Source organism: Perna viridis, chromosome 1 (assembly GCF_037379345.1).
Source record: "Perna viridis isolate PV_CMFRI_1.1 ecotype Kerala chromosome 1, ASM3737934v1, whole genome shotgun sequence".
NCBI classification, from domain to species: Eukaryota; Metazoa; Mollusca; class Bivalvia; order Mytilida; family Mytilidae; genus Perna; species Perna viridis.
The window spans coordinates 45113880-45225835 of NC_142445.1; the positions used below are offsets into that span (position 1 = coordinate 45113880).

Consider the following 111956-nt stretch of genomic DNA (forward strand, 5'->3'; position numbering starts at 1 on the left):
TTCTGATTGTTGCTAGGCGGTGTGCCATAAAGGTCTGGGTCCAACTACAGTGTAACCACAGAAGTAATTGTGTTCATATAAATGTAGTCTTGGTCATCTATTTACTTGTGTAATTCATAGAAAAAAAATCATATAATTGTGTTCATATAAATGTAGTCTTGGTCATCTATTTACTTGTGTAATTCATAGAAAAAAACATATAAGTGTTGGGAATGTCTGCCTGTTTGTTCAACAATGTCATGAGCGAAGCTTCACACAATAAATTTTTTTGAAAATGTGCGAAACTCCAGCAACCTGTCATAACAAATTGTATGCTGCAATAGTGTTTTTTGACACATTTAGGTCAGCACAAATGACTTGTTTGAAATTAGAAATATACACCACTTGACTTGTAAATTCATCTTTACTGTTTTAGCTATAACAGTACAACAATTATAAAATGTAAATATGACCCAAATAAATTGCACTAACCATTTACTACCCCAATTCACACATGACCACAACACTAATTACAGTGAAACCCTATCATTACTTTTCCCTTCATAAATCTTACATTTCAAAGATTACAAACCAGAGTGAACACTGATCAACACAAATCAATCTATTCATTCTATGGGGTTCCACTTCATTATAAAATCCAAATAAGGATATTCAAATTAGTAGAAGAAAATAGTGTCTAGCTTTTGTGTGCCTTACAAAAAAATAGGATTGCAAAGTTGACAAAATCATAATATATAATAAAAGTATATATTATGAAAGCACTTTTATTAGTGAGTACCAATTTTTGTGGTTTAGTAAAAAGTTATTAATTTGTAGATTCTTGAAATTGTGGGTTTGATAACTCTTTCATACAAATGAATGGGAAATTACCTTGGGAAATAAATTTCGCAGTTTACCAAACCCATGAAAACTGGTACCCTATGAACAATAATACTTTCATGGTATATAATTCTTTCTACAAAACCCTACATTTTCCCATCTACAATACTGCTTCCCTTTTTATACCAATTTTACATTATTATGGTTGAGAAGATAAAATATATGTACTGAAAATCTTCACATCAGAGTTATACAAATCATACTTTACTAAGAGAAGAATGTTTAATCAAAGGAGGACAGTGGGTTATCAATGAGACTAATGTTGCAATATGAATATACATGTATATCACTTTACACATTTCTATCACAAGTATATTTATAGAATAAAAATGTAGTATTAGTTATCAGGTAACTTCATATATATGCTTAATACAAGAATACTATAATGCTCAAATAACAAAATAAATAAAAAACTACACTCATTTTAACAACATTTAGTACTTGTTATTTTTGCATATGTGCATTGTTGAAATTGAATAATCCAAGGCATAATTTATCATGTATCATTTTGTTAGTTCATAGGCTCTGTTAAGATTGTGAAAAAAAATCACAAGACAAGAGCACTACTCATTACAAAGCAATGAGTACTCACTGTACTAATTTGCATAAAGAGGTGAGTATAGCACAAAGAAAAGCTACAAAAAGCATTTATATCAATCACAGAAGATTGCTAAAAAGCATACAGCTATGCAGAGAGTACCGAAGTAATTCCAATACATGTTATGGGCTATAAATACACTACTACTAAGTCTACATTCACATTGTATAATAGATTCCACTATTCAACAATGAATAAGTGCTTCTATGCAGATATGTGTTCCAAAATTGGTTTGTTCCCAGTGGTTCATCTCAGAAAACAAACCAAGCGAACAAGTGTAATGAGTCAGTTGGTATAGGTTAATGGAATTCATATGATAATATAATTAAACTCTAAACAATGTAATGAGCACATTAGTCAGTAATTCATGGAAAACAAATGAAAATGGATATATAACTTGCATAACAAGAAAACCATGCAAAAGTGATATACAATCCAGTACATTATTACATTACCAGACAAAAAAATATCATGACAATGTCAATTGAACAATCATCTGCAGAAAAATAGACAAAAGCATTTCAGCTGTCTATGTGATGTATAACTAGACAGAAGGAGATAAAAGAATGTGATACTGTTCATCTTCAAAATTGAAGTGATCTTTTTCATCAGTTATTCTATAGCATGAATTGTTATTGCATTATTTCTGCTATTATATCAGTAAGCTATAAAAAGAAAATAGCAAGCAGAAAAAATACCAAGAAAATATTCATGTTGTTGATAGATAATGGTAAGTTTTTGCTGGTCCCTATATAACATTCATATAAAGTGACAGTTTTGTACACCACATTCATCACATCTGCACTACTCAACATTCACTCTCAATTCACAACAAAGTGAGGAGTTTCTATTAGTCACTCCCACTGAAGTATTTATATTGCCTCCCTCCCCAGAAATCAATGTAATAAATAACGTATTGGTCATGACACCATTAGAGATGATGCATTTCTACATACAATACTTCAAGACAAAAATTGTAAGAAGATTAAGGAGGAAATTAACATATACCCATAATAAGATTCACATATAAACAATTGTTTAGACATATTCATTCAAACACCATCAATCAGAATTATACATCATCAAATATTCCTTTAGGAGGTTGCGGCCTAGATCCAAATCGACCACTACTAGATCTACTAGACTGGTAACCCTGTCCTGATATTCTGTCTGTGTTATATTCTTCCTCAATTAGCTCCCCTGTGTAGTCCATTGGCTCAGCTTCACGTAGAAGTCCAGTCTTATCATTATCATCAGGACTTCTGGCAACAGATTGTTTCACTGAAAATAGAAAACACTACTTAAACTTCTATCATTTTATGAATATTGAAAGTTCCAATTGATTTTTTATTGAAAAGCACTGTGTATCTGTGTAACTGAAACTTAGATTTTCTTGCTAAGAAGATTCTCTGAAACATATTTTACCAAAATCACAACAATGCTAAGAATAGTTTCATTTGCATTAACTTTACAAAATGTGCTACTAATTAAGTCACTACCACCAAATTTCTTTTATTATTACAATGATACCTCTATTCATCTGGAAATCTCTGGCTGTCTCTACTTCCTTTCTAGATGTAGAATTCCTACTACTTCCAGACCAATCTACACCAAACTTTTCAGTCCATTCCCTTTTTCTCTCATCACTATTGGCTTTTCTTTCTAGTTTCCTTCGTTCTAAAACCAGTTATGTCCTTATCAGTTATGTAAAAGTACAATCTTCATAGAATATAACAAAATAAAAGTTCTTTTGATAGAAACAGGAATCAAAATTAACAATTTATAACTATTAGAAGGATGCTCATGACATACAGTTTATCGATGGATAACAAATGAAGTCTCAATGTCAAAGATGAATGGAAACAAAATATGTTATGCTGTCCATACACCACTGTTTTTATGTGTGTACAAATTTCAAGATCTAATCAGTTTTTCTTGACAGGAAGATGAAGTCAGATTAAGAATTCAAATGAGAAAAAAAAACTTATCGTCAAAGCTGCACACCATATTAGATTACATTTTGCTCAGCACAAGTGACTTCAATTTTTTTTATGTTTAACATGATATTATAACAAATTAAAAGTCTTATTGAATATGAAACATAAACATGGTATACCCTAACTCTTACAGGAATTTGATATCTGACAGCATCCAAAATGTATGCCCCATCTATATAAAGCCACACACCAAATTTGAAATCAAACAGTCGATTGGGAGCTGAGATTTTTGTGACGAAAATTTTTGATACCATTCCATATACATCTAGTGAAAAATTGAGAAGTCCCACAAAATGAAGAGATGAAATCTGACAGAAATTAAAACTGTTTGCAACATATGCCCTATGTTTATAAAGCAATATACCATTTTTGAAATCGCCAATGCCGCAATTTGTGATTTTTTATTTTATCTGGCAACAAAAATGGCCAGTTGGAGATTTTCTTGGCACCTCAGTTTTGTATATTAAAATTGACTGGAAGTTTATCAACAACGGATATTCTCTCTAGTTAAACAATTGTGTTGACACCTGGTCAGAGTTAATTGGTTATGACCAATTTACGACTGAGGGCAATTAAAGGTAATTAGACCAGGCGACCATGACTGACAATATCCTCATGGGAGGTGACAATCAAATGAAAATATATTATTGAGCCAATCAAAACTCTCATCATCTGGTCAAAGGTAAACATAATTAAGGCCACGTGCACGTGGCTACACACAAGTTTCACAGCCCTGTTTAACCATGTAATACATTCAGAAACAGACTTACCTAATAACAGAATAAATTAAATCCAATTAACAATGATTATCCCATTAGGAAGTGTCTAAATACTTCGAAATGAAAGAACTGACAAAAGAAAATGGATGACATTTGTTTACACTTTTGCCGTGTGACTTTTTTGGCAGGAAAATTGGTAAACAAATAGAATGGGGATTTCCAAAATCTAATTAAGGAAATGCTATTCAGATATCAAGATAATTAAACAGGGACACAATCAATGGTCTATGGTACAAAATGTACTTAGACAGAAATTTTTTCACTTGAAAAAAAAAAAGAATCAAGTTTGTTAACAAAAAAAAAAAATAAATAAACTGTATTAGATAAATTAGACCATAAAGGACAAAGGTGAACATGTTTTAAAATCAGGGACTATGAGAATAGTAATATAAAGTCTGATAGAAGTAAAATACCTGTTTCTGGAGTAGTACTTTATTATTTTATGCATATGAAAGTGACAGACTAGAGCTAAAAACGTGCTTTATACATGCATCAAGAGTGAATCTTGGGTACATGTATGTCATGAATGGAGAGGTTATTTTGATGAATTGACAAAGGTAATTCATCAGTGGACTTGATACTGTCTTTTTTTTTTTTAAATTATAATTTTTTTGGCACCCTTTGGCACTAATTTCTGAAAACTGGCAACAAAAAATGGGAGCTGGTGATTTTTCTGGCAACAGAATTATGGAAGCCAGAGCAGCCACTGTCCATCCATACTATTTCAATAGTTTTGCCTTTGAGTACTTCATGTATACAGTTCATTTTTGGGTTTAAATCTTATCTATTTGATACTAATGCTACTGATGAGAGTTTACTGCTAGGAACACATGCACAGCATATCAAATTTAACAATATTTATATGATTATTATTTTAATACTTATTGGAAAATGAAATTCTGATGGATAAGATGATTCCAATATCCAATCCACTCATTGAGTGGAGGTAAAAAATGGGGTTTCCTTTAATAATTATCTCGCTGAAATACATTTGTTCACTTACCCCGATTTATAATATTCTTGCCCTCATCAACAAATTCTTGAGTCATATCATCATCACCAATAAACTGCTGGAATCCAAGGAAGTGTAAAATTCTACTGCCTAAACTGAAGTATGTACATATACACAGCAGAACTATAGCAATGGGGAAGTAAATGTTAAATCCATCAGATACAATAGATATCACATCCATGTGTCCCATTATCTGAAGAATATATGATAAAAAAAAAATGGCTTAATAAATATTTTCTGTACATTTATTTGTAACATTTTAAAAATAATTTTCTATTGCAAGTATGTTTCTGTATTTGATTGTAAACAATTTCTATTTTAGATTTTTATAAGTGGAAGTTTTGTATACTATACATGTAACATTCATTCTATGCCTTCAATTTTCTTTAATACCACAGTCTTACCTGTGTATAGGAAGTTTCTTGTAAGCTCTCTTCATTAATGATATGACTATCAAGATGGATAAGTCCCAGGAAGTTTAAACACAGTGGTGGTGTTAATCTACATAGCATCCTGAAATAATCAACAACATATCTGTCTGATTTGTTCTACCACTACATTGTACTAGTATTATCTTTGCACAAAAATTAGTTAGATACATAGGATCAACCTGAAGGTATCTTTAATTCCATCAGGTAAAAATTTCTACATTAATTTATTCCACATCCAAGATTGATACAGTTCTATAATTGGATTGTGATTAAACATTTGACACTGGGTAAGAATTTGACTTGAATGGAGAAGGAACAATTTTGGCCCCTTATTCCTTAACAGTTCCTAAAAATCTACGAAATTAATCACAGCCATTCTTTTGGGACAATTTCATGTAGAGATCTAAACACAAATTGTTACGTAAGAATTTCAAACTTCAAGATGATGATGACTACATGGACGATTACATCATGACATCATAATACAACTGCAAATTGTTTATGCTTATATAAAAAGATTACTTACATTCCCGTGAAGACAAGACTGTACTCATCTGTTTGATGATGTGGGGCTATGTAGTAAAAGTTCAGTATCTTTATCTGGAACACGCTGTAGTAAGCACAGAAACACAGGTAAGCTATTGTGATGATAGATGCCAGCTGTAACAGAAATACAAGTATGCTGTTGGATGATAGATGCTAGCTGTATCAGAAATGCACAGTACACTATAATGATTAGACACCACCAGAAACCCATAAAATTCCAACAATACATTTAATTCAATAAATGAATACCCTTTCATTTAAATTAATATACTTACTTCAATATAAACATAGTCATAGTTATGCTTGGCAGCATTAAGAAAGACAGCAAATAGTGACAAGACTGGTGACTTGATGAAAAATAAACATTCTGACCAGACAACCATGAAGGAGAAAATTCCTAACACTACAGTGGCTACTCTGAATATCCAAGCCCTCACCAAACACTTCCAGTACCATTCTGTAAGATAGAAAACAACATTGTATGTCCTGATGCAACAACAGAATTCAATGTTACAATCTAAATTTTTTTTTAAAAATTCACACTTATAAACACAGGCTGATTTTTTTTCATTGTAAACCAATTTCAAAAGGAATCAATTTTCTACATAGGAAGTGAATCGAGATTTGGTAATTATTTTTGAGGACACTACCCCCTCCCAATTTTGACAACTAAAAGAAAATAGTAATTAGTATACAAGTTATTTTTGACAACTAAAAGAAAATAGAAATTAGCATACATGTTATTAACTCAAACTGTACTATGTTCTGTACAATAGATGATATTTACATTGTGTACAAGGGAAGTATATATCAATGACATAAGGTATACACCTTACTGACAGAAAAGCATACTTTTTTACATCTGGTGTACATGTTTCACCTATCCTAAGTTATATCATATAACAGCAGGTGTATGTCCCACGGATAGTAGATTACCAGAATATGTCTTACCAACAGTTGGTGTATATATACTCCTCCACCATCCTTTATCAACCATAAAGGATCTTTTAAATCTTCTCTCAGGACTATTTCTATTTACTTCTTCATCTTCTAGACTGAAAGCTTTCTCTATAAGGTTTCTCCATTGTATTTGAACACGTTTATGAGCCTGACTAGCTTGAATAACACGTTTATGTAATCTAACTAAAGATTTTTCACTTATAACATCTTGTGGTGCATTGTAGTCCTCATAATCATCTACATTAGGCTTAACTGACTTTCTCATAGATTCTGGACACTGAATAAATACAAAAAAACAGCATTAACATAATACCCTTGTCATACAGCAGTGCAAGTAGCTTTAATGAAAGAAATATTGTTAGATAAATATAACATTGCAATGATAGCAAAATTTTACAGTGATTAATGAACAATTTTACCAAGGGCAAATTAAAGCAATGAAATAATTGACAGTTTATGATGACAAAACAACTTTCTGGTCAAATCATTGATTTTTAACTTAATTAACCTACCTTGGAGAGAACAGTGTCAACATGCTTTCTCAGTGGATGATTATACCTCACTTTTTCTGATACTTGCTTTATTTCCTACAATACAATAATGACTATTCTTATTTAATCCAATTGGAAACTCTTGTATCTTAAAACAACAGAAGTGCAAATTGTGTCATCAGCCTGCCTAATCCAGTGCGTCTAAGATGTTTCCAATCAACTAATGGTGATAGAGAGCTTTGTTCAACTGAACCATTCTTCGCCCCCCTCAAAAAAAAAAAAACAAGAGGCTCCCAGGACCCTGAATCGCCCATCTGGTTGAATTTTGCCTTTCAAAGGCAATAAATTTAGCAAAAAGCTGTCCAACAGTTTTGACTCAAAAAGTCTTTGGTTAGAGCTTATCATAAGGATCATTTCAACAATTGAAAGTTTCTTTTAATCTATCATAGCTTTCAAGATATTGACTGAAAACTGTTAAAAAAGTCATTTTTTCCCTTTCAAGGGTAATAACTCTTACAAGGAGTCATCTGACAACTTTATCCCTGAAGACTTTTGTAGTCTTAATAAGGATCATTTCAGCTATTGAAAAAATTTGCCAAAACCTAACGGTATTGGAGATATATGCAAAAAACTACTCTCTGACCCCTATATTCTATTTTTAGTAATGGCGGCTATGTTTTTTGACGAATCAAAAATCCCCAAATCAGTTCTATGCAGGATACCCCAAGAAATATTCATACCAGGTTTGGTTTCAATTGGTTAAGTAGTATCAGAGGAGAAGATTTTTTGAAAAGAATAACATTAAAAATAGCAAAAATCATTGCGAAAGAGCAATAACTCCAACTTGGCTACAGTCTCACTAACCACTTCTAACGCTTCCATTACTTTACATGTTAAAAAAGTAATTTTCAAAGTTTCACTGTGAATTTCCAGGACAAATGACATCTTAAAGTTGCATACCATTGCGAAGCTAGGAAAATAAGGCTTCCAAAATCACTATGCTAATGGTACGATGACTGTAGAAATTCTTCACAAAATTTATTTGAATAAATAATACTGAAAATCCACATTTTTACCTTTTCTGCTAACTGACAGCATGGAGGCAAATTACTCACACATGTAAACAATATTCATACACTTTTGTAGTTAATTACAAATATAATTTTAAAGTACACATTCTCAGCTTTATTTTGACTACTTTTAATCATGATACACACAAATAATGCACTTACAATGCATATGTCTAGGTTCAGTGTGTTTTTGGTACTATATAGGGATGTGGCCATTTGACCCGGAAGTGGTTAGTGAGATCTTAAAAACATTTTATGAGTGTCTATGTTTTTCTTTTTTTACATTTTATGAAAGCTTGTGGTATCGTGAGTCTAATAAGACCAAAACTATCAAAATCAGACATAGGACTACAAAGAAATGGTCATTTTTATATCATGCCCCTCAGTGATACTTTCCCTAAATTACTAAAAAATGACAATTTTAACTAACTTGTCACACCAGATTGATACCTACGATAATTCAAGAAGTTGTAATAGTACATATCATTTATCATTATGAAAAGAGGACAGATTTCAACAGTTTATATCATACCTATTTCATCACTGTGTGATTCTAAGTCTGTGCTGTGTGACCATTTGAGTACTTTGAATATCCCAAGCAGTAACGTTAGGTATTTCAGGAATGACGTCAAGTTATGAGTTACTTTTACTGATAAAAATCTTGTTGCTATGTTGTTTTTTAAAATACCTTGCACAATGCACCTCTTAAAATTTAGCCAGATTACCAATATCACTACACTGATTTTATGGGAAAATGGAAATAATGACAAGGAAAGGCAATTTTCCTCAAATTATGCATTTCTCTGAAATATGCCATAATTTAGGTTATGGTTTCACTAACCACTTCTAACGTTTCCACGATTACATTACTTTACATGTTAAAAAAGTAATTATCAAAGTTTCACTGTGAATTCCCTGAAGTTTCACTGTGAATTCCCTGGACAAATGACACACTTTTGTAGTTAATTACATATATAATTTTAAAGTACACATTCTCAGCTTTATTTTGACTACTTTTAATCATAACACACACAAATAATGCACTTACAATGCATATGTCTAGGTTCAGTGTGTTTTTGGTACTACATAGTGGGGTGGCCATTTGACCTGGAAGTGGTTAGTGAGACCTTAATGGATTAAAACCAAAATTTGACAATAAATAGATCTCATCATGCTAAACACTTTTACTTGTGTCAGAATTTAGCTAAACCTAATGGTTTTGAAGATATATGCAAAAATCTGCTGACCCCTATGTTCTATTTTTAGTAACGGCTTCCATGTTTTTTGACAGATCAAAAATTCCCACATCAGTTCTATAAAGGATACCCCAAGGAATATTCATACCAAGTTTGGTTCTAATTAGACAAGTCATTTTAGAGGAGAAGAGTTTTATATAATTGTTAACGACGACGACAACGGACGCCAAGTGATGGCAATAGCTCACATGGCCTTTGGCCAGGTGGGCTAAAAAGCAATTCATCATAGTTTCATAGAAATAGCAGGGAGGGTTTGTGAATTAAAATTTAAAATTGATAATAACTGAAAGGGAGTTTATATCAACAGAAATAAACAATTTCCCAATGTTTCAAAAGTAACGGCAACCTCTTTCAAGTTATTGTACAAAAACAGAAAATCAACCCCATTTTCTTACAAATAACAGTGAGAGCATAACTTTTTGTAGATTTAAATTGGTCAGGAGCTGGTATGTCAGTTAACTGCTAGTAGTCCTTTGTTTGTGCATTTGTGTAATGTATAATCAGTAAGGATAAAAATTAGGAAACACAAGCTTGTAGCCCAGACCAAACTTGCATTTAATATTTTCTATATGTTCAACTAAAATTTACCCAAAAGTTTGGTAGCCCAGCTGAAAATCTAGTACCAGTAGCTATGGGCTACTTGGCAACTGCTATATTTCATCCCTGAATTCAGTTTCTTTATATTTTTAACAAGGGGCTCAGACGTTCTGAACTGTTTTTTCAGGAGTGTTATTTGTGTAATACTTACCACAGTAGCCACATTTAAAAAAAGGGAGTGTTGGGATCATACCAAAATATTTTAACCCTGCCACATTTTTTGCGCCTGTACCAAGTCAGGAATTTCTGGCCTCTGTATGTACTGTTTCAGTTTCACTTTCAGTTTACTTTTATGTTGCTGAGGCAAATGGGAGCAACTATTTCCCAGTACCTGTGCATAATGTTGTTTTGGGGCTAGCTGCAGCCTGCCCTGTAGTGTGAGGGTTTCCTTGTCATTCACTGAAGACCCATAGGTGGCCTTGAGGTGACATTTTTCATCCTGGCAACATGGTGGGGTTGTTGTCTCTTTGACATATTCACCATATCCATTCTCGTTATAAAATTTGGAAATTTATAAAAATTGAAAGGGAGCTCACATCAATAGAGAAAACAATTCACCAAATTTCACACCAAAAAAAAATGGTGACAGCATTTTCCGTAATTTTGCTAAGTGTGAAAGATGGACATTCAGACAGACGAAAACTGGTACATTGTATAACATAATGCATCCTGTCTAAAAAGAGGGGCATATATAAAGGGAGCTCCCATCAATAAAAAGAATAAGTGCACTTGTATTAGAAATCTATATATCTCAGTTGTACCTCAAGAACATCTTCAAGATTTTCTTCAGATTCAGTCTTCTCAGTACTCAGTTTGGATATTTTGAATTGAGTACGACCTAGCATGTACCCATGTTTGCTGCTATTCCAAACTGTCCTAGGTACCTCTACTAATCCATAACCTAATAACAGCACAAGCAGGAACAATCCCCATGTATTACTGGCTGTAATTCCTATTATTTTTAATTTCTCTCTATAAGAAACAATCAAATTACATTCTAATAGCCAGAAAAAAAAACAAGAGACAATTATATAAAGCAATAAACCAGGTAAAAAATAATTTTAGTATTATATGTTATGTAATTTTCAGTTTTATGAGATTCAAATAGTCTGCACAAATTCCAAATTTTTCCATCTAAAGGAGTCCAACTGATATATACCTCTTGAATATATTTACTGAGAGTAGAAAAAAAATCTAACTGTAAGATATGCATTTTCCTTGATTTCAGATATGAACATTTTCTTGATTTTAGAGTCCTGCATCTCATAAAGAGTTTTATATCAAATACAATTATTTCAAACAGATGTCTCTTTTGACTGACTGAGAAGAGTCATGTTAATTTATATTGGTAGACAGACTTGATATATTGTTTACTATTCTTTACTGAATCAAAAATTAAATCACCACTTCTAATTGGTTTCATGGACAGATACTAGAATAAATGAACATTTAATTACATACGCATCAATGTGAAGGTCGGGTCTGGCAGCAACATAAATCAGACAAATCCCAAAGATCAATAAATATGTTCCATAATAAATAGCATTCTCGATCAAAGCTGTTTTAATTTTTCCACCAACACTGAAGTCACCAGCTGTTGAATAGGATTGCATTAATGGTAATAATAACCTGTAAAGAAAACTTGTCAAATTATCATAATTGTTACTTTAAATAAAGGTTCAAGAAGACAGAAGATATTAAAGATCATGATTTGTATTTTGAAGGTGGTATAAATTATTTTATTTATTATTATAAGATACATATACTATTGATACTAAATGTACACTTTCAGAATTAGAAACCAATATAACAAAAATCCAGTTTTAGATATGTTAAAATTTCAAAATGAATACTGGGATTTATTATTTTATTTGTTATACTGGATTTAAAGTATTAGTTGTACAAATGTACATTACAACAATTCATGTTTTTGAAATAATAATTAATTTTCATGCCAACATATTTGTTATTGACCACAGTAAATAGTATATGAATCAGCAGAATTCTTTTTCTGAAACAGAATAAACCTACACGTACATATCTTACCATGTAAGGAATTGTGAAGACCAGTACACAACATGCCATAACGCAGGTAGAACATTATCTGGTACATGGCTGATAGGTTTCTGACATGGTGTTGTATTCACTAAATCTTTTGAGCCATTATGTCCTGGAGTTGTTGTCTGGTTAGTAGTATTGGTTGGGAAGGTTGGACTTGGCTTTGGCTGATAGTCTTGTAAACACTGTCTGTAAAACGTCTGGAAGAGAAAAACAGAGATGTGAATCAATTCTTAGTATGCTTTTCATAAGAAATTTAACAGTTACATAAATACACATAATGAGACCCTTTCTTCACAAGGCAGGGCATAATCTAGGTGGTAAAATGGCAATTTAACATGCCAAGAATTTAAATAAATAGAGGACTGACAAACAGAACACAAATCATTATCTCTAAAAACTAAGGAAAGCATTGGAAGCCTCAATATATAAAAACATTTATATCTCAAGAGCAATCACTCAAATTAAGTAACTGTAAAATCCTTGACTCGATGAAATCACTTGTTGGCTTGGTCTAGGGATGATAACAACAACAGTAAGTCCCTTTTTTATTTTTCGTGGGTTTAAAGTAACAGGCCGAAACATCAGTAACAACTTTCCTCATGTAGTGGTCAAATATAAAAATTATAAGAAAGATGCCCATGCTTATATTAATCATTGAGTTTTAGTTATTACTGGGTAAACAGAAATTAGAAGTGTACCCTGAAATGGCAATACATGTCACTCACATTGACAGATTAATATTAAAAATAGTTATGAAAGAGATATGTCTCACCAGCTGGACATGGTGGCTCTTATTTAATTTTTGATAGTGACAGCAAGAGGCATATGCATGAAGCATATACAGAAAAGTAATGTAGTGATTATAATACCAAATACCATTGACTCAAACTGACCTAATAAGAAACCTTAAGAAAGAAATTTCAAAGTCAATAGACCATGACTACAAGGACATATTCATGAAACAAATATGAAATTGTGATTCAATAATGTTAATGCACCTAATTTACATAGTAGCACAAGTGATTCATGTGTAACTGACCTAATCAGAAGATTCACCATTTAAATCTTTACAAGAAATTTCAATGTCAATAAACTGTGACAGCTGGAGCATATGCATGTAGCAGATATGGAATTGTGATGTGGTGAAGTTACATGTAATGCAACTGCAGACAAAACATGATTGACCTAGCACAAGTGGTTCATAGTAAACTGACCTAATCAAAAACTTAACATAAAGTCTTAAAACGAATGCCAATGCCAACAAAGTAATACCTAAGTCTCACCTTCTGGGATTTTTGTTTAAACTGATAGTTACAAAGTTAGGGTAATTTAACAAAGCCAAATTTTATTCAAAACCAAATGTCATGTAATTCTAACTATGCATGTTTTTATTTTACAGTAGATATTCTAATGAAACTTAGAAAAAAGGTTTAAAGATAAGGCCTACATGTATTGTATTATATAGACTTTTGACTCGGTTTACACACTACATTACATATAAACTTACTGATGATACATCTAATGGCAATACAAAAACAATCAGGAACGAAAAATACCAAGCAACAAATGTGGCTAGTGTTGTTAATGCATGTTGTTTTCTAAGATCACCATATCGATGCAGTAGAAAAGCAGCCAAGAAACATGTACAAATTATTTCCACAACTAGGGGTCCTGCACTCATCTTGATTTATAAGTTGTCATGACCTGAAAATTAAGACAAAAATATAACACATTCAAAATGTAACATAATGGTTACATATATGTACAAATAATGCAGGACATAATTACCTTACATTTCAACATTTTGATTAAGTAAATTGCTGAAATTCTGCTTCAGACCAAAATAAAAAAATATCCTATATTATCATCTCCTCCCAACCTGATTTTTCAACCCCCTCAAAACACTGAATTTGGTTTTCTGTCCAATTTAGGTCAATTTCTTTAAAATTGACAGCATTTTTCACTAAAACTGATAAAAAAGAAAAAATAAAGGTCACACTCCAGTCCAAAATTTTGAACACAGTTGGATGAGAATCTAGGAATTTTTCATTGTGGTCTTAGGTTAGTCTTATCAGAAGTTGCCAAAGATGTGCTTTACATTATCAACACCACAATTTTAATTTAATGAGACTTCCTATTTCTAGGACCAGATAAAATTTGCAGGACATAATTTGATATGACTGTAGATGTTGAACCAGTTGGGAAAAGTTTTGACAGTCAAACTTGATACAGCTGTAAATTAAGAATTTGATTAATGTTTGGCACAGCATGCATACACAGGCTTTGAAGTGACTTTTTGTAAAAAATAAGGGCTATTTTTAGGGCCAAATTCTTTAAAAATAAGGGCTAAATTTAGGATTTTTCAGGGCTTTTAACACAAAATTAGGGATGACATTCTTTCTTTTTCAATTATTATACTAAAAGAAAAACCAAAAAAAGTCACTTACCACTGGCTAAAGACAACAATATAAAAGTTATTTACCAACCCAGAAGATCATGGCTGGCCATCAACAGTTGTATTCAGCAACTGCTAATGACCACCACAATGTCCTCTGAGGTGTTTACTTGATCATAATATTCATTTTCTGAAAGTATACTAAGCTAGATTCCATTAATACAAACAATATAAAGGGAAATTACTATTTAAAAATTTAAAAATTCGAAAAATAAGGTATTTCTCCAAAAAAATAGGGCTTTTTTAGGATTTTTCTGCTTTTATTAGGAAAATTTGGGCTGCTTTTGAAAAATAAGGAAAATAAGGAAAATAAGGGCCTGCTTGAAAGCCTGCATACATGTATATGATTCGGACTAGAATGAAAGTGGTCAATGAATTTGAAAATTTGCAATTAGACATACAGATTCATTTTATTTCTAAAACATTGTAAAGGTTAAAAAGACTTTAATTGTGGGAAATTAAATCTACAGCTCAAGTTATCTTAAGGAAACCTAAAAAAAATTTTAATTCCAAGATTTGTTAATCTTTACATGTAGGTTATCTGATGTATTAAATCTTTAATTACATATACATGTACTTGTCCACTGACCCATTTTCCTCAATAAAGAATAATCATAATAATCATCATGTCTTTCAATTCATATGTGTACTTAATAATTCCTAGCTAACATACATATAAATTAGTGTACCGGGATAATTGTAATCAGCTCTAATCAATAACATTAAATAAGTAATCACAAGTAATCAGTAATCACTGTATTTATGATTACATGTAATCATATGTGATAAATTACTTGGTGATTACAGTGTTTTAGTGTGTAGAATGCACATTTATGTATAGTACATAGTGCAATTTTGTAGGTAAAAATGTTTAAAAAGTTTTTTTAGATATGGATTAAAGTAAGACAAAAGATCAATATTTTGCACTTGCTTGGTCAATTTATTTACCTTGATGTGGTATTTCCTACAAAAATGTGAAGCTTAAGAAAGAAACTTATAATCACACTCAAACATCATGTAAAGATCAGTAACTATATAATTGGACCATTTTAACTTCAAAGCATGATAAAACTGCCACAGGATGTATGAAATGGCTTCTAAAACAAAATCAAAAGTCAGGAAAATCAGATTTCTCTGGTTTTGGTTGTAACTCAAATTTCCTGACTTTTTATTTTAATAAACATACTTTTAAGCAGAAATTGTTTTATCAAAAAAAGTTTCAAAATGCTGATTTTCAGCTGCAAAAGCATTAAATAAGGAGGGCTTCACAAAAAAGGACTTTTGTTCTTTTTCAGTTTTGAGTTGATTCATTTTAATCTCAAACTGTGTTTAATGAGAAATAAATATTGTACAATCTTCGTATGAAACATGTTGTAAAGACATTCAAACATGATTTGAAGAAAGCATCAACTAAAATTCAATACTTAAAAGATATATTTGATGATTAACATGTATGTCTTTCAGAAACATTTCAATTCCGATTTGTTTACATTAGGCGTTCTCTATTCTAGTATGAAAATCTTTCACTTTGTGGCCAATCTTATATAGTAATGCATTATATGCATGATTTGGCATCCCCATGCCCTGGAAATGATTTCTATATAAAAATTTGTGCATAATACACACCAAAATACAGTACTTTTTGATTACATATTGATTCCATTACCCCAAAAAATTGTTCTGTAAATAATAAATTATTAAGAAGTAGTTTTACACTATTTATCAATCTTAACATTTTAATCTATTTTAGCAACTGAAAAATTACATTGACTATTCTACATATACTTTTTTTATTTAATAGATAATAGTGGTATACCACTCCAATTAGATTAAATTTCTATTCCATTTTGTCTTCTTTCCTGATACTTATTTACCACTGCATAAAACTATTCATTTTTTATATTTATAAATTTTTTCCTTGACAAATAGATTTTTAAAGATATTCATATGTAAACCTCTATTTTCATATTAAATTGTTATTAAAATATTATGCTCTTATACTAATAGTGTAATTACTAAATAGTTGTTTATTTAAAAATTCCATGGATAAAAAGAGTTTTATTTGCAGTTTAGGGCACCAAAATAATCCTTCAATTATCTTAAAAAATGACAAAGTTATGGTTATTTAAACTTGATGCCCCATGCCACTGATGGATTTTTTGATATCCAAACATCATGAAGAACTCTCCTATACTTTATACTTCAGACTTTGTTTGCACTTAAGGTCATTACTTCCTCATATTATTAGGGCAAGAAAACCACCATATGAGGGGTAGTATCCCAAATAGGTGGGAAACCCTAATTTCAGGACTAGTTCTCAATTTGGGAGGTTAATTTTCATTTGCTTCGTCACATTCTTGCCATAGTGAGGCATAAACATTAGATTAAAAAAATGCCTCAGCAAACATCATAATTATCTGGACTAGACTACAGAAGTACAATACACTCAGGAACTTTAGTCTCTCCAACACTCAATTTTGAGTCTTAAATCCATGTTAGTCAGTGAAACCTTGTGTCACTCAGATTTTTTCTGTGAGAAATATGAGTGTTACACTCATCCAGCTAGGACATTGTATATTCTGGTTGTTAATTGTGTACAGAGAATCACTGACCTGGCTGTGAAAATCACCCAGCACGGTGAAGCTAATCTCACTGATCTGAACTGACAATATGGATGTTGGTACCAGAGCTCCAAGGTCACTGACCTCCAAAATTCATTGAAGACCCCTGAAAATCACAACAGGGGTGTCTAGGGAACTTGTGAAAATTCTCAATCCAATTGCTGAAAGCTATACTAGTAATACGCATCAATAATTGATATGACAAGCTTTAATCCAAGCTTTCGGCACAATAAAACAACCATTGCACATGGTATTAATGATTGACAAATATAACGTGAAAATAGTAAAAAAGACATTTATCTTTGATACATACTTCAGAACTGTCCTGAATTGAGTTATAATCAATTGCAGTTCATTTGATGACCAGACAAACAAGGGAGACATTGTATACAATGTGTTCATTAAAATTTCTTAAACTATGTGCAAGGTTGTCAAGGGAATATTTTTAGAGTAAACAACAGTCGGCATCAGTTAAAGTTCAAATCGTTAATAAAACCTTATCATTTAAATAAAGATGTATGTAGCATGTATTTGAAAGACTAATCAAGGGAACCAAGATTCTAATGGAAATCAAAAAATGTAATCCAGGGACAAAGACCAGACATGGAAAATAGACAAACACAACAAAGAACATAAAGTAATTTAAATAGCACATACAAAGTAACAAAAGTACATGAGCAACTCGGACTACATTAAAAACTAGGAGCATGGACCAGGTGCACTGGTAGGGTAAGCCTCCTCTAATGAAATATTCTTTAAATAAGAAATGTCTTAGAGTTAACTTGAAGGATTTTACCAGTAGAAAACGACCTTCAGAGGTTGCCGTCTCATCTATGTTTGGAACACTGAGTTTCACTCAGGTGGACTTCAGTGTTAAAGAACCATTCCACCCTGAGTAGTGTAACTTGTGGTTAAACTATATATGGAGTATTTGTTATATATGTTGTTTAATCAATAATAAGATATATGACCGATACGGCGATAGTCACTGGTCGATACATTTTCAGAACCTATATGGTTATTACACAATATCTAAGAACTTGCAAAGAAATAATTTACTATTTGCATTGTTTAAATGGTTAACAATTAACTAATAAGAAGTCATACATTAGCAACGCTGTCTTATATCTACTCCTAAAATTCGTTTAATTCTTGTGTAGTGCTCCACAACTGACTGTCATATTTCTCATGACGTCATCAGTCGATTAGGAGTTTCTAAATGGCTGAAATACCTCGGAGAGAGGAGACGATTCATTTTTCGGAGTCGGATGTTTTCATAGATTTGAAATTTAGAAGTGCGGTAAAGCATGTTATTAAGAACAAGTTAAAAGTATCATAAACTATAACCTATGCTTTTCAACATTTTGGCTCACCTAAGAAACGAATGACCATAATAATTTTTTTTTCGTATTTATTTTCAGTTCCTCTCCATATTCGATCACAAAAAAATGTTATTATTTTGTGTTGCTTCCGGTTAGCAAAAGAAGTGGCATCCTCGGGAAGTAGGCATAAACAAATAGCAAGTACTAAATGGTTTATTCACTAGTTGAAGACAAATATGATCATTGTCAGCAAAACAACAATTCACAGACTTCTTAATTTCGTGAGTAATACTTCAATATTTGACGACAAATACAGTGGAATCGTACACGATTTTGTTGTTGTAATATTGACATGTTGCAACTCGTTGCACATCTTGTATTTAGCAGGTTATTTTGTCAAGCCGTTGTGGAATTTATTCCCCATTTATTAATATCAATAAGTCTTTAATAATGTGTGAATGCGGAGAAGGCAATACCAATAAAATTGAGCACCATGAGTTTCTTCGTTCATTGACATTGACATTGTAATTGAAATTTCTTTTTTATGACAAGTAGTCCGAAATTTCTCTGACTAATTGGAATCCACTGTATGTATGTATGTACTGCTGTGACATCTATGGCAACACCACCTAGACCACTTGGCCAGCTAGGATATATAAAAATATAGCTTTCACTGGCGGGGGTCATTCCTCCTTGTAGGATTAATCTAGCCATTCTAGGGCTGTAACTTAGTACATGATGTATGGTAGTACGGAACAGTTGATTTTTAGGTGTTATTATGACTTTATGCAGGCGGTGTTGCCATAGATGTCACAGCGGTACAAGTTCGAGTCCCGCAGAGGGAACGACCAAAAATTTGCATCGCAAATATGATAAGTTCTAACATAGTTTGGAATTTTTCAGACCTTTTTATATATATAGAGGTTTATCATTTGTTAGTACAAAAGAGGAATATGTATTCTGAGAACAATGCTGCCGTATGTATAAAATGTAAAATGAGAATTAAAATTCTTGAGGCCTTTTTTTTTACATTGCAGCTGCTTGCAGTTATTGTGCTGTTGGCTTGGGTTTATGTTATAGTAGCAGGCAGATTTGTGTCCATACAGTCATTAGAGAAACAATTTCCAACATCATAACATTTGATTCAGGGATAGGAAAGAAACAGTGAGAACATGGAAGTAAAGAATGATAATTCTGCCATGTTGAGTAATTACGAAGTCCTTGAACTTCTTACTGATATACAAGCTGGGAGAGGCCAAATTAAACCCACAAAGCATCAGAAAAATCTTGCAACTATTACATATGAAACTGTTAAATATTTAGAAAGTACACCATGCAAAATACAGACTCCAGACCTTATAGAGAATCTTATGAAAGAGTTACAACCATTTAATTTGACTAAAGCTGAAAAGCTACAAGTATTGAACCAATGTCCCAAATCTGCGGTGGAAATACAACTTATTGTTGAAGAAAGTGAAGAACGACTGACAGAAGAGCAAATTTTTGAATTGATTGATATTGTGTCTAAATACAATTCATCAAATGATGAATCAAATGAAAACAAAGAGCCAATGGATGATGAAGACAATTCATTAGAGCAAAATGAGTAAATAAATGTAGTCTTATCATACTGTTATACTAGTTTATATTTATATTATAATAAAATGATAAAGATATGCTATGTTTTCAATAAATGTAATGAGATTTGTACGTTACATGCTGATGCAGTGTTGTGGACACTTAAAAAGAATGTAAAGTTTTTGATTTTTTTTCATATGACAGTAATTTCAACATGAAATTTTGTTTTTAAGTCATTTTTTTTAAAATCAATTACTAGTCCTCATATGTTTTATTCGATCCAATGTAATACATGTAGGACTCTAAAATCTAGACCTGAAGACATCATGTTAACTCATATTGCCATTGAAATTGTACAATCTAATAAACAATTATATAAATACATACATGCATGTAATAAATACATGGATACAAAGCCCACCTGTTGACAATATACTATCAATTCACCCAAAAATTAGGGACAGGTGAGCAGGTAAATAAACAAAACTTGCCTCTTAAAATGGTAAAGAACATGAGTTCAGTAAAGATCCAAAGAAGTTATAGCACTATTACAAAATATAAAGAACCAGTTAAGTTTGTGAAGTTACAGTGAATGTTCTCAAAAACTATTAATCCCAATTGGGATCTATTCAGCCTATTGAAGTTATAAAAAAAGAAATTTCCCTTCCTTGTTATAGTGAGGAGAAAACCAAACTTCAAGGAGTAGAATTGTCTTCCCTTGATAGAATGACTACCTATTATCTGATTAAAACCCTTAAGTGGTTCACTGCACAACTGAGCAGGAGATATAACTTTTCTATCAAACGTTAATTCAAATTCCTATAGGATTAATGGAAAGTTACACTCTTATTTACTGAAAGGCAGTTCATCAGGTATTTATTGAAAGGCAGTTCATTAAATCAAAAGAAGACCAACTCTATCCTTTAAACCTAACTATTTTTACTTTCTGTAATGGTAAAATTTAGGACTAAATTAGAAAGACTAATTATATAAGTTAACCCCGTTTTTTTTTTCATGAAAACTTCTTAATTTATAAATGTTTACAGGGTAATTATATAGAGTAGTAAAAGCTACAAATCAATTGCAGTCATGATCTCTTACAAAGTTCCATACCATGAGGAAGGATTAGACACATATTGAGATGTGACACTGAACCAAAAACTCTTTGTTTACGTTACATTACTTATTTCATGACCAATTTTGATAGGTTTAACTAAAACTCTTGAATTATTGTGGTTCTTCAATATGTAGTTCACAGTGTATTTAGAATTTTTTTTTTTTTGCAAGTTAACTCAAATAAGGGTCCAACATGAAAATTTGATTGATTTAACTAAAGAGTGAATTGTTGGACTTCTTCAATATTTAACATTTTTTATTTTAACCCTATATTCAAAATGAATCACATTGAGGTCAAAAAGTCCCAAATTAAAACTTTCAACAAAAAATTAGGTTTCTGGTGTTCTTTGAAATGCTGAATCAACCATGTATATAGAATTTATATTTAGTTCACAAGGTCATAATGAAATTGTTAGATTTCAACAAAAAAATGCATTCTTGGACTTCAGCTAACTCTTCAATCACCTTAGGATTTTGATTAAGTTAAATTGAATGGTTACTGCTTGTTAGGCATAATAAACAGATATAACTTTTTCAATATCATCAAAGGGAGACAATCCATTATGTTTATGGTATGGAACCTTGTAAAATTTCATAAATATCCATACATTTTGTACCATAGTTACCAGTATGTGGCAGACACAAAGTACATATGCCAACAATAGCACATATCATTATTAAGCAAATTTTTTTTATAAATGTATGAAAATTACATTTATTACTGTTGTTTTGGGACCAGCTGTAGCCTGTTATGGTGTGAGGATTTGCTTGTTGTTCATTGAAGACCAATTGGTAGCCTTCAGCAGACATTTTTCATCCCAGTGGGTTTGTTGTCTCTTTGACATATTCCCCATTTCCATTTTTGGTTACATTATGACCAGAATTCTCATATTTTCCCATGAGCTCTCTCTCTCTTATACAATGCAGAATCACATTGGAAATTTCAATTAGTTGTAACACTTCTTTCATTCATTTTGTGGTGTTCTTTTTTCTTGGTTTTACTTCACACAAATCCTGCAATCTGTGCCCAGTTGGGGCAAATGCAATGAGAAGCGAAATGTGGCATGTCCTAAGTACCGCAAAGGAAGGGGAGACATACATCTGTGACAAAACTTTCAGCTTGTAGTGTCAATTTCAATAGTTGTATATCTGCCAAGATTTAAAAAAAAATTATACTAGACCCTTAAATAGGGCTAGTTTAATAACTCAGACAGAAACAGTTGTTTTAATACAATTTGGTCCATTCAAGTATTTGTATCTTTAGATCATATGCTATGAAGGTATTTAAAATTCTGATTAATGTAACTTTTGAGATCCGCACATACTATTTTGTTTAGAAACAAGTAGTACCGTTATCAGTCAACAAGAATCTTGCTTGGCTATGCTTGAACAAGAAAGGTCTGTCCCTCTTTTATTAGTTCAATGTATCATAACTCGGACAGGAAATTTGAAAAGCAGTGAAAAATGAAAAGGAGCTGCCTTCTTTGAAGGCAAATGTTGTACAAAAAAATACAAGCGTTTTCAGTTACAGTGCCACATATCCTACAAATGGACAGACAGGTTTTACCAAAACATGTCTGTCAAAAGTTGGCCATATAAAGACAAACACACTTTTTCACTTTTTTTTTAACTTTTGTTTCATTTTTAAATCATATAACAAATAGCATGTATCACTTTCTGATAAATTAAAGTTCAAATATCAGGCTACAAGTTCAGAATTAGCACTAGTTTTTCCATATAGTAGAGCTGTTCTCTCTTTAAATCCTGCAGCTGCAAAATCATCAGGTTTCATTTCTGGCACTTCACGTCCCTAAAATCATAAGAATTTAAGGCATGTGAACTTTATTCTGAAACCTAAAAATTTTGAAGTAAATACTTTGCTAAAATGTGTGTAATGCATGCAATATCCGGCAAAGGGAGATAACTCAAAAGTTTTTAATTTGCTCACTTAAAAAAAAATCTTAATGGTTATAAAATTTTTTACCAAGATAAGTTTGATAGGTAACAATGCAGTGAAAGAAGTATTCTAATATGACGTCCTTAACAGCCTTTGAGACCACAACTGTAGTTGATTTTTGATTGCTATATGAGCAGCACATTACTTATTGGGTGTGGCTTGTGTGTGTGTAAATTACTGCCCACCTTCATCATGTCAACAAACACATGTAACATTCAGATGTATATCAGCTGTTTTCATTCATTTCAGTAGTGTGAATGAACATCAAATTCATATTTAATAAAAGTATTATACATAATGTTTTAAAAAAGTTATATTATATTCAGTAAAAATTACACACATACTCTATAGCATGTGCCACATTCGCCATCATATATTAAAACAAAAAATAACAATCGTCAGTGAATGAAACATTATATCTGTCTATGTGTAAACACTGTGACCTTATAATGTAAATGACTATTGCCATATCAAACATCATTCTACTTAATCCCCCCTTTCTTTCATTAGTAAAAATACAGAGATAAGTTTAACAAGCGACTATTTTAACTGACATATCTAGTGTAAAGTGTACAGCCAAATATGGACAAATATGGCGTGCCTAAGATTACCATAATAGGTCATGAAAATGTACAAAAAGTACAGTGATTGTCCTATTAGAATAAAAATAAATCACAGACACTCCATTTTATCATTGTTTTACCACAGGCTGACTATTTATGCTGATATTTTACCACGAGCAACAGCGAGGGGTAAAGTAATGTGGCATATATGGTCAGCCTGTGGTAAAACAATGATAAAATGGAGTTTCCATGAATTATTTCTTAAACAATATTTTAGATCGACAAACATGCCTATGACAAAAAAACTCACCCATAACTGTCTTGGTTTGTTGGTATACATGCGCCATCCTTTCTTGCTTTCCCAATTCTAAATAAATATAGACTGAATAGACCACAACATGCATAGAGAAAACAGAGGAACAAGTTTTACCAAATATCAAAGCATTTCTCAGAATCCTGTATAACCTGAGACAAATTGTGGGTTCTTTCAACAAATACTGGTATCAACCATCATATTAAATGAACATGTGGCTTTAAGTTTTAAGACATATTAGACACTCAAAAGAAGTTTGCTGATGTTAAATGATAAAGCTACTTCTGTTTTGTCTCTATGACTCCCACGTAAAAATACAATTTTGCATGTTTTTTTTTCATTTAAGTACAGTATTCTGAATTCTATTAAAACATATTATGTCCAATGACAGTAGTGTAAATCTTATGAGAGGAGTAATATACCAACATAAATGAACATGGCATCATCACCTAGCAGGAATAGTCATCTTTGTAGATTAGAATAAGAAGAGCTGCACATGATATCATATGCCTATCACCTTTAAGCTTGTTATTATATGCCTATGTTATATCTAAATGATTGATTGATTGTGGTTTAACGTCCTATGGCAGATATTTCAGGATGGGAACGACTGACCAATCAAACAGACTCAGCTTTGTACTTTATTGTGCTAGCTCACAGAAGCAACATGTAGCCCACAGTTAGGCAAGCCACACCAACACCATTTTTATGACTCAAAGCAAACCGTCCTCACTTCACATCCATACCTCAAAAACATGAAATAGGAAATTTATGAAAATGCAAAGGCAGCTTACAAATCAACAGTTTCTTGTGACAATTGATGGAAGTTTTTTCGAGTTTTTTGTGCAGGTAGATGGACAACAATAAAAGTATACCAATAATACCATGTATCCTTTCTTGAAAGATGGGCATAACAAAATGATTCATTTAAATCCAATTACTGACGTACTATCCTAATTATCCACTATTTACTGATTCTATATTGTCATTTACTAAAACTTACATGTTGTCCATACTTGTAATAGTAGAAAAGTACCATCACTGTTCCTATAATCTTTCCAGAAAGTGGAACCCAATTTCTCACAGCTGAAACTCCAGCAGCTCCCTACAATAAATACCAGTAAAACAATTTTTTTACTGATTAGAGTATACATCTGAATAGTCTCATTATCATGTACTGGGCAACACAATAAATATTTTTTAGATAATTATAATTTTGAAACATGTCAATTGAAACGATATAATTTAGGTTGCTATTAGTATAAACCTGTAGTTATGGATTTCATTAATGCAGAACGACTTCATCAGGATGTAAACACTTCCAACAAAGTATTCCGTAGAATTTTCAAGAGAATCTAGGAAAAGGAGATGAGAGACACCTTATTACCACTTCACTGGTTGAAAGGCCTTATTGTCATAATTCTGAAAAACAGAGAATTGGAAAAATGTGACAACTGGAGAGGAATTACTTTACTGGCAGTCCCAAAAGAACTATTTTGTGTGATGATTTTTGCTAGAATCTGATAATGAAGTACATGAACATGTAAGCAACCATTTAAGAGAAGAACCACGGAGTTTTGAAAGGGGCGAGGATGCATTGGTCACATTTTCATGCCTTTATTCATAATTCATGAATTCTATTGACTTGGGGAAGGATTTTTGCAGTTTGTACAGAGATACCCTGTGAAAAATTTTGGGAGCTTATTGAATTATAACAAAATTTTAACACTTATTAAATGCTTCTACATCAACTAAGAATGTAGCATTATATTAGAAAATTCCATCTCTGTGCCTTCCTCCTAGAAAATCTTGCTAAAAGTTCGAGGAATTTAAAGGAAAAAAACTGTCTGTTCTTCATATTGTTTTTAGTAAACTAGAACTTATCTCTTTACCATGATAATTTATCTATGCTTTGATCTATTACTTTCACCTCTCTTCAAGAACGTGTTTCTAATTTACACATGCAACACATAGTGACTTACAATCATAGGACGAAGTGCATTGCATGTAGCATCCATAGGATAACCAAACATTCGCTTAAAAAAATTTCTTGGCATATTCTCTGCTAATGCTTGGGGTGCATGTGGGTGTTCATGGGGAGCCAAACGTTGGTCTAATAACCACTGTTTTCTTAAAGCTCGGTCATCAGGGGTCATTCCCTTTCCTAAACGTTCTCTTTCATATGCCATATGCTCGATATTTATCGGAGGATAACGACTCTTCGCATATCGATTATGCCTATCGATCCTCTTCTCAAGTTCCCATTGTTGCTCATTAGGAGATGGGAGATTTTCAATATTTCTGTTTTCCATAGTGCTGGCAGATAGTCTGCCCTTCAATCCACTATTAGAGTAAAGTGTTCATTCGAGACAGCAAGGTTAAGGTCGTACGATAAACTAAAAGGTAGAGTCCAGATTCGTAAATGATTCTGAAAATTCGTTATTAATCTATAGACAGCGACATTTATCAGATTTGATGTGACAGTGATTAAGACAGGGCATTGTGAAAAGAATAAAACACGCCTTTATAAAACAATCATATGAGAAGAAAACACCTTATATGATATTTACTTTCTTGAATCATATTTGGATGGTATGGTCTAAAATGTGTAACCCGTACCCGTACCCAAATAATGTTTTGCTAAAATAATCATTCTTACGGTATGCTAAGAACTGGAAATTGCATGAGATGTGAAAAAGTCCATTTCAATACATTTCTCATCAAGTAGATGTTATATTTTTCTAATATTTCTTGTTTGATCGGTTTTGTGAAGTCAAAAGGTCTAAAATGTGTAACCGAAAGTAACCGTATCCAACTATTCATTGACTATTTGACGGGTTACACATTTTAGCCCATACCTATTTAGGTTTAACTCCTCCCAAAACTATGTTTTTATCAAATTTAGATCGAAGATCAGAATTGATATAGCAGTCGCCAGAGCCTTTAGATTTGTAAAGCCTGTTAGCATCTAAAATTATCTTACACTACCGCAGAAAAATAGTTCCACTGGCATACCCCATGAAGGTTCAAACGCAGATGGTTAGGTCTACTTTATAGGTATTTCTAATTTGTCATATTTAATTTCATGCTATTTACGCCAATAAACAAACCCAATAAATAACTTTTACGGCGAACTAAATATGATGATTAATTGGTATGTATTAACAATTATCCAATTAAAACAAGTTTACCTCTACCCTCACCAGTACCTGTTTATATCTATTCATTTACCAGAACAAACCAATCGTTCATTATATTAACATCAATATGTCGCATACAAATACAGTATTCTTAGACGCATAATAAACCATTTGATGTTTAGCTAGAAATAAAAACCTTGCGAGATTATAAATAGTCATCGCTCATAGAAATGAAAAACAGTGCCAATTGGAATGGTCATTTTCTGAAATTTCATGCAGGCCCTGGTGGATCCATATACTAGTATTAACGAAAATGGGACAGTGGTTCCGATCAAGAAACTTATATAATGAAAGAGGTTCCAGGCCGCAGGCAATGGCTACTCTTCTCGCTCCAGGCTAAACTTTTAACAAACCCTGTCCTGATCTATCACTTACTGTATCCTGTATTTTTATTACGGAGATGACAAATAAAATGAAAATTTGCTTATAGACGATGGCATAGGAATATTTCGATAATACATTTCTAAGGAATGGTGTTAGCCTGTGGTCTGGTGATATTGCCTTTTTGTAATAACTATTCTATTTTGCTATTTGGCCATGTATTATAATGATAGAGCTGTAGGTGCTTCAGGGCCTTAAAACTGCATGGCTAGTGTTTCCCGCACAAGGCATAATTGTTAAAATTTTATTCTAAGACTTTGGCGTTTATGTAAATGTACGTGTCTCTGGAACTAGGTGCCCAGAAACTAAACGCTTTTACGTTATTTATTAATCATTATTATACGTGTATTATTACAATTTTTCTGTAGCGCTTCGGGTAATATTAGATTAAGCATATTTTAAAATACACATACTAATAAAAATATAATACATTAACGCACAAAAAAAATCAGGGTAGTAAAACTTGTCTAGTTAATTAGTAAAGTTAACAAATTGGAAATATTTACAAAAACAAGAATATATATAAATGAATCATAGTCGAATTAAATAAAAATATATAGAAGGAATTGGTAAAAAGTCTAAAATAAGTTTGCTATTTTAAAATTATCAAATAGAAGTTTAAAAATTTGAAATCTGATAAAAATATTATTACCAGTAAAAAAAATAATTTTGAAAAGAAATATATGTGCTACTAAAACATACAATGTACACTTTATAAAAGAAACATATCACCAGTTAAAAAAAAAAGGTTCAATAATCAAAAGCAAGCAAACGTCTATGGTATTATGTATCATAGAAACGAAATTAAGGATTTAAAAATGCTTGTCGGAAAAAGTGTTTGTAACTTCTTTTTGAAAATAAACACTGACTTTGCATTATGCAATTCTTTTGGTTATGGCCGCCGCTTTGTCGAACCTTCTATTGCCGTAGATTTTGGTTCGCACAATAGGAGTTACATGTGTTAAATTGTTTTCAGACCTTAATGATCTTGATGGCCTGTATAAGTTTACAAGTTCACTTAGATATAGTGGCGCTTCTTGTTTCATGTACATGTACTTGAATACAAAATTTTGAATTGCACCCGGTACTGTACAGACAACCAATGAAGAGACTCAAGTGTGGAAGTAATGTGTTCGAGTTTCTTTTTTTTTTGTTACCACTCGTGCAGCAGTGTTCTGTAGTCCCTGAATAACAAAAGCTGGTAGTCCATACAGTAATCCAATCGATAGAAAATCAACGAATTGACCAAAGTCATACATGCATCCTCGTTGATGTACGGACGTATGCGGCCTACGTTTCGAATTTGACAAAAACATGATCTCAAAACTGAACCGACTTGTTGATGTATTGACAGTCTTATCAAAATGAACGTCCAGATTTTCTATACAGTCAGAACTTGTAATGATGTTTCCTTTAAACGCGAGATGACAATCCTTCAAATCCTTCACTCAATGTTTCGGAGCAAAAAGCAAGTTTTGTTTTGTCCTCGTTCATGTTAAACATGTATCTAAAGGCATGGTTTATTTCAATAATTGTGGCTTAAGATTGAATGATTTAACTGACAGTTTCGACCTTAAGATATTTAAATCGAAATTCGAACTGAAAATTTAGAAACTGGTAAAGGCCAACTAGTAGTTTGTAGTTCAATTATACAGTATGTTGGATGTTTGGTGCTAATTCATATATAGGTGTTCTATGTAAACCATCACCGAACCTGAATATTTCGTAAACTGGTGCACTGAATGTTACGATGCATCTCGATTTTTCTATGTGTTTATGAAATGTCCTTCATAATCAGAATGGTGAATTTAAAAATAAATCAAAAAGTTAAATAAAATTATACAACATTTACATCAATAAGCCTGTGGTTAGATATGTTTGAATTCGGTCCTCCTTGTACTTTCCTTTTATCCCTACTTTTATCTCATATTTTTGCAATTTGACGATTATTTGAGGCGTAAAAATTCAAACGATCGATATAAATTGATTCAGTACTTGAGTACTTTGATTTTTATACTTCTCTAGAAGAGCGAACTGGTACGTGGAGATCTAAATGTTTTCACGATATCAAGTTCTTTAATCTACAATTGCTTACATTTATATTACTAATACGGATGGGCTATATCTGTACTCAAATAATAACGACTTCATTGATAATGCATCACAATTTTGTTATATTTTTAACGCGCTTTCTGATTAGTTGGTTTGCCTTGAGTTATGTTGTATAACCTGACTTGTTACTATGGTAGCATTAAGGTCAGTTTGTCTGCACTTCGCCATTCAATAATCCCATGCAAACAAAATAATTGTTTTTGATTGCGATGATGATTGGGGGTTTTTAACGACCTCGAATACCAATACAAGGCCCTTCACGGTCGATGTTAGTGGGTTAGTAGAACCAACTGGTTTTGGCGGCGGAGCCCAGCCTTCGGGATACCCGACCGAAGAACTCGGTCAGAGTATGTCGTACTAGAGGCTGGGCTGCTTTGTTGACGCCCTGACCTACTTCCAGACCCCACGAAGGTCCGAGAGCGTTTCCACACACTAACTGTTTGGGAGTACGTCAAGGTATAGTGTTTTAATAACGAATCGATCATTGATATTTGAACTGTCATGTAAAGTAGATTTGTAAAAAGCATTCTGATTGGTTGGTTTCCTTCGAGCAAACCAAGTTATTTAGTATAATTTGCTCTGGTACTATATACACACTTTACACGTTAACCGATACAAGTCGTTTCGGCAATACTACTATCTCAGCCATAGTTATCTCGGTCACAGTGTATATCGTCCACACATTTAAAATACTTTCCTCTGTTTTAAATATTATACCAATTTGTATAGGTACACATGTACCATATATAAACTCATTTAAGTAAAATAAAGGTGGGTAAAAAATAAAAAAAGATAAAATAAGAGGTTTAATCATTAAAAGAAAAACTATGGCAAGCCAAAGTGGACAAAAATCAATATTTTGTAATATTAGAAAAATGAATTTTTAAATATTACAAAATCATTTTTTTAATATTAGAAAAGATTTTTAATATTAGAAATTCATTTTGTAATATTAAAAATTCATTTTCTGATATTACAAATTCCTGATTTAGTAATATTATAAAACATCACACATTTTGTAAAATTATGTAATATTCGAAAATGAATTTGTAATATTAGAAAATCAGTCACATTTTTTAATATTACTAAATGATTTTCTAATATTAAAAAATCACAACTGAATACGAGAAATCCATTTTCTAATATTAGAAAATCAATTTCTTATATTAAAAAATATTTTTTTAATATTAGAAAAGTGTTTTGTGATATTAGAAATCTAATTTGTAATATTAGAAAATGAATTTGTAATATTAAAAAAATCTCTTATTTTCTAATATTACAAATTAATTTTCTGATATTATAAATTCATTTTCTAATATTAAAAATTCATTTTCTGATATTACAAATTCCCGATTTAGTAATATTATAAAATATCACACATTTTGTAATATTACAAATTGAACTTGTAATATTATCACTAATTACCATTTATGTCTTTCATCAACATTAACAACTAATTAATGAATTCTTATAAACTAATGAGGAAACACCAATTATATTACTGAAACAGCACAGAAAATTTTTGGAATAATAGATGCCCAAGCTGTGTACCCAAGCTAATATCTAGGCGAATACAAGATGAGAAGCTTGTTTTCTGTACCACAAGGACTTGCGATTGGTACAAGAGAATGCTACATGGTTAAAGAGTACTCCTTTTGGAATTCACAAACAATTACCAATGGTAGTGGAGGATAAAAGAAATTAGGGAAAATAGAAATAGACATCGCGATGCACTACTATCGACTTCCCCGGAGGAACAAGATAGACCATACAAAAGTCAAGACAACAAAGCAATGTATAAAGTACTTAAAATGGGGAGGAATTATAAAAATAATATAAAGTTACAAATATATTTATTTGATAAAAAGGTGAAACCAATTTTAATATATGGTTGCAAGATCTGGGGCTTTGGAAAAACCGGTTTTTCGGAAAAGGTTCATTTAAAATTTTGTAAAATACCTTTAAACTAAAAAACGTCTACTCCGAATTATATGATATATGGTGAACTCGGTAGACTTCCGATTGAAATCTACATAAAATAACGCTTGAGCAATGCTTTGAAGTTCCGACCAAGGAACATGAAAAGGAGCCCAACATGCTTATCCCTTTCACTATGCACCATGGCGTTTATATGTGTGCAACATGTCTGACCGCGGCAACACGCACATGTATTTCTTCACAAATCTACAGAAAACTTACCCTCAATTTGTGATTAGACGTTCTGGGTTACAAAGGTGCAGACTGTATAGGTGACTCTGAAAATGTCGTTGAAGAAATGGAAGTGGAGGTAAGTTTTTTAATATTTATCTATTATGATGATTTAAAATTCAAAAATCCTCTTGTAAGAAAACTGCTTCTTTTAAACTTTAAACTTTATTTATAACGCTCAGACACATGATATATGTAATACATATATACAAATCATACATGGCAGAAAGAACAGACAAACAATGCACATTTTAAAATAATTGACTAATTTTCTTATAAAAAGAGCTAATTTGTGTTTGTAAACATCAATGTGACAGTAGGTAAGTAATTTTGTAAATTTATCCGTTCTATGATACTGTATATAATAGTTAGTAATAAGTTTGCTCCTGAATTCTGTTACTACACTATTACTGCATATAAATAGAATATGATATTCATCCCCTATTCCATCTTCACACGAAGTACACAATCTTTCTTGTCTTGGCACATTAAACCATCCTCCAGTTTCTATTGGGAGATGTAGATTTGATGTACGTAATTTAGTTATCAAAATTAAACTACTTTCTGAAAGTCTTATAAGATATTTCTCAAGTGAAAATTCTAATTTAAATGAACCATAAATTTGTCCTCTTGAAGAACTATTTATTTCATTAAACCACTTTTTAAATTGATCTTGTAAAATTTTAGTTACATGATTTAAGTCAAACTGATTATGTTGATTTAAGGACACAAATCTCAAGACAGTTTCATTAAATATATATTCAATATGATTTATCCAATTAAAGCTCTCAGTTCCATTACACTTTAGTTTATACAATGAAGAATACAATAAACTCCTTAACTGATCTTTGTTATTGATAAGTCTGTACCAAATGATAACATTCTTCTTTCAACTCTCACTTCTACAGGAAAACGCCCCAATTCTCCATAAACCATAATATTAGGGGTCGAGCTTCGAACCTTCAAAATTCTTGTTCAAAAACTAAGGTGTATTCTTTCTATAATTTGAAAATTCTCATATCCCAAAATTTCAGAACCATAGAGTAAAACAGGTTCAATCATGGCATCATAAAGTTTTAGTTGAAGATCAACAGGAATGTTCTGGTATTTAATATTTTTATAAATGCTAAATAAAGCTCTTTGAGATTGGTTAACAAGCTTTTGTTTGGCGTTTGAAAAAATGCTATTGTATTTGAAAGATAATCCTAGGCAGGAAAAGGTATCTATAATTTCCATATTTTCGTCTTGTAATCTGAATTGAAAATTATTATTACATTTCCGTTTACAAAATATCATAATTTTGTCTTCTCTACATTAACCTTTAATTTCCAATAATTACAGTATTATTGGAAAATATTTAGTGCGTTCTGCATCCCATCAGGAGTTTCGGCTAATAGTACAGTATCATCGGCATACAGAATTACAAATATTCTGAGTAAAATATCAAAGTCACGGTCAGCTAGATCTTGCATCAAATGCAACGGAGAGCATCCACGATCTTCAAGAAAATTCCTCAAGATCGTTTAGAACATATTTGTCCAGTGTGGTGGACGTGTTTTTTTTTTTAACAAACGGTCGGCATTCCAATGGGTACAAATTGTGCTCCTTTATTTCCTAACCTATTCCTTCACTCTTATGAGGCTGACTTTATAGCTGATCTGATCCGAAAGAAAGAATATCGTTTGGCTAGATCCTTTAATCACAGTTTCTGCTATATAGATGACGTATTTTCTTTAAACCGTCCTAATTTCGGGGATTTGATACATCGCATCTACCCTAAAGAACTTGAGACAAGGGATACTACAGACACTGTGAAGTCAGCCTCATATTTTGACCTACACTTAGAAATCTATGGTAAAGGAAAACTATTGACCAAACTTTACGACAAACGTGATGACTTTTCATTCAAAATTGTCAACTGTCCTTTCATCTGTGGCAACATCCCTTCAGCACCTGCGTATGGAGTGTTCATATCACAACTCATCCGTTATGCCAGAGCTTGCTGAAACTACGCAGACTTTTTGTATCACGCTATAACTCTAACAAATAGGCTTCTGGAACAGGGTTATGTTGCTACAAGATTGAAGTCATCACTACAGAAGTTTTAGTCGTCATCATGAACTCGTGGATCGTTATGGTGTATCCATCTGCATCATGAAAACGGATTTATTCAACGGGTCATAGTTTTCCTTTCGTCGTTCGTCTACCCCGGGCTTGACTTTTTATGAGCAACTCGGCAGGTGTTTCTAGGAAAGCAGAGGACGCTTACCCTACCGGTACCATGCTCCCAGTTTTTAGTGGAGCCGGAGTTGCTCATTTGTTTTTGTTACTTTGTATGTGTCTGTTTTCCATGTCGGGTCTTTGTCCCTGGATTACATTCTTTTGATTACCCTATAACCTTGGTTCCCTTGACTACTCTTAGAAAAATGGAGAAAAGGGTGACAAAATCAATTATAAATATTTATAAATCATTTATTAATATTTATAATTGAATTATAAATATTTATAAATCAATTATAAATATTTATAACTCAAACCATAGTGGACAAAAATGCCTCTTTATAAATATTTATAATTGAATTATGAATATTTATAAATGAATTATAAATATTTATAATTGTCTTGGATTTATAAATATTTATAATTCAATTATAAATATTTATAATTCAATTATAAATATTAATAAATGATTTATAAATATTAATAAATGATTTATAAATATTAATAAATGCTTGCATTTGTGATATCATTACTTCTTTGAAAGATTCTGTGAGAGGTCAAAATCTTCTACTTCATCAACTTACAATTTGGTAGCTGCTTTGAACAGCTTGTGCAGAATTTTGGTGGGAAATAGTCTGTCACACTTAGAGGTACATCGTATATACTTAGTGTAATTTTTTAGTGTAATTTGTAAATAAAAATAAATTGAACCAATATGCAGGTCCAGATATGTATTGGCCTTGTTTCTTAAAAAAAACTCTTACATGATTTATTTGTTGGAGAAAATAAATATTCTACTGAGTAATACTAAATGCAAAAGGTTATCACCTTGCATATAAAACAAAATTTTTGGAACATAAAAGAAAACTTAAGAAGTTTTAAGCAATTTTTGATTATTGTGACAAGTCATCAAAAGAATTCTTGAAGCATCATTTATGAAACAAAGTCCTAATAAATACAGAATAAGAGCAGTGAACCTGATAGGGAGAGATGTGATTTTCTGTCGAAACTTTAAAAACTGGCATTATTCTATTCATCTGTGACGTTACAGTCCAGTTGACGTAAGTATATCATTGGATATTGCCGACATTTTTTAATTTCAAAGACAGAAACCTAAGACAGAAAATACCAGGTAGTAAGAACAAAAGAAAAATAATGAAGTTATTGAAACAAGAAATATCAACAAATTCATAAATGAAAGTCACAAGGGTAAAAAAAAAATCATATTGCAATTGGTAAATAGGGAGGGGAGGTTGAGGCACATGCAGTTGTTCTGAGCCCACATACAACACAGACCTAAGTTAGTATCATTTTTAGAGAACTACTTGAAATAGTATGTGTGCATATGTGCCGGTGAAAACAAATATATATATGTTTGATAAAAATATAACAGTAAGCAAAACCTTGAAGAATAACAACTCTTGAAAGTAAAATTTATAACATATATTCTATTTAGTATCACATTAGGTATCCACATCACTGGGTTCATTTCTCAATATCACAGAAATTCTCCTGTCTCTTGGTATTACTTGTCCTTTGAACTTTGAATCTGCAGCGCTCAGTATTTCATGTGTGTAATCATATCTAATATTGTCTCTACAAAATAAAAACCTTATTTTTATTTTAAGTTAACTTATGTTCACATTGATAACCATTTGATTTTTATGTGAGGTTAGGATAAAATTTTCAGTCTTGCCTTTTTATTTCGAGAAAATGTAGGTCCTGTCTTTTTTTCTTTGGTGGAAATAGTCATTTTTTTTTAATGTATGAAAAAAACTAAAGACTCTAGATAACCTGAATCGCTCACCTGGTCAAAAATAGTCTTTTTAGCTTTCCAAAGCTGTTCTCTTGACCGTACTGTACTATTGTCAAAAAGAATCATTTAATCAACAGAGAGCATCTTAGTTTTATACCCAGTTTTCATATAATAAAATAAATTTCTCACAGTAATTATTTTACTCTTCAAGGGCAATAACTGCAACAATGGTCAATAGATCTTTATGAAAATTTCCGCATAGGTCGGTCTCACCATACTAATCAAATTTACCCTGTCAAAATTTAGTTCAACCAATTTGTTTACAAATTATTTACAAAAATCTTCAATTTGACCCCCTTTTGTCTATTTTTAGTAACATTGGCCACGATTTTTGCAAGATAAAAAATCCTCAAACAAGTATTGTCAAGGGTATTATAAGGTACACTCACGCCAAGTTTGGTTACAATCCATCCTGTAGTTTAGGAGAAGATTTTCAAAGTTTGAAATACAAAAATTCTGGAAAAAATCCATTTCAGGACCCTACATGTAACTCAATCATCCATCAACCAGACTTTCTGTAAATTTTGGCATGGGTCCATCCCATCATGCTGAACAATTTTACTTCCTGTCAGATTTAAGATAAATCCAATTCCTTCTGAGTTACATGCAAAATTTAATTTAATTCCGCAATTTGACCCCTATGGTGTATTTTTAATAATGGGGGCTATGTTTTTTTGCAAGATCAGAAATCCTCACCCATAGACTGTTTAAGATTTTTTAAATAACACTCAAGCTAAGTTTTGTTTCAATCCTGTAGTTTCAGAGGAGAAGATTTTCAAAGTTGGAAATGTAAAATTCATGAAAAATATCCATATCAGGACCCATAACTCATTCATTCGTCAACGGATCTCTCTGAAAATTTTGGTGTTGGTCCATCTCATCAAGTTGAACAATTTTACACCCGCCACATTTTAGCTAAATGCAACTCTTATTGAGTTATTTCCAAAATTCTGCAACTTGACCCCTATGGTCTATTTTTAGTAATGGTTGCCATGTTTTTTGCCAGATCGAAACTTCCCACAAAAAGATGATTGAAAATACCCTAAGAAATGTACATGCAAAGTTTGGTTACATTTTATCGAGTAGATTCAGAGGAGAAGATGTTTGAAAAAATATAACAGACAATGATGATGACGGAGACAGACGACATACACAGTGATTGCAATAGCTCATATGTCCTTTTGGCAAGGTGAGCTAAAAAATAATTGGACAACAATAGATCCTGCTTTTTTATATCTTCTATGGCCTGTCCTGCTTTTTTATTTCTTGAAAATTTCAATCCTTCCTTTTTATCTTGAATATCCTGGCACTCCTATTAAATTAAATGGTAGAATAAATTTCCAAATACTGCAGTTCAAACCATATATTCAGCAAAAGAAGTTATTTTGATTAAATAAAGAACAAACCAAAAAGACACACTTTGGAAAATTCAAATAAAAATTGGTGACATCCATTCATTCTTAACAGACACAAATCATCAGTTCTTGATAGTATTAATATGATTATATATTTTTTACAGCTCTTAGGCCTACTACGCTTTGCAGGGAGCAGCTCGGTCTGACTGCAAAGGTTGAACCTTGAGCAGTTGGGGCAAGTATGGACACACGATTAAAACTTGATAGAATTCTGAATTTTGATTATGAATATATATTTTACCAGAATCAAAGTAATCATTTTTTGGCCTAAACAGTTCCAGTCAAAATATCCAAAAACAATCCCAACCTTCCTTTCAGGGTATGACAGCTTGTAGTACAATTTCAGAGCAATTCATTCCCTTTTACTACAGTTATCTTAAAAAAATTCTTGTTTCTGGCCCCTGCGTGGCCTATAATTGTTACTTGGCTTAAGTCACAACCCCAAAAATCAATCTCAGTCTTCCTTTTGTGGTATGGCACCTTGTAGTAAAATTGAAATGAAATCTTTTCATTTTTACTCAAGCTATTATCCAGATATCAGAAAAATACTTGTTTCTGTGCCATTTGTGTCCCTTTATTCTTACATGGCTCAAGTCACAACATAAAAAAAAGCCCAGTCAACATTTTGTGGTATGGCATCTTGTAGTAAATGTTCAAGTCTTAACCATTGAAGTATAAATTATTGTGGAACAATACCATTGATATTTGTATGCTTTTACTGGCATAATATACACTGGATTCTTGTTCATCCCATATTCTATTTGTCAGAAAAAAATATTTCAATTAACAGGAATATGCAATTAAGAGAATTTATCATTATCTAAATAAATGTTTTCAATGTTAAAGTGGAATATATTCTTTTCTCATGTCTAATTAAATCGCCTTTGTGTCTGATTTAAAGAAAGAGAAAAATATTGTAAAAACAAATTTCTTAAGAAAACTAAGGTATTTCACTTACAATGTATTGTTGTTTAACCCATTTAGGTACAATGTTTAGTAATTTTTTTTTGCAATTCAGAGAAATTTTCTGATTTTTTGGTCTTATTTTATGCAAATAAGAGGAATTTTATATATGAAAAAGACATAGTTTGGAACCTTGTTATAATTTTTTTATAAAGATCAACCTACTTATATTCAAGTGTTAGCTTGAAAACCAGGTGTCTACTGATGACACAGATCATGACAGCGCCACACTATTATATGAATACAATTTTTTGTAATTGTATATATATGGATGATTTGGAACCAAAATGAACTCATTCTGTTATCTGTCCAGTTGCTTTCACATACAAGAATTTACCTCAAGACCTGCAATTGTACAGAAAAGGGTCTGGAAAGGTCTCATTTTAATTAAATTGACCAGGATTGGTCCAAGGTCCATTAGTTCGCCAAACTCAGTGAAGCAATACAATATCAGCAAAAAAGCTGCATGGTTTCAGAAAAAGTCTATAAAACTACTTTTTACAGACTGAACAAATGTAAAACATATGACCTTTGTATAAATTCATAAATTTGGCTTTTTATCAATCAAATTATAAAGATTTCGACTAATCCGAAAACCCAATATTTAGAGTTTAACAGCAGTCAATTTAACCTACAAATGGGAAAATGAATGAAGCCTGTCCGACTATTGCACTGATGTGCTGAAAAGTAATATACATGTATGTACATGTATGTATTCAAATTTGTGCAGATGACACAACATACCTCATAATATATAATGATCTTCTGTTAAGTAGAATGTCAGCAAATCGTTCTTTTTCTTTATTATGCACTAAACGCATTACTGAGGACGAAAGAAGGCACAAACCAGCAATTGTATTTCCGCAGAACTGAAATCAGAAGTACAATTTATATAAACTATGGAATGCAACTGGAATAGAAACATGAGATTTGTGGTTGATAACCAAAATACTACTTTACCCATGTGTTTTACAAGTAGTTTTTACAATACACTACTGTCAACACAAATTTTATGTTCTCCATTCTTCACAGTGGAGATGGTTTGAGTGGAGTCACAGTGACTTTACCCAACACAATGGAGCCAACATTTTAAAATATGCTTGAACATGCATAGGGTAATGTAATTCCTCTGCTTACATAAAAATATATATTCAATGATTTTTAAAGCTTGATAGCATTTCAGTTATACACAAAAAATAAATGAAAAGTATTGAAATGAAGCAATTATCTGTTTTTAATATGGTGGAGACACAGCGGAGGAATATGGTGACTCCATTGTGACAAGAAGAAAAATTACAATTTAAGTTGATGGTACTGTAGCATGTACAAATATTTCATATTTTCTGGTACCTTGAAATCATTAACTTAAACATAACTAAAGAGATATCCTACCCTCACTGCATCAACATGAGGTTTTATGTAACCATCTTTATGAAGATCTAGAATATGAACATATGCAAGTTTAGGTACATCAGGAGGAAAGGCTAAATCCTTCACCCTATCTAAAGTTTTGCTGTTTTCCAGACTCCAATTTCTCCTTTCAGTTTCTCTGTATCCATGAATAGCCTGTAAAATTTGACATACCATAATACTTATTACTTTAATTCATTTCAAAGTAGTTACATAATTCAAATATTTTTAGTTCATTGTTCGTCTTCAAGGGACATTAGTGAGACTCACAAGAGTAACTTTATCTGCCTTTTTAAAATGTCATTGCCCTAAGGACAGATAACATGCAGAAAAGGATGTTTGTATTATATATGTACATATATATGCAAAATCAATGAAATATGTGATAAATCTTTATTTTACACAAGAGCTTCCATTTTTTTGTGGAGTATTAACATTGTAACTACAACATTTATATGTTTTCTCTGATGTTTTTTATAGTTTGTACATGTTGTTTGTCTTTTATATAGCCTTGGATATTGTCACTCGAATATCAAGTCCAACATTATTTTTCTTGATTTTACTTCTGCTGTTGTACAAAAAGTATGTAACTACAAACCAATGTTATTTCTGTCATATATAGAATAATAAGTACATGTACTTCTGATTTTGATACTGACAATATCATGTGGAACATCTCAATGAGCATGAGTGGAGATGTTCCACATGATATTGTCAGTATTAAAATCGATAGTATCTACATGAATAATTATAATATACTGTTCATCTGTAATCTAACAATTGCATTTTTTTATCTTTTTAATGTACTTTTGGAAAAAAAATCTAGTATTGAGACTACAAACTTTGCAACACTAGATGGATCATGGTGTGCGACTTCATTTTCATTCAAAACTCTAAAGGAGGCCTAACATTTGACATCACAATCACTCCCAATGTTTAGATGGATATTTTTAAATATTTTAGTCATGTACATGTACAAGAGATAGAAAAAATATCTGTCAACAAGATCAAGGGATGAAAATTGTAGCATGAATATATATTCAAAGATTACATTAAGCAAAATACATATGTAAATCTGTAATCATACATTAGCAATTCCTTTTTTTTTTTGAACTTTTTTTTCCTAATATGAATAAACTGAATGTTAATAATTACTACAGATTTCTGGAGTATAAACTGTAATCAATAGTTAAACAGTTTTCAACTACACACACAATTATAGATTGTGTTCCATTTCATCTTTTTCCCAAATTTTTAAACCCTTCCTTAAGTTAATTTGCATTTACATGTATATTCAAGAACTATTTGAGCAGAGTATATTCCTACGCTGAAATTTTACTCAAATAAAACCAATTTCAAATTCAGAAAACAATATCCTTGATCACTCTTTGTTACTTTTAATTTTGTTAAAATCACAACTATTCTCTTCCTGTTTATTAATAATATAATATTAATGATAGAATGGAGCTTTTACAGATACATGTAATTGTGTTAAATGGAACATGCTTAGCATATTTAATGCTTTTTGGTACATTACTGCAGGAACTTCATTCCCTAAATGCAAATTTATTACAAAACATTTCTCAAAGCCAAAATGAGTCCTTCAAATCTTCAGTTGTTTTGAAGACTAGATCTTAATTTTATTTGCAGAAATAATAGAATTCTTTTTAGCTGAATAATTGCTAGAAACATATTTTCAGACTATAAAAGATGAATGGTATAAAATAATTACATTTGAACTATATTTTTGTGTAGTGTTCGGAAACAATAAGGGAAATCCTGGGATTTACAGGTGACATAAGGTACTTTGATCCTTAAGGATCAAAAACCCTAAAAAGTAGATTACTCATAAAAGACATTGATTGAAGATAAAAATGGAAGAAAAGGTTAGCAGTTTTATATACTGTGGTTTCATCTATTTTTTGGGGCATCAATTTTTGTGGGTAGAAGGAAAGACATTTTTTCATGGGATACTTGAATTTGTGGTTCAGCGTTCAATAATAGAAACAAAATTGTCTAACTTGTCTGCATGTCTGGTAAGAAATAATTAATAATATAAGCTATTTTTTCTTAAGTTTAGCTATGTGTTTTACAACACTAACGTTATTAAAAGGGATTTTAGAAGACAGAAGTTATTCACAGTCTTCACTATTAAGCAGTAGCACGAGGCCCAAGGCTTGTCATAATTACTACAGGCCAACAATCACTAAATAAAAATTTCTAAAAAATGTATTTTGGGTCGGTGAACTGGAAAGTTAGTTGTGAAGAATGTACTCACATTACATGTACACACAAGATTCCATTACATTGATTTTAGAGTAATTGTTTCAGTATGTCAAAATTGTTTTTGGAATAAAAAGTTCATGTGCCACTGCTACCTCTACAGGTATGTAAAAAGAAAGTAGGTACCCATCTTAGACAGAAACTGCAAGTGAACCAATGTAATACTTTTAAAAATAGCTACAAATGCAAATTAATTGATGCAGACTAATAATACATTCAAGGATTTTTATAGTTGACACCTACAGGATTGAAATTTTGCATCGTTTTACACAGATTGTTAATGTATGTAAATATGTTGCATGGGGAGAACAAGCAAGATTACCCATAATTCAAAATTATGGTAAGAATAATTAATAATATATTGTATCTTGCATTGTGAGATTTAATCACACCAATCACTTGAATTTTCAAGTGTCTTGCAATTGTTGTTTATTAAACTCACTAAATGATTAGTAAATGATGCACATGAGTTGATTGAATTGAAGAATTTTTCAATGATTCACCTCTGGAAACAAGTATTAGGATGTATATAAAGTCATGGTTATGGGTGAATTGCAAAAGGAGTTTTTGAATAGACCTGTTCTTAGTGAAATACTGACGAGATAATGCAAGATACAATAAAAAAAGCATGAGATTCCACTACTCGTTACTATAAAAATTCTTGAAATACTGTACATGTATTAGGAAATTTGTAATTTAGAAGTAATTTACTTGCATTGTCCCAATGGTCGAATTCATACCGGAGTCTTCTCATATAAGGATCAACTTCATGAAACAAAGCATCTTCCTCCTTTTGACTCAAAAAATTTTCAAACACTAACATGCTTGTCGGTATACATTTTCTAAGTGATGAATCGTTAGTGTCAAAATAGTTGACTGACATTTTTAAACTGTCAATTGTTGACATTTGCAACGCAGATGCACACCATGTAGACTTTGAAATAGTGAACCTTCCATTGAAAAATTTGAAACTATGTTTATGAAGTTTACAGAACATTATTTCTATAAAATTGCACCACAAGTGTTTAATTTTAAAATCCAATTGCTAAAAATGGACTGCTTTCCTCCATCTTGAATCTTTGGCTTTGAAACGCTTATCATATGAAAATTTTCATCGACTAAAACGTCTAATTGACTTAGATATATCCGGATGCCAGAATTACTTCCGTTTCCCCCAGCAACCAGTATATACATCATCGAAAGAAACGGTCAGGTAACTATGTTCATTAATTTATCTTAACAAACATTTTCTACATCACGAACTCTGATCAAATGGTCACTCAGCGTTTTTTTCTCCTTCCACTCTTGCTTTATAATCCAAATACAACTACAAGTATTGCCATAAATAAAATTACGCTAGCCTATATACTATAGTCTATAGCCAATACTATAGAAATCTACGGCAGTGGTCAGTGCAAAGCAAATTGTTCAGACATTGCACATTTCCGCCAGACTATTTCATGTATTAACTCCTTTTGATAACATGCCCATTTCAATTGAAATTACAATAATTTTCATGATTTTGAAGCTGTTTGAGAGGTGCGATCTATAATAGTATTAATACCCCGAAAGGCGAAACAAAACAAAACAGTATAAATACAAACAGTCAGAACTCAGAAGCAGAAGTGTGTGTTGATCAAAAGTGACAGATTGGAATGTTCTTGCTCTTACTTTTACATTTTCAGTTTCTTTTTTGACATCACCATGATGGCAATATGTTTCATTTTTTTAAGAGATATTACAAATTGATAAACACAGAAGTGACATGTGAATTATCACAATTGTCTGGGGCATTTCTCTTCTACAGGAAAGTGGTAAACTGAGTAAATGCAGTATAATTTGCAAAATATTGTTTTCCATTACAGAGCTTTACATCACAGCTGTCAAGATGGCAGCCGCCAACTTTGATGCAAAGCATATTTTTGGTTTGAAACCTGGTGTGGCTGGAAATGTGTGCTATCATGATGAACAAACCATTGTTTACCCAGCTGGAGCTAACTGTGTCATGTACAACATTGACCAGAAGACACAGAAATTCATTTTGCCCACTGAAAAAAGTGAAGGTATGACAGCCTTAGCCATTGGCCCAAACAGAAGATATGTAGCCATTGCAGAAAAAGGAGAAAAACTTGTGATTAACATTTATGACTTGCACAATAACAGAAAGAAAAGATCATTAGTTCAGCCACCTGATGTAAAAGCTACAGAGTATGTCAGTTTAGCATTTTCACCAGATTCCAAGTATCTGATTGCATTGACTGGAAAACCGGATTATACATTGCTGTATTATACCTGGGAAAAGTCTAAAGTACTTGCTTCTACAAAGACCACAAATCCACAGACTAATAACCCTGTTTATCAGGTAAGTATTTTTATGAAGATTAGAACTGAATTTATGGAGCCAAAATTCATGCATAATGTACAGCATTATGATTAGATTAATCCAATAAAATCTGTAATGTATTTGTGTTTTTCAGGGGATTTCCCCTACATGTCCATAGTCATAATCTTTAAACTTAAACAATCTGTATACAGTCATTTATATTTTATAGATTTTTTTTTGATATAATGCTTGCTGTTAAAAATAATTATTTGATAAATGATTAAGCTTGGTACATGAATGTAACTTGCTTCAGTAGTGTTTGCTACCAATTTATGACTTTAACCTTACATGTATAATTAAAATCCAGAAGATTGAATTTTTTAAGAATAATGAGTAGATATAAAATAAATATTTGATAAATGATTAAGCTTGGTTTTTGATATTTGGTACATGAATGTTGGCCATCACAGTGTGTTTGCTACCAGTTTATGACTTGACCTTATAATTAAAATTCAGAAATTGAAATTTTTAAGAACCATGGTTAGATAAATCATGTAGAAAGCCCACTAAAATTCGTATGACTGTAGGCCATAATTGTAATCAAAGAGAATATCTTATTAAGAATTAGTAATGTAGGAATTTTTTTCAGTACTTTAAAATTTTTCAGAGGTAATGTCTTAAAATAATTATTTTTCTTGTTGAACTTCAGCTTTAAATTAATATATTTTTTTCCTATTTTAGGCTAGTTTCAATCCCCAAGACAATACACAACTGTGTGTTGTTGGAAATGGTATTTTCCGAAATTTTCGTTACAGTGAGGGTAACCTCAAAGCATTCAATTTCCAAAAAATGGAACCACAAAATTTTCTCTGCCATGCATGGGTATCTGAAGAAAGAGTTGTTGTTGGTACAGATACAGGAAAACTCTTACTGTTTGAAAATGGTGAAATAAAGAACGAGTTCAATGTTGGAGCAGCTTTACAGGAAAAGTATGATGTTTATATCAAATTTCCTTTTTAAATCAATATTTAATCAAGCATTTTATAGACACTATGGATATTTTGCAGAACATACAGTACATTGTATATTTTACTTGCACAAAATTTATGTCTACTTTGTAAACATCACTATATTAATCCACATTTGTTTATTAGAATTCTCATATTAGATTTTGTACACTACTTTAGTATTTTCAATTAAAAGTAAGTTTTACATCTATTTTTAAAAGAATTTGCATAGAATAAAATATTCTTGATGTGTGAGGAGTAATTCCCTTTTTATAGATTTTTGACACTCAAATATTGAATTTTTTTTTCAATTACTAGGAAACAGTCCGATGAAGATTCTGGTATTACAACAATTCCTCAAGTCACAGCTATTGTTGCTTACTCCAAAGGTTTTGCCTGTGCTTGTGGACCAGGGACTGTTCATTTGTATGAAAAGACAGATGATAAAGATCTCTTCAAAAAGTCTAAACAGATTAAGGTAGTAGTCAATACAATTCCAAGTCCTATAAAAAGTTAATATTTATATATACTTATGTATTATGTTGCTTTCTGCTATTAAAAAGCAGATGTATATACATATGTATAACAAACCTTATGATTAGGTATCAAGTCTCAACAGTTGTGTACCAGTACCATTACAGGATGCTTTATGTCAAGTAGTGACATATGTATCCTACTGCAGGCATGTGATACACATGATTGTTCCTACATTAAAATATATGTAAATAGTGTATCTAAAATTAAACAGTCACAAAGTTGCAAGACAACAAGAAATCAAATGGTTTATATTAAACATAAAGTTTGTGAGGAGATATATACTTAATGGTCACAATCAGTATACTTTGGAAGGGGTGACAAAGCTATTTCTTTCTGAACTATTATTACCAGGGTAGTCTTTGAAAATCATTTTAACTACCAAATTTTACTTAGATTTTTATTTAAAGACTACTAAAAATAAAAATTTAACCTTAATATTTCAGATTCCACAGGACAACTTCAGTTCATATGCTACAAAAGCCCAGCAGCAGATTATAACTAGCTTGGCTATAAGTCCATCTGAAGAGACATTAGTAGCCAGCACTGACCAGAGTCAGTTGTACCACATACAGTTGCCAAGTGCTGATCTTGGGAAGGTTTGTTAAGACTTTTTCATTCCTTGATTTAAGTTACATTTAAAAAATGCTATTCATAGAAGGTTTGATTCAATTTTTGTTCATTATACTTAGAATAGGAGATATATGGTCCTATTCTTTGTAGTGAAAAAAAAAAATAATTTGTATACTTTTGAATTGTAGAGTGAAGGTGATGTTGTCCAGTTTGAGGTTCTTTCACAAGCATTCCATAGTGGACAAATTTTGGGTGTTGATGTTTGTATCCGTAAACCATTAATAGCTACATGTTCCCTGGATAAGTCTGTTAGAATTTGGAACTATGAAAAATGGTAAGTATAAATTAGCCTGAAAATAACCATGGCTTGCTTTTTTTTAAATACTGAAAGATTACTGATATACAAATAAGATTCTCTGCAGTTAAACTTTAAGAGGAGCAGTTCTTTTATATTTGTATCCGTATTGGTAATTAATTGATTACTACTCTATATGTCACACAATAATTCAAATTTCAAAGATAAGTAAATCAATTTTATGCTTTCTGATTAAGTTTGACTAAAATTATATTTTAGCAACCTGGAGCTGTATAAAGAATTCCCTGAAGAGCTTTTCAGTATTGCCTTACACCCTTCTGGTCTTTACATCCTTGTTGGTTTCAATGATAAACTGAGGTTACAGAATCTGTTAATTGATGATATAAGAACATTCAAAGAATTCAATATCAGAGGTTGCAGAGAGGTATATATTTATTTATTGTGGGTATAACTAATTAGGTATGAGGGTTTGTATTGTCCAGGTATTGTCCTTGACTAGTTGATCTATGATTACCCTTTGGATCTCACAAGGACAGTTCTTGGAAACAACTTACAAATCTTTTACATTTGGTTTTTATTAGCTATCAGTTTGTAACAACATATAATTTTATGTCTGTTCATTTGTTGTTTTTTTTTCCTTTTTTGTGGAACTAAATATGTACATTAATTATGAAAATTTATGTTGAGGGATTTTGGACTTTGCAGGCTTTACAATGTATTGAAGAATGGTACTGACAATAAAAGATCAGTTATATCCCATGCCACAATTGCTGTTTCATTGTTTAATTAATACAAATGTTTATTATTTTGTAGTGTACATTTAGCAATGGTGGTCACCTATTTGCTGCTGTCAGTAATAACGTAATCCAGATCTTCTCTACTACAACTTTCGAGGATGTTGCCACACTTAGGGGGCATAATGGTAAAGTAAGGTCTATTACCTTCAGCAATGATGACACTAAGTTAATCTCCTGTGGAATGGAAGGAGCTGTTTATGAATGGAACATCTTTACATCAAAGAGAATCCGTGAGAATGTGGAGAAGGCCTGTAGTTATACCGGCGTATCAGTAACACCAGACAACAAGACAATTTACACAGTAGGAACAGACAAAAGAATCAAAGAACTGGCAGATTTTGAGGTAATTTTTTTTATTTTGACTTGAGATGAAATATAAATTAAGAACTACCATGAGACGCAAAATTTCTAGTAAGAATTTGAAGTAGATTTTCAAGCTTTTAAGAAAATAAGTGTTATCATTTTAATACCTTTCACTTATCAATGCATATGAAAATATAGTCATAAACATAACAAATTACAACAAATTTTCAGGTTGTCAGAAATATACCAGTTGGTGAGACAACCCTGTCTACTGTAGCTTTATCCCATTCTGGTCGTATGCTCTTTGGTGCCACTGCTAGAGGTGCTGTGTGGTCATTTAAATTCCCACTCACAATGCCTGTTGATGGTAAACCAACATGGGAAGAAAAACCAGGACATGGCATGGCAATTACAAAGGTAAACTTTTTTAGATTGCAAATTTTGAATACACACTTCCAGTAATATCAATTCATATAAAATGTTGGGCATATTATTATACATGTATTTCTGAAAGAAAGAACAATTCATTTCAAGTATATTGATTTCAGTAAGCTTTGTTTTTCAGAAATTTTACAATAAAAGTATATAAGATAAATTGTCCTTTTTTCAGATGAAAATCACTTATGATGACCAGTATCTGGTGACAGTGTCAGAAGATGCTTGTGTTATGTTGTGGAAACTGAGAGACCAAGAAGCTAGAGGTGTGTCTAAACGTGACAAAGATATTGGATGGACTGAAGAAATTCTCATTACTAAGAGTGATTTAGAGGATAAGGTATGTGGTAACAAAAAATACCATTTCAAAAGTCTCATATATTGACAACATACAATTATATATTTAAAAAATATTAACGAAAAGCCAGATCAGCTAAAAAGTCTTAATTCCATTGAACAAAACAGTTGTTGCATATAGATTTCTTGTAAGCAATATATTTTGAATCTACTAACTGATTTGTAATCTTCTTTTTCCATTGACATTTTGATAATTATTTGCAGAATAACCAAATGGCAGAATTGAAACAGAGAGTACAAGAATTACAGACAGAGAATGAATACCAGCTCAGGCTTAAAGATATGAGTTACAATGAGAAAATCAAGGAACTGACAGAAAAGTTTATTGAAGAAATGGAAGCTCTCAAAACCAAGAACCAGGTTGGTAAAATTGTACACCTTCATTAGATAATATGATTAAAACCATACAGTAGAATTATACATATTATATTATAAGATATCCATCATATACGACTGGGTTACTTAAACAATATTCAATTTATCTTTATTTCCTAGTGATAAATTGATAACATTGTATTTTTTTTATTTATAGGTATTAAAAACAGAAAAAGACAAAGAGGAGGCAAGACACGAAGAAGAACTAACTGAAAAACTAGAAGCTCATTCAAGGGAACTTCAAGATTTGGGTAGGAACAATATGACTTATTTTTTTTGTTTAATTTCCATTTTTTATAATCTTAAACCTCATCTTTACTAATATTTGCATCTGTTTGCAATAGACAAACACAGATTGTGATGGTTTCTATAGTTTCCAATGTTTCTATTGAATTTGTTAGAAAGGGAAAAATTGTTGACATTCAAAATATAAAATTTTGATTTTTTTTTCTTATAATTTTGAGCAACATTCACCTATCTTTTTAGAATCTGCTAATAACCAGAAATTGATGTTGGAGTATGAGAAGTTCCAGGATATGCAGGCTAAGATGAACAGGCTCCAAGAGGACTATGATAGAAGACTACAAGAAAAAGATGATAGCAAAGAAAGGGCTCTACAAGAACTTACTGAATACTTTGAAACAAAAGTGCAAGACATGACCACCAAATTAGAACAGGTACCTAAATAATTTGAATTAACTAACCCCTTTAGTGTGGAATAAGAATGGAAAACTACCATTAAAATGCAAAGACAAAAAAAACATGAAATGGGCAAAGGGAAGGTTGGTACACACATGTAAAAATATCAAATATAAAGAAAAGATTTAGCCCCCCCCCCCATTTTACCTACATTTTGTGTCTAACCATACAGAAAATTGCATTAGAAATAATTTACTCCTACTATGGTAAAGATGGTTAAGTAATTTTATGTTGCTTTTGTAGGCACATGATGAAGCCCAACAGTCAACAAGAGAGTACGAGGAAACTAAGAAGCAGATCGAGGAAGATGCTGACAGAGAAATCTTGGACATTAAAAATAAATATGAGATGGCACTTAGAGAGGAGAAAGATAAACATACTAAACTAAAGGGAGAAAGTGGCATCATGCAAAAGAAGGTAAACAATTTAAATACAAAAAATACAAATACCAGTTAATATATTGTAAATTTTGTAATGCTGTACATGTGTTTCGAGGAGTAACCTCTCATCTGCAGCATTAAAATTTAAAAATTTAAATCAAGATTTCAGCTAACAAAAATATGGGTAACATTAGTTTATTCCAGTTAAAAAGAGAAATATTTCAACATTTGGATAGCCATAAAAAGTCACACTTGCTGAATTATATGTATTTATATCTAAAAAACTGAATGTTTGTTACAGTATATTAGTGTACAGAAAGATATCGATGAACTAAAAGAGGAAATTAAGAAAATTCAGTTAGAGAATAAGAAACATGAAAATACCATCCAGAATATGATCAAAGACAGTGAAATTCAGAAGAAAGAAATTGACGAGAGAGATGAAACTATTCAGGACAAGGTATGTCTTAAATTCCTGCTTTGTAAGTAACCACATTATCTTTATAATAGATCTATTATCAAATCTTTGCATTTGAGGTCTTTACTTTTTCTTTTAAGCATTCTGTTACATGAGTTTTTGAAAACTTTCAGAAGAATAAAGAAGTGGTCAGCTAATGTCTATACAATTCTATGATGCAGAGTGTCAAACAGTTAGAAACTCAACAGCAGTTGAATGTGGAATAATACAACAACAGTATAAGAAAGAGATAGATATCATTAGAACATTTTAATAAACAGTTTAAACAATAACATTGCAGGAAAGAAGAATATATGATCTTAAGAAAAAGAATCAAGAACTTGAGAAATTCAAGTTTGTATTGGATTACAAGATAAAAGAACTGAGGAAGCAGATTCTACCAAGAGAAGAAGATATTAAGAAAATGAAAGAACAGATACAGGAGGTATTATATAATACTATTTTATAAACTCTTCCATTGATAGACAGAGCTATTTGTACAAGTTTTTTCATGTTACAGAGTCATGTTGCTAGGAGTGATGTCTCAACCAATGGGGATATGTAAGACTTCCTGTAACACCTGCTCTGCACCTGCATTAAAAGTTGAATTAATTGCTTCAAAATTACACATCAGTACATCATTTCCAACAGAATGTTGTTAAGCCATTTATGTTTAAGAATCTGATATATATATAGAACATGGCTAATGTTCCATCCCTCTTATGAAAGTATTTTTTTACTTTTATATACACCCATAATACTTTAGAGTATAAACAAGAATAGAGGAAGATTTTTAATTTTTTTTTAAATATTTCAGATGGAAAGTGAATTAGAAAGATTTAACAAACAGAACACTCAGCTTGAGTTAAGCATCAAGGAACTTACACAGAAACTGAAGGCTACTGATAAGGAAATGCACCAAGAAAGACAAAAGGTAAAAGTTAATGAACATGAAGAAATACATACTGCAAGAGTTTTATTGTTATTGAGTATCAATTTCATGGTTTTCATTGTTTCTTTGAATGATTGACAAATTTAGTTATGACAAATTAAGTTTTGTACTGATGTTTAAGAAAGTCAGAATGTTGAAATTACACATTATACACATAAAATAACTTATCTAAAAATAATTTTTGAATCAAATTAAAGTAATGAGTATAGTACATAAAACAAACTATTGTTTTTCAGGGTTTTATTTGCAAATTGATGGTGTATTGTAAATTTATTAATTTTCACCGATTTTATCAAGTGAACAAATATTCTCTGGTATCAATGTTTGCGGTTTTCGAAAAATGAAATACTTAATATAGTTTTAAAAGTAAATTTTGCAGGTACATGTACTATTTTTTTGTGCTTTTATATTTACCAGCAAAATAGCGAAAATCATTACTTTTACATTATATATGCACTTGTTGATGATAGCAGCTGCTTTCTATAAGAAATTGAGGGTAACGACAATAAAACTTGTACCAATATTTTGTTTTAGGTGCGTGATGTAGAGGCCGTTGTTAAGAGATTCAAGACAGACTTGCACAACTGTGTTGGATATATCCAAGATCCTAAGATGCTGAAGGAGAGCATCAAAGCCCTGTACTCCAAGCATGTGCAGGAAGATATTGTAAGTACTCATGTTATTAATTAACTTCACATTTTTTCAAATTTAGTTATGAACACATGACATACCTCTGTAGAATAAAAGAAGTAAATTCAGCTTTTTTTTCTTAAATGCATAATTTGAAAATTAAAAAATAAGTAATTTGCATGAGACATAAACTGTGCAGTGGTCAATGAATTAACTGTTGTTTCTTGCTGAATACTTATGAATAATCTTCTTCTTAACTATTGGTGAGCTTATTTAGTGACTTTATGTATGTATTTTTATGAACAACATTTCTTGATTACAGACTGAATCAGCCAGTGTAGATGCTGATATACAAAAGGAATACAGCCGCCAAAGGGAGCACCTGGAGAGATCTGTTGCTTCCCTACGTAAGAAACTAGCTAAAGATTCTGGAATACACAGAGCTGATAATGTCAGAATTATGCAGGTAACGTAAAAAAACATTTATTAAATAAAAAAGCTAGATCTGTGTTTCATAATTGCATTTAAAAGGGAAGGTACTTATATTTAACCCAGAATAATAAAATAAGAAATAATCTTAAACGTCATTGTCCATGCATCGAGAAAGATGCCACTTAGAATTTCCCATTTATTCTGATGTCATGAAAAGTAGATGCAACAACATTTTGTAACACCTAGGTAATGTTGAATGGCAAAAAGTTCTTTCTTTTTTTTTTGGATAAAATATAAGCTGACTATTCAATCAATAATAACACAACATCTATTTTGTAGGAAAATGTTTCACTGATTAAGGAGATAAATGATTTAAGAAGAGAACTTAAGATAGCAAGAACAACAATACATGACCTCGAAGCTGCCATGGGTCTTCACAGTAAGAAAGCAAAGAAAGATCCTAACTCTGTCCAGGCAATATCATTCAAAGCTCCATCAGTGATGGCTGAACAAGAGCTTGAAGAGAAAAACAAAATTATTGAAATGCAAAGAATGGAAATAAGAAGATTGAGAGAAGAACAAGATGGAGGAGGGTCAAGACCACCTTCTAGACCTAACTCTAATCCCAAACTGCCTCCTATGGAAGTTGCATGAACTTCTGATTAACATTTTAATGTATTGTTTCTGTCCATATCGCCTATCAGTGTTTCATCCTGCACAATGCCATTTTCTGAAAATTTTCTTTTATGTACCTTTCTTTGAATAATTTAAAGACTTTCTTATAGGTTCTTTTTTCAAAGACAGTTTATTCCAAAAGGTTTTGTACCAGAGGCTGTGATAGTTTTATATTATTGTTTTTATATTTATTGAATTTGAGTGCTACAGCTCTCACAGTTGTGTGATACTTTTGTACATTTTGTAAATATTTAGAAGATAAAACTCTATTGTTTTTATTGTACAATCAATAAAAGAAAATCATTTACATCAAAATGACTTTAATAAGGGTTTGTTTTTCTAATGACAAGTGCTCTAATGACAGTAGATATAGCCCAGTCATACAATTGGTCTGTTATACAATGCATGCATACCAGTGGCAGGGAAATTGACAAGAAATGAAAAAGTATTAAGGAACATATAAATATAGATATTGAAAGGACTGGACCTGCAATTAAAATAGATTTAAGTTCATTACAATGTACAATTCATACTCCTACTGAGATTCTTAAGTTCATATTTATGAAATGTCTGTATTGGCATTTGCAAATCATAAAGAAGTGCACAAAATAGTAGAAAAATGGAACATCTAATAAAATCAACCTACTTCCAATATTATTAAAACACCAATTTTCTGCTAACTACCTGTCAGGATCATGGAGTATAATTTTTCAACATTAAGCCAACATCACCAAGTTTTTTTTTAAATGTGAGAGTTATATCAAAAGTTAAATGCAAAATACCTCAGCTCCCTTTGGAATCCTCCAAGCATAATTACATTTCTTCATGCACATCACCATATTATGCCAAAATCTTCCTATAAACTAAAATCTCTTGAGCACTTAAGCATGTACAACCCTTAAGTTGGATTATCTCCCTTTGGAGTCCTCCAGTAGTAGTTATATTCCTTCATGCACAAATAAATACATAAATAAATAAATACCCTTATTTCCTTCAAAAATCTATCAAAATCCTTTAAGCAGTTTAGGATGATGGGCATAAAGGAAATGTGGACATGGACAGACGGTGATTCTTATACCCCTCTCCTTTGGGGGGGATATAAAAAGCTCCAATGCAATTCTAAAAGTAAAAACAAAACACAAAATATATATGTAATGTAGCACATGAAAATGGTGTTTATTGTGAAGTTGGTCTCCTGTTGCTTTAAATCTTAGACAACTGAACAATTGGGAAGGAGAAACCGACATTATTCTGAGTTTTGCAAACCTATAATGGGGAGTTATTCTGAATCTGCACCAAACCATCATCTTTATCTCACTGAATATTATTCTGACTGAGCCAACCAATCAACTCTCTATCACTGGGAATCAGTCTGATTCTAAGCAAACCAATAATCTTCAAATTTTACTAGACATGAAATTGTTCTGAGCCAACAAATCATCTTTCTATAATGAATTAGCCATTCATATTTCTCCTCCGTTGGACACTATTCTGACTTCAAGTCAGCCAAACTTATCTATATCTCCCTTTTATTAAACACTAGTAAAGCAGCAACTATCAATTATGAAGTAATTTTTTATTCAGCCTAAGTCAAGCCATTAACTGCTAGGCCTCAAAAGTGAACAGCCAAAGAAAAGACTGCAATTTGGTTGTTTTTTGCTAAGATAAAAGTGGGCATAATAGTTGAATAATCAATATGTACTGATAAACCTTTATTGGTTTATTGGACATTTCTTGCTGAATTTTTTTTTCATTCATAATTTTAATTATGCATTAAATGTAGCTCTGAAATGCCACTAAATGCATTGTAATAAGTCTTCAACATCAAAGTTTTAGAGAAAATATTTTGCTACTATTCAACTGAAGTGTTAACTGCGTTTTTTGAAATAAATCTACAGCAGTCATTAATCTGATTTATAGTCCGAGATTCATATATTCTTCTTCCTTGTATTATGCAGAACATGCTGACATTGACTTGCTTGAACAAATTGTCATTTCTTCTAATCTAAACAAATTTTAATATTTTATGCTGCATTCCAGGTCATAACCAATGTCAACAATCATAAAATAAGAAAGATTTCATTAAAATCTACTATCTATCTTCAAGTTAATGGGAGCTTGCCTTGTATTAGATATCTAGGCTATAGAACATGTGCATCTTCAAACAAACCTGTAGATTTATTTTGAACTTTAATGTTTAGTTTTATTGTTTACTAAATATGTTAGTACACAACTATTGTTTGTTTGTTTGTTGGGGTTTAACGTCCAAGCAGAAATATTTCAGCTATATTCAGACGATGAAAATGAAATTGATGATGAAATGCAAAAAAGGGATGGGACACAAGGACAATGGGGTCGACAAATTTTGATAGCCACTGGAAATAGGGAGAGGTGGGTAGGGTCGGACAATTTAGCCTCCTGTGGCGGAGCCCTATAGTTCCTACTCCGGGAGAATACCACAGTAGGGTTCTTTAACTTGCGAGGAACGTGGCATCTTTCCCAACACGGTGCACCACTATGGTTTGCGGTCAGGTTTTCCGTATTATATCCTGACAACCCCAGCATGTAACACGCCAGGGGCACCCCATTCCACTACCTGGGACACACATCCCAGTTGCTCTGTGGGCAGAGCGCCCTAGCCCCCGGTTAGGGTTCTGAGCACTATTTAGTCGCCTTTTACAACAAGCTTAGCGCTGCTGCAGGCCTATTCTTTTAACACCCGGACCTGCACGGGGCTAGTAGTGGAACAGTGTTATGTGTAAAAAAAGAAGCAGTAAGCAAAGATTCTGGAATATATTGAAACTAGGACTAAACATAATTTCACAAGCATTTGCAATATACATCAAAGGCACTATCTTCTTTGTCAGTTGCAAATAAAAAAATACCAACAGATACAAACTAGGCATTGCCCCTAATGGGACTAATACCCCTGCACCCTGTGGAACCCTGTATATTTGGGAGCAGTATGAACACAGAATTAAAGATGCAAATCAAAAATAAAAGAAGTATAAAAAAAGATTTATTGAACAATGACACAACACAATAAAGTATTTGAAGTTTATCTTCAGTATCGGTACCCATTAACAAAACTGGAAAATAAAAAAACACTTTAGACCGTAGAAACACATAAAATTCACTTTAAGGGACATGTTCTATTGTGCATATGCATGGTTATAATAAAAATGGAACAATGGACTTCCTGCCTCTTGGATAATCTTTAAATTCTTTCTTGTAATTTCTATGTTTGCCAAGTGCCCATACCGCCATTTGATAAAATCCTACTGCAGTAAATATAGCAGCTGAAAATATAAATAGAAAGATCAGATGTACAGTATACATTAAAGTAAGGTCAAGTATCATTTAATATTCAAAAGATGGAAAATATCCTTTTCATATTAAAACTACTAGTTTGAATTATCAAGTTAGCTGTTTGTCACAGTAAAATAGATTTACTTAGTATGAATACCAACATGAACCATTCTATATTTTCTCACCTGTAGGTCAACAAATGAAAGAAATTGTTTCAATATAACACCATAACTATCAAATAATTCCTTTCTGTATTAAAAAAATGACAGCCCCTAACTGAGTAAGTAAACACGACCCTAAACTTTCTGATACTTTTACCTATGACCTTGAGAATCAATAGGGTTCTAGATTTTCTGAGAATTAAATGTGCAGCAATTTTGACCATAATCCACTGTTTCTTTTTCACTTTGATGTAATTCTTGCTTAAAAATTCCAATAAGTTAATTTAATGAATAGGTGCTTACCTGGAAGACACTGTGTCATAGCACTAAAGCTCATCCAGGCCATGACCTCATATGTGTAATTGGGACATGACACACATTGAAATAACTGGGTCAATGGGTTAGAATCAGGCATGGGAATCTTTCTCACTTTAGATCCTATGTACATAAAAATATAAGTAAATAGTAATTTTCAATGTAAAGACAAAATAATTACAGGAAATCAAAAATTGTAAATTTCAATAATGGGGTATCAAAGTCAGCCCCTAAAAGATTCACCAGTTAAATGTGTAATCATTAAAAACAGTCTCGTTGTTCATGCACGTGTTGCATTAAAAAGATGAAAATAAAGCAAAATTAGAAAATTTAGCCATATTGTGATGAAAAAGCTTATTTCATGGTACATTTTTATCAAGAAAATATAAATTTCATTTGATTGTTGAACAAAATTAGCTTCCTGTATCATAATAACTTCTGACAAATTATTTTGTTGATCAAAGCAAGCATGCACCCTATTTAAAAAATTCATTAAAAACTGCATTAGAAGCATTGTGACCTCATTGTGACTCAATTATGACACAACAGTTAGTATTTGCTGTATAATAGGTTCAGGTATTATTAAAGCTTCAAAATATGCAAATAGAATATTTCAGAAAGTAAGTTGAAATTTTGATACATTTTTCTATCTCTTGTACATGACAAGATTTTAAATACTTGTTAAAATATTGGGAGAGATTGAGACGTCATGGAATCTTTTTTATAGTTTTGAATGAAAAAGTCACACACAAATAGTTTGCAGTTGCACTTTTAGATTTTTTTGCGTGACAAAGGAAGTCTAAAAACTAAAAGTACTTTTAAAAAAAGATCAAAGATGCAATTATTAGATTACTGACAAACAGAAAAATAGTTACTTTGGATTTTGATACTGACAATATCATGTGGAACATCTCCACTCACACTCTCAACTCGTCAAGATATTCCAAATGATAATGTCAGTATCAAAATTGAAAGTAACTACATATACATAAGTATTATTCTTTATATACCATCACAAACTCTTCAGATATTCTAAAACTACAACTTCATGTCTGAAAGAATAGCTTTAAAATGGATAGCTGTTACTTCTGAAGACAGGAACAATAGCTTGAATGCTATTTCATTTCTCATTTAGTATAGCTGATATAAACACACCTTTTGGTCTCATATTTTTGAAACACATATGGATGGAAAAGTTCCCAAGCTCAGAAAACTACAAAGAAAAAAAATATTCAAATACTTAAATAAAGACTGAATATAAATGAAATTATACATTTTACATCCAGCTCAGTCTGGATTTAGACCTAAACACTCCTGCCAAACTGCTCTTGTGATTATTGTGGATAAATGGCTACGCAAGATGAATAATGGAAACATAAATCTGGCTATATTTTTAGACCTTAAAACGGCTTTTGATGTTGTTGATCATGATATACTTTGTGAAAAACTAATGATCTATGGTGTAAGTGACAGTATTATGCAATTCTTTAAGTCCTACTTAAAAAAGGATAGAAAGCAGCAAGTAAATATTTTAAACACTTTCTCGTCAAAAAACCTATTAGCTTTGGCATTCTTCAGGGTTCCATACTTGGGCCGCTTTTATTTGTTATATTTACTAATGATCTTCCTCTTGACATGCATAATAGTAATGTTGATATATATGCTGATGATACAACCATACACAAATCTGGGAAAAATACTAATTTATTACAACAGGATGTGCAAGATGATCTAAGAAAAGTTGAAAACTGGTGTAGAAATAACTGTATGTTTATCAATCCTAATAAAAACAAAGTGTATGATTATTGGAACAAGACAAAAACTGTCAAATGCTGATATACCCTCCTTAATAGTTAATGATAAAGCTTTAAAATTTTCATCGTGTGAAAAACTACTTGGTGTAAAAATTGATATCTAAGCTGGAAATGTCATGTTGATCATATATGCTCTCATATTTCATCAAGATTGTATCTCTTGCAAAGAGTAAGAAATATCTGAACATTAAACAAGAAAAACTTTCTATAATGGGTACATTCTTCCACTTATTGACTACTATTGTATTGTATGGAGTTGCTGTGGCTCTGAAGGATTAGACAAAATTCTTAAACTCAAAAATGGGCTATCCACCTCATTCTAGATGCTGAACCATTTTCTCCATCAGAACCCTTGTTAAAAAAATTAGGAATCATGAAAGTAAAAACAAGGATTAAATATCACAAATACCTATTAATCTATAAATCTCACAATGGGGAAGCACCAAGTTACATATCAGAAAAGTTTTACTATGTTTCAAGAAACAAAACTTATTAAAACTTGATAATCCCAAAAATTAAAACTGAACTTTTCAGACATTCATTCATATATTCTGGGTCTGTCTTGTGGAATATGTTACCCGAACATTTACGTAATCAAGCCACTGACAACTCATTCAAAATCAATCTAAAGAAGTACCTTAACACATTTGAATAGAGTACCTTAAAAGAGAAAATTGTTGCTGCTTACACAGTTTTTTTAATGTCCTATATTGTATTGTCTTGAAGTGATTTGGTATTGTCAAATCAGCTTTTGTTTTTGTATTGTGTTATTTTAAATTTTTAGTAGATATAGTTTTTGTGTGTGAGGGCCTCAGGGAAGATTAGCTTGTAAACTAACTGTGTAACCCTCTTGAAATAAAGATTTTATTATTATTATTATTCTTACTCCATAGAAACTATTGTTTTAAAAAATATAACAACAACAAAGTACATCATATATCGTTGTAAAAGCTTCATCACAGGAATAGCCTCACAAGATCAGGCTGGATATGGACTTTTTACCAATACATTAATTCTAAAATGCAGTATTTTATTACTGACAAATGGCACTCTATTTCTTCTATTCTCACTCCTATTGTATTAAGTATAACATATTAATGTATCTGTAGAAGAACTTACCAAAAATGCTGCAAGTCCACCATAAACTTGTAGATCACCATATGCTATGAAATGAAGGTTTCAATGAATAAATATTTCAATTCTACAATTTTTTGTCACACCATTTAACTTCCTAATTGAGGCACAAATATAAAATACTAAGTTTTGAAACATGCGATTAACCCATGAGTTTTGTCTATATATGAATTAGAGCTGAAATAAGCCGGTTTCCCAATGCAAAAAGCAAGATTATTTTTCCAAATTTCCCCCTAAATTTCCCATAATCTGCAATTGATTTTTTTTCAATAAGACATGTCAAGTCAGGGCTTACCAAATAAGGTGGAAAATTTTAATACTAAAATTCACATATCATCTATTGTTAAGTAAGATGTCAATTTTGTAACCAGTTGTATGATAAAATCTAACTGTCATACAAATTTCTCAGTTTGTTGTGTACTTCAATATTTTTTCCCAAATTGAAAGGCACAAGCACCTTTTAAAAAAGGTGAAGAAAATTGACACTTACAGGTAGATAAGTTTGTACAGTTTACATATCATAATGAAGTGAAGGTAAATTAATCTATCTTTGCTAAAGAATGCATTACAGGTAAAAAGAAAGGTATCCTATGCAAGTTTTAAATACAATTTTCCTGCTATCAGAGACATTGAGACCATATGCTATTGTAAATAATCTAAAATGTCATATGTAACTATACATACCTGGAGAAGTATACAGTGGATGATTGATAAAATAACTGATGAATGCTGAGAATCCCCAGTAATAACTACAATTCTGAAAATACAGACATGGTAACGTTACTTCACTTTTCCTTTATACCAGTAATCAAAACATCTTTACATAGAAACCTGAACCTGGTGTAGATTCATCTAAAATCATAGAATGCCTCATCAACTTTACCACACATTCATTCTATTCAAAACATTAAAATGTTTCACATGTTCAGAAAGTTTCAAAATAATGGTCGTTACTTAATTTAGTTAGTCAATTTTTAAATATTCAAGATTTTACAGACCTAATAAAAAAGGTGGAAATTTGTGAAATCTGATGTAAACATACAGTAAAATAAAGAACCATAACTGCAAATTCTGGATTTAAAAAAAAATTAATTCCCCTAAAATGCAGAAAAAATTTGTCTTATATCTCCATTTTTGAAATTAAAAACAAAATAAAAAATAACTACAAGCAAGACAACTTAATCTACTATTCCTACCTTAAACAAATTCATTATAGGCATAGTGGCATTAGAGAATCTGTGAACAAAGACAGTTTCTAATAATCTTTTGATGTAATGGAATGAATAACAGGCTGCAGCAATGCTGAAAAGATTGAAAAAAATATATATGAAAGAAAGTATTATAGCATGATGATAGATTGTAATAGTAAGACAATTGGGTTTGTTTACTCAGATTGCTGGTAACCTATTCATATTTTGAAAAGATAAAAGTAACAATTTCAGAAAAAAGAAAACTATGTAGTGGACACTGTTATAATCAGCAATTTGTGAGCTTTCTGAAATAGTAATAATGATTGTAAGAACATGTACTGTTATATAAATATTTTTGTTTTTCATGTAAAAAGTTAAAAAACATTTATTCTGAATATATGATGTGTTGTGCATACTTAATTTTTATATCCATTTACTTTGATAAAAGATGTAGAAGACTAAAATGTAGTTACATACTGTACAACAGGTGTTCTAGGTTCTAAAGCAGCAGCTACACCATAAATTATAGACGGTCTGGTGTAGAATATCAAATATACTACTAATGGTCCTGCATATTCACACATAAATACCTACAATGTAAAATGATCTTTTACAGAATATTGATAATAACTATCAGATTTATATGCTAGCAAAAGTAGCCACTATGATTCATTTCTAGTTTCAACATTTTTTTTTCTAAAAAAAACACACGTCTTTAAAAAAAAATAAAGCCAATATCATTTTTAACATAGTATATTATTCTTGTTGTTTTAGTTACAGCTAAAAACGTTGTGCATGTGAACCAATAGAAGTAATGACTTGAGGCATGTGAACCAATAGAAGTAATAAGTTGAGGTATGTGAACTGATAGAATTAAATTACTTGAGGCATGTGAACCGATGGAATTAATAACCTGAGGCATATGATACGATAGAATTAATACCTAGAGGCATGTGAACCGATACAATTAATAACTTGAGGCATGTGAACTGATAGAATTAATAACCTGAGGCATGTGAACTGACAGAAGTAATAATTTGAGGCATGTGAACCGACAGAAGTAACCTGATGCATGTGAACTGACAGAAGTAATAATTTGAGGCATGTGAGCCAATAGAAGTAAAAATAATAGGTATTGCATATACTATCAACCTTATTCTAAAGAAAAACTTACTGTTGACCAACCAATTTGTGGTCCAAGGTCTTTAAAGTAAAGTGAAACCTTATTGCTAGATTGACCAACTTCCCCAAGGACTGTCTCATCCTTCAAAGATTTACCCTCTGAAAGAACAAAACCATTTTACTTTGAAAACGTGTGATATTTGATTCAACTTTTTGTAAAACTAATTGATTAAATACAAGAAAACTGTTCATGCATGCGTTGAAAATGCATCTACCGGTATAAGTTTTAAAATAAAAGCAATATTTTCAAAGGTCAAAGGAATCTAAACCATCATAGAACAGTGAATATGAACTCAAAATAGTGTGATGGTATAGATATTTAATATAGAACATACCATTAGGTGTAGACACCTACAACCACAAAAATGATATATAGGAGAAGAACTAAAATATACCATATATATCGTGCTAGAACTCCAACAAATAGGCTTCTGGAACAGGGTTATGTTGCTACAAGATTGAAGTCATCACTACAGGTTTATGGTCGTCATCATAAACTTGTGGATCGTTATGGTGTATCCATCTGCACCATGAAAACTGATTTATTCAACAGGTCATAGTTTTCCTGTCCTCATTTGTCTACCCCGAACTTGACTTTTTATGAGCAACTCGGTGGGTGTTTCTAGAAAAGCAGAGGACGCTTACCCTACCGGTGAACCTGGTCCGTGCTCCCAGTTTTTAGTGGAGTCCGAGTTGCTCATTTGCTTTTTTTACTTTGTATGTATGATTTTAGTTACTTTATGTTCTTTGTTGTGTATGTCTGTATTCCATGTCTGGTCTTTGTCCCTGGATTGCATTCTTTTGATTATTGCTATAACCTTGGTTGCCTTGATTATTCTTTCAGCAACATAGATCACAAACATTGTACACTCAAAGGAACATTGCTCTCAAACTTTCAACTTTTTTGTTTTGCAGTTGCTTAACATAACAGTAATTGTTTCCTTTTCCTCTGTCATTTAATCATTTGTATGTAACCTTTAAGTACCATTCTGTGTAAGAATCAGGCAATGGGTGGCACATCATATTTCTCATTTTGGTCTTTTTTGACACAAATATACTCAATACATTTAGAAAACAACTGTAAAGTTATTTAAGATTATCCTGCAGCATTTGTGACAGATATTTTTTGACTGCTTATATAAGAAAAAAGTACAGGAAAATTTTCCCAAAATTTTTCAATAGTGCATTTCAACTAAATTTGACCTATCAACATCTTAAAAAGACAAATTCTACAAAGACTTTGATGTTTAATTCTAGAGGTTATCGGATATGAATACTTGATAGATGCAATAAAATCTCTGTGTTTTTTTCTTCATGTGCCACACCTTATAAACATTTCGCCTGATTCTTAGGCAGAGAAGTACTTAAATACAAATGTCTACTTACTAGGATCAGCTTTATAAGCTTGTCTAGTTGGATAATACTTTGGGTCTACAAAATAAGAAGAAAAATATCACATTCGATTCATGTATATCATAGTCAAGTCTTCAAATTTATTCAAAAGCCAATTATAGACAAGAATACTGCTTATTAAATCTCACCTCTCACTTCTTTATATCCACTTAAATCAATAATTAATAAATTAAAAAATACAAAGAATTATATTTATAAAAATGTCAACAGGAAGTTACAAGTATTGTGCAGCTAGCTCTTAAGATATGTCCCACTTGTACAGCAATCCCACGAAGCAGGAAGTTGATATCAGACAACAACTAAAATTTCTTACAAATGTATGATGCATCAACAAAAAGCCACATCCAAAATTTGAAAGCAATTGGTAGTCGAGATGAGACAAGGTTCTCTGAGGATATTTCAATGTTTTATGGCTGTGCAAGATGATTTCTACATGTAAATAATTGTAAATATGAACCAAACTTTTGAAAAATTGCAGTTTTGAAATTCTTTGAAAACAGCTTAAATTGGGACATCATTAAGACTGGCCAGTCTCTTACTATTAGCTGAACTTACATTTAGAGGCATACTGCTTCTTAACATCTAGTACTGTAGACTTGGCTGTTAACTGGGAATGGAAATATATAAATTATTTACATATACAAGTCAAATACATTAACAGTAATTATAACCACTCTCTGAGCATGACACAAGTTTAAGTACTCATTATAGGCAATGTAAGAGGTTGGAATTCCGTTCCTCCATGGCACCAAGTCAGAGAATACATGCAGCTTACCTGACAACCTCTAGCATGACTGGAGTAAAGTTAAAGATGACTTATTCTTGGAAAATTAAGATGTGCAAAAAATGGCCAAAAAAAAGTTTCGTTTTCATCCTTACAAAAGGTATTCAGTTTAAAATATGTTGGTATTTAACATTCATGGGAAATGCTAAATATTACAAATCATCCCATTGGAACAACAGGTCAAACTTTTAATTAAAATTGAATAAACTCCATGATACATAAACTATGTCTCTCCTGTCGCACATGGATGCTGTTATTCAAAACTTGATTGTTGGTGACAATGTAACTCATTTTATGAATCATGGACAATATATAATATCAAAGAGTAATCAAGGGAACCAAGGTTATAGCGGTAATCAAAAGAATGTAATCCAGGGACAAAGACCAGACATGGAAAACAGACATACATAACAAAGAACATAAAGTAACTAAAATCATACATACAAAGTAACAAAAGCAAATAAGCAACTTGGACTCCACTAAAAACTGGGAGTATGGACTAGGTGCACCGGCAGGGTAAGCGTCCTCTGCTTTTCTAGAAACACCCACCGAGTTGCTCATAAAAAGTCAAGTCTGGGGTAGACAAACGAGGACAGGAAAACTATGACTTGTTGAATAAATCAGTTTTCATGGTGCAGATGGATACACCATAACAATCCACCAGTTTATGATGACGACCATAAAACTTCTGTAGTGATGACTTCAATCTTGTAGCAACATAACCCTGTTCCAGAAGCCTATTTGTTAGAGTTCTAGTGTGATACAAAAAGTCTACGTAGTTTGGCCAAGCTCTGACATAATGATGAGTTGTGATATGGACACTCCATACGCAGATGCTGAAGGGATGTTGCCACAGATGAAAGGAAAATTGACAATTCTGAATGAAAAGTCATCATGTTTGTCGTAAAGTTTGGTCAATAGTTTTTCATCAATTCATCAATTTGACACCACCAAAAATGGACAGATTCCTCAGGTATAGTTTATTGTTTGCCTACATATGGAACTGTGACTTAGTGATAATCTTTAAGTCAATGGACTGTTACTGCAGGGGCATATGCAGGAAATGAATACAGAATTGTGGTAGAAAACTTTAGTAATGCAAACAGAACTTTGTTCCAAATATGATTGACTGTGCTTAAGTGGTTCATATCAAACAAACCTAATCAGAAAACTTAAGATGAAAATCTTAACATGAATGCTGGAAACACAACTCCTTAGCAACAGGTTAGACATGCATCAACTTTCACCTTTTTTTAAGCATTCAAAGAAAAAAAAACAAAACAAAAAAAATCAAAAAATTTCACCTAATCATATTCCAAGATACATGTATATATCTCTAATTCATTGCAAATATTTTATCTAGACTTCATAATCCCCTTCAAAATTCTTTAATATTCCAAGATAACTACAATTCATTAAAAAAAAATAGAGGGGTGGGGGATAAACACTGAAAAGTTAAGTAATTTTTAGCGAATAATATGATCCAATAGACTTTTAAATTTGAACTGTATTTTATAATACTGTACAAAGTTTAAAACAGATCATTTGATGTAAATTGGAAACTGTTAAGAGCTCAGAAGGACAGACTGATGAATACTTGATTTTGGTATTTCTGGAGGGTATCTGCCAATACCTGGCCTTGTCACATGGTGGAAATAAAAAGACAAACCTTTTATTCCAGTCTTTTTAAATATACTACTGCCATAAAACCTTCATATTAAAAGTACAGGATAGCTTATTACAGCTGTTTCTATTATGCTACATATAAGTAGTTACACTTACATTTTGTAAAGTTGCCAGAGTCTTTCCACTCTTTGGATGCAATACTGTTACCTGAAATATACAAGCATACACATGTATAAAATGTCATCTACATGTAATACAAATGTTTCTAAAACAGTGTGAATTCAGATTAAATTTAAACTGCAGTGTATGCTGATTTTTCAAACTGACTTGTCAGCAAACCTGGACTAAAGGTCCACATGAGCTTATGCCTTCACTTGGTGTCTGTTACATGTACATGGCCTCGTTAATGTTTCTGAAAAATCTTCTCCTCTAAAACTACTTGGTGGATTGTAACCAAATTTTAACATCAGCATTACATGGGTGGGTACTAAAAAAAATCACTTGATTATGTTGATCTGGCAAAAAACATGGCCATCATGTCTATTTATAGACTTAGGTCATGATATACATTGTACAAGCATTCCAAAGAAGTAATGGCATTTCCTCAGTACATGATGGAAATTATTTCTTCATAAAATAAAATGATTTACTGGGCACAGCTTACTGCAAAGCTTAAACCCAAAACAGTTTGATTAAGTATTTACATACCATTAAAGCTTGTTACAGCTCTGAACTTTGTTTCTAATCAAATAATCAATACAGATATAAATTTGACCAAAATTAACGAGCCCCTTTTTGGACCCTTATCATAAATGGTTCCAGTCACAACCCCAAATATTAATCCCAGTCTTCTTTTGGAGGTATGGCAATTTGTGGTACAACTTAGCAGAGGTGCATTCACTTTGTAACATAATTTCATGGTTATCACAAAAATGCATGTTTCCGGCCATTTTTTTGCTCATAAATTCTTAGGGGTTCAATCCACAACTCCAAAAATCAATCCCAGCCTTCCTTTTATACAGTAAAGCACCTTGTGATACGATTGTCAAGATATCTATTCCCTTATAATGTCCAAACATAATGAAAATGCTTGTTTCTGGACCCTTCTTGGTCCCTCACTCCTAAACAGTTCAAACCACCTATATACTTTTGTAGTAAGGCACCTTGTGATACAATTTCAGACATCTATTCACTTTTAGTCAGATTATTGTCCAGATATCATGAAAATGCTTGTTTTTTTTGTCCCTAAGTGCTAAGTCTTTTAAATCAGTTCAACTGACCACCCCAAGTTTAATCCTATTCTTTCTTTTGTGGTATGACAACTTGTGGTGAAATTTCATAAAGAACATTCAATTATAGTCTAGTTACAGTTTCACATTAAATTCTGTTCAGGAAGATTTATTTATTTATATCTAGTCAACTGAGGTGAATAGGTTTAAGATTGGAAACATTGCAATATAGCCTTTTTATCCAATATCCCTTCTTTGACAAGTATGAAACCATAAGCCTGTTACCAGATGATTTGACATGAAAGTCTTCTATAGTCTATGGACCCCAGACAATGACAACATCATGATACATATACCATTGATTTATTTATTTAGTGAATATCTATACAATCAATGAAAATTTTAGTGCATCAGGGGAAGGACAACCTACTGTTATTCAAATATACACAATACCTCTCTAGACAAGACTTGCATAGTTTGGTAATCCCTTTTAGTATTCAGCACTGGATATATTTCTTTATTCTTCAAATATAAACAATATCTCTCTACAGGGTTCTCACTAGGATTTTTACATGGTGAGTCCTGGGAATCATCACTTTTTGGAAAGGTGAGTCCCAGATGAACTTGGTGGCTCCCACCCTTTTCCTGGTTTAAAACCAGTTTGAACACTACATTCATTATTTCAGTGCATACATAGTACTACAAACATGTATGTACAATCATACAAAACCATATCTCACTGCAGTTATGCATGTCATCTATATTAAATTGTGCAGAGTAAACTCAGCATTTTTTTCATTTGAAAACTAACTTATTATGTTTGCTGGCTTCACAGCTCAATACATAATTGTATTTAGTTCCATGTACCTACATGTTAATACTAACATACCTTCCAACTTTCGAAAATCCCCCATAGGGCTTTTTATGCAGGACAATGTGTGAACTGATATATTTGGGACATATTTTGCAAATTGCATGGATTTTACTGCAGTAATGTATGAATGAAACAATCTCTATAGCATTATAGTGCCTTTTTTCAGTTGAACAACATATGCATGCACTATAATTGATTGAAGTGTGTAAGCCCCTTTTTCTTTGGATTCCTCCAAACCTAATTAAAATTTCGAAGTTTTATCAAATTAAAAAAATAAATAAATGAGTAAACTTATAATTACATTCAAATTCATTTCTACCAAACAAGAATACATTGAACAAATCTTTCCTTCTTCCCATTGACGTCAGCTGAAGAATAATTGTAGTCAGTTAATTTGTCAAAATTAGCTTAAATTGGATACTGTGTCAGTATGATGCTGCATAGTCTTGAGGATAGTAAAATGGAAACTTGGGCAACCGTTACTTTTCATTAAATGTATACCATGAGGTGCAGTATATGAGGAAATGTAACAAATATTCAAGATTGTTTATACTGAATTTCCAAAATCATCACAATTTTAGAGGAATAGTATTTCTTCTAATTATTGCGAACAAAATTTATGGGAAAAATAATGCACTGTTGAAATTACAGGAAATGTGAAGACTGCAGGGGAGGTAACTCATTTTGTATAAACAGTGATAAGTTTAAAATTTGACAAAGGGTCTCAGTTTTGTTTTCTTTGCCCCATAGGCTTTTTATAGTATACCTTAAATTTTCATGATTTTTTAAAAAACAGACAACGAGTTTCAATCTAACTCTCAACCATGTTTTTCAACTAAGGAAATGTTAAAAATAATTTTTAGGTCCATTTTAGAAAAAAAGGCACGAACTTTGGTACACCAGGACAGGTCAAACTAAAAATAGACTTTTTCTACTTTCACTTTTATTTTGAGTTCATAAAATAGACCCCTTTTCTGAAGCATTATTTTTCATGAAAATACTGTTTTTTCTCAAAAACAATTTTTTGGTGTCATAGATTGATATTTACCCTGTACTTGTGATGAAAAATGATAAGTCATTTGCCAAGAAATAAAAACAAAAAAAGGCAAAAAAGAAGCGCACTATATTTTTTACCCGCCATGTTTTGACGTACACCCGTTCAGGAATATGTAATACAAGACTGATACCAAAGGGAAAGACCATGTTATTATGCAAGTCATGAATATTGAAACTAATCTGTTAAATATTCATGAAAATTAAATTGAAAGAAAATAATTTCCTTTTCTTAATCAATTAATCAAGATTTATAATTAGGAAATTTGATTTTCCCATGCCTATAGGTGCCACCATGATCGGTTGAACTGTGACATCACAAAGTCGGTTTGTAAAGTAAAAGTAAATAGGTAATTGATTACAATGTCCCAAAAATCGCAAATTTTGGACTTATCCCCTATAATTTCAACCTAAAATAGATAGAAGAAGAGATTGAGCCACAACATGTAAGCCAAATGTCAGACATCATTGACGAACAACAGCATTTGCAGCCAGATGATTAGTGTTTGTAAGAAAAATCTTATGACTACTTCCAAAGAATGTTCATGTCGCTGGTAAAAAAAACTTTGAGAACATTGCTCTTTTAGCATTCGTGCAATCGTAAGCTTGACAAGTCATCATGTTTTGGTGATTAGATGAAAAAGATCGTAGAAATAATTACGGAATATTCTTTGCTTACATATTATTTGCAGTACTTGCATCAGTACCAAACCGACTGAGTGACATCACGAGCCAATCGGAAACTATCTGTAAAAATCAATAAAGTCTGACTATGATCTTCCTTTAGATAGGAGAGTTCTGCAAGACAGTTATCCACTTATATTTCAAGGATTTAAAACTTTGCATAGCCTTGAGCATTTTATAAAAGCGCATTTTACATTAAAGTTTATTTATTTTTGTTTACGTGGGTATGATTTATTGTAAGAGTCTAACTTAATGCAAAGGTGGTCTTCCCCTTTAACACACGTGGTTCTACCATTTTGAGACCTGTTAAAATGACAGTATTGTCTAATTAATTGTGGAGAAAAACAGAATTTTTATACGATTTTTAGGATAGTTTTCATGATTTTAAAATAAATTACTGATGTTAGGATGCTGCTGATATTGTGAAGATGCATCCTGTGGACATACAATGGTTTTAACCTGGCGCGTCCAGCAATTTTTTCGTGTCCAGGATGCATGTACATGCCTTAACGAGAACCCTGTCTCTCCACAAGACTTGAAGAGCTTGGTAATCCTTTTTGGGATTTGGCACTGGAGATATTTTTGTTCTTCAAATATACAAGACATCTCTCTTAATAAGACTTTGCAAAGTGCTGTTACCCCAACGGTGGTGGTTCAAGCCAAAAAAAATATATATATCTCCAGCACAGAGTCCCAGAAGCATACTTGCCAACATATACATGTAAATAATGAATACCCTGATAAAATCGATGAGGGGTCTGGGTACTGCTAAAGGAAACTGAAAATAAGGAATTTGGACAACATTTGATTATGTTTCCAAAGAGCAAATTAAGCTTGTTCCATTACTTATTAGACTGCGTTCCAAAATTATTCACTTTGCTCATAGTCCTTAAGAATAAAAGAAAAACTCATTGGGAAAAGGGATGAGAAATTTGTACCCCTCTCCCTGGCAATTTCTGAAAACCCTGAGAATGCTTTTCTCAACCCTGAACCCTGAAAGAGGGCCAAAATCCCTGAGGATCTGTGTGAAACTCTGAGCTTTAGCATGTATCATTGGCATTGTATGCCATAACTCCGGGCAAAATGGATTACGAGCTTGGCAGTCATAATATAGTCAAACCAGAGTCCCAAACGAAAAACGTGAATAATTGACTTTAAAATTATTAATTTTAAAAAAATTAAATTTTAACTTGGCGGTAGTACAGAGGATAGACTTTGGCCACTACTTACCTCCATGTCGTGTATGTTCTTGACCGGCTAAGGGGGGATAACTATAGACTGGTTCCCGATCGCAATATTCAATACTCGTGAGAGAGTAATCAAGGGAACCAAGGTTATAGCGGTAATCAAAAGAATGTAATTCAGGGACAAAGACCAGACATGGAAAACAGACATACACAACAAAGACCATAAAGTAACCAAAATCATACATACAAAGTAACAAAAGTAAATGAGCAATCCGGACTCCACTAAAAACTGGGAGCATGGACCAGGTGCACCGGTAGGGTAAGCGTCCCCTGCTTTTCTAGAAACACCCGCCGAGTGTATTGAGAGTGTATTGCTAGTAGCTAATACCTGGAACGTAGTCCCGGGAACCAGGATAGGATAACTATGTCCTAAAAAGGAAACGAAAAGAAACGAAACTTTAAAAGTAAGAAACGAATCAAAGTGAAACGAAACGAAAATTTAAAAAAAAAATTTGTAAACTGACAAAAAAAGATACAAGGAAAGTATGCAGGACTTTTATTAACAATTAGAATCATGCGTTTGATAAGATTTTTAAAAAAAGCAATATTCCGTTGTAAAATATTCAGGGGAAACAGGGATTATATAAGTCACCGGTGGAAATAAGGAGAGTATATTCGGCTAACCCCGATTTATATATTTGGCTATGAAACATTAACCAAGGAATTTATAATACGATATTCTACACTCTCCCTGATAAAGCCTAAAACATGCTATACAAACTACATTGGAATATATTGGAATATTTATTCATCAATTATTTTTATTTTACCTTTTTTTTTAATCTCTGGACCCGCTCATGCACTACAAAACAAAATCCCCTATTACAGAACGGAATTCTATCTTTTTGCATGGCTCTCCCATAATCTTGAGTTCGACTGGATACAGAATTTTAATGTTACATTTTATAAACATTCCGTGTCCTCTTGTCTATAATTCTTTACCCCCCGTTTAAGTATGAGTCCGACATAATAATCCAGAAACAATTTTTGTTCCATAATTTTGGGCCCGTGGAACCAAAAGGTTAACGTTCTGTGTCAGTATGTTTACACCCGTGTAAGTATGGGCCTGGCCCGAGAAATTCAGAAACGATTTGAACATGGTTTATGTATAAAATATTTTTGTAAAAACGAACGATTTCTGTGAATTTTTCTATGTTTGTTTTGCTTTAGAGTCATTTTGAAAATATGCACTTGATAATTGATTTTCGGGTATTTCGTTCAGTGGTTTATTTGTAATTTTATTTTAGTTACATAACAGCTACACGTACGTGTATAGCTTTCTGCAGCTTTAGGGAGCAACCATTTTTTTAGTCCGAAAAGTAATTTTTTTTTTCGCGACAATTCAAAAGCACTTTTTTCTTCAGGAAATCGATTTAAGTTATAAGGTAGTTACTGTAGCCTCTATAATCAAAGACTGAAGTCTGCGAAGTCGCTAATTATCAAATATTCACTGTCACTGATTTTGGCTTACTTTCAACATCCGAAATGCAACGAATGTGATATGCTCTAAAATCGTGTGACTTCCGCTAAAATCTTGATTCCCTTGATATGATTGCGTACTCTTTCGTTACCGTGATGACTCGAATGTTTTCAGTCATCCGGATCAAGATTAAACAAAATGCAATGGCTTTATGTAGATATCAGGTCCTGATAATATATATGACCTTAAGCTTTATGTAGTCAATTGTAACGAACGCCTGTGTTTGAATCGGAAACTGGGTAATATTACATAAATTCAATGCTCACCGATCATTTTGTCTTAAATGTTAACTTCCCGTTCTAATACAAGCAAAACAAAAAACAAAAAAACAAAAAAACAAAACAAAAAAAAAACAAAAAACAGAACAAAAAAAACACGCATAGACATTTAAAAGAGGTGCGTTGTAGTGATCTTTAGGTCACTTGTAATATTGAATCAGTTTAAGAACCAGATTAAGCAACTGGCAGTGAATATTCATAAATATCGGGGCGTGCTAATGTATATGATATATAGTCTTGTAATGAGCCCCAGTTCCTGAATCGGAAACTGGGTAATTTTTAAAGCTAACCGATCATTTCACGTAAACTTCCCATTCTCGTACAAGTAAGAAACACGCGTAGAACACACGTGTATAATACTTAAGAGGTACATTTTATCTCGTTTGAAGCTAGAACTATGATGCTATGGCGGTAAACACGACGAGGATCAGCAGCATCACGTAGCGTATAATTACTTATTTACGCAAATCATATGCAAATATTAAATACTGAATTACGAGTGCAAGAAGTCGCTTAAATGTTAGCGACTTAAAAATCAGACAGTTGATTGGATGGCTCATGCGTATCAGTAACACACAAAATTGACTTTTAGTTCTCACTCAGAAACAGTCACAGACAACATACGTAATCAGTCTTAGTTTGTCACTTGGTTGTTGCGCTTATATGGATTGTGTATGGTTAACCTTCCCATTGTTCCATTTAGTCACTGCATGCATCTGTGCAGTAACTTAAAATGTTGATACAGTCACTGAATGGAACGATTGGTAGAAATTTTGATTCGTTTATGACTATATGTCATGAACAACTAAAGAAGACCTTTAATCTACGCAAGCGAGGACACTTTTATGGACCCAATTAAAACATACATGCTAACAAACTATTTAGTTTAAACATTCGTTCTATAGCAATTGGTCCAAGGTAAGAAGATTAAAAATAAATTAGCATTTCAGTGAAATAATATTTGCTTTCTTACTTTTACAATTAATTGGAATATTTGATAATTTCGCGTAAATAGAATGGAAGGAAGAATATGAAGTAACATTGACACAGCGATCTTTAAATGGCATACAAATTCTGTTTCATCAGATTGGCAACACCAACATCTTATATATTTAATAGATGTTGATATAAGATAAATGGTCCCAAATTCACAAATGTCAATAATTTAAGTACGTTCGACAATAACTGTTTGTAGTTGCGATAAATTTTTGTTTTCTTAAAAATATCAAATTCCTAATTTTTCAATAAAAAGTATATCATTTCAATTTTAATTGCCTCAATCGAGATTTTATCCTCAAATATTTACCTATGTATATTAAACCCTTATATGTTTCCGTTAATATAAATGCTTTGACTTTCAATGTACCGAATTAGATTTCTCATGATTTGCATAAGAAACGTCTTGATAAATTTCCAACTCGACAGCACTCTATTTACAAGAAGCTGACTTGTTTATTGGGTATCCGTGCAAGGTAATTGGAGAAAAGGGATACATAAACTTGGATTGATCAACCATAAACCATTTTCATCCTTTTTGACATTGATTCAATCGACTTTAACAAAAGGCATTTGTGCATGATCGATACAGATTTAGAGAAAACATATCGATTCTTTTCCAATAAAACGTATTGTATAACCAGACACAGTTTGTTAATTTCATGCTCCTTGGCTACAAAACACTGTGTAACAATGTCGAAGAAGACGTCAACTCCCTCCGGGGCAGATTCTCACAGCAAAGAAGGATCTAGAGCGGATCTAAGGAGAAGTGCTGCTAAATCTCCTAACATAGACACCCTAAAGCGGGAAAGCAGTATGGCGCTCGGAATGGGTCAATCATGTAAACCTCAATTATCAGGATTTACTGGAGCATCTTTAGTTGGATTACTGGCATCTAAACGTTTGGCAAAACGGTTGAGTAATAAACTTCACAACCGAGCAGGGAGCTTAATGAGTTCTAGGAACTCAGGAATGCCAGCAATAAAGAGAGAACCTACTTATCGCATGGAGCCTTACAAAAAATTTGATCCCCAGAAAGTTGAGCAAGTGGTACAAAATATTGTGAAAGAAAAACTAGATGGGTATAAATATAACCCCAAACTTTGTGCTGTGATGAGTAAAGTAATCAGTGAGGACATACGTGATAAGGTTAAAGGCCTTCAATATGATCGCTATAAAATAATAGTCAATGTTGTCATTGGAGAGAAGAAAAACCAAGACATTGTTGCCTGTAGTAGATCTGTGTGGGATGAAAAATTAGATAGTTATGCCAGTCACACTTACCAAAATCAGGACATCCTTTGCTCTGTGACTGTTTATGGAGTATATTTTGAATGATAATTGTAGGCATATATGATGAAAGACTGGTCTTTATATTCTGATTATCGTGTCTATGGTATAAATAAACACTCAACTTTTCATTTTATCAAGTTGTTTATATGAATACTTTATTTGTGTCCACTGTAATTTGAAAGTGTTCAATCAATTATTCCTAAATCTTTATGGAATTTATGCATACATATCACATTTTCGGTTCTGGATATATTAAATCACGTCCAGTTTGACCTAACGGACAACAAATACCAGAGAAAACTAAAATATCGATACATATATATTCAAACAAAGAACTCATTGACAAGCCGTGTCACTTAGTGAAGAAGATGTATATACCTGTATAAGACAGAAAACGATTATTTTAGTATACACGACAGAACTTGTCAGGATTAAAAGTTTTGCATTTGTAATAAGACAGTCGATGACAACGCTGTATCCTTCAATTTAAATCATCACGTTTAAAGGGAACAAGTAACGTACGTATAAATAGAGGGAAATTTATAAATCGAGACATATTTATTCTACATTGTTTGTCCTCGGTATATGGAGGCGAAAATTGAGACTCTCTCTATGATTATGAACTCATGCAAAAGTTAATTGACGTTCGGCGTTTAAACGCTTTTCAATTATTTATTATCATGAAACACATGTGCGAAAGACCAACTTTTTAATCTACTCGATTATATCATATTTTTGAATAGACGCAGCTTGAGTGTTGCACGAAATGTTGGTCATGTGTTAATCACTTTTTTACCATGGCTGTGGTCTTAAGAGCTTTGAAGCACGTCATATTAGAATTTGTGACCTTTTAGGTTCTACGTACGGATTATACTTTATAGTATCATATCTTTTGTAAAACACATGTATTTTTTTATTTTTGTCTTTGGCAAAGTTATATTGTGTTTGAGGCTAAAATTCATGCAATTATAGCGGTCTGAAAATTTTACTCAGACACACGAAAAGGGTTAATGCCACAACGCTTACATGTGATAAACAGAATATAAATCACAACCTATAAACACCCCTCAATTCACATAAATATGTGCGGCTCTGGGTGATCATGGCATGTGGTAAGAAAAAAGCATATGACTTATATATTCTATATTATTATAAATTCTAATTTCATTTCAATTTTTCTACAGTACAACGACAAAAGCTGCAAGTGGCTAAATAATTTTGCAGACGGACTGATTGAGTGTCAGTCATGTCAATGCGACAATGGACACGAGCCAGTTAAAAATATAGTAAATAAATATTAAATATCTCCACTGATTTACGCTTTCAAAATATTAGAAGCCGAATAATAAAAATATAGGTTGTAATGAAAACTAACAGTAAGAGGATTATACTCCAGTCTATTATGTACATATTCAGACCCTCTATGTACACACAGAGGAAGAAATAATAGTCCAAGTACAAAAAGTGAGGATTTGAAGATGAAAATTACATGGTTATGCTTGAACCCAAATTTTATGAAATGAATATAATCACTTCTGACTTATTCGGCGAAGACCCCATACACAGTTGCGGAACAAAATATATCTTGGTTTTTGAAAGATGATGTTGCATAACAGTCAAACTTGTCGTTCCAGGTACATCGGCTTGAAAGCATTAGTCCTTGGTTCCCCATCTGACCTATTGTCAGAACGCACACTATTTTATATCTATCCATATTAAGTAGTTTCACTCTGTCTTTTATTTCATCGGACAATGATTTTCCAATCTTTGGAGTAAGTCTGGCACTATATCTCATACCACTAAGTCTAGATTGCAGGATTGTATCAATTATATCTTTTACTGCTTGAGTATTGAACTTATTTTTTGGTTCCATTCTGTAAGTAGGCTCCATTTCCGGTGGCGGAACCGTGGCTATTGACGAGCTTTTACGAGCACCGAGTGCCTTCATTGATAATTTTTTGGCGAACCGCCTGGAGGCCATCAGTCCTACTAGAGAAGGCCCGGCGGTACTATGACGTGGAGCCATAATACTTTTCTTTCGTTCACTCGAATCAATGGACGGTCTAGGACTTCTGGCTTTTTCCACGGGTGGTGAGAGAGTCTTCCTTTCCAGCTCAGCTTCTTGGGTCGCTGCAGCTGCAGCTTGCAACCTTTTCAACATGCTGTGTTATTCTTGTATTAAATCTTTCACATTTAGTCACAGAATCCCAAAAAGTGTTTCTAGAAATCCTGTTTGTACTTAACGTTACCAGTTTCGGACAAACACAACCCTGAAAATATTAGCAATGTTAAATATACCAATAATCTGTTTACACTACAGTAATGGTTTAGGGACAAAAGAGCGAGCAGAAATAAATAAGCCTGGGGATATTTAAAAACGTTTAAAATAATTACGGTTGTTTTGAAGCATTTTCAGTGTGAATATCTGGTATCACCCTGACTTTAACACATTAAACATTTTTGTTAAAATCTTGTCGAAAGGACGAATATATTGAATAGTTTCTGTACCAGTATTACATAAATAAAGCTGACACAAAACACAGGTTAAAACATTCGGTAATCGAATGGGCTGTTGCCTTGCCATTGTTAATTAGGTTTCAATTGTTGTTTTGTCATCAAATGACCTTTAACTTCTTGGTTACTGAAACATAACTCGAACACTGTACAGACTATAAAGAAACCAAATAAGACAAGTTAAAAAAGCTAATAAAATAAAACCTTTTCAAGACAATTACGTTTTTTTTTCCAAAACATCAAAACAATGAAATGAGAAATAAGAGTAAAATGGCAACATTGAAAATGGCACTGACCTAATACTGAGAGGAAATCCCAGTCAATAGTAAGCTGTTTTCTCGCAAGATTAAAGCATCAATCGTATCCTGCTGCTAACATGGCAACCCAGTAAAAGTACGTTTAACAATTAAACATATATGGAAAATATTTAAATTAGGATTCAGACAAATCAATACCATTTCAAGCTTGTATTCCATACAATAACATGAATCTAAATATTATTTTCCAGTTTCAACACATTTAAATACACAATAGTTATATCGACCATAATTTAAACATTTAATTTCCCGATTCTTTCATTTAAATGCTTCAAATCAGTTATGAAAGCAAGTTTTATTTTTCGAAATTTTGAATTCTAAAGATAATTTAAGATATCTACTCAAATTTGACAGAAGAGATAAAGGATTGCATTGGGGAATATAAGACATGAAATCTTTGAATTCATCAAATTGCCCTTTAAATTGAGAGAGTTTGAGTGAGCAGCCGTTATGTACACAATATGTATGCGAATCTATAAGTTAGAGAAGAGTCCCTTTTACCTCTCATGTTACAAGTGACAGAATATTAAAAAACATGAAAAAGTTCTATTCATTCTTTTTTTCGATAAAACACCTGCTCAATTGAGGGCTGGTATATTTTGTAGCTGACTATACAGGATGAAAAGAGCATTAACTAGAACTTAAAATATACGACTTTTCGTATAACTCAAAGGTCTTTTATAATAAACAAAATAATTTATCTTTAAATTAACACACCCTTCTTATCAAGACACGTGACATTGTCTAAATGTTTTGAATTTTCACTCGTTACAGTTTAAGAAGATACTAGTAGAAACTTTTGAAGTTTTAGTTGAATTTACCTTGTCCATGCTCCCAGTTTTTAGTGGAGTCCGAGTTGCTCATTTGTTTTTGTTACTTTGTATGTATGATTTTGGGTACTTCATGTTCTTTGTTGTGTGTGTCTGTTTTCCATGTCTGGTCTTTGTCCCTGGATTACATTCTTTTGATTGCCGTTATAACCTTGGTTCCCTTGATTACTCTTTCACATGCTGAAGTCTAATGGAATGACCAATCCACTGCCTGCAGCATTTATTTGAAATGACATTTGTCGTAGTTTTGTAGAATTGTTCACTGCCTTAAGTATTTGTTAGAATTTTTACCAGTTAAAATTAACAAAGAATGCTTCTTGCAAGGATGAAAATGTGCTTAAAAGCACAGATTGATATTTAATTCATGAATTGAAATAAAGCCCAACGACAACTTTTAGAAAATGTCTACTATATTAAAAATTAATGTGCATACTTCTAGAAAATAACCATATGAAGCAAAAAATATTTGTGAAATGAATACCTGCTTAGAAAACACATCAACTTCTGATTGTTTTAACGGCCATATAAAAAATACTACAGTACTTATAACAATTGAAGGGTGAAACTGTTTTTGATTTTGTTTTTGTTTTTGTTTTTTGTTTTGGTGTATTTCATGAAAATAACTAAGTACTTCTATACTTACTACTAAATTATGTGTTCCAATAGGTTTCCGTTGATAATATATGCTCGGAATCTCTAAAAGCTTTATTTACAACACCAAACTATAATCTTTCAACCCGTTCTTTGGCCTTCTGGGTAAAAGGCCAAGTCCTCCTTCTCTGTCAATGAACAGCTATATCTGTAGTAAACTTATTTTGTATTTAAATGAAAATGGATTATACTAAGCTATATATTTAATTAAATAATACAACCAAACGTTTAGAACTTTTAATTAATATGTGAAATACTTTTATCCAATCGCCATAACAAGGAGTTAAATTCAAAGAAGAGTCGTCCAGCTGGAAATATTGGATTGACCAACGACCAGAGTTAATCCAATGAAGTGGTTTTTTGTTCCTCGAAGGTCACGCTGGGTGCTATACTATATATTGTATTAATCTAAAAGCTGTTTGCAGTGCATTAACAAGATGATTAATTTGGTTTACCCCTAGAAAACTGGTCTCAGTGTCTCATTCGTAGCATACCGACACCGTAAAACTTATATTTTAGGCATTCATAATTAAGATAATGATGTATCCAACATATCTGATCAATTCAGAGGCTTAGATTTTTTTTGGGGATTAAATTGCTGTAAAACCGTGAAAATGGAAATTTTCAGAATTTCTTCTATACCACTCGTAGAATATCGTAGATTAAACAAGCTTTTATGTGATAGTGTTTTAGCTTCCAAAATGAGCCCAAGTAATAAATATTTTCAAGTCAAATTAGGTGAAAAATTGCCACCTCTACCCATGAAAAAAAACCTCAATATGAACTAAAATGTATTGCATTAACTAAGACTTTAACATGTCTAATCATGTGTGTGATATAAATCATGTAAGAGAAGCTAATATTAAAAAAATATCAGAATCGTCTCTCTCATCAGTAAAAATCTAGTTATGAGGTGACCACTGGAGTCAAATTCGATACGTATGTTTAAAATGAGGCGGGCGAAGCCGTTTCTGTAGGCTATTAATTTCCAGCTCTAGAGGATATATATTAACGGGATTCATTCAGCAAACTTGGGATTTTCGAGGGATACAACATCGTTAATATATCTGTATGGAACAATAAAAGTGTTAGCTTCATGAACTATGTAACTATGAAAGACTCTGATGGAACTCTTACTCATAAAAGTAGGTGAATAATCCGTCAGGAAAGTGGTACAAATATTGTCCATTGGAATACAACTTGTTGAAAAAGTTTAACTCCAAACGAGACAAAATATTATCGATAAGGAACCCCAGCATACGGATGGCCTCTTACAAGTAATATTTTGTGTACAAAAATAATTAAAAACAACATTGTTAACCAATAGGTTCTCTTCTACACTGTTAACTGGATTCTTTAATCGGTGGAACTAACTGCAATCCGATACACAGGTTATTACAATTGCCAGTTATCCATCATCAGACAACTTGTATTTCTCTTACAATTATGTTCGTTTTGACCAAACTCACTTCCGCAGAGTATGCTTTAAGTTCTGTATCTTCCAATTGATAGAAATAAATCTAAAGATTAAGCCAGAATAGCATGCATATTATTCGATCGCATCAAGAGAATTAATCTTCCAAATACATGCCATCGGGTGGCAATGGTTGATATTTCATTTTATCTTTTCCTCATAAAAAGTTGTTTTAATAATGCATTTTAATAATTAGGTCAAACAAGACTTAATGTAATAGAGCTTTATTCCATAAGAAAAAAAAAACTTATAGGATTTACATCATCAAAGGAAAGGTACTTTATTACAACATGTAATATCATTTTATACTATTAATATACTATATTGAATACTACATCAAATATGCGGAGCATGACAAAATAATACCTTATCTATAATTATGAACTTAAACTTTCTCAGCCTGTCTATTTTTGAGATTTATAAGAAATTTAGATTTAAAACAAACTCTACATAATTGTAATTAAAGGTACGGTTGAAAAAATCTAAGCGGGCGCAGTTCAGAAAAATGGTCATTTCTTATTCCTATGTACCATTGGTAATTTATTGCTATAGAAAGTGTTAGTTGCAATTCCTCTCTATGAAAATTAGTATTTCAGAAAAAAATTACCATCCTACGAGCAGTCCCGTTCTTAGTAAAAACTATCGTAGGGGAAGAGTAATCAGGGGAACCACGGTTATGGCGATAATCAAAAGAATGTAATCCAGGGACAAAGACCAGACATGGAATACCGACATACACAACAAAGAACATAAAGTAACTATAATCATACACACAAAGTAACAAAAGCAAATGAGCAACTTGGACTCCACTAAAACTAGGAGCATGGATCAGGTGCACCGGTAGGGTAAGCGTCCTCTGCTTTTCTAGAAACACCCACCAAGTTGCTCATAAAAAGTCAAGTCCGGGGTAGACGAAAGAGGAAAGAAAAACTATGACACGTTGAACAGAGAGGAGTATTGGATACGCAGACTAGGTACTGCAGTACGGATGCAGAGACAAAATCAAAAGTATAGGAAATCTTCCAAGCCAATATAACAACAGCATAAATGTGATGAATTTATTTGACAAAAATCCAAGACGGAAAGGAGTCATGGCCATCGCCACTGTACGCCACTTAAGTTATATATTGTCTCCATAGATGGTCTCCTTCCTTTCATACAAAAACCTCTTTGACTGCATCCCATTAGAACCAAACTCTATACCTCTCACTCTACTACACCCCCTTTACAAAACAAGTCTTGAAACTCCTGTTTCTGACCCTACCTCATCATTATACAGACTTGTTGTCACCATTTTAGATATTGGTTTCCACAGACTCTCTAAACCATTTTGTGTGAAAAGTCAAGATGAAGAAAAACGATCATTTTTTCCACTTACGTTTGTCAACAAAGGTATAGATGCAATTAATTTGGCTAACATCCTCCATCACAAAAACCAACAAAATTCCCCCATATTTCAAATACAAATCCATACCAATACCATACAATTCAATGTGGATCCTGAAAAATTCGAAAGATCTTTTGGAGACAATTAGTTCAAGACTATCATCAGAATATAATAGCATTAAAACCTATGATTTTTCTAAACTGCGTACTTCTATTCCCCATACTCAGTTAAAATCCCAACTTAAAAACATTATACATCGTTGTTTTTCCAAAAAAAAGATGGAACACCTAGAAACAAATATATAGTTCTTGGTAGATATTCCTCATACTTTGTAAGAAATAGTTCCAAATCATCTTCCAAATATACAGAAGATGTTTACAAAATGCTGGAATTTTTAATCGGCAACATATTTGTCCTGTGCAGTGGACGCGTTTTTTCAACAAACGACCGTCGACATTCCAATCGGAACAAACTGTGCTCTTGTACTTGCTGACCTATTCCTTCACTCTTATGAGGCTGACTTTATAGCTGATCTGATCCGAAAGAAAGAATATCGTTCAGCTAGATCCTTTAATTTCAGTTTCCGCTATATAGATGACGTATCATCTTTAAACAATCCAAATTTTGGGGATTTGATACATCGCATCTACCCCAAAGAACTTGAGATAAAGGATACTGCAGACAGCGTGAAGTCAGCCTCATATCTTGACCTACACTTAGAAAACTATGGTAAAGGAAAACTACTAACCAAACTTTACGACAAACGTGATGACTTTTCATTCAGAATTATCGACTTTCCTTTCATCTGTGGCAACATCCCTTCAGCACCTGCATATGGAGTGTTCAAATCACAACTCATACGTTATGCCAGTGCTTACCGAGACTACGCACTTTTTGTATCGCCTAGAATTCTAACAAATAGGCTTCTGGAGCAGGGTTATGTTGCTACAAGATTTAAGTCATCACTACAGAAGTTTTATGGTCGTCATCATGAAATCATGGATCATTATGGTGTATCCATCTGCACCATGAAAACATCTTTGTTCAACGTGTCATAGTTTTCCTCTCCTCTTTCGTCTACCCCGGACTTGATTTTTTATGAGCAACTTGGCGGGTGTTTCTAGAAAAGCAGAGGACGCTTACCCTACCGGTGCACCTGGTCCATGCTCCCAGTTTTTAGTGGAGTCTGAGTTGCTCATTTGCTTCTTGTGAGAAGCTCACAGATATATTTTTTTTCGTCAAGGAATGGTCACGTGAAGCGATGGTCATGAATAATCTTTTGTCTAAATTTACGCCGTTTTGGTCCAGGAGTGGTCTCCGATTCCTAAAACCTACACATGATGTCAGGATATGAGGCTGACTTCACATTATCTGTAGTATCCTTTATCTCAAGTTCTTTGGGGTAGATGCGATGAATCAAATCCCCGAAATTAGGATTGTTGAACGATAATACGTAATCTATATCGCGGAAACTGAGATCAACGGACCTAACTAAACTATGTTCCTTCTTTTGGATCAGATCAGCTATAAAGTCAGCCTCATAAGAGTGAAGGAAAAGGTCAGCGAGTAAAAGAGCAAAATTTGTTCCCATTTGTTGAAAAATGCGTCCATCACAGTGGACAAATGTGTTGTCGATAAAAAAATCGAGCATTTTGAAAACATCTTCTTCGGTATATTTGGAAGATTTTTTGGAATTATTTTTATAAAGTATGAGGACTCTCTACCAATAATTACATCTTTGTATCTAGGTGTGCCGTCTTCTTTAGAGTAACAACGATGTATAATGTTTTTGAGTCGGGATTTTAACTGAGCTTGGGGAATTGAAGTTTAAAGAATTGAAAGATCTTATAGGTTTTAATGCTATTGTATTTTGATAATAATCTTAAATTGATGTTCTCCAAAAAATCTTTCGATTTTTTTAGGATCCACATTGGAGTAACAAGTGTTGTGGTAGGACTGGAGACCCTCTTTGACAGCTGTGAGGATAGAAGTTAAAAGTTTTAAAAGAGGTTTTGTAGTTTACTTTGCAGATCCAGCTATGTAGCTTTGTTTTTACGGATTCTTGTGGAGTTTAGGAACCCAGTACATAAACGGTAGATCATAATCATCGTCTTATTTATTGTAGATTTGTGGTTTTCGACTGTTTCTTCTGTGGAGAGTGTAGTATCAGTATAGGTCTTATTATTGCTATTGTTTTCTACGTCTACCTTTAATAATAAATATTGGACGTAATACGGTTTGCACACACAAAAAAACAATGTTGTTATGGGCTTTATCTGCGGGTATGACAACATATTTTTCATGTGTAGTAGACAATGTTTTTGCTACAACGGGGTCTTAAAAATTAATATGGCATTGACATTCATTGACCTACTTAAAGCTTTCATACGTTTCAAAATTAAAAGACTTCACAGCCTTTATCCACTCTGACACAGAATTAACGTGTTCTTGCTCTCGTTTTATCCATTTTCTTGCGAAGAACATTCCAGTAGACCCTCTCTTTTAAGAAAAGGGGAGACTTTTTAAAACAAAGTATTTGTCTTGTCTTGGATTTTTTTTACGAAGAACAAAATATCTTTAACATTCCTTTTTGATTTTCGGAAAAATCTTAATTTCTTTTTGCTTATTGCCTTAAATTTGATATTTGTATTTGAAAAGGTAGTTCTTCAGTGGAATGGAATGCCACGTGCAACATAACATGACCAGAAAATCAGTATTTGAAAAAGCTTAATCTTTGACCATTATCTGCCACCCATACCTTAGGTTGTACGTAACCATATACCGGTGATAGATAATTCTTACATGTTATTGATTTCGTGACAATTTTTTTCATGGTGTTGTAATGGATGTATTTATTTACCACTGTATCGGCTCACAGTAAGCATCTCATCGGCTATATGACTGTAATCATATTACTGGTAAGAATCTTAGAGTTTATTTCAAGAGTAAAGAACCAAGGAGTTCACGTGATATGAAGAAACGTGGTCGTTTTAAAAGCATTTTTTGGACGATGATACTAAAATTTTTATATTATAAAGAATAGATTTTCTCATATTAATTTAATGTATTAATTCCATGCACATCAAAACTACTATAATAAGATTCCTTTTGTGGGTCAATGAAATATGAAAAGAACATCTTAAAACATATTTAAAATAATAAACCATCCAATAGTCATTACTAGGGAGGATGGTGACTGAAATAATTTTCAATTTCAAGCTTGTAGTGTTACTTGCCTCTTCACATTGTTACTTGTTCTACGTCACCATATGTTCTATAATTATCAGTTGAAAAAACAGGGAAGTTACTGTTCTGTATTGTAGTCTAAAATTAACTTTGCGTATAAAGTGTTTGACTAAATACTAACGCTGTATTTAACATAAAGCGAAAATGGTATTTAGTTTGCATGATATAGTAAAAAAATAATGAGTACTCGATATTTTTCGACATTTGTCATCAGTTCGATAATAAGTGGTCCAGAAATAATTTTTCTTCACACCTAAGTCTCTGTAAATAAATGTCATAGATAATAGCTAGTTAACGACACTTTTTATTGTTTCAATGAGTAGATTGATGTTTGTAATGGCTTTCTTACCCTGATAATATTGCCATTTGTTACAAGAACTTTCGTTTTAGACTATTCTTTTGATTACAGACTAGATTTTGTCAGTTTGGTATTTTTGTTATTATCCTTCACATACATCTATTTTCGTCTTATAATGTACTAAAATATCTTAATATATTCTGCAAAATTGTTTTTTAAATAAAAAAAACAAACATAATTCATTAATTAAGATATATCATGTAAATCAATAGTCTTTTCAATCAGAACTTATTTGATTAAATCTGACTTATTTCCCTTAGACAAGAAATATCAGTCCAATCTTGATACCGTGAAATATAAACTGATAGCCATGCTAATCTCATAATCGGATATGGCATTGAAATAAAAAGCTTACAACATCTGTCCTTTTTGCGTAATATTACATAAAAGAACGCGTGAACCGGATTCAGCAGGAACTGAATTTCAACAGTTTGTCACATGAACGAAAAACACGTTTGTATCAATTGAGTAATCCACTTAATACAAAAAACAAACTAACAAAAATATGACAGCGAGAAAAACCGAATGTTTAAAGACAAGTCGTGATTAAGTTATTGGTGAAAACAGCAAAACAACAAGAAACAAAACAAAAAAAAAAAACCCAAAACCAAAAAAGCAAAAAAAAGTCAAACGAACAAACAACGAAGACGCAAAAATAGAAGTTCATCTCGTTTGAGCAAATATATAAGATTTTGAATCTTTTCTCTCACAGTGATTTGAAAAAAGATATAAGTGATAAATGTTTAGAACCTCTTTACTAGTGCCTTTTTATTATATATATATGACACTGAAAATTTATGAAAATTAACCCCTCTGAAAACACCACCCCAAAGCTACTGCATCAGAAAATTTGTTATCAGAGTGTTGCATACAATCAATAAAATAATTTCGTTTATTCTTAATTTTAATGAGAGGGATTGGTAATAAGTCATTGTAAAACCCACTTAAGTCTTGATGAAAATTGATGTTCTGTAAGCATAGATTTGTTCACTCACTTGTAGGTAAGTATGCTCAAAAATAAATGCTGCATGTGGTTTATTGTAGACAAGCATCGGTTTTTTTTCTGTTTTATTTGATTTAGCTACTTTGTCAAAACGACTACTAGCATTCCACTCTATATGGTTATGCTTACGTTTAAAAATAAATGCTTGTATCGTCATTTGAACGTATTCATAATTATAAGTGCATTTGCAAAAACGTGCTTTAAGATGATATTATTTGTTTTTAATTAAACAAAATATACTAAAAAAAATCAAAGATTGCCCAAGGCAATACTATTATTCTTGTTCATTGAAGTCTTAATTCTTTGTTTTGATTAACAATTTTCGTTGTACTTATGCTAATTAAGTTGTGTATGTTTCTTACTATAACATTTTAAGCATATCATGTTAATTTATTGTCTTCTGTTTTTTCAGTGTTGTTTTGATTTGTTTGAATTTTGCGTCGTTATGTAAGTTTTAATGCCTTTTCTTCTACGCAGGTATACATGATATGCATTCGATCACGTACTCTGTACAAACATGATATTGATATTACCTTCATTAAATGATCTTCTATCACCTTTTAGCCTTTGAGTCACTGTAGTTTTCCTTTTTTCTTATTATTTGCTGTTTCAATATACTGTGTGTCAGTGATAAGTATCGTTTATTAACAGCTTTGTCGTTTGCATGGTTTTTCATTTTTTAAAACAATATTCAGTTAGTACATATGTTTAAATATATAGTCAATATCTTGTTACCGACTGAATTCTTAAACATTTGGTTTGTTTTTGGTTTTATCGATTCCATACTAAATATACTAATATCACAAATTGTAAAATACATGTAATGAAGTGAAGTAATTTTGTTTGTATGTATATAACATATATATTAGTGTTTATAGTTTTGATTTTGAGTCTTTCTTGTATGCAATTCATTTTTGGATTTAAGTCTTTCTATATATTTGATTCTAATTCTGCTGATAATAGGTTTCTCCAAGATACACATGTACAGCACATCGAAATTTCCAGTACATTTGATTGGTATTTTTGTTATCTATTCCACTGATCATAAAATTATCAATAAGTGTATTACCTTTGTTTCATTTTGAATGTCATAATAAAACGGTGATTTCGTGAAAGTGTATATCAAGATAAATGGAATAAAGCCCCCTTTCTTCGTTTTGCATAACATTGTTCTTTCTGTGCATTGGACCTAGTTTTGTGTATTCATCCAGGCTAACAGAATGAGAAAAGAAAATTATTTTTCTATATTTTATTATAATAGGTGTTTTGTTCTGTAAAATAACAGCCAAGCTGGACTTCACAGATTTACTAAATATTATATTAATAATATATATGGCACTTAACAACCGTGAACACCATTGACTAGGTAAGGGACATAATATATACACAAAGTACAAATAATATCAAATGATTTAACAATAAAAAGCACCAAAAAAAACTATAATAAAAACAATAACCATAATCTTTAAAAATTATTTCTATATTTCATTTGATTTTTTATAACTCATTAATAATTAAGTACCAACAACCTGCGGTGGTATAAATTAATAATAATTTTAAATTTCCTGCGATCACCTTTATCTTTCTTCTACCTAATTTGAATATGTTGACATCCGGCTATATAATTTACAAAAATCGTGACCTTAAACTAGGTCTACATAATTGAAACCAGTCAAAAACATTGCTTCACATTATAGTTATAAAACTGAAAATTTCATATAAAAAATTCTTTCAAAATCAATCGAACCGGTATATGTTTTAACAAACGAAAAAGTTACAAAATATCATGTGTAGGCACTATTATAATAATTGCACTTATGATTGTAGTTAAATACATCTCAACATTCGTTGTTTGTGACAAGCATATAATATCAAGCGTAAAATTTGACATTGCATAGTCCTCATTCATAACACTTGTATTTAAGACTGGTTGCAAAACCTTGACATGTTCTTCAACATGAGTGTATACATAGAGGCTTTACCCCTCTTTGATTGCCATGTAGACAAACTCCCGATTCTGAACCCCGTACCGAAACGGACCAGCCATGACTTTCGAACAGGGTCAGAGCACCACATGTAAGACTTGACCAGCTCCGCATCTGGTCGGACCTAATAAGGGGTATGGTCTCGAACATTTACAAGATACTGACATCATACGACATATATAACAAAAAATGTAGTCAATCATGTCAAAATGTCAGTTCTCGATAAAATTGTAAGTCCAACTGATTTTTCTGGACAGAACTAAATATGTCTCTTCATATGTAACGACAGATGATCACTTCTTGAAAAGGCACGTTCGCATAAATGACACTGGAAGGGGCGATCACCAGTGTGTTTACGATAATGGCGGGTAAGTTCGTCAGATCTGGCAAATTTCCATCCACATCCCTTCCATGTACAATGATACGGTTTTTCACCTGTATGAGTCCGTAAATGAGCCTTTAAATGCGAACTTTTTGTGTAAGTCTTGTTGCAACCAGGATGTGTGCATGTATGACTAGTTTGCCTTTTGCGTCCCCATGTTCGGCGTCCCCTTTTCTTTGGCTGTACTGTGGTGGCATCTATTGTCTGTTGAGGCAGTAGAAGATCTACTAATTGTGGCGACGATGGTGGTGTGATCATTTGATGCGGCATCATTTGTTGTTGATGCGACATTTTTGCCATGAATGGATGTCCTGACATCAAGTACATGTGGGTCTGTGGCGAATGAACTTGTTGAATCTGTTGCGTATGTTGAAGATGGTATGATGGCATTTGATTGCGTGCTTGGGACATCATCTGAAGTGGAAGTTTCATGTGATCGTCCATGCCTCCGAGTTCAGGTGAAGATGGTGGTGAAAGATTACCAGGAATGCTCATGGAATAACGGATTTGTTGAGTTGATGGACTAACAACATTGCAGTGAGATTGTGGAACAGTCATGGTTGTGTTGGTGTTTTGCATGTACGTACTGCATGAACTTGCAGAATATTCTTGTTTTGGTACTACTGGTTTACTAAAGTCACTTTTAATTGTTTCCATTTCTAAAGTATTGTTGCTAATACAATTGTCATATTTGATATCTGGAATGTCTAAAAATGTTGAGTGAAAGTCTGGTAAAGGTTCCTGTGATCCAGTGATTGGTTCTCTCTTTATTTTTGATTCTTCCTCTGGGTACAGTGAATTGTTCTCAATGCTATTAGATAATATAAAGTCAAAGTCTAAGAGATCATCGATGGTATCTTGATTTACAGAACATGTATCCACCTTTCCACAAGCCATATTGCACTGATCAGTGATTGAAGTACTTGATACTGGAGAAGAATCACATTGCATTTGGTCAATCACCTGAAGCATACTGCTCTCGTAAGGTGTGTTGTCCTGGTACATCAGAGCCAAACTCTCAACATCGCACCAATTCTGAAATAATAAATTGAAACAATGATGAGAAGCTATGCACTTCATATGAAAACCATAAATGCAATGTAAGTTGTTTGTGCTGTTATTGTGATACTCGGGGCAACGTTTATCAGCAAGTGATGTCGGAGTTGTAATGTGATAAACTGTCCCTAGGTAAAATTCAAATTGAAACATTAATAGAAATAACTTCATCACTACAAACATACATCAGATCCGTTGAAGTCGAAAGTGTCCATGATAACGAGTAGCTTGTAAATGTTTTCGTACAAAAGATATCCTTATATATAGTGCTAAGTAAGAAGGCTTAGCGTACACGCAATATAAGAAACAAATCGCATTACATTATGGAATTGATCAATAGAATGTAATTAATTTGAAACCAAAATGAAGCAATAAGTCTCAGTTCCACGTTTATTCTAAGAGTGTGGAGACTTTATGTTATACAATATGTAATAAAAGTCAATGTCTCTGATTATAACAGTGTAAAATTGAATAATCCGCTAAACGGTGTTTTGCATCACGTGTGGAATAGATGTTGAACATTAATAGTTGTTGTAACAAAGAATAGATAATAAAGAAGGTGCTTTTGAAAATTAGAAAAAAAAGTACATTAAGTAACTTACGTTTGCTAGTTTCTCAAAGTTTTCGTCAAATTTCATGTTCTGCAAACTTTTCGCTGTAAAGTTTCCGTTTTCTATCCTATCACACAGCATCTTTGATGTATAATGTCGATTTCAGAAATAATGTTCTTACATATAACTCTCTTAAGCAAATTATGACAACAAGATTAATATTTAAGAATGAAACATTCAGTACATTAGTTAACTTTTATGTAGAATTCAGTTTTCCTTACCCCCGTACGACAATTAACCAATCAGCGAATAGCAAGTTCGGTTCATTCTATTTATAGGTGCTATATATACGGTGTTCACAATCTTTACCTTGTAGTCAACAACTATCAGTCCTACACGAAACACAACACAGATACGGCGGAAATATTTATTTCCTTGTTAACCAATAAATAACATTCATTTTTTTAAATATTTTTTTCTTTAAATGAAAACAAATGAAGAGTATGTAGCCATTGATAAGTTTATTGCATTAATTTGATATGGGATACGCATTTAAAGACAGAATAAATACTGATATGGTGACCTAATTATTGATAAAACTCATGTGAACTTACGGAAATTACCGATAAACTACGAAGTAGTTCACATCCTAAATTTTCGCCGAGCATCACTAAGTACTATAATTAGTCATCTAAAAATAGTTGGTATATAAAGCTGTTTGTAAGGTATCATTACTGACATAACACAAACTGAACGTCGATCTGTAATGTTCGGTGCGCAATGATATACGGAAATATGACTGACTTGCAGAAAATTGATATTTCCTTCTCATTAACAATATTACATCAATACACGACGAAAGTATAACAAGAAAAACATATCAATGAAAAGGGAATAATATCCACAACAATCAATTATGACCTTCTACGAAAATAAAAAAACACACACACAAGCAAACAAACAAAAAATGATGCCTATATATTTGACAATTATATTTTGATACTTCTAGTAAAAAAAATATTTCTGTATGGAAAAAAATCAAAACAACAAATTCTCTATAAATACAATATATAAAACAATATATTGCAACATCATTTCAACAGTCACTTATATTTTTTCGTATATTTTACATTTAATATGTTGAGTTTCTTTATATTTTAATGTTGCATCAAGTCTAATACAAACAATAAGTACTCATTAAAATGTTTGCACTAGATGTTAAAGAAATATCTAAGTCAGACGTCTCAAGAATAAATTACAAAAATGTTGCGTTTATGCATACCTGTATGTAACATGTAACAGGCTTGTTTACCGTGATATATTGGCCAATCTAAAGGCATGACATATCACAAAGCATAGTTTACACAAAATGTCAAAACCTTTGTCAGCTAATTATACAAACATAAACAAAGATGCCTTTCTGATATCAATATACCGGTCAGCTTAAATTCGTATTCTTGTTTGCAGGCCGCAAATAAATAAATGATTTTTTTCTTAGTTGATAACATTATCTGTTTTGGCCATATTTACATAATAACGCTTTTGAATAGGAAGCATTCCCGTTTACTTGAATGCTTGTGTAAAACAAAACTAGTCAAGAGCTAACAGAATTCAAACGTCTTTAAGTTTTTAAGATCGTGCCCATGTCCACGAAAAAATTTTTAAAAAGACGCTAATCTTTGACCGTATATAAACAGTCTTGTAAACTAATTTTAGGTCGTGACATGATATTTTGTCGTAGATTTTAAAATTAGGACGAATTCCATTGTATCTCTGGTTGTTGGCTGGTAAATTGAAACCTATTTTTAAATGTCCGAATTTTTCACTATTTGTAACCTCTAGTCCTTAGCAAATAAGATCTATTTTAAGAATCGGATTTAGAAATATGAATATGTATCATGATAATGTTTACCGTTATACCTTCATCAACGAGGAATTCGAGTTTTGTTTTGTTTTGTTTTTTATATCTTTTTCGGAATGTTTTATCCATGGTTGTATTCGTATTATCTTTGGTGAAATTCCATGTTTCCGGATTCTAAGGTACCAAACCCAAAGAGTTAATTCTATTTTTTCTTTACAGGTCTAATTTAATTAAACAAATTTATAAAGGCCTTGGTTTTGCATCCTTACAAAATGCTAGGTTGGGTGTTTCTATCCAATATGATAATGAACTTGAAGTCCACAACAGAATTGTCATAAAACTACAAATTTTATGTAAAACATAGTAAATAAAACCCTATAGTGTGGTGTAGGAGGATTTGCAGTATCAAAGTTAGGTAATAAATTGACAAATTTTAAAGGCCTAAAAATTCTTTTCATCTGAACTCATCTATCAAAATATAAATATTTACATACGAATGCTAGGTAGCGAGACGAGATAAGAGAATCGGAACGTTCCCTCTCAGTAATTCTCACGAACATTGCCCTAATAAATATGATGTGGAAAATTACAAGCATTTTTTTCCATGTACGGAAACAAGATTCATTTTGTTAATGCATTTAGCTTTTGCTATAATTGCATGCTTTTCAAGTCTTTAACTAAATTACTGTAACTATGCTAAGTCTTTGTATAATTCTTTGGACATTTAATATATTAAACTGATGCAACGCATCTTTGAATTAATACATTTTTATAAATGTCAGTCTCCTATACGATGCAAAATAGAATGATGATGGTGATGTATACTGCAAACATAAACTACAGACCACACACTTTAATGATTATCGAGATTGCTTGCATTGGTTTTTTTTAAATTTTTTTTTTAAAATAATTTCAAATATAATGTTAAGATTATGATGAACAATACCGAAACTTCACCCGAACCATTTTTTCTCAAAATGATCATTGTTGTAAAGTGTTATATTAATATCTGATGCCTAAACTAAAGATCAAAAGCAAGCACAATATTCATTCTTAGTTTTTTTTTATTGGTAATTCTTTTCTTTTCCAATTAATTTTCGAATGTTGGTCAATGTGGTTATAAAAAAAACTTAGTATAAGTGGTCATTTGGCCGGGAAAAAACCATTTTAAGCACCTGTAATGCATTGTGCTTAATCATGCATTCTTACACTGCGTAGTAAAATTTGTATCAATATTTTGGTCTCTAAATATTGACGTTGAGATTTTGTATCGAAGAAAATTTATCTTTAAAACTGAATTCAATAGACGATTCGACTTTTAAATTTGAAATTTGTTCTAGATTCTATAGGAAGACCGCAATATTTACTCCCCCACTATTACCTTTGACCTGAAATGATCAAACAAATACCTGTACTGAAGATGAACGTCGAGACAGGTAAATCTTTTAATGACGTCAATCGAAGCAAAGAATGCTGTTCCGATAAAATTGCTGTTTACTTAGCGGTCATAAAAGGATTGATATGAAAGTGGTCTGATTTTAGGTAAAAAAAAAGTTTGTCTATTTAGATGCTAAAAAATTCGTTGAAGATACGAGAATAATCGTGCAACTAGTAATGACTTAGCATATTGTAGACATGACAAATTTCCTGCTTCTGCAAAACATTGCATAACGTCCGATATTCACAAATTGCGATGGTAAAGTTCCGGTGACAATCCTTTACAAGATGACATTGAATTCTATGCATCGGTATGGAAAATTTCAAATCGAAATGATATCTAAAGAAAGTCCTTAGATTTAAAAAGCACATTGGATATTGGTAAAACATATGCAAAAGGTTTTTTTCTGTATACTTGTATCTTTATTAGTAAAACCAAAGAAAAGAGACCGTTATCGGGTACATATTATATTGCTTTGATATGCAATACATGTGTTTCAAGGAGTATAACCTCTAATCAGCAGTATTTAACCGAATACGAGTAACGCGATAACCATGACCAGGGGCCGAAGACTAGAGCAAGACATACAATACATAATAAATAAAGAAATTAATTAAAAGAATAGATGTCGATCATTTACTGTTTTTAAATCTGTCTCGTATACCTTTGCCATGGAGACACACTCAATTTGTCTAATATTTCCCAAAACAAATAATCTGTTGACTATGTTTTATGTTCATGACAAGTGTCATCTCTTATAGATTTTAAAGATTTCCATTTTGTACTTCCGTTGATTTGTAAATTGTTTCGTTTCACAGTGATATATTTGCTATAATATTTGACGATTAACATATTTCTGATTTCAATCAAGATATGGCTGATAATCCTCGTATATTCTCTTAGTATAAAGCTTTTAATGCAAACATGATATTTTAATGAAGTTTGATGTGTTTACTTTATTTTCCATAAGATATCAGAGTAAACATTAAGATAAAATAATAAAACTACAAGTGAAGAAAATCAACAGGGTTCATACTAATTCAGAAATTGATAAACCGAATTTATAAGTACATCTGAGGTGAAAAAAAATTGACAGTAAGGAAAATGTAGTTAGAAAATATTTATATCTATATAGGGAAGCAAGAGACCAGGAACATAACAATTGAACTGTAATCAAACGAAAATAAACCTAAGATTTAAAATAAGCAACATTTTATTCGGGCATGTACGAACAAAGTTTTTAAAATACATTTTTTTTTCACTTCATTTTTTTTCCCATTTTGTGAATAAAATTTTGAACTACGATACTAATAGCTCTCTCTTAACTGAAATGAGAAACAAACTTCCTTTCCTTTTTTCTTTTAACTATTCGGACTTTTTAAAAGGTCATGGCCACTAAGGAAAAAAACAAAAACAAATGTATGTCAGATATTAACTAGACATTTGAAGACTTTCAGAAAACTAAATGATGCTTAAGCTTATCATTTATATTGTTTTTACTTAAAATTTCATTATAACAAGGATATAAAATGAGAAGATTTATCCTTGATAATAGTAGCAGAAGTGGCGAGTTGAAATCATAACTGTAAATTTTAACGAGGCTAAGAGATCGACATATTACACGGCAATTGCACTATGAGTAATATAAACTGAACATCTCTAATAACAATTTATTTTTATTTTTCAAGTGGTAAATTAATCTAGAATTTTAAGTAAATCCTCCCACAACATCAGAATAATTAACATTTTTATTTGCATTCCGGGTAATTAAAAGAATAGGTATCGAATGTTAAAATGGAAAGATAAACACATACAATCATTAATTAATTGTTATCATTATTATTGTTCAACGAGGCCTACATGAAACTTTATTTACTTATTCGACATATTTCATGGAACAAATAATTTTTTAAAGAACATATTGTTTTGCTATTGTAAGTGCTGCATGGAGTTGTTATGATGATGTATCTAACTTAACTGTTAATATCAATGCTATAGATTATAGGTAAGATTAATATCAGACTTACAATATTAATTGACCGGTCTGAATTTAGACATTAACATGACATTAACAAGACATTTATTACATAATATTTTCAACAAAACATGAATTATACAACAATTGATAGTTAAAGTAATGATTAACGACGGCTGTCGTCCACACGTTTGACCGCCACTCTACAGAAGTTTACGCCTTTAAGGTGGCCTGTGTACCATGAAATCGGGGTAGGTATTAGATGTAACGATCTGATAAAACTGGCCCATGTGTGGAAAGTAATGTTATCTTAGAAGATGCCCCTTAGGTCAAACGAAGGTGATTGTATTCAATACACAAAGAACTTGAAAGAATCTAAAAATTACGAGTGTCATCTATTATCGTGTTGATATCATTTGAAATAAATGTTTAATGAACTCATAACTTGTAGGTACCTAAGGATAGTTATAAAGAGTTGATTACTTTCATCTATCTGAAAACAAATGATAGTTGTGATGATAATATCAAAATTTTTAATGAATTTTATAATAACAATAACCGAAATAATATTTAATGATATATGAAATACAACAAAAAACTTATATCAAATTAGCCCCTTAATGAAGGGACACTATGGTTTTTTTTTTGTTTGTTTTTGTTTTTGTTTTGTTTTTGTTTTTTTTTTGTTTGTTTGTTTGTTTGTTTGTTTTGTTTTGTTTTGCTTTTTTTCTTCTTTATAATCATTATTGAATGGGATACCCGTATAAAGTTGATTAATCTACCAATTTCTTAAGTAACTATATAAGAAATTTTGCCGCATACGTTGATTTGTCATTACATATGTCGAATCCTATTTCTTTAAAATAGGGTAAAAAAATGGCCATTTTCATTCTAAATAAATTGTCGTGTCGGATACTTATTTCTTCAACTATTAAGGATTTCAGGAACCCTGTTTCACGCCATCACTCTTTTTTGTTCAACTAAAATCCTAACAAAGCAGAGTAAGAAAATACTTCAAATATGTCTTTTTTAAATTGGTAACATTACCTTGACTCGTTTAAATCATTGATATTTTATTGTGTCAGTTTATGAGTAAACAAAGGGTTTGTGTTTTGTATGAACTTTCAGATATATTTAAAATGTTAGAATTAACTTCGCTTTATTGCACCAGTTCCGAGCACAGTCAGGAAAATAATACCAAACGAGATGACTTTGATGGAACCAACCACAAAGATAACACATACTATAATATGTCATATCCAAACGCTTTGATATTTTTTTCACAATCAGTTGATAAATATGTCTGATCTTCAGTCCAATAAAAGATTCAAACGTTATATGAATTATGACCAGAATGCTAAATAAATACATGCATATCTTAAGTACATAAGTATGGCTCCTTCCTTGAATCAGAATGCTATTACATTATTTTGACGATGATTATTATTTAATACAATATAAAAGACTGTTGTCTAATAATTCGAATACATATAAAGGTTACAGTTTCAATTTTTACATTATTTTGTTGGTATTCCTGCACAATGCAACAGGTCGAAATTTCTATACATGACGTAGAACCTAAACGCATTTTACTTCTTTTATTCATAGGTTGGCAAATTTAGAAATGAAATAATAATAATAATAATAATTGTATCATCATCTCTTTTTTGTTGTTGATACTCTTTTAAAGTTACATCGAAAAACAAATAAAACACAATTAGTGGAATGAAGTGAAGTTGTGTATGCTGTTTTTCAGGAAATCTATTTAATACTAGCTTGTCTTTGTTTCTGAAGAGGAATAGAAAATAAAATACTGCTAATACAAATAAACATTCATTTTGTCATTCGATGTCGCCAGTTTTCTGTGCGAGTTGGAGTCTTTATCAGTTGACAAATATCTGTCTTGATAACGATAAAGCCTCAGTGGCCACATATTTCTACCGTTAGCCAGGAACGGAACTTATTGAACAAATTTCACTTAGCACCTTTTATTATTTCACTTTTAGTATGTAGTGTACCAATTTGTGTCAATGTGGATTAAAGTGTTGCTATTATTAACTTGAAAATATTTTCCGTTCTTCCGCTTTATCACTTAAACCTGAAAGTTCGTTTAAAGATAATTTTAAGTAACATCAGAACAAGGGGGATATCGTATGATAAATTTGAACGATTTAACAACCCGCTTGGTCATCTCTTAAAAAATACTAACTTATAAGAATATAACTTAAAGTCAAAAATGTATTCAAACACCAATATCAACACACGTTACCAAGTCAAACAAGGAGGTTGTATTGCTCGTTTTAGGTAGACGCTTGTATTTATACTTGGTTAAAAATAGAAAATGGAAGTTGATTTTCGTACAATTACCGGTATTATATGCGACACTAGAGTATTTTTTCGATTGGAGATATTAATACATAATTGAACCTTTAAAAAGTTTATATAATATACAATTGAATCTTTTGTCAATTCTAAACTTTATCTGGTAACCTTAATGTATAGTTATAAAGTTTACATTTAAGTGTTTTATAATGACATTAAGAAAAAATAAATCTTTTGTTTAAGTATAAGGATATCACATCAATAGCTATCAAGAAAAAAGGTTGCTTGCTCCTTTGTTGTTTCTTGACGAAATTCCAAATATGGAATTTTTGCATTACTCTTGGCTGCTTTTGCCGACAAATGTGTAATATATTGCTAAAAAAAAGTCGTAATGTAGAATGTGAAATACTAAATAAGATAGCAGTACTTTTTCTTTACCTTGTGATTGCTAAATGAGGACAACTTGCGACTTCCTTGGCAAAATTTCAAATAAAGAATAGCTGCACTATTATTGCTTGCTTTTACCGACCAAGGAACGTGAAAAGAAGCTTAACAAAAGAGCAGGACATTTCTAGACCGCGTGATTGCTAAATAAGAACAACTTGCATAAATAAAAAGAAATTTGACAAAGGACACTTTTATCAAATTTGCTTTTTATTTACTGCAAGTTGTTGTAAAAAAGCCTTTATTAGAATGTGAACACGTTTTGTAAATGGTTTAGTTCAATGTAGGTCCACCAGAACTGCAGTTGTATGAAGACATTTCATCTAACTAATCATATCAAGAAGTTTGTTTGTTCTGTTTGTTTGTAGCTTCTTTGCAAACGCGTTTATATTTTGCCAAAACGACAATTCATAATAGTAGTAAATAATAAAGCATTTTTAAATAATCGTAATTAAAAGAGTGCAGAGAATACATAGTAAACTGAAATAGACGATTGCGTTTAAAAGTATTTTGATATGATATGAATGTGATTTTTCTAGGATTTTCTGTCATTATACTAGTTTGCTTAAAATATTAATGAATAAAAACAATTCTATTTTATGTGCGTTTTAACTGCCTTCTTTCTGGCTTCAATTTTATAATTTTGGCTGTTGATCAGGAGGTTAAAGCGCACGACACCTTTGAATTCACAATTCATTTTCTTAGCGCTTATAACCACGCAAATAAAATTAGTTTGATTAATTTAAAATTCAAGATTAACATATAATTCTGAATTAACAATAATCAAATAAAATATCCAAATTAATATCTAATGATTCCACTATATAGTCAATGTCTTTTGGAATCTATTTGTTTCTTATTTTACTTAAATTCTTATTTTTTGACAAGACAACCAGTTTTAATGTCTTAGCTGTCGCACTTAAACTGTAAATGGATTATAATAAAGCCATTCTTATGTATTTACTTATGCTTAATTTCACTGCTATCAAAGCTTTAAAGGTTCCGTGCCATTAAGTATAATTTTCGTTAACAATGATTGAAAACTGATATTTATGAGATAAACTTTTCAATTTTAGACAGGTATCGATTTTCAATAAGATATGTTTTATATTTTTCGTTTCACTAAGATATAAGTTTACTTATAACAACTTTGAGTGCTCTACTTATAAGAGGACAGTAATGGTGAAATATACTATGCACGTAAATGTCCTGTCCTTTTGAGGTGAATTCATATCAAACCACGATATCTAAGCTTGTTAATTATTTGTCATTTTTCACTTATTTGGAACAAAACATTGTAAACCAGTTTTTCAGTTTCCTTGATAATTAGTCTTTTAGCTTTTCGTATATTTATGGTTGATTCATTTCAACTATTTTAGGATTAATTTACGTTGTTACCTTAGGAAATTAAGGCCCTCATCGAAAAGAAACAAAAAGAACAGAGTACAACTATTTAATATAACCGAAATAATTACCACACAAGGCAACCTAACGCCAATGTACATATTTTTTTTTACTTAAAATTGCAGAATTTAAAAAAATCTAAATAGTTTAAACGTAGCATGTACAAAGCCAACGAAACAGCACCGCAAAATATAGCACACAAGAATGCAACAAAACATAGCTAATCCAGAAAAGTAAAATAATAAGTGCAAACTTTATGTACGTATATAACTTATTCTGCAAGATAATTCGAGAGAACCAAGATTTTAGCGGAATTCAAAAGAACGCAGTTCAGGGATAGACTAAACAGGGAAAACAGCCACACGCAACAAAGAACATGAAATAATAAAAATAACACGTACAAAGAAACAAAAGTAAATGAGCAACTCGGACTCCACTAAAAACTGGAAATAACTTTTTTTACTTTTTAAGGTATATGCAGTCAAAATGGTGTATATAAGTAAAACTAATATTTTTTTTTATCTGCTAGAACATTAAGCTGCTACAGTTATATTTATGATAGTTCTAAGCTCCAAACAGAGTGACTCACTAAATATGATAAATGCTTAATTTTAGTTATGAATGATACAACAAAACTTTTAAAAAATGACTTGAAGGAATATATCATAGAGTAACTATCCTTAAATATTAGTATACAAGATAAGATTATAGCAGTTTGTCAGTGGTCTCTCACAAAGGAACAATTTACGGATGCCCTCAAACTAAAAGTCATATCTTCATAATTCGTATGAAAAATTATATTTATTTCATAGGTCAAACGAGACAGCATTATTGTTGTAAATAGAGTTGTCTAAATGTGGCTTCTTCTCATTTTATTTGATGAAATTGTTAAAAATTAAATTATGGAAAAACATTAACAAATTTATAAACCTAGATGGTGTAAACCGCAAAACAAACCATGACATTGCTTACTTTAAATTTCGCGAAAAAAATAATACAACTTAAGAGAACTACATATATCTTTTTTCATTCTGCGAAAAATAGATTGATGCAGATATGTTGCAAGATTGAAGAAACGTTATCACCACAACATGTGCTTAGATATTCTAAAAGAAAAAAAAGAATGAAGAGATCAGATGAGGTTAATTATCCATACATAAGCTAATTCCGTCAAAGAAATTCTTGGAAAATTAATGCGTATACGTGTGTGTTATCAGATATAATAGATAGACACAGCTTCTACATAGACAAACATCAAAGTAATGAAACTGTACTTCATTTGTCAAATTTGAATGTAAGTGTATATTATCAAAAAATCTTGAATCGTTTTCATTTTCCAAACTCTTGCCTTTAACCATACCAGGTGTGATAATGACCTTAACGGGCCTAACTTGTGTACGATAAAGGCTTTTGATGTTTCTTTATACGATTATCATTCTGTTTGGTATTATATATTAATCGTCTCATCTCTATTTCTCTAGGAAAGATTTTAAATATTTCAAAGTAATAAATTGTATTGTCAAATATGGTTACTTTTTTTCATAGGGTGAATGTACGAATAGTACATAGTTCCCGTGTCAGAACTTCGCTCATTGAAAACGATTGTATATACTCACAAACTTTGATTGAAAAAACATTCATGACAAACACATAATTTTCCTGCTATTTGAGTACTTTAACTATGAACCTGTGATAATTTTAGATTTTTAATTTAAACTATATACACTAATTCTAAAATACCACAATAAAAAGTACGCACTGAACTTTCACATTGTCGGTTGTAGTTGGGAAGTGGCGATGGAAAATCCTGAAACTAAACAATACCAGAACACAGAACATAAAATAGAAACAACAATTGCGGAACAAAAAATAATCACCAATAGATTAAGTATCCTTTCCTTTTCTGTTGGGTTGCATATGTAACTAAATGAGGAATACAGAATAATTAAATTGACTTCATAGTGAAAACGGTGCGCTATGATAGAAATTTTTAATGATGATATGACCAAGCACTGTAGCTGACCTGAAAATAAATCATAAGACTATCAGCATTACTGAGTTGATGATTGTGATAGTAAGAACCACTTCTTGTTTTTGTCTTTGGTAGCACATTCATGACATAGTTAAGATAAGTTTGTATGTAATACTTCATCATCACATTGTGTGTTTTCATTTTATTTTTCCTTGATAATCATTGATACATAATTCAACGTGTTATAGTTTTCCTTTCCTCTATTGTCTATCCTGGACTTGCTTGTTTATGAGCAACTCGGCGGTTGTTTCTAGAAAAACAGAGAACGCTTAGCCTACCGATGCACCTGGTCCATGCTCCCAGTTTTTAGTGGAGTACGAGTTGCTCATTTACTTTTGTTACTTTGTATGTATTATTTTGGTTATTTTATGTTCTTTGTTGTGTATGTCTGTTTTTCGTGTCTGGTCTTTGTCCCTTGATTACATTCTTGTGATTTAAATCTTAGAAAATGTTCATTTACCATGAAAATATCTGTACTCTGTGACCATTTATTTAACTTATTAGACCATTAACCAGTAATTACATATCCTGTTGTTTTTGTAATCCAACATAAACAAATAGACAAGTCACCGACTTTTAACAAGTATTTTTAAAATGTGCTTTTTTTTTCTTTCTTTCTCTGTCATATTTTCTATTTAATTACGTGCATATCATATATGTACTTAGGACATGTTTTCAACTGACTTTTGTTTATTGTTTATAATAAATGCGCATCCTTAGGGTAGCTATCAATCTGCATGTTTAAAAAAATCATTTTGATCATGTTTTCTTGAAACACTACTGTGATTTTTTTCAGTTACATGTAAGCATTAAGATTTTTGGTCGGTGTAGAGTATTTATTGCTTGTCCTCCTACACTGTAACACTAAGTGACATTTAATGTATCTCATGTATATGTTATGTTCTCTTTACAACTATGAATCATTCGTAATATAGTAAATATAATTCGCATTTATTAACAAGTGTGTGAAATTATGCTAAAAATATCCCTGAAAGTAATTTGAATTCATTCACATTTTGCTGTCAATGATGTAAATTATATAGCATTAAAATATGATTGAAGTAGCAGTCTGTAAGAATCATACAAATTCTGTGATATGTGATACACCCCAAAAAAGGTTACACATTTTAATTTTTGATAGTAAGTTGCTTTATAGGTCCATATGATGAAATGTATTATTTTTCATTCCAACCTGTCTGCTCTTAAGAGATGATCCACATGGAAAATCCATCAGTTCTATTGTATTTTAGTGTCATTTACAGAGTTATCTCCCTTAATTTTTAGTTTTGCAGTAAATTTTATATGATATAAGACAATGGTTACATGAGAAGCCACATAATAAATCCTGCCTACTATAACATTTTAAAGAAAATAGAAAAATTAGAAATATGAAGGCTTTCTAACCGTGAAATCACATTTTGCATGATTCTTATGTGGAGTGCTACTTAAGGAGGTAGACCTAGGGTAAGGGACATAACTCATGAAATCAGTGATATGTTTGTATCATATTCAATTTCACCAAAGCCTCTCAAGCTTTCGTTTGCAGCAGAATAAAATGAATCAAAGTTAATTAGATTCTTACATAAGATTGATGTATAATGCTGAATACAAACGTTCCAATGATTTTTAAGAGTTGTGTCCCTTACACTAGGTCTACCTCCTTAAAATGATGTTGCAATGATAAAAGGCTTAACTAAAAGTACATTTACATATATGTAGTAAATAAAATATTTAAACAAGTTTCATATGTAGTTGTGCAGTTTTTTAGCGACTAGTGAAGGTCAGATATTTGTGTTCTGGTTAACCTTTCCTCTGTTACCTAATAATTCTTACTTCTACCCATATCATATTATAATAGGTCGAAAATGTTTACAGAATAGATTTTAGCGACAAAAGATTCATGCACGTTGTTTGACATAAAAAAATAAGTAAATTATTTTACTCAGAGAGCAAATATTTTGTAAATCTGTTGTTCATTTTTATTTTCAACTAAAGAAGTGTGTCTTTAGTATTTGTTAATCTGATTAAACCAACATTTACGTAAAAATGTCTTGTAATTTTTTTTACATAATGGAAAGTGATACACATATGTCTTTCACTAACAAATGATACTATCTTTTTTGTTATATTTCGAACAGCTGATCGACACGCATGTCAAATGATTATTCCATGTCGTGTGCGGTTCTTTGATGGTCTATAACTCTTATTTTAGTCGAACAATATTTCGTTTTGGAACGTCTAAATCCCCTTATTTGCGAAATTCAACGCTTATTTTTTCATCAAGTCAATCATTTAGATGATTAATTTCTGTCATAAATTTTCTGATAATTAGATATTTATTTCATTATTAATTTCAAATTGTGTATCTTTTAATCAACGACTTTTTGTTTTAAAATTCAAATCGTTATATTGTAGCAGAAAATTGATTTACCGTTGTAATTGAATTGAGTGACCATGTGTATGAGGTTAAACGTTCGGAACCGATTTGCCATTTTGTATATTTCACAGATAGCGGTTTCTTTGTTCCGCTTGTCGACTGTTTGATTCCAATCTGAGACATCTAATTATTTATTACTTTTATAAACACAAGTTAAGAACAGATATGGGTATAGATTAACATTTTAAATGCCAAATTGCTGAAAGAAATTGTAAGAATTTTTATTGTTCCTTTTTATCAGATATGTAAATGCACCAGTACAGGCCATGTATACCTTGTTATCTACAGTCTTTACATTTTAATCCGAACTTTTAGGGAAATTACCAGCAGTTTACAACTGCAGCATTAATAATTGGTTTGAGGAACAGACATGAATCTAAACTTTTTTTAAAAAAAACATATGTACAAACATATCTAGACTATGGGACTAAAACGTATTCGGGCAACGCTTGGCAGGCAAATTGCGACGTGAATTCAGCGACGCGGGAATTCGTAGTCTTACACTTATCATCAATCTGCAAAAAATACAAACAGAATTTAAAAAAAAAACAGTTGACATTACTTCACACAAATAGAAATTTAAATTTTATAAGAAGCTCAGTTTCAACGAACGCAACTATTAAAACTGGAAGCTGAGGTCAAGTGTACCAGTAGAGTGAATGCCCTTTTTAATATTGTTGCTAGATTACCGGATTATACTCTACTTGGCGGAACAGGACATGCTTACCATTCCGGAGTACCTGATGTCACTCCCGTTTTTTTTTTTTTTTTTGTTTTTGTTGTTTTTTTTGTGGGAGTTCATATTTTCATATTGCTAGTGCTGTGACGTCTTGTTTCCCTTATCTTCAGTTTTTATTTTTATCGTCCATTTGCTAATGCTCCGATATTTTTGCCGATATTTTTTATTACTAATTGTCAATGTCCAGGAAAAACAGAGGGAGAAAGCTAGACTAGAGAAAGAAATCTTTATGAAGATAAACATGTACACGGTGGATAACTTTTGAAGTGGTGATTTCCGTGTTAAATGCTTACCAAGCGTCCAATATGTATATTTGTAAGAGCTCAATTAAGAAAGTCCGAGGTGAGGTGGAAAAAGCGCTACAACCACACTGTACCCGAAAGAATATATATATATATATATATATATATAGAATGTGACGACTCTATTCGCTACACTGCTCCATCGGATCAAATTGATACAGGGAAGATAACGTAAACTTAGAAGGGTCTGACGATGTTAGAACTGAGAACTGTCAAATTTGCGATGCAAATTTTTAGTCGTTCCCTCCGCGGGACTCGAACTCATACCGCTGTGACATCTATGGCAACACCGCCTGCACAAAGTCCAGCGCCTTAGACCACTCGACCAGCTTGCCTATATATGTGTGTGTGTGTGTGTGTGTGTGTGTGTGTGTGTGTGTGTGTGCAATTAAACATGCAAATGAAAGCATTTGCAATTGCGACGAAAAATATCATGAAAGAATAAAGTTAGTAAAAGTGGGTTTTTACAAGCTATAGACAGTGTGGTTATAAAATAGATAGAAAGAGATATGTTCATGAGCACAGAAACACGTATCTAACCACAAATAGTGATATGACATTCTTATTGCACTATGTTACAAATTAATCTATGAAGATTTACAATTTATCAAACATTATTTTAAGTTAAGATTAGTATTTGCTTTGGATACGTATTGTGGTCATGAACCACTTCTCTTACCATTTCAAGGACAATCGATGACACCCCCGCCATAAACAATTATCTTTGTACTGTTTAAACAAAAATCTGAATCCACACGTGTTTGATTCAATAATCGATTACCTTATACTTACATGTAGTTCTATAGAAATCACAGAACATTGAGTTGATGGGTTAGATATACAAAATCGCCAATATTGCCTTAAAAAAGCATAGATATAACGATTATTTTAATTCAGCTATCGTTGTCATATATTTTGAGTGGCCATGAATGGTAAACTTATTAAATATCGTTATATATGTTGATATATCTCTCTAGGCCTATGTTCCAAGTTTTTCAGCAGGTGCGCTAGAATATTCTTAACGTTTTCTGTGTGTTAAGTTGCTGTTGTAATGTAATTGTTTGTTTCTGTTTTTACTTTTTGTTAATATCGTTCATTTTGACGGACATTTCCATTGGCCTTACATTTAAGAACTACACACATAGTCTGGCTCGATTTTAACAACTCAGCATATACAACTCATAAATGTTTACTTTAAACTTAATGTCACACTGATTGATTTTTCCAACATGAAACTCTTTGTAGGTCAGCATGCTATTTTAAATTATTTCATTTTTGTATATTATTAAAGCAAGAATTTGGGTCCTCGAACTTACACTTCGGTCAGATTTAACAATTATTTGTTACCCTGGCGGTAAAATCTTCACATAACAGTGCAAACTTTGATGAATTGACAGGAGATTTGTACTTTATCAAGAAGATTAACCTTGTCAAACAGGACCTTCGCCTACGACTTGTATAGAGAGATACTCGTGGTTTGTCAGCGACCAAAGTGCAAACCGCAGACCTAAAGCAAGTCCTCGTCACCGATGTAATTACTTCACAAAAATGTAACGTCACAAGAGAAATGACACAACACTGACTCATTTACTCCCCACCGCAGTTTTAAAATTTATTAGTATTCTCTACAAGATTTTTTTCTTTTTTCTAAGTGTTACTCCTTTGGTTATGTATTTTAAGTTCGCATAGTACTACAGAAAGTTGGCTACAGAAACGACATTTTCGGTTGTCTTACTAATGATGACACAAATTGGTTCTACTTCCTCATAGATTCAAGTAAAGATTCTGTGTCTGGGGTGAATGCAATTGTCGTGCACGAAGTTAATATCGGTAAAAGCCCAAGAAATAAAATAAATTCTATAAATTCGTATTTTTTTGGCTCACCTGAATATTACAAAAAGAGATTAGTAGGAAATTAACTTGCTATCCTTAAATTCATTGCATATAGAAGCTTCTGTGTATAGAAATTACGCAATGATGTTAACTTAATTCTTCATAAATCATGGGAGAATGTCATATACACATGATTTGTAAATGCTAAAAAATGTCATATTGATTACAGTGATTTTTTCCCGTCCTGTACCCGGGACCAATCTAAATTCTGATTACTATTTTCAAAGTCAAAAAGTTTATTGACCTTTGTAGATCCTAAGGTAATGAGGCAATAAATATGCTCCTTCTTTATTCTACACGTAGGCCATTTACCTCTTCTGATGAGTAAAATACGCAGCTACTCGTCTGTGATATTTCGTTCAAATATGTTTTACTATAATGGAAATGGTAGCCTAGTATCTAGAGCAAATTATGAACATCTACGAAATAGAAACTTGTAAAATTATGATTTTCACTAAAAAAAAAATAAGAACATAACGTAGTTTTTTTTCTTGTTCTGTTTTTGTCAATCAAAAATATTGTTACCAAGTACTATATTGTAAATTAAGAAACCAGATATCGCTAAGGAGATTCTGACAGACTTAAAAGGCTTAGAAAGTTGTTCTTGAAGATTATAATGCTTAGTAACCCTCAAAATGTATATCTAGAACCAAGCGATATCATGGAATAAGAACGAACAATCACGAGATAGGATAGGTAGTGAGTTCTATAACCTTGAAGTAATACAGTTAAGTCGAGGCTTGGTTTGGTGTGGGCTGAATCAGCATTTTAAGCAATGCGGAAACGGGTAGTTCCGCCGTCAAACCAACATGTAACCGTCGTCCTTTTAAGCCCAAAATGTGAAGACGCTAATCATACAAAATCTTTTGTTTGACCTGCCGATCCCTCCAAAAAGATTCTTGTCCTATTTCTTAATCCTTTAGAATAAGACGGGAAAAGTTCTACAAAAAAGACATTATAAAACTTTTTACCAATAAATTTGATGTAAGACTAATTCTACGTCATCAGGTATCTTCCTTTCCATCAAGATTTTAAAGTACACAATGATAACCGACCATTTGAAGTCTTCAACAGGAAATGCAACACGAACGTGGTGTATGATAACTAATAGTAACGTATGAACAAGATGTCACGTATATATCATGCAATATTAAATATAAAGAAATATTGAAGGCAAGTCGAATAAATTGAAAACAGACATCTGTTCATTGAAACTTAGTTGCGTATATCATGAGTATAGCAAACATATTTTTTCACACTTGTAAAGAATTAATACTGTATTATTTTTTTTAACAAACTCTTCGTTTGTCTCATTTTGAAATTGTGCAAAAATCTCAAGATAACAAACGTTCGGACAAAACTCCCTTTTCGTTACAATCTATCTCGGTGCATGGAATGGGGACCTGACCATGTGATGTACTATGTTCCTATGCTCCTAAATCAGGTGCTAACCGTTGAGATTTCTTCCACGAGTAAGTTTGTAATTTGAATTGTTACATTTCTCCCCATCATCTCAACGTGTAATGAGATTCAATGATACTAAGGTATTCAACTTTGGAGATTGTAATTTGTCGCCTGCTTACAGAGTAATCAATCTTACCATTTTTAATACTTCTTTTCTGCCTTTTCAATTAAGTTTGATAAAGGAAGTTTTGTATGAATTCAAGGTCGGTGTCCTTTTTAGAGTAATTCTTGTATCATAACTTTATTCTCTCTCCGTATTTAAATAACACAGACCATGGGAAATGTACTTTATAGCGTACCCATCTTGCAATAGAAAAATATACCTGAAATAATACCGACGACATCAGAGTTATAGAAATTGATTTTAGGAGCGATTTACCAGGGTCTTAAAGCTACTAGTTGAAAACATCTGTTTGATCAATACAAATAAGTATTTACCAATTAAAACCAAATCGAATGGAACCACGTTATTAAATTCACAATTCTTATCTGCAGCGACATTCCCCAAGTAATAATTTTGAATCCATATACTGATACTTAAGTGAATTTCCATTAAATAAGACTCGATACGTTTCTTTTTTGTGTTGAAGCAGATTATTTTTCGCTCCTGAACAAAAATAAGAAAATAAAAGTTAAAATCTAATGTTATAATTATACAATACTACTAACAAGTATTTTTTTTTTTTTATATTTTAACATACAAAATTACAACAATTTTGGAATTTGCAATTTCACATGGGGAACATATCTTGCCCCCTTTTTTTGGAATTCGCCTTTGAGTTGATTAATCATGTCATAAACCATGAGAGTTGCAAAAAAATTGTCTTTAGAATAAGAAAAGTATTCAAATATCTTTCTTTACTATTTGACCCACAGTATAACCATATATATAAATATTCCAGAACAAGACTCTGAAGTCAAATTTGATGTATTTATGGATCGAAATAAAACTTGCATGCTTGAACTCATGACTATTAGAGTCGCGTTAGCTTCTAAATCAGTACGAATGTTCCCAATAACCACAATACCGATTCTGACAGCTATCAGAATATTTCATTACATATGTATATTGGCCATAGTGTTGACCACTTTGTTCATAAACAAACCACACATTGTTTATTTGCCTTCATGAATCATAACTAGAAATTGATGAAGCTGTAAGTTGTCTTGAATCACCAGCGTTTTTATAAATTGGACAACAGTACTTCATTAATCAAATTTCAGTACTGATCATACATGTTTTCTTTATTCTAGCTAATTGATATCTCTCCTTGAGGCTTACTTTTGCCAGGTGACTAATTGCAAACACCAGGTATATATGAAACGTACATTGAAATGTACAAGGTACACGTTCGGGGACCTTAGGCTAAAATTGTCACAAACAATCAACATATCCAGTGGCAAAAATAACACTGATCGAGAAAATGATAGAACTCTAATAAGGTTTATCTATACTTTATATTTAATTTGAAGATTTATGGATGGTTTAATTTCGTATGATAAGGGGATATGTGAAATATCATTTATGATAGGTTCTTCGAGATATTCATCATGTAGGCCAATATCAAAGCAAACGAAATAACTCTGACCGATTAGCTTTGTTGAAAATGCATTTCGTTAAACACCCGTTCTTCTGCACATACCACCAAAAGTAGCCCAAAACTCAATGTTTTGAGCTACACTGTGTTTTAATGAAATATTTAAGGTAACTAAATATGTTAACGTAATACCCTATTGTAGTCTCTGATAACTCTTTATAGAGTGGGTAATGTATTTTTATACAAGAATTTTTAGATTGTAGATATATATGTATGTATGTACATTAGGTGAGACTTTAATAAAGTATTTGTCTGTGTTGTCTTGTCGTTATACCCTATTATATAATGCCAAGATAGCATCAACACTAAAATAATTCGGGTACACTAATATTCGGTATAAAACGTAATATATCTAAACGAACATTCCTTTTAAAAT

The 111956-nt window shown here is 31.8% G+C and overlaps 9 protein-coding genes across 16 annotated transcripts; 3 read left to right on the forward strand and 6 right to left on the reverse strand.

Annotated features, from left to right (window-relative positions):
• Positions 1–384: 384 nt before the first annotated feature.
• On the reverse strand, positions 385–18960 carry LOC148628948 (G protein-coupled receptor-associated protein LMBRD2-like). 2 transcript variants are annotated; one of them, XM_088541337.1, is made up of 14 exons: positions 18861–18960; positions 17745–17859; positions 14185–14381; positions 12663–12874; positions 12078–12245; positions 11378–11588; positions 7715–7789; positions 7194–7479; positions 6518–6699; positions 6223–6356; positions 5670–5778; positions 5257–5458; positions 3008–3154; positions 385–2758 (listed from the first exon to the last, which is right to left on the reverse strand). In XM_088541337.1, the coding sequence occupies exons 3-14, from the start codon at positions 14356–14358 to the stop codon at positions 2550–2552; spliced, it is 2109 nt and encodes a 702-aa protein (XP_088397463.1). In that variant the 5' UTR covers positions 14359–14381; positions 17745–17859; positions 18861–18960; the 3' UTR covers positions 385–2549. The 2 variants fall into 2 exon arrangements, with proteins under 2 accessions (XP_088397463.1, XP_088397459.1); XM_088541333.1 differs by lacking the exon at positions 17745–17859 and having other exon boundaries at positions 18861–18959.
• A 234-nt stretch (positions 18961–19194) lies between these two features.
• LOC148628949 (DNA-directed RNA polymerase III subunit RPC9-like) lies at positions 19195–20751 on the forward strand. The gene is made up of 2 exons (XM_088541360.1): positions 19195–19356; positions 20113–20751. Exon 2 carries the CDS (start codon positions 20248–20250, stop codon positions 20683–20685), a length of 438 nt encoding a protein of 145 aa, XP_088397486.1. The 5' UTR covers positions 19195–19356; positions 20113–20247; the 3' UTR covers positions 20686–20751.
• A 2629-nt stretch (positions 20752–23380) lies between these two features.
• LOC148628950 (uncharacterized) lies at positions 23381–26987 on the reverse strand. The gene is made up of 4 exons (XM_088541370.1): positions 26585–26987; positions 25606–25707; positions 24600–24656; positions 23381–23579 (listed from the first exon to the last, which is right to left on the reverse strand). Exons 1-4 carry the CDS (start codon positions 26912–26914, stop codon positions 23469–23471), a joined length of 600 nt encoding a protein of 199 aa, XP_088397496.1. The 5' UTR covers positions 26915–26987; the 3' UTR covers positions 23381–23468.
• A 9157-nt stretch (positions 26988–36144) lies between these two features.
• Positions 36145–43707, reverse strand: LOC148628951 (RNA demethylase ALKBH7, mitochondrial-like). 6 transcript variants are annotated; one of them, XR_015914608.1, is made up of 5 exons: positions 43326–43706; positions 40310–40483; positions 39662–39786; positions 36929–37851; positions 36145–36319 (listed from the first exon to the last, which is right to left on the reverse strand). XR_015914608.1 is itself a non-coding variant. In XM_088541437.1 (4 exons), exons 1-4 carry the CDS (start codon positions 43605–43607, stop codon positions 37815–37817), a joined length of 618 nt encoding a protein of 205 aa, XP_088397563.1. In that variant the 5' UTR covers positions 43608–43707; the 3' UTR covers positions 36145–37814. The 6 variants fall into 6 exon arrangements, 3 of the variants coding, with proteins under 3 accessions (XP_088397563.1, XP_088397542.1, XP_088397571.1); XR_015914607.1 differs by having other exon boundaries at positions 36531–37851; XR_015914611.1 differs by lacking the exon at positions 36929–37851 and adding an exon at positions 39083–39262.
• A 54-nt stretch (positions 43708–43761) lies between these two features.
• LOC148628952 (cilia- and flagella-associated protein 57-like) lies at positions 43762–54173 on the forward strand. The gene is made up of 20 exons (XM_088541381.1): positions 43762–43823; positions 44476–44972; positions 45675–45922; positions 46259–46418; positions 46921–47073; positions 47236–47381; positions 47622–47787; positions 48177–48503; positions 48695–48880; positions 49074–49238; positions 49460–49615; positions 49788–49881; positions 50117–50307; positions 50573–50746; positions 51011–51169; positions 51468–51611; positions 51984–52100; positions 52653–52784; positions 53071–53214; positions 53520–54173. Exons 2-20 carry the CDS (start codon positions 44499–44501, stop codon positions 53832–53834), a joined length of 3651 nt encoding a protein of 1216 aa, XP_088397507.1. The 5' UTR covers positions 43762–43823; positions 44476–44498; the 3' UTR covers positions 53835–54173.
• Positions 54174–56861: 2688 nt separating this feature from the next.
• Positions 56862–71997, reverse strand: LOC148628953 (putative very-long-chain enoyl-CoA reductase art-1). Of its 2 annotated transcripts, none has more exons than XM_088541402.1 (12): positions 71854–71997; positions 66940–66990; positions 64929–64980; positions 64347–64391; positions 62953–63059; positions 62256–62368; positions 61785–61890; positions 61273–61345; positions 60574–60617; positions 58796–58853; positions 57629–57763; positions 56862–57154 (listed from the first exon to the last, which is right to left on the reverse strand). In XM_088541402.1, the coding sequence occupies exons 1-12, from the start codon at positions 71857–71859 to the stop codon at positions 57027–57029; spliced, it is 918 nt and encodes a 305-aa protein (XP_088397528.1). In that variant the 5' UTR covers positions 71860–71997; the 3' UTR covers positions 56862–57026. The 2 variants fall into 2 exon arrangements, with proteins under 2 accessions (XP_088397528.1, XP_088397517.1); XM_088541391.1 differs by lacking the exon at positions 71854–71997 and adding an exon at positions 68466–68514.
• A 3019-nt stretch (positions 71998–75016) lies between these two features.
• LOC148628954 (uncharacterized) lies at positions 75017–76821 on the forward strand. Its single transcript, XM_088541456.1, has one exon. The coding sequence runs from the start codon at positions 75204–75206 to the stop codon at positions 75960–75962; it is 759 nt and encodes a 252-aa protein (XP_088397582.1). The 5' UTR covers positions 75017–75203; the 3' UTR covers positions 75963–76821.
• A 224-nt stretch (positions 76822–77045) lies between these two features.
• On the reverse strand, positions 77046–78950 carry LOC148628955 (dynein light chain Tctex-type 5-like). The gene is made up of 2 exons (XM_088541471.1): positions 78728–78950; positions 77046–78187 (listed from the first exon to the last, which is right to left on the reverse strand). The coding sequence occupies exon 2, from the start codon at positions 78076–78078 to the stop codon at positions 77458–77460; it is 621 nt and encodes a 206-aa protein (XP_088397597.1). The 5' UTR covers positions 78079–78187; positions 78728–78950; the 3' UTR covers positions 77046–77457.
• A 9981-nt stretch (positions 78951–88931) lies between these two features.
• LOC148628956 (uncharacterized) lies at positions 88932–91901 on the reverse strand. Its single transcript, XM_088541487.1, has 2 exons — positions 91723–91901; positions 88932–91099 (listed from the first exon to the last, which is right to left on the reverse strand). Exons 1-2 carry the CDS (start codon positions 91810–91812, stop codon positions 89942–89944), a joined length of 1248 nt encoding a protein of 415 aa, XP_088397613.1. The 5' UTR covers positions 91813–91901; the 3' UTR covers positions 88932–89941.
• Between the last annotated feature and the right edge of the window lie 20055 nt (positions 91902–111956).

Coding starts and splice junctions, on each gene's coding strand:
- LOC148628952 (XM_088541381.1), top strand. CDS start 44,499: ATGGCAGCCGCCAACTTTGATGCAAAGCATATTTTTGGTTTGAAACCT. Junction 47,074..47,235: donor CAAGTGCTGATCTTGGGAAG/GTTTGTTAAGAC, acceptor TTTGAATTGTAG/AGTGAAGGTGATGTTGTCCA. Junction 49,882..50,116: donor AAGGGAACTTCAAGATTTGG/GTAGGAACAATA, acceptor CTATCTTTTTAG/AATCTGCTAATAACCAGAAA.
- LOC148628956 (XM_088541487.1), bottom strand. CDS start 91,812: ATGCTGTGTGATAGGATAGAAAACGGAAACTTTACAGCGAAAAGTTTG. Junction 91,100..91,722: donor ACTTTGAGAAACTAGCAAAC/GTAAGTTACTTA, acceptor TTATTATTTCAG/AATTGGTGCGATGTTGAGAG.
- LOC148628953 (XM_088541391.1), bottom strand. CDS start 68,486: ATGCAAGTCTTGTCTAGAGAG. Junction 64,392..64,928: donor GAAGCAGTATGCCTCTAAAT/GTAAGTTCAGCT, acceptor CTTATTTTGTAG/ACCCAAAGTATTATCCAACT. Junction 57,155..57,628: donor TATGACACAGTGTCTTCCAG/GTAAGCACCTAT, acceptor TTATATTTTCAG/CTGCTATATTTACTGCAGTA.
- LOC148628948 (XM_088541337.1), bottom strand. CDS start 14,358: ATGAGTGCAGGACCCCTAGTTGTGGAAATAATTTGTACATGTTTCTTG. Junction 7,480..7,714: donor TTGACACTGTTCTCTCCAAG/GTAGGTTAATTA, acceptor GTATTTATTCAG/TGTCCAGAATCTATGAGAAA. Junction 6,357..6,517: donor ATGACTATGTTTATATTGAA/GTAAGTATATTA, acceptor TTTCTGTTACAG/CTGGCATCTATCATCACAAT.
- LOC148628955 (XM_088541471.1), bottom strand. CDS start 78,078: ATGTTGAAAAGGTTGCAAGCTGCAGCTGCAGCGACCCAAGAAGCTGAG.
- LOC148628949 (XM_088541360.1), top strand. CDS start 20,248: ATGGAAGTAAAGAATGATAATTCTGCCATGTTGAGTAATTACGAAGTC.
- LOC148628950 (XM_088541370.1), bottom strand. CDS start 26,914: ATGGAAAACAGAAATATTGAAAATCTCCCATCTCCTAATGAGCAACAA. Junction 25,708..26,584: donor ATGCACTTCGTCCTATGATT/GTAAGTCACTAT, acceptor TATTTATTGTAG/GGAGCTGCTGGAGTTTCAGC. Junction 23,580..24,599: donor ACAAACCAAGACAGTTATGG/GTGAGTTTTTTT, acceptor TTATGATTTTAG/GGACGTGAAGTGCCAGAAAT.
- LOC148628951 (XM_088541416.1), bottom strand. CDS start 43,607: ATGTTCTGTAAACTTCATAAACATAGTTTCAAATTTTTCAATGGAAGG. Junction 40,484..43,325: donor AATTCGACCATTGGGACAAT/GCAAGTAAATTA, acceptor CAAATTTTACAG/GCTATTCATGGATACAGAGA. Junction 36,320..39,661: donor AGATCATTATATATTATGAG/GTATGTTGTGTC, acceptor TTTATTTTGTAG/AGACAATATTAGATATGATT.
- LOC148628954 (XM_088541456.1), top strand. CDS start 75,204: ATGATCGATACAGATTTAGAGAAAACATATCGATTCTTTTCCAATAAA.